At 42.9% G+C, this 144,179-nt stretch overlaps 5 long non-coding RNA genes across 5 annotated transcripts; 3 read left to right on the top strand and 2 right to left on the bottom strand.

Annotated features, from left to right (window-relative positions):
* Nucleotides 1–9,570: 9,570 nt before the first annotated feature.
* Nucleotides 9,571–15,710, bottom strand: LOC120401437. Its single transcript, XR_005596448.1, has 4 exons — nucleotides 15,621–15,710; nucleotides 14,380–15,190; nucleotides 12,461–12,590; nucleotides 9,571–9,746 (listed from the first exon to the last, which is right to left on the bottom strand). It is a non-coding gene; the product is annotated as an uncharacterized LOC120401437 (long non-coding RNA).
* An 8,059-nt stretch (nucleotides 15,711–23,769) lies between these two features.
* On the bottom strand, nucleotides 23,770–61,553 carry LOC120401438. Its single transcript, XR_005596449.1, has 4 exons — nucleotides 61,476–61,553; nucleotides 25,402–25,484; nucleotides 24,466–24,522; nucleotides 23,770–23,810 (listed from the first exon to the last, which is right to left on the bottom strand). It is a non-coding gene; the product is annotated as an uncharacterized LOC120401438 (long non-coding RNA).
* On the top strand, nucleotides 42,471–50,559 carry LOC120401436. Its single transcript, XR_005596447.1, has 4 exons — nucleotides 42,471–42,549; nucleotides 45,338–45,425; nucleotides 47,539–47,665; nucleotides 50,240–50,559. It is a non-coding gene; the product is annotated as an uncharacterized LOC120401436 (long non-coding RNA).
* A 14,813-nt stretch (nucleotides 61,554–76,366) lies between the features above and the next one.
* LOC120402304 lies at nucleotides 76,367–80,749 on the top strand. Its single transcript, XR_005597131.1, has 4 exons — nucleotides 76,367–76,494; nucleotides 78,008–78,095; nucleotides 79,463–79,589; nucleotides 80,544–80,749. It is a non-coding gene; the product is annotated as an uncharacterized LOC120402304 (long non-coding RNA).
* Nucleotides 80,750–93,919: 13,170 nt separating this feature from the next.
* On the top strand, nucleotides 93,920–101,958 carry LOC120400334. The gene is made up of 4 exons (XR_005595742.1): nucleotides 93,920–93,976; nucleotides 96,701–96,788; nucleotides 98,157–98,283; nucleotides 101,811–101,958. It is a non-coding gene; the product is annotated as an uncharacterized LOC120400334 (long non-coding RNA).
* The last annotated feature ends 42,221 nt before the right edge of the window (nucleotides 101,959–144,179 follow it).

Raw genomic sequence — 144,179 nt, forward strand, 5'->3', positions numbered from 1 at the left:
TTCCTATTCACTTCCACCTGGCTAAGACAGACCAATTATCTTCAAGTGAAAAAACTTGTCACAGCTTTAGTACCACTCCTCAAATGGGTGTAATTCTGTGAACATTCCATGGCTGACCTTAAGAAGGGAACAGAGAGAGTTAATTAAACAGGGGCGCTGCTTTCAGGCTGCAGAGTTCAGAACTGTAGCTCTGAGCACGGACATCCTCTGCTGCCCCCTGCCTTTAAGTGATGGAAAGCAAGTAGCTGCCCAGATCTTTACCTTCTTTTAGTGGCTGCTGCTGTGGGTGTGATTCCCTCGGGCTCTGACCATAATGTACCAGGTGGTACCATCAATGCAATTTGGCTAATTAGGGTCGAACTGGCTCAGCACTGGGTTGCATGACTACAACTGCTTGAAAGAGAAGGGCTTGAAAAAGCCCCTTCTGGTATGAACGCCTGCCTGTCTGGGAGAGTGGGCAGATTTTTTTCTGAAGACTCACTCAGGACTAGTTTCTTGATGACCAGTTGCCACTCTTTGGTTATACCTGAAGGACCTCTTATTTTGAAAATGCCACCCTAATGTGCACAGCCAAAGCTTGTAGAATATTCAGGTTAGACCATTTTTAATTGGAGGTTGTTGGACAACCGAAATGGATCCATTGTCATAGCTGCAAACACTGTCCCACCCTGATGATATTATTTCTAGGAAAGCAGCCAAACACATAGTAGTGACAGGTTCTGAGGGGGAGTGGGGTTAAGACACTGAGATGAGAAGCTGTAATTTTATAGACCCGGGTTCTGTTCCCAGCTTTGTAACCTTTCAGTGGGACATGAGGCCTGACTTTATCATGCGGACTGTAAAAGGCACAGAATTACTAATGCTAGTGAGCAGCAGAAGTTACATCTTAAGTTACAGTCATCCACCTCCCAGCCCTATGCACCTCCCAGCCCTATGCACCTAGACCAAAGGCACATTGAATGGAGTTGGCATGAGTTCATTTTGTCTGTATCCCATTCAGTTGTGTGATTCCCTGTTTGAGGAAGAGTACGTGCTGTGCAGGTAGATTGAGGAGTGATTTAAGCAGCAAGCCTCTGAACGATCTGAGGAAAACATTATGGGAATTCCCACCCTCCCAGTGGTCGTAATTCAGTCAAATCTCAGGCAGTTTTACTGGAGGCAGCAAAGACACCTCCCTGACCTCAAAATAATTCCTCTCAAATGTCATGTATCGACTGCAAACTGAAGACATGAAGACAACTCATAAGAAAAAAGTCAGAAACATGTTTTTAATCCAAATGGTTAGACTATGTTAGTATAGGCTCCCATATATCCCTTTGTATCATCCCTTGTTTTCATTTACTTCTTACCTGGCACACCCTGGAGCACCAGAAAGACAACAGCAAAGAGCAGATAAATGATCTTCATGGCTGAAGGTGGGCCAGGAACACAGCGTCACTGGAGAGAAGAGACACCAAGATAGAGAGGAGACTGAGTCCCTGTATTTATAGGTTATGGGAAAATACGGAGCTCTAGAAATATTATTTTAATCAAAATGACATTCATGTATTCTGTAATCTCTTAATAATACTGATTGTTATCTATACAAGGAGGATTTCAGAAAAATACGCTTGTGAGGCAATATACATTTTACAAACGTGTTTTGTAACTAATTTCAATTTTCATATGTCTTAAATTAGGGTTTTTGTGATAATCTCTTTTTCCTTACCAAAATACAGACTGGAGACTTATCACACATTCACCTTTTATAGTCACCAAGATAGAATTGAAAGCAATTCGGAAATTACAGAGAGCAAAATAAAGGTGGTTGAATTTTCATGTTTATGAAATTTCTAACAATGAATTCATGATGTGATGTTACAATTTACCAACAGGTCACATCAAGTCATTCAAGGCCTTATCAGTCTTGTTACATGGGCAAAATTTATCCTACTTCTGTACTATGCTGAGCAGATGACTTTGGTTCCAACATGGAACTATGAAGACTTTAATGCATTTCTAAGAAAAGGTGTTCATCGGTGGAATTAAGTGGCAGTTCTAACAAACAGCTGTAAAGTTACAATTCAGAAAACCAGACAAGTTACTGAAGCACTAAGAATAACAATTCAATTAGTTATCACTCATTAAAGCACAAATACATAATGCAGATACTGATTTAAACTATTCCAATTTCTCCAGAATTTTACCAGTATTCTAAGTTCTTAGGCTACATGAACTAAATATTCTAGGATAACTTCATATTCAAATAGCTTACCAGCCAATTAAATCTACTTCTGCCTCTCGTAAAAGAAGTGGACAATTTCTCTCAAACACAAACACCATGTGATTTCTAGGCTACGTTCAGAAACACTCAAGGTTTCTCTCAGTTACCTTCTGTGGACGAGACATTTCCTTTTACAAATATTTTTCAACTTTAACTTTCATAATCACATGCTGAGCTACTCTAATTTCTAGGCAACTAAGTATCAGTTTATTAGCGAAATACAAGTATACATCAAGTAGTTTATTACAGCACAATCCTGTTCATACAATATCCAGAATTTGGGATAACTGGGCGTTTGGACTAACAAATGTGCCAGAGAATTTAGTGCTAGAGGCAAGGGGGAACAAGAAGCGGAGGTGGCAGGGGTAGGACAAAGCTGTGCTTCGCCCCTGAATACTGCGGCGTGATGGCTGTCCCCACAATGCCGCATGGACAGAGCCCAAAAAGAGAGGCAGAGAGGAGGGTGGAGGAGAGAAAAGGGGAAGGAACAACAGAGGAGACAGGGAAGGAGGGGGGAGAAGCTGCAGGAGACGGGAGTCTTGCTGCTTGAGCATTTCCCAGCACTGACAGCCCTGGGGAAGTGAGTTGACCCTAACCCCTCACTGTTTGTACTGGTGCTTGTGGAGGCCAGGGCTGTCAGTGTCAGGATGTCCTCAAGAGGTAACAAAGAGCCTCCTGTCTCCTGTGATTCCCCCCTCCCCTTTTATTTCCTTCCCTTTCTCTCTCCTCTACCCTCCTCTGCCTCTCTTTTTACTCTCCTTCCTGCCCTGTCTCTTTCCCTTTACTCCTCGCATGTGTCTCCCGTTGTCCTTTCTCACCTTGAACACTTCTCCTTTCAATATTCACCTTAACCCCCTTCATCTGTTTCTTTCTTCTTTGCTTTTAATCACCCTCCCCACCTTTTCTCCTTGTCCTCATCTCTAACTCTGGAAATCCCCCCAAATCGCAGCTCCCACAGCCCTAAGGTTAGTTCATCAGTGGGTGATTAACTAACACAGCACTACAGGGGGTGAGACACACACTGGGCATTTGGAAAACTAGGATTGCTGGATATAGGGAATTCGGATAAGTAGAATTATCGTTAAGTTGTTTTTAACTCAGGTAATTTTAAAATAACCAAGTTTTTATTTGGGAAAACAAAATGCATGGAATTTTGCTACTTATCCATTAAAACAGGCATGAGGCGTGTTCTCCAGCTCTGCATCACAGTGACCCCAGGTGGTTTCTTAAGATAGCTAGAAAATTCATTCAGGTAGTTCATTCATTGAAGGGGTTATGACAGCTGTGCTCTTGTTCTCTTTCTGGATCTCACAACAATCTCCCTATATAGAACTTTAAAGGAAGAGTTAATAGGGGGATTATAAGGGAAATGACTTTAGTATTTACCGGACTGGGGACACTCTCAGTAGCCAGGGGATGACAGTCCTGCTCACCGTCTCTCTCGTCCAGATATATGAGCTTCAGGGAATGGTGATTTGACCCAAACAGCTTGTTTTATACTGTTTCTGGCGGCTTGTTTTCTTCTTGGCATAGCTGCTGTGGGCCAATCAGAAAGTGACCCCTGAACCTGGGAAAGATTTGAAATGTCCAACCACAAACTGGACGTTGGAATTCTTGCAATTTCTTTTTGTGTTGTGAAAATTCCATGGTCTTCATGCAAAACATCTTGTGCCATCTGAGATTGTGTAAGATATATTAGGCCAGAGAGGTTTGTATAAAATATCTTGGGACATATAACGAACACCTGCTGATTTAGCTCTGATGAGCAACTTACTTCTGCAGGCCTCTTCCAATAGCCTTCACTGCAGTGCGGTTCTTGGCCATCTTGGCATGACTCTGTCCTTTCCCCAGTTTCTCTGTCAACACTTTGAGCTGCTGTCAGAAATGTCAATTTATGTAAAGCCCTTTCATATTCTTTGATGATTCTGTTTTTCATAGTTCATCAATGCTGCAAGAAAGTCATTTTTGATTCATTTGCTTCATTTACTACTACTATCGTTGATAACTATGAATATTAAGAGAAACTACCCTACATGGTTCTGTACTAGTAGTTGTGTAATCTCTACATTTTATTTGTGAGATAGTCAGATTGCATCATATGTTTAAAAATACTAATAAATAATACTAGTAATTGTTAAAAATAATAAAATTAAGGTGCATCGGGCCCTGTGGTTGTTTATGCCTTATAATATTATCTGAATTCACCTTTCAGATTTTCCCTTCAAATATATCACCTTCTTTTAAAAAAATACCCAAATATTTTGTTACCTTTGTTACCTGGCACAGGTAGCAACATCTAAGGTTGAGGTTGCTCATAGCTGATGGAAAGGCCCTTTGACTTCTTTCTCTAATGTTTAAAGACAGAAGCAGACATACTCAATTGAGAATGATTGTCACTTCCCTGCAGAGACCACTAGGGCTGAAATTCCTGATAAATGGGTCTAGGGGTTCAGCTATTACAGATTCAACAGAACTTTTGTAAAAATCTAGTCACTTTGCTTGGTAACCTCCACAGCTGCAGAACACGGGGAATGCTGGAGCTCTGGTAGGAGCTGGAGATTTCTTTACTGCTAAGCGCCCTGCTCCATAGTGGGAGCTTTGGGGCAGCATGGGGCAACATAGACCCCGGGAGTGCTGGCAGACCCAGCAGGAACAGTAGCTCTCAGGGCTGGCTGGGATCCTCACTCTTTCAAACATGGTCAAGAAATATAAGCAAATTTGGTTTTTTGGAACGAACCCAAATTCGAAACACCTAAAATTTCTTTCAGCCAAAAACTGAGTTTTGGCCAGCTGTAGGGCAGAGCCCCCTCCTTCAGATGCAGAACATGCATGGAGAGCCAGGAGGCAGACCCACTAGTGGAGGACAAGCAGTCAGTGAGCAACTTTGTGGCACTGATGAGAGGAGGGTCCAAGTGGGACTAACTCCAGCAGACATTACACAATATTAAGGTAAAATATCTGGTGATCCAGCGCCCTGGAGTCAGCTTTGGAGTCAGCTCCATGTACTTCCATTGGCTGGCCAACCCAAGACTAATGACTAGTTATATTATAGTCAATTAAAATTATTGGGCACCCATTAGTAACTTCCTTCAAGCAATATCCAAGTTCTTCCCACACTTAATTAGCCTCACAACATCCCTGGGGGGATGGCAAGCAGTTATCTGCTGTTCTAATTAAACCACCTGCTGCATCATAACATTATAGTTAACCCTTTAATTATTAAATTAAAATGTTGCACAAAGCATACAAATAATGCATCTCAAATCAATGTGCATTGCAAACCTTCAGAGGTTCCCAACCCTCTCCTGCGCTGTGAGCTTCCAAAAAGAAGGCTGGTGCCTTTCTCCAGAAAATAAATTCCCTTGCTAAGCAGCCCTCACATAGACCTGAGTTTGCTTTTGGCATGGCATCAAAGAAGGCCATTGTAGCATTGCGGCTCCCTACAAAAGGGCATCACATCACGGAACAATTAGAGAATAGTCCCTCCCCACTCTGCTCTGGTGCCCTTCCATCTAAAATATTGTGGTGATTTCTGAACCCTGACTTACCTGATGGATATTGGCAAACTGGAGGGAGGTCAGAGATCCATGAGAAATGAACACGGTGCAGGGAGAGGAGTTGAAATGAGATTTAAAATATAGACTGCACATGGCAAGTCAACCATATCAGCAGGGTGGGAGGTTGATAAGAGCCTTGAGATATTTATATGTTGTGCACACCACATATGCACAAGAAGTATTAAGGTGGATACTAGGGGGTTGGATGGAGTGTGGATTAAGACTGGGCTAAGTTTTCAAATTTAGACTTCCCATAGCTAAAAGCTTTTTTTAAAAAGCCATCAGCCTGAAATTTCCGATTCCTGGTCCCATGGTAGTGTCCCTGGAAAATTTGACATGGGATCAGATAAGGCTTTTGGAGGAATGTGACTTCTCGTGTTTTTTTTGAAAGTCAAGGACCTCATTCTGATCTCCCTTATGTTAGTGTAACACCGGTGTAACGATGATGGTTTCAGTGCAGTTATTCCTGATTTACACCAGTCGCTTTAACAGAGAAAAGAATCAGGGCTGAGTCCTTAAAGCAGTTTGGCCTGTTTTCTTCTGTTCTCCTCAATGTGGCCTTGTTTTGGGGGCTCTCTCAGAGCTCCGTGGTCCCATGTGCTCAGGGAAAGGTTTAGGGGTTTTGTGCTGTCATTTTAATTTCTGTAAGGGAACTTGCTCTATATGGCCATGTCCAGAGGCAATGGCAGAAGAGAAGATGGCCCTGGGACAGGGGAGGTTTCAGAGGAGAGGGTGGGTCTAGGTGTCATGGCGAACCAAAGTGGGGGTTACACACAGACAGCCAAGCCGTGACTGAACCCAGTTCTGAAAACAACAGAAAACACATTCATCCCTATTGGATGTTAAAGATACACATACGTGTTTAGGTCACCATAGTTTATGCAGCTGTTTTTGTTTCTATGAGCACATGTGGCTAGATCTGTATTTATTTCTTACATCTGCTACTAATCCCTTTAGTTTGTTGTTTTGAAGAGGAGTTGGTTCTGTCAGAACTTGACTGTTTGGTCTGTAACTCCATGCTGTTGTGTTCATGGGGCATCTGTGCTGGGCCCTCTATGCCAGTGGTTCTCAACCTTTCCAGACTACTGTACCCCTTTCAGGAGTCTGATTTGATTTGAGTACCCCAGGATTCAACTCACTTAAAAATGACTTGCTTACAAAATCACACCTAAAAATACAAAAGTGTCACAGCCCACTTTCACGCACAAATTACTTACTTTCTTATTTTTACTTGAACATCACATTTGATAAGATAAATCAATTGGAATAAAAATCTTATACTTACAGTTCAGTGTATAGTATATAGAGCAGTATAAACAGTCAATGTCTGTATGAAATTTTAGTTTGTGCTGCCTTCACTAGTGCTTTTTATGTAGCCTGTTGTAAAAATAGACAAATATCTAGATGAGTTGATGTACCCCCTGGAAGACCTCTATTTACCCCCAGGGGTACACATACCCCTGGTTGAGAACCACTGCTCTACTCTGTATGCCTATTTCAGGGCAGCCGAGAGGAAGTTGTTTCCTGAATTTCTCTCTGAACCATGTTGTCTAGTCCAAAGCCCACTGGTCAGTGAGATTCTATCTATTTACTTTAGTCATCTTTGTACCAGACCAATGATGTTTAATTAGTGTAGATGTTAAGGATGTAATCCTGGCCCCATGGAAATCAATACAAAACTCCCTTTGACTTCCATGGGGCGAGTATTTCACCCTAGATTGTAATTTTCTCTAGACAAGGGTTTCTCAACTGTAAGGATGACACAGAAAATATGGAATTTATTACTACTAATAATGTCACATACATACAGGCATGGGACATAATCCTCCATGTAATTTAGGCATAAGCCCTTAAAACATGTCAAGCAGCAAGTGCTGCATCTGTGGTTCACAATGGAGTTAGATTGAGTAACAACAACAGTCAATAGCGAACCACAAACTCTTTCTAAGTTGTGAAGTAACTTCATCTTTTATTGAGTTCTTCTATATTATGTGCTTTATATTTCAAAGTTTGTAAAAGAGATAGAGTAAATCAAGGTGGACTAATTAGAAAAGTTGGATGTGCACAAGTCCATGGGTCTATATCTAATGCATCCAAGGGTGCTAAGGGAGTTGGCTGATGTGATTGCAGAGTCATTGGCCATTATCTTTGAAAATTCGTGGTGATCAGGGGAAGTCCTGGACCATTGGAAAAAGGCAAATATAGTGCCCATATTTTAAAAAGGGAAAAAAGAGAATCTGGGGAACTATAGACCGGTCAGCCTCACTTCAGTCCCCAGCAAAATCATGGAGCAAATCCTCAAGGAATTCATTTTGAAGCACTTGGAGGAGAGGAAGGTGATCAGGAACAGACAACATGGATTCACCAAGGGCAAGTCATGCCTCACCAACCTGATTGCCTTCTATGATGAAATAATTGGCTCTGTTGATATGGGGAAAGCAGTGAATGTGATATATCTTGACTTTAGCAAAGCTTTTGATATGGTCCCCCACAGTATTCTTGCCAGCAAGTTAAAAAAGTATAGATTGGATGAATGGACTATAAGGTGGATAGAAAGCTGGCTAGAGTTCTGCACTTAGGAAGGAACAAGGAGTCCGGTGGCACCTTAAAGACTAACAGATTTATTTGGGCATAAGCTTTTGTGGGTAAAAAAACCTCAGTTCTTCAGATGCATGGAGTGAAAGTTACAGATGCAGGCATTATATAATGATACATGAAGAGAAGGGAGTACCTCACAAGTGGAGAACCAGTGTTGACAGGGCCAATTTGATCAGGGTGGATGTAGTCCACTCCCAATAATAGATGAGGAAGTGTCAATTCCAGGAGAGGCAAAGCTGCTTTTGTAATGAGCCAGCCACTCCCAGTCCGTATTCAAGCCCAAATTAATGGTGTTAAATTTGCAAATGAATTTTAGTTCTGCTGTTTCTCTTTGAAGTCTGTTTCTGAAGTTTTTTTGTTCAAGAATAGTTACTTTTAAATCTGTTATAGAATGTCCAGGGAGGTTGAAGTGTTCACCTAATGGCTTTTGTATGTTACCATTCCTGATGTCCGATTTGTGTCCATTTATTCTTTTGACCTTGGCAGACAGGCCAGTCCTTGCTTACAGACAACCCCCCAACCTGAAGCAAATACTCACCAGCAACTACACATCACACCACAGAAACACCAACCCAGGAACCAATCCCTGTAGCAAACCTCATTGCCTACTCTCTCCCCATATCTACTCTAGCAACACCATCAGAGGACCCAACCTCATCAGTCACACCATCAAGAGCTCATTCACCTGCATGTCTACTAATGTTATATATGCGATCATGTGCCAGCAGTGCCCCTCTGCCATGTACATTGGCCAAACCGGACAGTCCCTATGTAAAAGAAACAGCAGAATTAAAATTCATTTGCAAATTTAACACCATTAATTTGGGCTTGAATACGGACTGGGAGTGGCTGGCTCATTACAAAAGCAGCTTTGCCTCTCCTGGAATTGACACTTCCTCATCTATTATTGGGAGTGGACTACACCCACCCTGATCGAATTGGCCCTGTCAACAATAGTTCTCCACTTGTGAAGTACTCCCTTCTCTTCATGTGACATTATATAATGCCTGCATCTGTAACTTTCACTCCATGCATCTGAAGATGTGTCTTGGAGATGTATAGACCATGGTATATAAAGACCCTCCCCCCCACACACACTTCAGCAAGATTATCTTAAACCAATTTACTTTTATTAAAAGGAAGGTAACAAATCTTATAGGGGGGATACAAGGGCTCCCTTCTGGAATTTCTCTAGCTCACAAGGTTCTTTAGAACCTAAACAAACAGCACTTCAGAGTTCCTTGAAGCAGGATCCAATGAGTTTAGAATCAAGTGGCTGTCTTCCAGATTCCCAGAGATCCTGCCTAGACAATCAGAACTACAGTCCCCTGTAGAAAAAAAAAAGAGATTCAGATTTTGTTAATGTTTTCCTGTAGAACAGATATAATATGAAGTTTGATTTCAAATCAAGAGGCACAAGTGGAATCCCCCAGTCACTGTGGGGTGAGTGAAGGGGTTCCTGGTTAACTCTAGCACAGGGAATTAATTTCCCTACTGCAACATACTGTTACACAACTCACACACCACTCACATCCAGGTACATTTGTTCTATCAAAGACACCTTGAGCACAGGTGAAGCTAAAATGAGAGTTAATTAATTCAGTGCTAAATAACTTCATTCTTTAAGAGAAAGGGAAATTCCAAGTCTCACTGAAGACTGACTCTGTTCGGGTGACAGTTGCATACTAGGGCCACTCCAGCCTAGTTCTCTGGTTCTCACTCTGCAACCCCAAGGGACTCCCAGCTTCACATCTCCTGCCCTAAATCTGTGTCTCTGGTGTTTTAGTAGATGGAGAGAATCTCTCACCCTTCCAACTCCTTCTTTGGGAGCTGTACTTGATGCAATAATGTGACCAAACTAGGCTTCCTGTAGAATTTATGGCAGATATGCTCTAAAACAAAGAGAGCATGAATAGAAAGGGCTGGAGAAATGCAAAGTTGCCAAATTAACTTTCTATAGCAACCTTAACATAAGAACATAAGAACGGCCCTACTGGGTCAGACCAAGGGTCCATCTAGCCCAGTATCCTGTCTTCCGACAGTGGCCAATGCCAGGTCCCCCAGAGGGAATGAACAGAACAGGTAATCGTCAAGTGATCCATCCCCTGTCGCTCATTCCCAGCGTCTGGCAAACAGAGGCCAGGGACACCATTCCTGCCCATCCTGGCTAATAGCCATTGATGGACCTATCCTCCATGAATTTATCTAGTTCTTTTTTGAACTCTGTTATGGTCTTGACCTTCACAACATCCTCTGGCATGGAGTTCCACAGGTTGACTGTGTTGTGTGAAGAAATACTTCCTTTTGTTTGTTTTAAACCTGCTGCCTATTAATTTCATTTGGTGACCCCTTGTTCTTGTGTTATGAGAAGGAGTAAACACTTCCTTATCTACTTTCTCTACGCCATCTAAACTTTGATGTTTAAAACATTAAAAAAACCTTATGAATAGTGTTCACATTGACATCACTAAGATTTTTATAATTATCTCTCTTGGTCTTCATAATGGGGTGGGGGGGGATCATGGGCTAGGAATCTGTACTGAGCTGCTTTAAGTACTGAAAGATTCATATGTTCTTAAATGACTTTAAATCCTGGGTGGATTGGTGCTGTTTTACTTATATGGAACAATGAGCACTTCCAATAACAAGCAGGTCTCACCCGCTGGTCAGCATGTGTTACGTGTCCCCTCTGTGCCTGATCTACAGAGAATGGGAGTCTGTTACAGGATGAGTTAGAGAGCCCCTCTTGTGCTTTACTCCAGAGATTTCTGCTTTAATCCCCAATCTGTTGGGCAAGATAGCGCCTAGCACCCTTCTCTGTTCTATAGCATCCCCAATCTACAAGCTCACACCCATGAACAATGATACTCTTAATCCAGCTCCTCATGTGCATTAGTGTTTGAAACATTTGGACCCACATATACCATAGGGAAGCCCAGTGAAATGCTGCATTGTGCCTGTCTGGCTGCACTTTTAATTCATATGTTAGCTTCCACTTGAATATTTTTCACACTGGGTTGGTGTGGAAGGGCCCTTGAGTGAGAACTAAGACACGTGTCCAATTACAATGTTCTGCCAGTTTTGAGTTAACTAGTGTGAAAATACTTTACCTTATTTACTTTTTTACCTTTCCTGCACACACACACACTTACATTCACCCTCAGGTGTCAGTAACCTCCAAACTCTTAGGCTTTGCTTTGTCATCAAGCTGTAGTTTTACAGTTTTAAAGCCTTATAAATATTCAGTGGATGCAGACAGCAGCCATTTTGTTCCCAGAATTTGGACCATTTGATCATCCAGTCTGATCTCATGCCATAGAATTTCCTCCGTTACCCCCTGTATTCATCCCAGTAGCATGTATTTGATTATCTTCCAGAAAGGCATCCAGCCATGCTATGAAGATACCAAGAGATGGAGAATACACTATTTCCTCTGGTAGTTTGTTCCCTCCCTGTTAACAATCTGTGTCTTATTTCTAACTTGAAATTGTGTTTTTTCTACGTGACTTCCCTATTCTAAAATATAAAAGCAATGTAGACAATGGGATGTTTGGGCACCAACCCCTGCCCAGACGTAAAACTTCAGCAGCACACGGAGACTGTACAAGAACCATACAGGGACTTGGAGGTGGGAGACTTTCCCAAAGCATGAGCAGCTCACAGCTGCCATAATAAGTCACTGCTGTCCTGTTACAGCACTGTAGAAGTTGCTGGAGGCTGTCAGATCTAAGGGAGCAATCCCTGTAGCACTGCAGAGACTCTGGGCTGCTCCGGGCTGCAGAGTATCCCACATGCAGTCTGGGTAAGGCTGTTGTATGTAAGAGAAGCCAGAAGAGTGGTTCTCATATATGTTGGGCCCAGTCCAGCCCTCAGGTGGCCTAAAATGTGGGTAGCACAGATGTGTCTTGAAGCCTCCTTTGCCTCTGAGCTGGGCCATGTGTGCTGAGTCTCCAAGAGTATTAAACAGCTTGGATGCAAGAAGGAGTGGAACAAATATTTCTGTTCACACTGCAATGTCTGCCTTGTGGAATGCTGAACTTACCTTCCACAGCAAACGCCACCTTTGTAGCATCTTCCAAGGACTGTCCTAATAAAGGGGGGACATCTCGGATAGAAACAGGTACCCCCCCGGAGTACACATCTCCTGTTGAGATTCTGAGCCTGGGAGAATTCTGCAGAAAGAAAAGGAGTCATCATCATTCTGCAGAGCAGGGTAAATAAGGGTTTTATTTCCAGGATGCCAGGCATTTCCCATTCACTTACACCTGGCCAAGTCAGCCCAATCATTTGCCAGTGCAGAAGTTCACCACAGCTTTATCACTATTTAAATGAGTGTAGTTCTGTGTAAATTCAGTGGCTGGCTCTAAGAAGGGAACAGAGCGAGTTAATTAAACAGGCCGCTGACTTTTAGAGGTATAGTTCTCAAATCCACAATCTGAGCATGGGCATTCTTTCCTGCCCATGCCTTTAACGAATGGAAAGCAAGTAGCTGCCCACATCTCTACCCTCCTTTAGTGGCTGCTGCTGTGGGTGTGATTCCCTCTGGCTCTGACCATGATGTTTCACTGGCTAAGTAGGGTTGAACTGGCTCAGCGCTGGGTTGGATGACTATAGCTTTTTGAAAGAGAAGGGCCTTCCCATTTGAAAGTCTGACTGTCTGTGAGACTGTAGATTTTTTTTCCTGAAGAGTCACTCTGGAATAGTTTATTGATGACCAATTGCCACTCTCCGGTTGTACCTGTAAGACCTGTTTTGAAAATGCAGCCCCAATGTGCACAGCCAAAGCCTGTAGAATAGTTAGGTTAGAACGTTTTTAATTGGAGGTCACTGGGCAACCAAAATGGGTGTTGACATTGTTACAGCTGCAAACACTGTCCCACGCTGATGATATCATTTCTAGGCAGGGCAGGTGCAAGGAAGTTTCGCACCCTAGGTGAAACTTCCACCTTGCGCCCTCCCCCCCCAGCCCTGTGGCAGCTGCCCCCCCACTGCCCTGAGCACCCTCCCCCCCATGGCAGCTGCCCCTGCTCTCAGGGACCATGCATCACCTCTCCACCCCAGCTCACCTCTGCTCCCTGTCCTCCCCGAGCATGAGGCCCCGCTCTAATTCTCCTCCCCTCCTGGGCTTCTGGCGCCAGACAGCTGATTGGCGCTGCAAGCCTGGGAGGTGGGAGAAGTGGAGCAGCGACTGCACGCTCAGGGAGGAACTGCTATAAAAAAAAATTGGGGGCACCGCTTTTTTGGCGCCCTCAAATCTTGGCGCCCTAGGCAACCGCCTAGTTCACCTTAATGGTAGCACTGTCCCTGTTTCTAGGAACAAAGCTAAGCACATAGTTGTGGTAGGTTCTGAGAGAGAGTGGGGCTTAGCCACTGAGATGAAGGGCTGCCAATTTTTAGACCTTGGCTCTGTTCCCAGTTGTGTAACCTCTCAGTGGCACATGAGGCCTGACTTTATAATACAGGTTGTGAAAGGCACAGAATTATTAACAGTAGTCAGCAGAAATTACATTGTAAGTTAGTCTTCTAGCTCCCAGCCCTATGCACCTTCTCCTAGATCAAAGGTATATTGAACAGGGTTGGCATCAGTTCATTTTGTCTGTATGCCATCCAGTTACTCAACTGTGTAGTTTCCTGTTTCAGGAAGAGTGCATGCAGTGCTGGTAGATTGTGGAGTTACAAAAGCAGCAAGCCTCCAAAAGATCTGAGGAAAACACGATGGAAATATTTTTCTTCCCATTTGGTCATAATTCGGTCAAATCTCAATGATTTTTACTGGGGGCAGAAAAGACACCACCCTGACCTCAGAATAATTCCTCTCAAATTTCATGTATCGTCTGCAAACTGAAGGGGTGCTAGAGCTTTTAAGAAAACATCAGAAATGTTTTTCTAATAGAAAGTGTTAGACAACCTTAGTATGTGCTCCCAGATATCCCACTGTATCATCCCGCATTTTCATTTTACCTGTTGCACCCTGGTGCACCAGAAGGAAGACAGCAAAGAGCAGATAAAGAATCCTCATGGCTGAAGGTTGGCCAGGAACTCAGTGTCACTGGAGAGAAGAGACACAAAGACAGAGAGGAGACAGAGTCCCTATATTAATAGGTCATGGGGAAATACTGAGCTTTTTCTCTCCTCCACCCTCCTTTGTCTCTCTTCATTCTCCTCCCTCCTACCCTGTTCTCTTTCCCTTAACTGCTGTCCTGTCTTTTCCTTTCTCCTTTCTCTCCCTGACCCTTTCTCCTTTCAGTCTTCACCTTAACCTCTTCATCTGTTTCTTTCTTGCCTATTTGCTTTTCTCTCCCTCCCCACCTATTCTCTCCTCCCCACCTTCTCCCTAATTCTTTCCTTTTTTCCTTGTCCTCATCTCTAACTCTGGAAAGCCTCCCAAATCGTAGCTCCCACAGCCCTCAGGTTAGTTCCGCAGAGGGTGATTAACTAACACAGCACTACACGGGGGGCACACTGTGCATTCAGATAATTAGGATTTCTAGATAAAGGGAATTCAGATAAGTCAAATTATCCTGCAGATGGTTTTAACTCAGGTAGCTTTAAAATAACCAAGTTTTTTTGGAGTCAACAAAATGCATGGAATTTGGTACTTATCCATTAAAACTGGCATGAAGGTGTGTGCTCCAGCTCTGCATCGCAGTGGCCTGAAATGGATTCTCGAGATAGCTAGAAAGTTCATCCAGGTAATTCATTCACTCAAGGGGTTATCAGAGCTGTCTTCGTCTTCTCTTTCTGCATCTCACAGCCATCTCCCTAGATAGAACTTTAAAGGAAGAGTTAATAGGGTGAGTATAAGGGAAGAGACTTTACTAGTTACCAGATTTGAGGCACTCTCAGTAGCCAGGTGATGAGAATCACAGTTGCTGTCTCTCTCATCCAGATATTAGATCTACAGCGAGTGATGCTTTGACCCAAGCTGCCTGTTTAATGACGTTTCTGAGGGCTTGGTTTCTTCTTGGCAAAGCTGCTGTGGGCCAATCAGATAGAACCCTGCTTGTGGGGAAATCTGACCTGTCCTACCACAATTTGGACGTTGGAATTCTTGCAACTCTTTCTCTCTGGAATAGTCATGGTCTTTGTGCAAAACATCTTGTGCCATCCCAGATTGTGTAAGACATGTAAGACAGGTTTGTGTAAAATATCTTGGGACATATAATGTACACCTCCTGGTTTAGCTCTGATCAACAACTTACTTCAGTGGGCCACTTCTATAGGCCACTCTGTGTTGAAGTCCTTGGCCAACTTGACACAACTCTGTGTCCTTCTCCCAGGCAGTTTTTCTGTCAGCACTTTGACCTGCCAGCAGAACAGTCCATTTATGTAAAATCCTTTCACATTCTTTGATGATTCTGTATGGTTTTCATAGTTCATCATGCTGCAAGAAAGTCATTTGACTAATTTGCTTAATTTATTACTAATAATGTTGATAACTAGTAAATCAATGTTAAGGCAGACTGCTCTACATGGTTCTGTACCAGCAGTTGTGAAATTTCTACATTTTATTTGCGAGATAGTCAGATTGCATCATATGTTTAAAATACTAATAAATAATACTAGTCATTGTTAAGAATAATAAAGTTAAGGTGCAGCAGGCCCTGTGGTTTTTTTATTCCTTATAACATATTATCTGAGTTCACCTTGCAGATTTTCACTTCAAATGTATCATCTTTAATAGAAACCAAATATTTTGTTACTTTTGTTAAAATTAGTTAGACATTATAGGTGGCACAGGGCGCAAACAGTCAACACATATTTACATTCATCTAACCATATGCTTCATTGCCTGCAGTTTCAGTTGTCACTGGGAACCTCTCCAAAGCCTTGTAATGACAATGGGGGTCTTTGTATTGGCTATAAAGGATTTGGACCAGGCCGTAGATGTTTCTAAGGTGCAAATATTAATATACTTACTTCCTCACAGAATCAAGGACTTGTTAATTTTTACCCATCTAAAGGGAACTGTTTGTCTCCCAAATATACTCTGGTGCTGTATAGATAAACACAACGGATATTAACAGCAGGTTAAGTTAGATAGGTAAAAATGAGAAAGTACGCAATTATTCAGCAACAGTATGCTGTGAGACTTTTGTATTTTATGTCTGATTTTGTAAGAAAGGAGTTTTTAAGTGAGGTGTAACTTGTGGGTACACAAGACAAAGCAGACTCCTAATAGGGGTACAGTGGTTTGGAAAGGTTGAGGATCACTGCACTAGCCTCTCCCCTTAATTACCACTCACTTGTTGCACTGATGACCACAGCTGGGTTTGAGAGAGGATGGACAATCAAGGTGTCACAGGTACAGATGGGAGAACAGCACCAGATAAATCACCAGAACAATCACCCCCTGCACACACACACACAAAAACAAGCAAACCAACAAATGCCTTCTCTTCCCTTTCCTCTTCCAACAAACCCCACATTGGCCTCTGTTCAGAACCAACTGGACATTGGAGTGAAATGTGACCAAAGTTTAAAGAAGATTCACCCAAGCTCCTAATGCTTTACAGCCCTCTAGATATTTAACCCAGGTCATTGCAGATTAATTTCAAAGGAGAAAATAACATTGGGCCTCTGTTCCATTTTGCCTCTTTATAAGGCATCAAGAGACCCGAAGAGTGTTTGGGGAGAAGGAAACACATTTCTGACTCATTTTCTGAGCTTTAGCACCTCCCTGATTAGCTGCTATACATGACATTGGGCAAAGGAATAGTTCTGAGGTCAGGGAGGTGCCTTTCTTGTCCCTATGAAAATCAATTCAGATTTGACCTAATTGGGAGCAGTCAAAAATCTCTGTTTCCCAATAGAGTTTTCCTCATTGCATATTGCTGTGGCTTGCTGTTTAAACCACCCAAGGTCCGATCTGCACTGGACATGCTCTTCCTGTCACAGGCCACACAGAACTGAATATCTGGATGGGACACAGACAAAATGGAGTCTGGCCAACCCCTTTCACAACACCCTTTGTTCCACGGGCAGGACCACTCAGCTGGGAAGGAGAAGACCAAGAAATTGAAATATAACTTCTGCTACTCACTAGTGTTAACAATTCTGTGCCCTTCACAACACTGACAAATAATGTCAGGCCTCATGTCCCACTGAGAGGTTACACAGCTAGGAACGGAACCCAGTCTGTCAAATGGCAGTGCCTCATCTCAGTGACTTAGCTCCCTTGTGTCTCTCAGAAAGAATTTGCCACATCTATGTGCTTGGTGTCACCCCTGGAAATGCCACTATCTGAAGGTGGGACAGTCTGTACTGCCATGACCCCAGGAACATGAGCTCACACATGTGTATGTGAACCACATCCCAGTGTAAAATGATTGAATTTGTTATTGGTATAACTAGCCACATGTTGGCGGCTGATAGAGGATTACACCTTTCACATGCTTCGGGATCTTTACATGTCACTTTCCCAGCAACTGAAGGAAGCATCTTATTTTCAACAGCTTGCAGAGGACAGATAGAACCACAATATCTGCAGTAACGCCAGCCTCAAGAGATCAAAAATCATGTGTTTTACCCACTTATGAGATCAAAAAATTGTGAGTGAGACCCCTGAAAATCACAATCTTCCCCAAATTGGGAATGGATCACTTGATGATTACCTGTTAGGTAATAATTGGAGATATACCAATTTCCTAGAACTGGAAGGGACCTTGAAAGGTCATTGAGTCCAGCCCCCTGCCTTCACTAGCAGGACTGAGTACTGATTTTTGCCCCAGATCCCTAAGTGACCCCCTTAAGGACTGAACTCACAATGGTGGGTTTAGCAGGTCAATGCTCAAACCACTGAGCTATCCCTCCCTCTGGGGTACCTGGAACTGGTAGACAGGATACTGGGCTAGATGGAACTTTGGTCTGACCCAGTTTGGCCATTGTTCTGATGTTCTTATTTATTGGGAAAGGTGATGCTGGCCTCCGCTACAGGAGCTCTCACCCCCACAGCGGACTGTCCACTATCCAGCAGTTAATTCTGTCCCCCCACAAGCCTTCTGGGAGCCAGCACTCTGGTCACGTAGAATGTGCAGAGTGTAGTTAGAGTAGGAGGGAGGGAGGCAGTCTGAATTTGGAAGTTTAGTGGGGATCATTTGCACCTGCATAGAGTCTGATGAGCTAATGAGGTAATTTGCTCACCTGCTGGCTACCTCACAGAAGAAAGCAAGCAGTATAAAATGCTGACCAAGGAGGAGGCAAGGTCCCTTCTATCTGCTACTACATTGTGCTGTACCAGGAGCATAAGGCACCAAAAAATTATAACAAAGACACTTGAAGGTGCCCTCAGGGAGGATATGTGCTGTTCAAACCCCAGGAGGACTTACAAGCCAGGGTTTTTACAAGGGGAATAAACACACAGCTTGATTCTGATTTTAATGACACCAGTTTTATGCTAGTGTAACTATGAAGGCTTCAGTGGAGTTACTCCTGATTTACAGCAGTCAGTGTAACAGGGAAGAGAATCAGGCATGAGACTTGAACACAATTTGGTCTAATTTCCTTTTTCTCTTCAATGTGGAAGATGAGGTTTTGGAGCTGGGAGAGGGGGTCTAGGGACCATGGAGCACCTCAGCTGTAGAGTCAGTCTGTGACTGAACCCCATCCCGCTGACACGAGAAACTGAAAGGCTTTGTAACAATTATAAGAAATACAGATTTACCCAAGAGCTCACTGAAACCTACAGAGATGTGTTGACCCTGGGCTACAAACACCCAGGTATGGAAATAACATGTAATAGGGATGTTTTTAGGGTATTTTATTTTTAATTTTAAAAAATGGCTTTGTAATGGAGACAAATGGTAGAAACAGCCCTTGCCTTCCACCAACACACAAACAAACTTCAGCAAGATTTTCTCAGACCAACTTGCTTTTATTAAAAAGAAAGTAACAAATCTTGGAGTTATACAAGGGCTCTTTACAGCCCAGATAAAAAGCACTTCAGGTGTCCGTTGAAGCAGGATCTGATGATTTTAGAAGCAAGCGGCTGTGTGCCAGATTCCAAGAGATCCTGCTTAGACAATTAGCCTCCAAATCTATACATGAACAAAGAAAGGAAACTCAGATTTCTTGTTGATTTCCATTAAAACAGGGTTAATATCTTATTTGATTTCAAACCAAAAGACACGGGAGGAATTGCCCATTCACTGAATGGCGAATGAAAAGGTTCCTGGTTAACTCCATCACAGGGAATCCATTGTCCCTGCTGCAACAGAGTTTTAAGGGGAATAGTCATATATATCTAAATGGGTGAACTGGCTGCCTATAAAATCTAGACTGCCGAAAAGCACAACTCACACCCCAGTATAGTTGTTCTATCACACACAGCTTGTGCCCAGCTGAAGCTAAACTGACAGGTAATTACTTAGGTAGTAAATCACTTACTCTTATAGAAGGAAGGGAAATTCCAATTCTCTCTGAAGGCTGACTCTGTTCTGGTAGCAGTTGCTTCCGAGAAGTTGCTGGCATGGCCACTGTGGCCGAGTTCCCTAGCTCTCACTCTGCAATCCCAAGGGGCTCCCAGCTTCACATCTCCTGCCCTTAACCAGCATCTTTAGTAGGTGCGAAAAAATCTCTCACTCTCCAAAGTGCTTCTCTGGGAACTGCTCTGCTGCAAAATTAATCTGACCATGCTGGGCATCCTGTATAGTTTATGACAGATACTATGTGAAACAGGCAGAGCAGGAATAGAAAAGCCTAGAGATATGGAATGTGGCCAAGCTAACTTCCCATAGGAACCTTTCTGCTTAAACCATTAATAAACCTTCTGAATAATGTTCACATTGACATCACCAAGATTTTTATAATTACTGCCCACGGGCTTTAAAAAGGGTGGAAATCACGGGCATTAATGTCTGTGCATAGCTGCTGTAAGTACTGAGGGATTCATGAGCCCTTAAATGGCTTTAAATCCTTAGTGGTGTTTTAATTATATGGAAGAGTGAGTGCTCCTGATAACATGCAGGTGTCATCACTGGTCATTGTGTGTTATGTGTCCGGTCTGTGCCTGCTCTACAGAGAATGAGAGTCTGTTACAGCCCCAGCTAGAGAGCCTGGCCTTCTAGCACAAGCTGTAGAGATTCATGTGCTTTACTCAAGAGGTTTCTGCTTTAATCTCCAATCTGTTGGGCAAGATAGCGCCTACCACACTTCTGTGTTCTAGAGCATCTCCAGTCTGCAACCTCACACCCCTGAGCAATGATACTTTTATTCCAGCTCCTCATGTGCATAAGTATTTCCAACGTCTGGACTCATATATACTGTAAGGAAGCCCGGTGAAATGCTGCACAGTGCTGATCTAACTGCAGTTTTAATGAATTTGTTAGTTTCCACTAGAATATTTTTCACACTGGGTTGGTCTGGAAGGACCCTTGTGTGAGGACTAGGACACATATTACAATGTTCTCCCAGTTTTGAGTTAACTAGTGTGACAATACTTTACTGTAGATACGTTTGACCCTCCCAGCACACAAACACAAATTTACACCCTCAGGTGTCAGTAATCTCAAAACTCTTTAAGTTTTTCTTTGTCATAAAGCTGCTGCTGTACAATGTTAAAGCCTTATAAAAACAGCCATTTTGTTCCCAGAATTTCATAGATTTTAAGACCAGTAGGGATCATTTGATCATTTAGTCTGACCTTGTGCCATAGAATTTCCCATAGTTACTCCTGTATTGAGCTCAATAATGTGTATAACTGGGATTATCTTCCAGAAAGGCGTCCAGCCTTGATTCAAAGATACCGAGAGATGGAGAACATGTTATTTCCTTTGGTAGTTTGTTCCAGTCATTAATCACACTCACTGTTAAAAATCTGTGTCTTATTTCAGACTGAAAGTTCTCTGACTTCAGCTTTCAGTCATTGGTTCTTATTCTGCCTTCTCTGCTAGATTAAAGATTCTTTGAGAATCTGGTATTTTCCCCCTCTGAAGATAAGTTTACACTTCCATCAAGTTACTGCAGAAACTCATATACAATAATGATCCCCCATTTATAACTATTTTAGGTTTTAAATTTTATTATATGCGTGCTTTCCTGGGGTTGTATGGTGCTAGGTTTCTAATCAGAACCTTGTGCAGTGCTAAATCAAAGTATTTGGACTAATAATTGTTACACCTACCGAGTAACACTTCTCAACTAAACATGTAATGTCATCTAAAAATTAAAGTAGGTTTGTTTATCAATGTCCTAAAAGCCCTGCTGAGTGGCATCGACTGTATTCTTAACCTTTAATTCTTTATTGATTGAGTCATTTTTTCCATGATTTTTCCCATGTTTTTTTCCCTGATTTTGCTGGGAATTGATGTCAGGCTAATTGTTAGCTGGGTCATCGCACCTGTCCTTGTTACCTATTGGCTGAACATTAACACTCTTCTAGTCTTCTGGAATCTCCCCAACATTCCAAAATTAGTTACCAATGATCAATAGACCAAAGCTCTCCTCAGCCAATTCTTTGAAGGTTCCATAATGGAAATTATCCAACTCTCCCGATTTAAAAATGTCTATCCCTAGCAGATGTTATTTAACATCTTCCTTATTTCCTAATGAATAGATAGCAGTAACTCATGTAATATGCTCATGCAATATCAGTACATTATCCTGCTTCATTCCAAATATAGACCAGAAATATTTGGTGAACACTTCTGCTTCATTATTAACTATTATATCACCATCTATGAAAGGGTCATGTGTGCTGAGCCTCCAAGAGTATAAAACTTACATGTCAGAAGGAGAGGAACAAATATTTCTGTTCACACTGCAATGTCTCCCTTGTGAAATGCTGAACTTACCTTAGACAGCAAACGTTCCCTCTAGAGCAACTTCCACTGCGAAACAATCTACGAGGACATTTCCCAGTGTAACAGATACCCCCACGCAGTCTACAATTCCTGCTGAGATCATAAGCCTGGGAGAATTCTACAGAAAGAAAAAGAGTCATCATCAGTCGGCAGAGCAGGGTTAATAAGGACTGTGATTCCAGGATGACAGGCATTTCCTATTCACTTACACTTGGCCAAATCAGCCCAATTATCTTCCAGTACAGAAATTTATCACAGCTTTAGCATTACTTAAATGGTTGTAGTTCTGTGAAATTCAGTGGCTGATTCTAGGATGGGAACAGAGCAAGTTAAGTAAACTGGGCTGCTGGGTTTCAGAGGTACACTTCTCAAATCTGCATCCTGAGTATGTGCATCCTTTCCTGCCCATGCTTTTAAGGAGTGGAAAGCAAGTAGCTGCCCACATCTCCACCTTCCTTTACTGGGTGCTGCTGTAGGTGTGATTCTTCCTGGCTCTGACCCTGATGTGCCAGGAGATACCATCAGTGCAATTTGGCTACGTAGGGTTGAAGTGGCTCTGCACTGGGTTGGATGACTACAAAATTTGCAAGAGAAAGGCTTGAAAAAATCCCTTCCGGTTTGAAAGTCTGACTGTCTGTTAGACTCTGCGCAGATATTTTTTTTCTGAAGACTCACTCAGGAATAGTTTCTTGATGACCAATTGCCCCTTTTTGGTTATACCTTTAGGACCGGTTGTTTTGAAAATGCAGCCAAAATGTGCACAGCCAAAGCTTGTAGCATATTTAGGTTAGAAGATTTTTAATTGGAGGTTGTTGGGTAACCAAAATGGGTATATTGCCTTGGCTGCAAACAGTGTCCCACCCAGATGATATCCTTTTTAGGAACAAAGCTCGGCACATACTTGTTCTGAGAGAAAGTGGGCCTAAAATACTGAGATGAGGGTCTGTCATTTTACAGATGTGGGTTTTGTTCCCAGCTCTGTAACCTGTCAGTGGGACATGAAGCCTGACTTTATAATACAGGCTGTGAAAGGCACAGAATTACTAACACCAGCCAGCCAGAAGTTACATTGTAAGTTAAAGACTTCCAGTTCATCCCTATGCACCTTCTCCTTATGGCATTGACATGTGTTCATTTTGTCTGTATCCCATCCGGTTGATTAGTTCTGTGATTGCCTGTTTCAGGAAGGGTACATGCAGTGCTGGTAGATTGTGGGGTGGTTTAAGCAGCAAGCCTCAGAAAGATCTGAGGAAAACATTATGGGAATATTTTTTCCACTGGTCATAATTCAGTCAAATCTCAATGATTTTTACTGGAGGCAGGGAAGACACATACCTGACCTCAGGGCAATTCCTCTGAAATTTCCTGTATCTTCTGCAAAATGAAGAGTTGCTAGAGCTCATAAAAAAGTCAGAAATGTGTTTCTAATAGAAAGAGTTAGACAACCTTAATGCAGGCTCCCAGATACCCCACTGTATTATCCTTCATTTTCATTTATGTCTTACCTGGCGCACACTGGAGCACCAGAAGGAAGACAGCAAAGAGCAGATAAAGGATCTTCATGGCTGAAGGTTGGCCAGGAACTCAGTGTAACTGGAGAGAAGAGACACAAAGATAGAGAGGAGATAGAGTCTCTATATTTATAGGTCATGGGGAAATACTGAGCTTTTTCTCTCCTCCACACTTCTGTCTCTCTTCATTCCCCTCCCTCCAGCCCTGTTCTCTTTCCCTTAACTGCTGTCCTGTCTCTCCCTTTGTCCTGTCTCTCCCTGACCCCTTCTCCTTTCAGTCTTAACCTTAACTCCTTCATCTTTTTCTTTCTTGCCTGTTTGCTTTTCTCTCCCTCCCCACCTATTCTCTCCTCCCCACCTTCTCCCTAGTTCTTCCCTTTTTTCCTTGTGCTCATCTCTAACTCTGAAATCCTCCCAAATCGCAGCTCCCACAGCCCTAAAGTTAGTTCATCAGAGGGTTATTAACTAACACAGCACTACAGGGGGGACCCACTGTGCATTCAGATAACTAGGATTTCTGGATAAAGGGAATTCAGATAACTGAAATTATCCTGAAGGTAGTTTTAACTCAGGTAGCTTTAAAATAACCAAGTTTTTATTGGAGTAAACAAAATGCATGGAATTTGCCACTTATCCAATTAAAATTGGCATGAAGGTGTGTTTTCCAGCTTTGAACAACTGTTGCCCCGGGTGGTTTTTTGAGATAGCAAGAAAGTTCATACAGGTAATTTACATACTCAAAGGGTGATCAGAGCTGTCGTCTTCTTCTCTTTCTGCATCTCATAACCATCTCCCTAGATAGAATTTTAAAGGAAGAGTTAATAGGGTGAGTATAAAGGATGCAACATTAGTGGTTACCAGATTGGAGGTGCTCTCAGTTGCCAGATTATGACAGTTCCAGTTGCTTTCTCTCTCACGCAGAAATAGGAGCTTCTGGGAGTGATGTTTTGACCCAAACTGCCCATTTATAAAGTTTCTGAGGGCTTGGTTTCTTCTTGGCAAAGCTGCAGTGGGCCAATCGGAAAGAATCCTGCTTGTGGGGGAAATCTGACCTGTCCTACCACAATTTGGAAGTTGGAATTCTTGCAACTCTTTCTCTCTGGAATAGTCATGGTGTTTTTGCAAAACATCTTGTGCCATCCCAGATTGTGTAAGATGCATTAGGCCACAGTGGTTTGTATCAAATATCTTGGGACATATAACTAACAGCTGCTGATTTAGCTCTGATCAGCAACTTACTTCTGCAGACCGCTTTCCATAGGTCTCCCTGTAGTGCGGTCCTTGGCCAATCTAACACAACTCTGTGCCATCTGCAACTGGTGATTTCTCTGTCAGCACTTTGAGCTGAAGCAAGATCATGTGCAGTGCAGAGAGAATGCTTGGGGTGTTATTTTTTTAAAGCAATAATCCTGTATCAAGCTCTGTTGAGGTAAACAACTGGAAAAACGGGCTTTTTGATGATTTAGCCATATCAGAATGGATTTCTATGGAGGCAGCAAAGGAATCTCCATTCCTACCAAATATCACATTTCTGCTGCAAACCATGGAGGATTTAGACCTCTTCAGAAAAAAAGATTTGGAAAAAGTTTAATAATAGAAAAAAATTAGGCAACTGAAATATAGGGTCACAAATATCCATCTATATTATTCCTTGGATTTCACTTATTTCTTACCCAAAGCAATCTGGTGCATCATAAATAGCACAAAGAAGGTAACGATTTTTTATGGAAGAAGGTCATTCAGGTTCTCAGCATCCCTAGAGACAAGAGACACAGTTATAGAGAGGAGACAGACAGTTCCTGTATTTTGAGTTGCAGAAACCATTTTTTGATCCAAGCAATATTTAAAGTACATCTCCTGCAATTAAATATAATGATTATCCATACAGCACCAGAGTATATTAAAGAAATTAAATGTTCAAGTCCTTTCTTCCATGAGGAAGCAACTATATGAATATTTGCACCTGGGAAACATCTATGGCCTGGTCCAAATCCGTTGTAGCCAGCAGAAAGACTCCCAATGTCATTAAAAGACTTTGGAGAGGTCCTCAGTGCTTTATTAATAATGAATAAAACCTGCATTTAAGAATCCACATTAGTACAAAAATGACCTTCACAGTATAGCATGATACTAGGATAAAGTTTCCCTATATAACAAGACTGTGATAAAATCTTGAATACATTGATTTGATTTATTATTTCTTGGTAAATAATAAATCACCTTTGTTTTCCTTTCTGTAATTTCTTAATTGCTTACAATTTTAGTTTGGCTAATAAAAATCATAATTGGATACTAATTCTCCAGTCTGTACTTTAGCTGAGTAATAGAAATCCCAATAACAGCAAGAAACCTAATATAAATAACTAGTGAATTAAAATTATTTAGAAAGCATAATTTTATAAAATATTTCTCACTTCACACCATTGCACTTCCTGATATCCTCCTAGGACATATATAGTGCTGCATATTTTATTAATAATAATAATTAATAACAACAAATTATTGTTGTTATTATTAATAGTAAGAGTTGGCAGAATACATATTATAAATGTCATTTGGCATAAAATAATATTTCTAGAACTCAGCAAATCACAATTCTCAGAGTCCTATAAATACATGGACTTGGTCTCCTTTCTGTCTCAGTGTCTGTTTACTCCACCCGGAGTTCCAGGACCATTTTCATTCATGAAGATTCTTTACCTGCTCTTTGCTGTTGTCTTCTTGATACTTCAGGGTGCCCAAGTAAGATATAACTAAAAACAAAGGATAGATGTCTTTGTCATGGCAAAGTCTGTCATATTCCTGCAGAGGGACCTGTTGAGACCTTGCTGTCTACACAACATTAAAAATATGGGAAATTCACACAGGCACCACTGGATTCCAAAGAACTGTGTTCATTTCTAGTACAAAAATGCTAGGCCAGGTTACCCATAAACATTTTGGCATCAGCATAGTTCTGCTGGATACAGCAACAGAAGATTCTGAAGGCCGTTAGAGGGCCTCCCCACTGTTTAAATGGTAACTACCCAATTCCTATACAGCACTTAATGCCCCCATGTCCACACTCATATAAGCATGGCTCACAGTATCTTCAATATTATTAGGGTTATTTTACGATTTCAGAAGGATTAGAAATTTCTGCGTATGGGGGTGAACGCATAAAAACAGGAAAATCAACTAACTGCACAAAGAGTATAGCTCAATAGTGTATAAAAGAGATGCACAACTTGCACACAGACACAATCTGTTGCCAAGCCATTGTCAGAGGGAGTTGTTTCTTGAATACCTCTCTGAACCATGTTGTCTCGTCCAAAGCCCACTGGTCAGTGAGACTCTATTCACTTTGATCAGCTTCATACCAGTCTGACGATGTTTAATTAATTGGTGTAGTTGTTCAGGATGTGATCCTGGCCCCATGGAACTCAACAAAAAAAATCCCATTGACCTTCACTGGATGAATATATCACCCTAGATTGTAATTTCCTCTAGACAAGGGTTTGTCAACTGTAACAATGGCACAGAAAATATGGAATTTATTACTACTAATGATGTCACATACATACAGGCATAGGACATAATCCTTGATGTAATTTAGACCTAAGCCCTTAAAACATGTCAAACAGCAAGTGCTGCATCTGTGGTTCACAATCGGGTTAGACTGAGTAACAGTCAGTAGCGAACCACAAACTCTTTCTAAGTTGTTGAGTAACTTCATCTTTTATCAGGTTCTCCTATATTATATGCTTTATATTTCAAAGTTTGTAACAGAGATAGAGTAAATCGAGGTGTTATAAAGCAGTATAATATATAATATTAGAGATTATAAAAAAATAAAATCTATCTTGAGTATTCTGCAACAGAACCCTGCATGCTGAGGAAGTTTTATAGCGAAGTTGATCTAACTACAGAGTATAGAAATGAGTTTGGACAACTTTGTGTGTATGTGTGTGTATGTATATCTGGGTACTGTGTATGTATATATGATTATAAGAACATGCCTCCCCACAGTACACTGTGCAGTATCCTTTGCTGCAGCTTTTCACCCTGTGGTGTGAAAGTCCAATGAATGAATGTTCCTTTAATATGCCACTCCTCTCTCCCTCCACTGCACCGCACTCCAGTTAGCTATCCTTTCTTAGCAAATACCTAGAGTTCAGAGGCACACTCACATAAGTTCATCCTCCACACTTGAGGGTTGGGGGTATCGAACAAGATGTAAGCAGGGTCTGAATGAACTCTCCCCTGACAGCTAGTGATGAGCTGGAGAGGAGTAAAGGATTCAGAGCCAGACTACATATACATGAACACATCCACTTTTGACTAGGTAGGAGCAGACAGAGCTGTGCTGCCAAAGTGACCAATTCTAGCTGGTGTCGGGTTACAAATCACTTCAGTATCAAATGCGGGGGTAATGAAATGTTGTTATTCTGACTGTATGAATAAAGGGCAGCTGCCTTTCTTGATATTGGGGTCACACTCAGCTGAACTTGCCTAGATGCCAGCCCCTTATGAAAAGTAAAAAGGATTAGGGGAGAGGTGGTTTTGCCTGGAGGCATGGGGTTCTGCCCAAGAGTCCTAGGCATGGGACTGGCATCTGAGCAAGTTCAGTTGAGTGTTCTGTTCCTTATTGATAAGTAACCTCCTAGATGTTGAATGTGTCACTGATCACTGCCGACTCTACCTGGCAGAAGGGTTATATTAGCAAATACCCAGAGGTCAGAGGCGTGCTCCCACACGAGTTCATTACCACTCTTGGTAGCGAGGGGGCATCGAACAACATCTGAGGTGCTGCTGCCATTGTTTTTTCTGCTGCTGCCAGACACTCATTGCTACTTCTGCAACATCATGGTCTGAGGCTCTGCTACTTAAGCCAGTTGTAAGTGGTTTCAGCAGGTAGTAATAGGAGATATACCAATCTCCTAGAACTGGAAGGGACCTTGAAAGGTCATCAAGTCCAGCCCCCTGCCTTCACTAGCAGGACCAATTTTTGCCCCAGATCCCTAAGTGGCCCCCTCAAGGATTGAGCTCACAACCCTGGGTTTAGCAGGCCAATGCTCAAACTACTGAGCTATCCCTCCCCTAGCTGTGTTATTTTTCACTACAACACCATCCCTACACCAAGTCTAATGCTTTGTCCCTAGACCTTCTCATCAAGTCATATCAGCTTCTTAACCATTGAACAGAAACAAGGACTCTTAATTGAGTCCAATCAGCTATGTCTTTAAACACTAGAAAACAGAAGATGAAAAAGTACCTAAAACATGCTATGCCAAGACCACAGGAATATCTATCCCCATCCTATATTGGTTTCACTGTCATTTAGCAACCTTATCCTGCTTAGCCAGTGAGGTTCACTTTAGGGTGACCCCCTCACCCAAGCCATGCTAAGTACAGTTGTGCTGCCCTTTACTCATACAGTAAAGATAACAACATTTCAGTACTGGTGTGTTCAAATAGTAAAGTGATATGTAACCCCAAACCAGCCAAAATTGAGCACTTTAGAAAAGCTACTCCACCTGCGGAGCACCTAGGCAGAGTAGGTGGGTGTGCAAGTACAATCTGCTCCTGGTCATTTTCCCAGCTCATCACCAGATGTCAGGAGAGAGCTCATTCAGACCCTACTTACATATAGAACTATGGTAAAGTTTGTATACATAACAAGACTGTGATAAGGCATTGAAAAATTGATTTGATTTGTTATTATTTCATAAATTGTAACTTCACGTGAGGAATTTGTTTTTATAAATTGAATGAGTACGAGTATCTAACCACCTTGTTTTCTTTTTTTGTACTTTCTTAATATCTTTCCATTCTATTTGGTTAATACAAATCATGCTTGAGCAATAATTCTCCACACTGTACTTAGACTAAGAAATAAAGATACAAAGAATAGTGAGAAACCTAATATAAGTAACTAGTCAATTAAAATTACTTACAAAACATCTGTTTAGAAACATATATTTTGCTTCATGCTGTTGCATTTCCTGAAATGCTCCTTGGACATCTGAGGTACTTCATAGATAAGAATCATTATTACTATTATGAAGAGATTGCAGAACACATATGATATATGTAATTTGGATTAAAACAATAGTTCTAGAGCTCAGCAAATCCCAAATCCCAGTGTTCCAGAAATATAGCGACTCTCTATCTCTTCTCTGTCTTGGTGTCCCTGCTCTCCAGCAATACCAAATTCCTATCCAGACTTCAGCCATGAAGATCCTTCACCTGTTCTATGCTCTTGTCTTCCTAGTACTCTAGTATTCTCCAAATAAGCTACAAATGAAAACAAGGGATGAGATAGAGGGATATCTGTGAGCTGATGCTAAATTTGCTCAAAGCTTTCCACTGCAAACATATTTCTGACTTAATTTATGAGCTCTAGCACCTCCCTGATTTGCTGCCATCATGACATGGGGCAGGGGAATAGTTCTGAGTCAGGGAGGTGCATTTCCTGCCCCTATGAAAATCCATTGAGATTTGAGTGAATTGGGAGCAGTCAAAAGTCACCATTTCCAATTAATTGCTTTCCTGATTGCATATTGCTGCTGTTTGCTGTTCCAACCACCCAAGGTCCGATCTGCACTGGACATCCTCTTCGTGTTACAGGCCACACAGAACTGAATATCTGGATGGGACACAGACAAAATGGAGTCTGGCCAACCCCATTCATAACACCCTCTGTTCCAGGGGCAGGAACACTCAGCTGGGAAGGAGAAGACCATGACATTGAAATATAACTTCTGCTACTCACTAGTGTCAACAATTCTGTGCCCTTCACAACACTGACAAATAATGTCAGGCCTCATGTCCCACTGAGAGGTTACACGGCTAGGAACGGAACCCAGTCTGTCAAATGGCAGCACCTCATCTCAGTGACTTAGCTCCCTTGTGTCTCTCAGAAAGAATTTGCCACATCTATGTGCTTGGTGTCACCCCTGGAAATGCCACTATCTGAAGGTGGGACAGTCTGTACTGCAATGACCCCAGGAACATGAGCTCACACATGTGTATGTGAACCACATCCCAGTGTAAAATGATTGAATTTGTTATTGGTATAACTAGCATAATTAGTATAATTGGCATCTTATTTTCAATAGCTTGCTGAGGACAGATAGAACCACAGTATTTGCAGTAACACCAGCCTCCAGAGATGAAAAATTATGTGTTTTACTCATGAAATCAAAAAATCGTGAGTGAGACCCCAAAAAATCATGATCTGGCCCCAGATTTTGGCCCTTGCTACAGGAGATCTCACCCCCACAGCTGATTGTCCCCTGTCCGGCAGTTAATTCTATCCCCACACAGGCCTCACCCAATCAGTTCAACCCCTGCTCATTAATTCAGCCACATCTTAGTTCAGTCTCACCTCTGCTCTCCCAGGGCATCTTGACCCTCTCTCCCAGGCCTTGGTAGACTAAAGCAGGGTCCCCTCACCACATTTCATGCTGGGGAGATGCCTGCTATAGAGCCTCATTCCCTCTGTCCTTTCCCAGCCTGGGTGTTGCACGGGAAAGGTCAGGTGTAGAGATAGTGTCCCATCCCCATTGCTCTCAGAAGGAATGTGGGAGCCACTCTCAGCTGCTGGGCTCATTAGCTCCTTCCTCCCTCCCACCCCTCCTGCAAAAGATAGAGAGGGAGAGATCTTGTGCTATCCCAGATTGTGTAAGACATATTAGGCCACAGTGCTTTGTGTAAAATATCTTGAGACATATAACGAACACCTACTGCTTTAGCTCTGATCAGCAGCTTTCTCTGTCAGCACTTTGAGCTACGGGTAAAAATGTCCTTTTATGTATATTCCTTTTGCATTCTTTGATGACACTGTATAGTTTTTATAGTTCATCATGTTGCAACAAAGTCATTTGACTCATTTGCTTTGTTTATTACTAATAATGTTGATAACTATTAAATCAATATTAAGACATTCTTCTCTTTATGGTTCGGTACCAGTAGTTGTGTAATTTCTACATTTTATTTGTGAGCAGGGCCGGCTCCAGGCACCAGTTTACCAAGCAGGTGCTTGGGGTGGCAACTCCGTTGCAGGGTGGCACTTTAAGGTATTTGGCAGCAATTCGGCAGAGGGTCGCTCACTCCTGCTCGGAGCAAAGGACCTCCCGCTGAATTGCCACAGATCGCGATCGCGGCTTTTTTTTTTTTTTTTGGCTGCTTGGTGTGGCAAAACCCCTGGAGCCGGCCCTGTTTGTGAGATAGTCGGATTGCATCATACATTTAAAAATAACAACAAATATTACTAGTAATTGTTAAGAATGATGATGTTAAGGTTCATTGGGCCTTGTGGTTGTTTATGCCTTATAACATATTATCTGAGTTCTCCTTTCAGATTTTTCCATCAAATGTATCACCATCGTGAATATGAACCAAATGTTTTGTTACTTTTGTTAAAATTAGTTAGAAATTATAGGTGGCATAAGGAGCGACATCTTAGGTTGAGGTTGCTCATCACTTTCTTTGATATATGCCTCTGTTTTCTGTTACTTAGAACTTTGCCAAAGTTAAAGTATTTAAAGTTTCCTGTGCCAGGCTGAAGCAAGGGCATGTGCATTGCACGGAGAATATTCGGGGTGGGTTTTTTTAAAAGCAATAAGCCTATACCTAGCTCTGATGAAGAAAACAACTGGAAAAATGGGATTTTTAAATAAGTTAGTCAGATCTCAATAGAGCTTCATGAAGGCAGCAAAGGAATCTCCCTTCCTACCAAATATCACATTTCTGCTGCAACCCATGGAGGCTTTAGAACTCTTCAGAAAAAAAGAAGACTTGGGACAAGTTTATTAATATAAAAAAAATAGGCAACTGATCTCTAGGGTCACAACTATCCCTCTATACTATCCTTGGATTTTACTTACCTCTTACCTGAAGCAATCTGGGGAACCAAAATCAGCAGGGAGAAGCTAAAGAATCTTTATGGAAGAAGGTAATTCAGGATCACTAGAGACAAAAGACCCAAAGATAGAGAGGAGACAGACAGTTCCTGTATTTAGGGCACTGAGGATGACGAGTTGCAGAAAACTTGTTTTGATACACGAATATTTAAAGTACATCTCCCGCCATTAAACATAGTGGATATTATCTATACAGCACCAGAGTATATCTGGGAAATAAAATTTTCAAGTCCTTGCTTCTGTGAGGAAGGAACTATATGAAGATTTACACCTGGGAAACATCTATGGCCTGGTCCAAATCCTTTGTAGCCAATGGAGAGACCCCCACTTGCATTAAAAGGCTTTTGGAGTAGTCCCCAGTGCACATTATCTCATAAGTTTTCTTGTGTGAGCTTATTCTATGGGCCTATCCCAAGGGTCTGCCATGTTACAGGTTGTTATTATGCAGCAACCAGGTCCTTTTTGCTCACACCAAACCGTCAAATATTATTCTTATGGTCGTGCTCAGAGGCCTCAATCTACATCAGAGTCCTATTGTGCTAGGCCAGAGGTTCCCAAATTTTTCTTACTGCGTACCCCCTTCCAGATCTACCAGCTGCCTGGGTACAAGCTCAGTTGACTAGCCAGTCGCTGGGCAACTGAACCCATGCTGTACAGTGACTAGAGGCGAGGGCTCTGTATATTAGCATCTCTGTGTTCTTACTGGTACAATTTGAAGTCAGTTAACTACGGTATTATATATAACAAATCCCCACAGAGTTCTAAAGTTTTGTCCGAATAGCCTATTATGAAACTGCAATAAATAAAATCCAGCATTACTCAGTTTATCCTGTGTTACCCCCAGAGATGTCTCATGTACCCCCAGAGGTACTACAGTTTGGGAACCCCTGTGCTAGGCTGAATGTACAATTACCTAGTAAGAGACAGTCGCTGCTCCAGTTGGCTTAGAATCAAAATAGACAAGCCAGCTGATATATTATTACACTCTCTTACACTTGAAGAGCTGAAAGCCAGAGAGACAAAGGCCAGATTTGTAAAGTTATTTAGGCACCTCAAGCACCCAGACTTCTGAAAGTCCATTAGGCACCTTGCTGCATTTTTACGTGGCTAAATACCTTTAAAAACCTGGCCCCAAATGACTTGCCCACAGCACATACGGACACAGTGGCAGAACTTGGAGCTGAGCCACGATTTTTACCATCCCTCTAGTGACTGATCTATAAACCATCCTTCCTGGCTAACACTGTAAAAAAGGGAAACAGAGTGATCCTGAGAATTACTACCCAAAAACTCAATTTCACTCTGGTACCTCACAGAGTGAAAAATAAGAATCCCTATGGTGGGGACAATGGAGCCCTAGGCAGGAGCAGGACGTGGGTTTGCAGAGAACACTCTTTGCCAGACGCACCTGACGGCTTTGTGGGATGGAATTATAAAATGGGTGGCTGAGCAGCTCATCACTGATGTAACGTGTTGGGATTTCAGCAAAGCTCTTTCTGCAGCATCTCGTGAACCCTTACCCAAATGCTGCTCAGCTCACTGAAGTGTTCCTGTAGGCACTCTGGAAGATACGTGGAACAGGCCCACATCTGATAGGCTTTTGGGAGATCACGTGATCGATAGAAATGTCTCAGCTGTTTCAGTGTTGTAAACTTGTTCTTATCCTTTTATGGAAAGTCACAGGTCTGATTCTGATCTCCCTTACACCAGTTTCACACCAGTATAACTATGATGCCTTCAGTTGGGTGACACCTGATTTACAGCAGTCATGTTTGGTAAATAATGTTAATTAATTTGTTTCTTAAATTAGGTTTCTCGTGGTAATTATCACACATTTATGTGTTTTATTAATCAAAATAGAATTTAAAGCAATTAAGAAATGACTGAAAGCAAAATAAAGGTGGTTAGATGCTCATGTTTATGAAATTTCTAAGAATGAGTTAATCTTCTGATGTTACATGTGATGTGAGGTCTATATAATCATCACCGGTGTGGGCCAAATTTGAGTGAGCGGTGCTGTACAATTACCAGAAGGCTCACCACTACCCCTTAAAAAGTTTGACATGCCCCTCCTCCAGGCTGAGAACCTCTCATTAAAACTATTCCAATTTTTTAAAACTCTGGAATTTTTCCAATGTCCTATTCTTAGGCCACTTTCACTAAACACTGAAAGATAACTAAAGTCATTTAACTCAGATTGCTTGGTTCACCACTAATAATACTGATAAAAAATAATGGCACAGTAAAATGAAACAGCTGTCCTCTCTGTACCCATCCTGGTTATTCTCTAAACTTCATCTGATAGTTAGAAGGATGGCTACCTATGTTATGAGCTCTCTTCAGAACTGCCAGTCCAATGGATCATCAGGTCAAATGGCCAAATAGGCCTTATGAGATTTCACTTTACAGATTTTCACTTTTTATTGGTTTCACAAAATAGCAGCTTCTTTATTACAAAGCAATGCCTTGTTATACTTTATCAGTGATTAGTTAGACATATATATATATATATAATGTTTTCTCTTTAAAATTTACTGATCCCTGCCAGACCTCACTAGAAACATACCCTTTCAATGGTGATTTCCTGTTTACAATTACATTTTGAGACCTATCAGTTAGCCATCTTTTAATCCATTTAATGTATGCCATGTTAGTTTTATACAGTTTTACTTTTTAATTAAAACATCATGTGGTACCAAGTTAAATGCCTTACAGAAGTCTATTACTTCAACACTATTACCTTTAGCAACCAAACAGATAAGCTCATCAAAAATACATCGTTAGTTTGACAGGATCTCTTTTCTGTAAACCCATGTTGATTGGCAATAATTCTATTATTAATTGTGTCCTGTATCAACTGCTCCAGTATCTTTCCTGGGATTGATGTCAGACTGACAGGCTCATAATAACCCAGGGCTTCCCATTCACCCATTTTAAATACTGGCACAACACTAGCTTTCTTCCAGTCTTCTGGAACTTCCCTGGTGTTCGAGACTTATTGAAAACCAACACTAATGGTCCAGTCAGCCAGTTTCTCAGCCAGCTCTTTTAAAATATACAACTTTCTCCAAAAGGCTCTCAGTACTCTTTCTAGTGAAATCACTTTGTCAGTGAAACTTCCTCAAACTGAAGGGCTGTGTTACAGAATGTGCCAGATAGACTAATTTTCTATATAGTTTCTAAAATTGTATATTATGCTGACATAACAAGACTCAACTTGATCTTGTATGTCTGTTATGAACTTCTAGCATAAAGCAAATAATATAGAAGAAATTGATAAAAGGTGAAGTTACTTCACAGTTTAGAAAGAGTTTGTGGTTAGCTTCCCTAATGACTGTTGCTGTTACTCAAACTAACTCCTCTGTGAGCCACAGACGCAGCATCTGCTTTTTGACATGTTTTAAGGGCTTGGCCCTAAGTTCTGCAAAGGATTCTTGCTCATCCCTGGACATATACGACATTATTAAAAATAAATTCCATATTTTCTGTCATCATTACAGCTGCCAAACCTTGCCTGGAGGAAATTACAACCTTGGTTGAAATACTGTCCCCATGGAAGTCAATGGGAGGTTTAAACTCTATGGTGATGAGTGTGGGGGTGCCTGGCACAGAACATTGTTCTGGTCCCTAAAATGTGTTTTCTGTTTAGGATTTCTTGAGATGGAGGGTGGGAATCTCAGCACACTCCCCACAGCCACAGTGCCTCTGACGGGAAGCCATTAAGGCTGAGTTAGTGCAACAGCCAAACAATGGAAAAAACATCCTAGAGGATACTCTTAGATGGCCTGACTGGTTTTGCCCAGACAGTCAATCTCAGGCACAGGAAGACTCAGCCCCGGTCCATCTAAGAAAAAGGCACTGTGGTAACTGAGCTCAGGCATGCATGGGGTGGGTCGTTCTCTAAAAAAAGAGTTTCCCTGAGAAGGGGAAAATAGACTGGGAATCACATTCTCTGAAAGGGAAACTGAGCCCAGGCTTTGTCTTTAGAGTTGTGGTGCTTGCAAAAAGAACATAAGGGCTTGTCTACACTGAGAAATTTACTGGAGTAACTATATTGGTGGAATTATATTGCTATAGTAATGGGGTATAGTTTCCCAGGTGAACACTCTTGTTGTGCAATTATAAGGCCTTTTTCCAGTTTGTCTTAAACCCCTTCCAGAGGCACATAAGCTGAGATGGGAAACAGCACTATTTTTGTGAAATAAAAGTATATACATGGGTTGTTTTACCAGTAGAACTATAGGACTGTAGTTATGTGTACACTATGGTGACTATACAGGCACAGCTATAGTTGTGCCAGCAAAGCTCCATAGTCTAGACACATCCTAAACCAACCAAAGAGGGTTTTCCATCTATATAAGAATCACAGAATCATAGAATATCATGGTAGTGATATTCCTGTAGTGTGGGGCCCAAAACTGGATACAGTACTCCAGATGAGGCCTCACCAATGCCGAATAAAGGGGAACGATCATGTCCCTCGATCTGCTGGCAGAGCTCCTATTTATACAGCCCAAAATACCGTTAGCCTTCTTGGCAACAAGGGCACACTGTTGACTCATAACCAGTTTCTCATCCACTGTAACCCCTAGGTTCTTTTCTGCAGAACTACTGCGTAGCCATTCGGTCTCTAATCTGTAGCAGTGCATAGGATTCTTCCATCCTAAGTGCAGGACTCTGCACTTGTCCTCGCTGAACCTCATCAGATTTATTTTGGCCCAATCCTCTAACTTGTCTAGGTCCCTCTGTATTCAATCTCTACCCTCCAGCGTATCTAGCACTCCTCCCAGTTTAGTGTCATCTGCAAACTTGCTGAGGATGCAGTCCATGCCATCATCCACTCCAGATCATTAATGAAGATATTGAACAAAACCAGCCCCAGGACCGACCCTTGGGACACTCCCCTTGATACCAGCTGCCAACTAGACATGGAGCCATTGATCACTACCCATTAAGCCTGACGATTTAGCCAGATTTCTATCCATCTTATAGTCCATCCATCCAGCCCATACTTCTTTAACTTGCTGGCAAGAATACTGTGGGAGACCATATCAAAAACTTTGCTAACGTTAAAGAATAACACATCCACTGCTTTCCCCTCAAGCACAGAGCCAGTTATCTCCTCATAGAAGGCAATTAGGTTAGTCAGGCATGACTTGCCCTTGGTGAATCCATGCTGACTGTTCCCGATAAGAACGCCACCTCCTGAGCAATGGTAGCTAGGTTGACGGAAACACTGTGTCTGCACTGGGGGTTAGACTGGCATAGTTACAGCATTCATGGGTGTGGATTTTTCACACCCCTGAGTGTTGGAGCTATGTCAACCCAAATTTTAATTGTAGACCAGGCTTATTATGGTATAATTGTACTGGAATAGTTATGTCAGTAAATTTCCCCATGTAACCAGGCCCTTGGTTGGGTCTGTTCTGCTCCTGTAACTCAGGAATGAAGCCCACATAACTTAGCTTGCAGTGAAGCATAAGATACAATGGGTTTAAACATGTATGTTGGCTGATTGTTGTTTTAAAATCTTTTTCTCTAACACTTTCTTCCTTTTTCTAAATACACCCAGATGTTCTCAGAAGGCCATTTGTGACTGCAGAGCTCTGGTCACAAGCTCACGAAGGGAAGAGTTGCAGATGTCCAGTCACAGCTGCACAGTAATAATGGGTGTGCATAGTTGGGGTGTTGTACCCAGATCCCAGTCAATGAGTGGGAGGATAGTGAAATTCCACCCCAGGACAGATGAGGGCCTAGTCGGGACCCTCCTTCCAGATGATGTTGTGGTATCATCTCGCACTGAGGATACCTCTCCCAGTTGAGGGAACTCCAGTTATTAAGAAGAGACAGGTATTAGTAATGGCTGATTCAGTCATTAGAAACACAGATAGCTGGGTTTGCAATGACCAGGAGAACCGCATGGTGACTTGCCTGCCTGGTGCAAAAGTTGCGGATCTCTCGAGATATCTATATAGACTTATGTGTAGTGTTGGGGAGGAGCCAGTTGTCATGGCACATGTAGTTCCAATGACATAGGGAGAGACAGAAGAGAGGCCCTGGAGGCCAAATTTAGGCTACTAGGTAAGAAATTGAAGTTTATGACCTCCATGGTAGCATTCTTTGAAATGTTTCCAGTTCCACACACAGGGCCAGTTAGACAGGCAGAACTGCAAGGTCTCAATGCATGGATGAGACAATGGTGTAGGAAGGAGGGGTTTAGATTTATTAGGAACTGGAGAAACTTTTGGGAAAGGAGGAGCCTAAACAGGAAGGATGGGCTCCACCTAAACCAAAATGGAACCAGATTGCTGGCACTTAAAATTAAAAAGGTTGTAGAACAGTTTTTAAACTAAGGGCTGGGGGAAAGCTGACAGGTGCAGAGGAGCATGTGGTACGGACACAGACATCCCTGAGGGGAGGAACTACTAATGGAGATTGTCTATGTCCTAGTAAGGAGCAGAGGATGTAAGAGGATAAAATACAGGTAGGATCTGATGAGAAACAGTCAAATGAAAAAAGTCTCAGTCAATTGCATCATGTAATGGGAGACAGCTAAAAAGTGATGTTTTTAAAGGGATCATATACCAATGCTAGAAGTCTAAATAATAAGAACTAGAGTGCCTCCTATTAAACGAGGATATTGATATAATAGGCATCACAGAAATGTGGTGGAATGAGTATAATCAATGGGACATAGTAATACCAGGATACAAAATATATCAGAAAGACAGAACAGGTCGTGCTGGTGGGGGAACGGCACTATATGTGAAAGAAAGCACAGAATCAAATGAAGTAAGAATCTTAAATGAACCAAACTGTAGCATAGAATCTCTATGGATAGTAATTCCATTGAATAATAAGAATATAGCAGTAGGGATATATTACCAACCACCTGACCAGGATGGTGATAGTGAATGTGAAATACTCAGGGAGATTAGAGAAGCTATTACAATAAAAAACTCAATAATAATGGGGGATTTCAACTATCCCCATATTGACTGGGTACATATCACCTCAGGATGGGATGCAGAGATAAAGTTTCTTGACACCTTAAATGACTGCTTCTTGGAGCAGCTAGTCCTGGAACCCACAAGAGGAGAGGCAATTCTTGTTTTAGTCCTAACCAAAAAAGAGCCACTGTGGCTAAACAACAAAGTAAAAGAAGCAGTGAGATGCGCAAAAAGGCATCCTGTAAAAAGTGGAAGTTAAAACTTAGTGAGGAAAATAGAAAGGAGCATAAACTCTGGCAAATGAAGTGTAAAAATAGCATTAGGAAGGCCAAAAAAGAATTTGAATAACAGCTAACCAAAGACTCAAAAAGAAATAGCAAACATTTTTGTAAGTGCATCAGAAGAAGGAAGCCTGCTAAACAGTCAGTGGGGCCACTGGACCATTGAGATGCTAAAGGAGCACTCAAAGACGATAAGCCCATTGCAGAGAAACTAAATGAATTCTTTGCATTGGTCTTCACAGTTGAAGATGTGAAGGAGATTCCCAAACCTGAGCCATGCTCTTTAGGTGACAAATTTTGAGGAACTGTCTCAGACTGAGGTTTCATTAGAGGAGGTTTGGGAACAAATTGATAAACTAAACAGTAATAAGTCACCAGGACCAGATGGTATTCACCCAAGAGTTCTGAAGAAACTCAAATGTGAAATTGCAGGACTGCTAACTGTCGTTTGTAACCCATCATTTAAATAAGCTTCTGTACCAAATGACTGGAGGATAGCTAATGTGATGTCAATTTTTAAAAAGGGCACCAGAAGTGACCCAGCAATTACAGGCCGGTAAGCCTGACTTCAGTACCGGGCAAACTAGTTGAAACTATAGTAAAGAAAAAAACTGTCAGACACATAGATGAACATAATTTGTTGGGGAATAGTCAAGATGGTTTTTGTAAAGGGAAATCATGCCTCGACAATCTACTTGAATTCTTTGAGGTGGTCAACAAGCATGTGGACTAGGGGGATGCAGTGGATATAGTGTATTTAGATTTTTAGAAAACCTTCGACAAGGTCACTCCCAAAAGCTATTAAGCAAAGTAAGCAGTCATGGGATAAGTGGAAAGGTCCTCTCATGGATTGGTAACAAGTTAAAAAATAGGGGTACCTGGCATTGGTCACTGTCAGAAGACAAAAACAATAAAGAATCTGGTGGCACCTTAAAGACTAACAGATTTATTTGAGCATATGCCTTTGTGGGTAAAAAAAAACACTTCTTCAGATGAATGGAGTGAAAATTAGAAATGCAGGCATTATTATACTGACACATGAAGAGAAGGGAATTACCTAACAAGTGGAGAACCAGTGCTGACAGGGCCAATTCAATCAGGGTGAATGTGGTCCACTCCCAATAATTGATGAGGTGGTGTCAATACCAGGAGAGGGAAAGTTGCTTTTGTGGTGAGCCAGCCACTCACAGTCCCTATTAAAACCTAAATTAATGGTGTTAAATTTGCAAATGAATTTTAGTTCTGCAGTTTCTCTTTGAAGTCTGTTTTTGAAGTTTTTTTGTTCAAGTATGGCTACTTTTAAATCTGTTACTGAATGTCCAGGGAGATTGAAGTGTTCTCCTACTGGCTGTTGAATGTTACTATTCCTGATGTCAATTTGTGTCACTGCTATGGGGACCCTCATGGCCCCACACTATGCCAACATTTTTATGGCTGACTTAGAACAACACTTCCTCAGCTCTCGTCCCCTAGCGCCCCTCCTCTACTTGTGCTACATTGATGGCATCCTCATCATATGGACTCAGGGGAAGGAGGCCCTTGAAGAATTCACCTGGATTTCAACAATTTCCACCCCACCATCAACTTCAGCCTGGACAAGTCCACACAAGAGATCCACTTCAGGGAACTACAGTGCAAATAAGTGATGGTCACATAAACACCACCCTATACCAGAAACCTACTGACAGCTATATTTATCTACATGCCTTCAGTTTCCATTCAGGACACATCACACAATCAATTGTCTTAGGGTGACCAGATGTCCCAATTTTATAGGGACAATCCCAATTTTGGGGGCTTTTTCTTACATAGGCACCTATTAACTTCCACCCCCACCCCGATTTTTTACACTTGCTATCTGGTCACCCTAAATTGTCTACAGCCAAGCCCTAAGATACAACCAAATATGTTGTTTTTGTGGATACAGACTAACATGGCTACCCCCTGATACTTGTCGGAAGACAGGATACTGGGCTAGATGGACCTTTGGTCTGATCCATTACGATCGTTCTTATGTTTTTATGTCTTAATATTGATTTAATTGTGCTCAACATTATCAGTAATAAACCAAGCAAATGAGTCAAATGACTTTATGTTGCAGCATTATAAGCTTTGAAAAAATGTATAGAATCACCAAGGAATGTGAAATGGCTTTACAGTGAAGATACTCTCCAACCTTCAAAATGGACAATTCTGCTGGCAGCTTAAAGTGCTGACAGAGAAACTGCCACTTGAGGAAGGACACAGAGTTGTGTCAAGTTGGCCAAGGAACACACGGCAGAGAGGCCTATGGGAAGTGGCCTGCAGAAGTAAGTTGCTGATCAGAGCTAAATCAGCAGGTGTCCATTATATGTCCCAATACATTTTACACAAACTTCTGTGGCCTAACATGTCTTACACAATCTGGGATGGCACAAGAGATTTTGCACAAAGACCATGGAGTTTTCCCAACACATAAAGAAATTACAAGAATTCCAGCCTCCAGATTGTGGTTGGATACTTCAAATCCTTCCCACGTGCAGGGGTCACTTTCTGATTGGTCCACAGCGGCTTTGCCAAGAAGAATCCAAGTCTTCACAGCCTGTATAAAACAGGCTGTTTGTGTCAAAGCCTCACTTCCTGAAGCTCAGAGAAACGGCGAGTGGGATTGACATCACCTGGCTACAAAGAACGCCTCTAGTCTGGTAACTGCTAAATTCATTTCCCTTGTACTCACCCTATTAACTCCTTTTTTAAAGTTCTATCTAGGGAGATGGCTGTGAGATCCAGAAAGAGAAGAAGAACACAGCTGTCATAACCCCTTGAGTGAACGACCCACCTGAGTGAACTTTCTAGTAATCTCGAGAAACCATTCTGGCCTGGGACACTGTCTTGGAGAGCTGGAGAACATGGCTTCTTCATGCCAGTCTTAGCAGATTAGGAGCAAAATTCCACTCATTGTGTTTACTCCCCCCCCCAAAAAAAACGTAGTTATTTTAAAGCTATGGGAGGTGATACCGTTTGCAGGATAAATCCAGTTATCTGAATTCCCTTTATCCAGAAATATTACTTATCTGAATGCAAAGTGTGATCCCTGTGTAGTGTTGTGTTAGTTAATCATCCACTGATGAACTAACCTTGGGGCTGTGGGAGCTGAGATTTGGGAGGATTTCCAGAGTTAGAGATGAGGACAAGGGAAAAAAGGAAGAATTAGGGAGAGAATCGGTGGGGAGGGAGAGAAAAAATGTAAACAAGGAAGAAAGAAACAGATGAAGTGGGTTAAGATAAAGACTGAAAGGAGAACCCTTCAAGGAGAGAAAGGGCAAAAGGAGACAGTACAGGAGTCATGTTAAAGAGACCAGGGCAGGAGGGAGAGGAACAAAGAGAGACAGAGGAGAGTAGAGGAGAGAAAAAGGCAAGGGAAGAAGGAGGAGAGGAGGAGTAGCCACAGGAAACAGGAGCCTCTTTGTTGCTTCCTGAGGGTGTCAGGACACTAATAGGCCTCGGCTCCACAAGTGCTAGTAGAAATATCGCTCAAGCAGCACCACGGAGGCTCCTGTCTCCTGCAGTTCCTGCCCCTCTTTCCCCCTCTCTCCTCTTTCCTTCCCCTTTTCTACCCTCTGCTCTCTGCCTCCCTTTGTGCTCTGTCCATGCAGCAACTTGGGGACTGCCATCACCACAGCATGCAGGGGCAAAATGGAAATGAGCAAAACCCTTTCCTCTCCTGCTACTCTGGCTTCTAGCACTACAATCTCTAGCACTTCTTATGTTTATCCAAATGCCTGATTATCCAAATTTTGAATATCCCCCAGGCCAGTTGGATAAATCGGAGTGTGCTGTAATAGAATGTGTGACGTATGCATGGCTTTCACTAGCAAACTGAATCTTAGTTGTCTAGAAATTTAGGATAGCTCAGTCTGCAATTATGCGTGTTAAAGTCCAGAAATATTTGTAGAAGGGAATGTCTCCTCCATAGACGATAGCTGGGAGACACCCTGAGTGTTTCAGAGTTTAACCTATTTATCATATAGAGTTTGTTGTTCAGAAAAATTGACAGCTTTCTCCCCAAAAGCAGGGAGAAGCTTTGAATTGACTGGCAAGCTAATAATTTTCCTGCTATCTGAATATTTAGTTAACCTTGAATATTTAGTTCAAGTAGCCAAAAAGCAAAGAATACTGGTAAAATTCTAGAGAAATTCAGATTGTTTTAATCATTATCTGCATAAAGTATGAAAATTAATTGAATTGTAATTCTTAATCTTAAGTAACTTGCCTGATTTTCTAAACTGTAACTTTAGAGCTGTTTGTTAGAACTGTCACAGGTGCTCCCATAATTCTGCTGAGGAACACTTTTGATTAGCAATGGATAAGAATCTGAACTAAAGGATTCATAGATTCTGTTGGTATCAAAGTTACCTGCCCAACACAATGCAGAACTAGGGTAAAGTTTGTCTATGTAACACAACTGTGAGAAGGCTTTGAATGAATTGATGTGATCTGTTACTTTTTAGTAAATTGTAACATCAAATCAGGAATTCATTGTTATAAATTTCATAAACATGAATAGACAAGCATCTTTCTTGTGCTTTCTGCAGTTAAGAACATAGAACATAAGAACATAAGTGATCTCTCTCCTGCCATCCATCTCCACCATCTGACAAACAGAGGCTAGGGACACCATTCCTTACCCATCCTGGCTAACAGCCATTAATGGACTTAACCTCTATGAATTAGTTCTATCTTCTCTTCTATTATTTTATTTGCAACCTCCCAAGGCAAGGAGTTCTAGGTTGGTTGACTGTGTGTGTGTGAAGAAGAAGAACTTCCTTTTATTTTTAAACCTGCTGCCCATTTTTTTCATTTATGTCCCCTATGTTCTTATGTTATGGAACAAATAAATAAATTTTCCTTATTCACTTTCCACTCACCACTCTCATTTATATATATCACCGCTATCATATCCTCCCTCTCCTCTTTTCCAATCTGAAAAGTCCTAGCCTTCTCTTAATTGCCTTCATATAACCCCTCCCTTCCTTACCCTTTTCATTTTAGTTGCCCTTGTAATTTTTTTTTTTGTTTGAGATTTTTTAGATTTGAGAGACCAGATCTGTACAGTATGTGGTGGATGTCCAAAGTTTCTAAATTGCTTTCAATTTTGCCTTGGCTAATAAAATATGTAAATGCATGATAATTCTCCAGTCTCGACTTGGGCTAAGGCGAAAGAGATTACCACAAGAAACCTAATTTAAAACACTGGAAAATTAGTTACAAAACATGTTTGTAAAATGTATTTTGCCTTAAGAACTGTATCTCTCTGAAATCCTTCTATGATTTCTAAGGAGCTGTATAGATAACAATCATTATTATTAAGAGATTACAGAACATATAAATGTCATTTGGATTAAAACAATATTTTTAGAACTCAGCATATGCCCATGATCTGTATATATAGGGACTCTGACTCCTCTTTGTCTTGGTGTCTCCTGTGTCCAGTTACACTGAGTTCCCAGCTGACCTACAGCCATGAAGATCCTTTATCTGCTCTTTGCTGTTTTCTTTCTGGTGCTTCAGGGCATGCCAGGTAAGATATAAATGTAAGCGAGGGATGATGCAGAGGGATCTCTGGGAGCCCAAGGTTTCCTAATGCTTTCCATTAGAAACAAGTTTCTGACTTTTTTCTTAGGAGCACTAGTACCTCTGCAGTTTACATGAAATTTGGCAGGGTCAGTGATCTGGGTTATGTCTTTGCTTCTCCCAAGGAAAAAAACGTTTGACTGAATTATGCCCAGTGGAAAAAAAAATCCATAGTGTTTTTCTCAAATCTTTCTGAGGCTTGCTGCTTAAGCCATTCCATATTATACCTGGACTGCACGTACTCTTCCTCTAACAGGCAATGACAAAACCGAACATCAGAACGGGATATAAATAAAATGAAATGTGACCAACCTCATTCCACATACACTTTGGTTTAGGATAAAGTACATGGAGTTCGGAGCCAGGAGATTGTGAATTAACTTCTGCAGCAGGCTAGTGTTCATAATTCTGTGCCTGCCACAAACTGTATTATAAAGTCAGGTCTCATAGCCCACTGGTGGGTTACACAGCTGGGAAGAGACCCCAGACCTTTAAAATGGCAGCCCCTCATCTCAGTGTCTTAACCCCACTGTCTCGAAGAATCTGTCATTACTATGTGCTTGGCGGCTTTCTAAGAAATTATATTATCTGAGGGTGGAAGAGTGTCTTCAGTCATGACAAGGTATCTGTTTAGGTCAGCGTTTCTCAAATGCGGCCACCGTATCCACATGCGGCCACCAGGGGCTTTTTCTTGTGGCCACAGTCTCCTGGGCCGTGATGGGGGGGGGGAGGGAGTGCAAAGTAGCAGCCCCTCCCCCTCCCTGTTGCTCCTGGATGCACTGCCCTAGTGTTGGTTGCTGAGGCCAGCAGCAGGGGTTGGGCCCTGTCCCACTCTGAAGACACCTGGGGCATAATGCTGGAGGAGCAGGCAGCCAGCAAGATCCTCACCTTCCCAGGGGCGGTGGGGCTCAGGCTTTGGTCATCAGCCCTAGGGTGGTAGGGCAGCAAGCTCTGGCTGAGGGGCTTCAGGCTTCAGCCCTGGGCTATGGCTGCGGAGTAGCAGGCCCCAGGTTCCAGCCACATGGCTTCAGCCTCCATCCCTGGACCTGGTCCTTCAGCCATGGGGCTTTGGGTTCTGGACGTGGAGCTTCCGGCTTAATTTGTCCCCAGGCTTGCCAGGGCTGAGTCAGCCAGCTGTAAAAGTGATACTTATACGTTTGTTAATATCACTTTTCACAACAGACTTACTAGCTAGCAATAAATAAATTGAAATGATTTGGCCATGTCTATGTGCATATTTATTTGGTTTTCCTAAAGCTAATTAAGTATTTTAGGAAAAAGTGTGAGCAGCCACCAGCAAGAGTTGGTGGCTGTACTCTGAGGCCACCAATAAATTTGCCCTGAGAACCGCTGGTTTAGGTTGCCCAACAACCTTCAGTTCAAAATGTTCTAACCTAAATATTCTACAAGCTTTGGGTGTGCACATTGGGGCTGGATTTTCAAAATCACAGGCCCTTTGAGTGTAACCAAAACCCGACAACTGGTCATGAAGACATTATTTCCAAGCTAATTTTTAGAAAAAAACACCTGCGCAGAGTCTCACAGACAGGCCTGTGTTGAAACCAGAAGGGATTTTTTCAAGCCCTTCTCTTGCAAAGATGTGTAGTCATCCAACCTGGTGCTGAGCCAGTCCAACTCTACTTCACCAAACTGTGTTTGTGATACTGCCTGGCACATCACTGCTAGAGACAGAGGGAATCAAACCCACAGCAGCAGCCACTCAGGTAACTTGGAGGTCTGAGCAGCTAAATGCTTTCCATCACTTAAAGGCCGAGGGCAGCAAAGGACTCCATGCTGAGAGCTACAGTTCTCAACTCTGCAGCCCAAGGGGCAGCGCCCCTGTTTAATTAACTCGCCGCATTCTCTTCTTAGTGGCAGCCAATGAAAGGTCACAGAACTACACCCATCTCAATAGCACTAAAGCTGTGATACATTTTTGGACTTGAACTTTGGGCTGACATGGCCAGGTGTCAGTGAATGGGAATGCCTGTCCTCTTGGAATCACCGCGCTTATTTACAGGGCTTTGCCAAATGATGACTAACTCTTTTTCTTTCTGCAGAATTCTCTGAGGCTCAGGATCCCTTCAAGCTCTGTAGATACAAAGGGGGTAACTGCTCCTATAAGAGATGTCCCTTCAATTCTAAACCCATTGGCATATGCGCCGGACGCTTTTTGTGCTGTCGCAGGTAAGTTCAAGATTCCGCAAGGCGGACATTGCAGCGTGAACAGAAATGCCTGTTCCCCTCCTCCTCCTCACATCTGAGCTGTTGTTTAATGCTCTTGGAGGCTCAGCAGATGTGGCCCATGGGCAGGGATCAAAGGAGGCTTCAAGCACATTTTGTGCTGCTCACATTCTAGGCCGCCTGGGGGCAGGAGTGGCCTCAGCATGTATCAGAACAGTGGTTCACAAACCATTGTACTGGGAACCCCTTTCGCGTGGCAAGCCTCTGAGTGTATAAATTAAAAACACATTTTTACATATTTAACACCATTCTAACTGCTGAAGAAAAGTGGGGTTTGGGGTGGAGGTTGACAGCTCATGACCCCCCAGGCAATAACCTCGTGACCCCTTGAGGGGTCCCAACCCCCAATTTGAGAAACCCTGTATTAGAACACCCCATTGGCTTCTATTGCACACAGCACCCTTACCCGGGCTCCTGGACAGCCTGGAGCAGCCCAGATTCTCTGCAGTGCTCAGTGCTACTGGGAGTGTCCCCTTACACCTGACAGCTCCCTGCAACATCTCCAACACCATCCCATCATTTGCAACAGGGACAGCATAGACCTGTTATGGCAGCCATGCGCTGCTCATGCTTTGGAAGAATTTTCCGCAAACCTCTTAATGGCACTTTTAAAGCCTCCGTATGCTGCCAAAGCTTCATGTATACAAAGGGATTGGGGCCCAAACGTACCATTGTCTACATTGCTTTTAAATTTTCGAATCAGAAATCAAGCAGGAAAAACAAAAGTCTGGAGGAGAGCATGTAGCGGCTGTGTCTACTGTGTATCAGCATGCAGGAGAAGTGAAGGCAAAAGTTAGAAATAAAACAATATCTATCACAGATGAGATACAGAGGACATAGGAATTAAGCTAAATTGGAAGTAATGAAGTGCAGCAATATGAAAAGGGAAGCTAAGGACAAGAGGGAAGAAACCATAGCTGAGAGAGCTAAGGACTAGAAAGAATTTTATTAAAATAACAGAAACAAAAGAAATCGTTACAACTGTATGGATCCATTTCTAGATAGTGGAAAAAATGTGAATAATGAGGCACAGACTGCAGAAGTGTTCACTAAATATTTCTGTTCTGTATTTGGAAATCAGCAGGTTGATGTACTGATATTACAAGAGAATGGTGATGTCTATCTAGTCCATTAGTAACTAAGGAGGATGTTAGCATCTACTAGGGATAAACATTTTTAAATCAGCAGACCTAGATAACTTCAGTCACAGAATCCTCAACGAGTTAGATGAGGAGGTCTTTGTTCCACTGATCATTTCTGAGACATTTTGGAATGTTGGTGAAATTCCAGAAGATGGGAAGAGTGATAATGTTATGCCAATAGGCACAAAGGACAGGAAAGATGACCCAGGAAACTAGAGGACGGTAAGCTTGACATCAATCCCTGGGAAAATAATAAAAAAGATGACTCAATCAATAAAGAATTATAAAGATATAGGAATATAGTTAATGTCAGTGAACAGGGATTCTAACATATTCAGTTTTGCTAAAAAAACAACTAATTTATGTTTAGATGACTTTGAAGTTAGTTGATAAAGTTAACTGCCAGGATGTAACATAATTTTATTATTGCAAAAAGCTTGGCTTGCACTGCACAAGATTCTGAGTAAAAAACTAGCACCATACAATCTCAGTAAAGCACACATATAATATAATATAATATAATATAATATAATATAATATAATATAATATAATATACTTGTCAATAGAGAATCATCATCTAATGTGGGTGTCTCCAGAGATTTGATTAAAGTGTTTTAGTATATCTACTGGGAGAAAATACCAGATTCTCAAGGGCTCTTTAATCTAGTAGAGAAGGCAGAACAAGAACCACCGGCTGAAAGCTGAAGCCGGACAAATCGAGTTAGAAATAACAGAAACTTTTTTAGAGCGAGGGTGTTTAAACCTTGAGAGAAGCTACCAAGGAAACGAGGTATTCTCCATCTCTTGGTGTCTTTAAATCAAGGATGGAGGCCTTTGTGGAAGATAATCAAATACAAGTTGCTGGGCTCAATATAGGGGTAACTGCGGGGAAATTCTATGGGCTATGTCTTACAGGAGGTCAGACTAGATGACTTATTGGTCCCTTCTGGCGTTAAAAATCTATGAAATTCTGGGAACAAAATGGCTGCTGTCTGCAGAACCTTGGTATTTATAAAGCTTTCAAACTGTAAAGCTACAGATTTATAATAAAGAAAAGCCTAAGAGTTCAGTGTACAGTCTTAACCCTTTATTGTTCCTCTTTGAAAACCAAGGGAGGTAGTTGTAAAAAGTCTTGGTGACGTCAATCTGAACAGGATTCAGAAGGTTTTTCAATAGTTTAAACATCAAGGTTCCTATGTAAAGTTAGTCTGGCCACATTGTAAATCTCTACAAATGAAATCCATGTGCTGGAGTTAACCAGGAACCCCTTCACTCACCATAGTGTTACTTGGGAATTCCTTTGAAATCAAACATCATATTATTCCTGTTCTATGGGAAATCATCACAAAATCTGATTCTCTTTTCTTTGTACAGGCGATTTTTGGGCTGATTGTGTAGGCAGAATCTCTGGGAATCTGGCAGACAGCCATTTGTTTCTAAATTCATCAGACCCTGCTTCAATGGAACCCTGAAGTGCAATTCATTTGGATTGGAAAGAACCTCATGAGCTGGAGAAATTCCAGAAGGGAGCCCTTGTATCGCCCCTATCAGATTTGTTATTCTTCTTTTAACAAAAAACATTTGGTTTGAAATAATCTTGCTGATGTGTCGATGGGAGGCAAGGGGGGCTGTTTCTATCATTTGTCATCCTTACAAATCCATCTTGTTTAATGTTTTAAAATTTAAAATAAAATACCCTGAAAACTGCCCTATCACATGTTATTTCCTCACCTGGCTGTTTATAGACCATGGTCCACACATCTTTGTAGGTTTCAGTCAACTCCTGTGGGTAGATTTTTAATTTTTACAACTTGTAGAAATCCTTTCAGTTTGTGGTGTCAGAGAAGCTGGGTTCAGTCACAGACTGACCGTACAGTGTGTAACACCCACTGTGGAGTGGCATAGCATCTAGATCCCCACCTTATGTTCCAAAGGAAAAGTTTTCTTGATTATTTAAATGGAACACGATCCTTCAAAATTCATTTCTCATCCCATCTCAATGGTTCCCTGAAACAACAATTTACCATTGTACCACACATCAGAAATTTCAGGCAGATTTTTTTTTAATTCACTTGATGTGAAGAAATCTACATTTGAAATTTTTTATCCTAGCCTTCATTAGGCAGAGCTTGTCATTCTTCCATCATTGTAGTGTCACTAAAGTTCAGCAGGTTGCACTGTGAGACAGCAGATTCCTAGTTGAAGGATGATGCTAAATTAGAAGGAGCATCTTTCTGCTGCTGCTGTCCCGGAGTGGCTGAGAGCCAGATTGCCAATTTAAAACACTTTTGAAATTACAATAATCATGTATGATGAGCCCTTGATCTCTATCACAGACTTGTTATACAGTCTTGTTACAAAGCAAACTTTATTCTACTTTTATACTATACTGTGCACTTTGATGTTAAAATGGATGCTTAAATGCAGATTTGTATCCATTTCTAATCAAACATGTTTGCCGATGAGACTGCATGCAAACAGCTCTAAAATTACAATTTAGAAAATCAGACAAGTTATTAAACACTAAAAATGAGAATTTGATTAATTATCATACATTAATCCCCTAACATAGTATGCAGATAATTATTTAAATTATTCCAATTCTCTGCTTTTTTATCAGTATTGTCTGCTTTTAAGTAACAAACTATACAAGAAATAGTGGTAAGGAACTTTAGCTTACATGTCAATTCAAAACTTCTTCCTCTTTTTGTAACAAAACTTTGAATTTCTCTTGACCACTGTATCCATACAATTTCTAAGCTAAACTCTGAAACATTCAAGTTTTCTCTTGGATATCTTTTCTTTTGATAAGTGCAGTGTGTAGTAGGAGGCCCTAAGATATAAACCTTGGTATCAGAGGCCTGGTATGAGGCCTGAGGCCTAAACTAAAGTAATGGTCAAGACTTTGCTAACATAAAGCAAAGTTAAGCTGTGAGCCAGAGGCAGGCCCTGCTCACAGAAGCTGGCAAGGAAAGGGCTGATGCTGCAAGAAGATACGTACCTAAAAGGTACTGAACACTAGATATTAGAACATTCACATACTTGCACATTCCACACAGATAACAAAGAACAGGCTGGCCCATCCCAATGACAGGGGCAAAAGGGTAATATGATGGATAAAGTTGTTTTGATTGAAACAACATGTACAAGGTGAGAGGCGGCACCTTACTATGTAAAGGGGTTGCACCTCAATACGTCAGGTGTGATGTGTAACTTGTTTGTACCTGTGTATAAGAATGCATCCTTGGGGCGGTGTCTTTGTCCAGCCGAGGGGGCAGTGGAAAGTCCTGCCACTGACTGAGCTGAGTCCATTGCCAAGAGGCACTTTCTCGTAGTATGCCCTGAGTTAGGCTAAGAAACCTACAGGGAACTGCAATTGTGTCCAAGGTCACAATAATCCTAGTCAACATGACTTTGCATCTTACTAGACTCTGTGGTTATTGGGGGTTCTCGTCGGGTCTGCTGTGTCAGCTATCTTCGAAGAGCTGGGGCAGCACACAGAGGGAACACACACACGGAGCCGAGTGATATCAACATTGGAGAAAGCAGAGCACCACACCAGTAGCACTCTGACAACACTTCTGACAACACAGTGTACTGCATATATATTTTCTAGATATCAACAGTCTTAATTATGTAGTGAATTACTGCAATTTCTAAACAACTGAGATTCAGTTTGTAGGGGAAAACAAGTAGATAACATACATTTTAAACATTCAGATGGTTTTAACTCAGGAACATATTTTCAAAGACGTATTTAGCTTTAAAGTAACAAGTTTTCACTTGGTATTGATTGAAATTGGCATGAGGCCATTTTCCTCACATCGGTTGCACTGACTGTTTTCTTGATACACATAAAAAGTTAATTCAGGAAGTTAATTTCCTCAAGTGATTATGACAACTCTGTACTCAGTCTAGATTTTGTTGCTGTCACCCTAGGTAGATCTTTAAAGGACAGTGAATAAGGTGCTTATCGAGGAAGATACTTTAACTGTTGCCAGACAAAGGGCAGTTTCAGTCTCCAGAAAATGCCATGCATTCTCTGTCTCTTGGACCCAGATATTTTAGCTTCAGAGAATGACATTTTAACCAAAACAGATGGTTTTATACAGTTTCCGAGGGCTTGCTTTCTTCTTGTCAAAGCTGCTGTGGGCTAATCAGAAAATGACTGTGTTTCTGGTGAGGACTGGAAATGTCCATTCAGAATACGAGCTGTCCCTTTCCATCGTCCAATGAGAAAACGAGGAATCTCTTTTCAGTTCGTGCAACCTTGTCACTATAACATTCCTCTTCCTGCACACCATCTTGAGCCATCCCAGTCTGTGTATGACACATTAGGTCACACTGTTTTTTGCAAAATGCCTTGAGACACATGCTGATCCCCTTCTCGTTTAGTTCCGATGACACTGCTCTACAGCCAAAATGCTTCTGAAATAAATGTAGTCAAACTTTACTAATTCTGGGTCACTGAGAACGAAAATGATGCTTAAAATTGTTGATTGGCTCTACTTTTTCTGTTTAGCCAAAGTGAACAGAGATGCCTTGTACTTGTGTGAACAGTGCAGATAACTTCTGCTATGTTTGTGGTGAAGTGACTTTTGCATCACAAAAGCGCAGTATAAGCACTATGGTTAAGAAAGCCTATCACCTTTATTTTGGCTGCAAAATTGGAGATCAGGACAAGAGGTGGGCCCCACACATATGCTGCAACACTTGTGCAACAAATCTTTGCCAGTGGTTGAACAGGAAAAGGAAATCTATGCCTTTTGCAGTGCCAATGATTTGGAGAGAGCCAACAGATCATACCAGCAATTGTTACTTCTGCATGGTGCCTCCAGTTGGGAAAGGTGTGTCAAAGAAGAAAATGTGGACTGTGCATTATCCAAACATTCTATCAGCTATACGCCCAGTACCGCACGGAGAAGGACTGCCGGTTCCTGATGCACCAGAATCATTCTCACTTGAGTCAGACGAGGAAGAGGATGAAACTTCTGGTCCTGAACCATCAATGTCACAGGACCCACATTTTCTCCCATCCTCCTCCTCTGAACCATACCTCATAACACAAGGTGAACTGAATGACCTTGTCAGGGATTTGGAACTACCCAAGAGTAAGGCAGAGCTGTTGGGCTCCAGACTACAGCAGTGGAATCTCCTGGCAGGTGATGTTAGGGTTTCCATGTTCCGTGACCGTCAAAAGGATCTTGTCCCATTCTTCTTCATGGAAGGTGATCTTGTAGCCTGCAACAACACCGATGGTGTGATGGCAGCCCTCAACATCGTTCACGATCCAGATAAGTGGAGACTGTTCATTGATTCATCGAAGATGAGTCTTAAAGCTGTTTTACTGCATAATGGCAATGTTTTGCCATCAATTCCAGTTGGTCATGCAGTCCATATGAAGGAAACCTATGACAACATGAAACAACTTTTGAGGTGCATAAACTATGACCAACATCAGTGGCAGCTTTGTGGTGATTTGAAGGTTGTTGCTCTCTTGCTTGGTCTGCAGACTGGATACACAAAGTACTGCTGTTTTCTCTGTGAATGGGATAGTCGTGCAAGAGATTCTCACTACATCAAGAAAGATTGGCCACTCCGACAGTCATTGGAGCCTGGGAGGAAAAGTGTTCAGCATCCACCTTGTTGAATCAAGGAAGATTTTGTTACCACCCTTACACATCAAGCTGGGTCTGATGAAGAACTTTGTCAAGGCCATTGACAAAACACAAGCATATTTCAAGTACCTCCGTGGAAAATTTCCAAGGTTAAGTGAAGCTAAGATAAAGGAAGGTGTCTTTGTTGGTCCTCAGATTCGTGAACTTCTTTGAGATGATGCATTTGACCATGCACTGCGTGGCAAGGAAAAGACGGCATGGAAAGCCTTCCAGTTAGTGGCAATAAATTTTCTCGGAAACAACAAGGCAGACAACTACAGGTTGTTGGTGGAAAACCTCCTCAAGGCATACAAAAGCCTTGGCTGCAACATGTCACTAAAGATACATTTTTTGCACTCTCATCTAGATTTTTTTTCCCACCGAACTGCGGAGCAGTGAGCGACGAGCACGGCAAGCGATTTCACCAGGACATTGCAACAATGGAGAAACGCTATCAGGGCAAATGGAGCCCATCAATGCTTGCAGACTATTGCTGGACAGTGACAAGAGATGCTCCATTTAATGAATACAAGAGACAAGCCAAGAAGCGCCGAGTAGACACTGAATAGGACTAAACTATGTACATAATAGTTTTTTGCCTTTTGTTTCATAATAAATTTTATTTTTATAACCCTTTTGCTGATTTTTAAAGTGTTACATAAACAGGACAGGTGAAATCTTATCATGTAAAGCAACCATAAACACATGAAAAGACCTAGGTTTACAATTTATGATTAAAACTCTACTATCTACACAATATACATAGACATAAAATGTAAAAACTTAAATATCTTAGAAACAGTAGCCAATCAGTTGTTTTAATTGTCATATTTGAATTCAGCACATCAAAATACATAATAAATAGCACATTTTATCTCTGAAGCAGACGACTTCTCAAAAATTGTAGACCAGTGTTATCAGTCTCCTTCTGCAGGCCTTTTGTGAAAGCCTCTTCCTGTAGTCCTCACCATGGTGTGGCCCTTGTTCAGCTTGGCTCAACTCCATGTCCTTCTCCAGATGGCAGTTTCTCTGTCAGCACATTAAGCTGTCTACAGAAATGTCTATTTTGAAGTCCGGAGAGATTTATTAAACTCTTTTCCCATTCCTTAATTGTTCTGTTCCTGTTTCATAGGTCATCATGCTACAAGTAATTTGATGCAATTGCTTGGTTCAGCACAAATAATATTGCTAACATTTACCGGACTATAAGACAAAATAGCTGTCCTCTCTGTACCCATACCTGGTTATTCTCTACACTTTGTTTGATAGTTAGGAGGATGACTACATATGTTATGAGATCTCTGGGGAACTGGCAGTCAAACAGAATATCAAGCCAAGTGTCATACAGGACTAATAATATTTCAGTGAGATTCACTTTACAGATTTTCACTTTTCATTGGCTTCACAGCATAAGTGTATCAGCTTCTTTATTATAAAGCAATGCAGTGTTATACCTTTGTTCATTACTAGTTAGGTGCACACACACACACACACACACACACGGTTTCTATTTAAAATATTTGACTTTCTCCAAAATGATTGCAATACTTTTTCTAGTGAAAGCACTACATCAATTAAACGTCCTTAAACCGATGGTTCTGTTACAGAATGCTGAAGATCAATTTTAATTTTCTATGTAGTTTCTAAAATAAGAGGTTATACTGCCGTATCAAGTCACAGCTTGATCTACAATAGCTCTATTATGAACTTCTAGGCATAAAGCATATAAGATAGAAGAAACTGATAAAAGATGAAGTTACTTCAGAATTTAGTAAGAGACTGTGGTCAACTTAGCTAGGGACTGTTGCTGTTACTCAATTTAACTCCTCTGTGAACCACAGACTCAGCATCTACTATTTGACATACTTTAATGGTTTAGGCCTAAAATATGCCAGGGATTATGCCCCATGCCTGGATGTTTATGACATTGTTATTAATAATACATTCCATATTTTCTGTGTCATTAATAGTGCTGACATGTCCTTGCCAGAAGGATATTACAATCTCAAGTGAAATTCTGGCCTCAGGGAAGTCAATGGGAGTTTTGTCATTGACTTCATTGGGGCCAGGATTACATCCTGATCACCTAAACCAATTAAACATCATTGGCCTGGTCCAAAACTGACCGAAGTGAATGGAAAGAGTCTCGGTAACTGTAGTGGGCTTTCAACGAGGCCCCATGTTTCAAAGAGGAATTCAGGAAATAGCTCCCCCTGGAAGTGACTTAGCATACAACTGTTTGTGTTTATAGGTTGTATCTCTCTTTTCTGTACTATTGATAAATATTCTATGTGTATATAAAGTTATTTTCCTATTTTTATGCAGCCATCTCCTTACAGAGAGGTTTTAAATCCTGGTAAAACCTTAAAATATCCCTCACAATTAGGAGGATACTGTGAGCCATGAATATATGTGTGTGGGGAGGGTGGTGTTATGTGGTGTATAGGAATTGGGTAGTATCCCTTTAAAGAGCTGGGAGCATTCTAGTGCAGCGGTTCTCAAATGTTAGCAACCCAAGGACCCCCATTTTGGGTTAAAAAATTTCAGGGACCTCCAAGCTCCCTTGCTCAGCCATTGCTCTGCTCCCTTCTCCGAGGACCCGCTCCTGCCCTGCTTTCTCTGAGGCCCTGCCCTCTGCTCATTCCATCCCCCTTCCCTCCGTTGCTTGCTCTCCCCAACCCTCACTCACTTTCACCAGGCTGGGGAAGGGTGTTGGGGTGCAAAAGGGGGTGTGGGGTGCAGACTCTGTGAGGGAGTTTGGGTGCAGAGTGCAGGCTCTGGGCTCTGAGAGGAAGTTTGGATGCAGAAGGTGATGTGGGGTGCGGGCTCTGGGAGGGAGTTTGGATGCATGATCTGGGAGGGAGTTTGGATGCAGGGTATGGGGTCTGGACTGTGGTGGCTCCCAAAAGCACAACCCTCTGGCCGCAGTCTTGGCGGGTGGGAGGGGATGAGGCAGTGGGTCTGTGCACGCTGCCCCCACCCTCAGGCACCACCCCTGCAGCTCCCATTGAATGCAGTTCCTGGCCAATGGGAGCTGCAGAGTTAGCACTTGGGGTGGGGGCAGCATGCAGAGACCCCCTGCCCCTCTAGGGGCCGCAGGGATGTGCTGGCTGCTTGCCTTAGCTCCAATGCGCCACCAGACTCTTAGCATGCAGGAGGACCTGGGAGGGATGGGGAGGAGTTGATCAGTGGGGCCCGCAGATCCCCTGGGGTCCCCTCGGGGACCCCAGTTTGAGAAATGCTGCTCTAGTGGGCTTCTGTGACTCCACTGCTGTAGCCATCCGAATTCTGCTGGAGTTGAGCAGAGGCTGAAGGAACTGGGTATGTTTAGTTTGGAAATGAGGAGTACGTGATAGTGATCTTCAAATACTTGAAAGACCTCCATAAAGTAAGATGGAGAAAAAAAAGTTCTCTCTTGCCACAGAGGACAGGACAAGAGGGAATGGGTTCAAAATATGGAAGGAAAAACATCCTAACTCTGAAAACAGTAGGCCAATGGAACAAACAGCCCAGGGAAGTCATGGAATATCCTTCACTAGAGTTTTTCAAAATGAGGCTGTATTGTTATCTGTGTTGAATGGCTTAGACACAACAAATCCGGCATCTTCGCAGGGGGTTATACTAGATGACCCTTGCAGTTTCTTCTAACCCTGTGGCCTGGTCTACACTACAAGTTTATTTCGAATTTAGCAGCATTAAACTGAATTAACGCTGCACCCATCCACACAATAAAGCCCTTTATTTTGATATAAAGGGCTCGTAATATTTATATCTGTACTCCTCCCTGACGAGGGGAGTAGCGCTGAAATCGGTATTGCCATTTCGAATTAGGGTTAGTGTGGCCACAATTCGATGATATTGGCCTCTAGGAGCTATCCCACAGTGCACCATTGTGACCGCTCTGGACAGCAATCTGAATTCGGATGCACTGGCCAGGTAGACAGGAAAAGCCCCGCAAACTTTTGAATTTAATTTCTTGTTTGCCCAGCATGAAGCGCTGATCAGCACAGGTGACCATGCAGTCCCAGAATAAAAAAAGAGCTCCAGCATGGACTGTACGGGAGATACTGAAGCTGATCTCTGTATGGGGAGATGAATCTGTTCTATCAGAACTCTGTTCCAAAAGACGAAATGCCAAAACATTTGAAAAAATCTCCAAGGCTATGATGGACAGAGGCCACAACAGAGACTCAACACAGTGCTGAAACTTAAGGAGCTGAGACAAGCATACCTGAAAGCCAAAGAATGAAATGGACGCTCACGGAGGGAGGGGCGACTGACGACTGTAGCTATCCCACAGTTCTCGCACTCTCCGAAAACCATTTGAATTCTTGGCTGAGTTCCCAAAGCCTGAAGGGTCAAAAACATCGTTGCAGGTGGTTCAGGGTATATATAGTCTCCCCCCACCCACCTCCGTGAAAGCAAAGGAAAAAAATCCTTTCTTGCCTTTTTTCAATGTTACCGTATGTCTACTGGATGCTGCTGGCAGATGCGGTGCTGCAGCGTTACACAGCAGCATCCCCTTCCCTTCCCTTCCCTTCCCTTCCCTTGTGGATGGCAGATGGTACAGTATGACTGATATCCGTCATTGTCATCCCGTGAGTGCTCCTGGCTGGCCTCGGTGGCCAGGGGCACCTGGGCAAAAATGGGAATGACTCCCAGGTCATTCTCTTCTTTAAGCTTTGTCTAATGGAGATTCAGTCCTGTCTGGAATATCATAGCAGCTGGAAGCTGCCGTCCCCTCCCCACTTTGATCTCTGCTTGCAGAGGCAATAAAGTCAGTGTTGTTTCAAATTCATGCATTCTTTATTACTTCATTACACAAATGGGGGTATAACTGCCACGGTAGCCCAGGAGGGGTGGGAGAGGAGGGAAGCAACAGGTGGCGTTGTTGCAGGGGCACCCCTTAGAATGGCATGTAGCTCATCATTTCTGCGGGATGTCTGGGGCTCTGACCTGGAGTGGCCGTTTGCCTCTCTGGTTCTTTAGTAGGCTTTCCTGATAGTCTAGGCAGGACTGACTCTCCCTTTAGACAAAACTTAAAGAAGGGAATGACCAGGAGTCATTCCCATTTTTGTCCATGCGCCCCTGGCCGACCTCACCGAGGCCAGCCAGGAGCACCCATGACAGTAGCAGATGGTACAGTATAACCAGTAACCATCATTGTCAACTTGCAAAGCAGCAGATGGCACAGTATGGTTGGTAACCGTCTTTGCTAACTTGCAAAGACAAGGGGATGCTGCTATGTAGCGCTGCGCTACCACGTCTGTGAGCAGCATCCAGTAGACATACGGTGACAGTGAAAAAGGGCTGAACGGGCTCCATGGTTGCCGTGCTATGGCATCTGCCCCGGCAATCCAGGGAAAAGGGCGCGAATTGATTGTCTGCCGTTGCTTTCACGGAGGGAGGACTGACTGATGACATTTACCCAGAACCACCTGTGACACTGTTTTTTCCCCATCATGCACTGGGATCTCAACCCAGAATTCCAATGGGCGGGGGAGACTGTGGGAACTATGGGATAGCTATGGGATAGCTACCCACAGTGCAACACTCTGGAAATCGATGCTAGCCTCAGTACATGGATGCACACCACCGAATTAATGTGCTTAGTGTGGCCACATGCACTCGATTTTATACAATTTGTTTCCAAAAACCGGTTTCTGTAAAATTGGAATAATCCCATAGTGTAGATATACCCTATGATTCTATGGTTCTATACCAAATTAAAACATTTCACAAAGCAGATAAATAACATATCAAAATGTATATTCATTGCAGAGCTTCTGATATTTGCAAGCCCTTCCCAAAGCTGATGTCTTTCTGTTGCAAATACATTTCATTGCTAGGTAGCCATAACACAGACCTGAGTTTGTAACGCAATATGGCAGCCAAACAAACCAATGTAATTTTGACACAGCATATGAGCAAAATTTCCAAACAGCTTCTGTTTTCTGCCTGCCTTTGCAACACAGCAGGACATGCGGGTCAACATATCCACTTGCGTGTTCCCACCCAGAACTCCAGATCATGTTCAGCCACTGAAAATCGACCTTCAATGATGCCAAGTGTTGGGATTTCACTTCTCTGGGGAGATTAATATAATACTGCTTCCCGATGGGGAGAAGTGGGGATATAATGGGGGTACACCAGTCCTTTAACATGAGGCTATTCCATTCCATGAATTCTGAAGTAAATAAAGGGATGAGAATAGGGAGTAGCAGGTGCTGGGAGAGAGGAAGTGGTCCCAGGGAGGGATAGTTGAGTATCTTGGGGGAAACCAGGCTATTTCTTTAAGACCTAGGACCAGGAGCCTTGTAGTCTTTCTGTCAATGTTGATAAAGTTATAAAACAGATACACTCAGACACACACAAAACCCCTTCTTGAAGGTCATATTCCAGAGGGAGTTGTTGACTGGAGTTTCAGTCTGCACTAGGGACCTTTCCAAACCCAACTGATGCCATTGGAGGTCTCTCCATTAGTTACAAAGGATTTGGACCATAGCTATTTGCCAGGTGTTAATACTGATAGCTTTCCTTCCTCAAGAAAGCAAGGACTTCTAAATTTCACTTCCCTAACATACTATGGTGCTGCATAGATAATGTTCATTGTTATTAATTGTAGCAGACACACCTGTTCCTCTCCTTCTTAAATCCTAGCTGTTGTTTAATGCTCTTGGAGGCTAAGCACACATGGCTCAGCCCAGGGGCAGAAGGCAAAGGAGCCCTGAAGCCACAGAGATTCCTTTCCTGCCTTGCAGTGCCACTTTTCTGCCGCTCACAGGCTAGGCCAACAGTGGCTTCTCTTACATACAGCAGCATTACCCAGGCTGCCCAGGGGTAACTCCACAGCCGTGTGCGTTTCTTTCTGGATCTCACAATCATCACCCTAATTAGGACTTTAAAGAAAGTGGTAATAGCGTGAAAAAAAAGGAAGCAACTTTAGTAATTACCAAACAGGAGATGCTCTCAGTAGCCTGGTGATGACAGTCCCGCTCGCTGTCTCTCTCATCCAGATATATGAGCTTCAGGTAGTCACGCTTTCACTCGTACTGCCTGTTTTATACAGTTTTTGAATTCTTGGTTTCTTCTTGGCAACACTGCTGTGGGCCAATCAGAAAGTGATCCCCCCCCACACACACACCTCGGAAAGATTTGAAATATCCAACCACAATTTGGACATTGGAATTCTTGCAACTCTGTCTCTGGAAAAATCCATGGTGCAAAATATATTGTGCCATCCCAGATTGCGTAAGACATGTTAGGCCACAGAGGTTTTTGCAAAATATTCTCTGCAGTGCTCAGTGGTACAGGGATTGCCCTCTTAGATCTGACAGCCTCCAGCAACATCTCCAGCACCACCTCATCTCCAGTGTTTGCAAGAGGGACAGGATAGCCCTAAGATGGCAGCGATGTGCTGCTCACGCTTTGGGACAGTTCCCACCAATCTCTTTATGGAGCTTTTACAGCCTCCATATCCTGCCAGAGCTTCATATATGGTCAGGGGTTGGGGCTCAAACATCCCATTGTCAACATTGCTTTTATATTTTAGAATAGGGAAATCAAGCAGGAAACACAAAAGTCTGGAGGAGAAATTGCAGGGGCTGTGCCTGCTCCCTCAGCCTGCAGGAGAAGTGAAGGCAACAATTAGAAGTACAATAATATCTATAGCCAACAGGAAACAGAAGTAACAGATCACAATCACTGTGAACTGTATGGAAAGAAATGCAACAATACGATAAGGGAAGCTAAAGACATCAGAGAAGAATCTATGTCTGGCTGAGATAAGGACAAGGAATTTTTTAAAGCTATCAGAAAGAAAATAAATCCTAACCATGGTATAAACCCATTCCTAGATGATGAAAGAATTGTGAATAGCGAATCTGAGGAATGGAAAACCTGTCTTATGAAAGGAGACTCAAAGAGCTTGGCTTGTTTAGCCTAACCAAAAGAAGGCTGAGGGGAGATATGGTTGCTCTTTATAAATATATCAGAGGGATAAATATCAGGGAGGGAGAGGAATTATTTAAGCTCAGTACCAATGTGGACACAAGAACCAATGGATATAAACTGGACATAAGAACATAAGAACATAAGAAAGGCCGTACCGGGTCAGACCAAAGGTCCATCTAGCCCAGTATCTGTCTACCGACAGTGGCCAATGCCAGGTGCCCCTGAGGGAGTGAACCTAACAGGCAATGATCAAATGATCTCTCTCCTGCCATCCATCTCCATCCTCTGACGAACAGAGGCTAGGGACACCATTCTTACCCATCCTGGCTCATAGCCATTTATGGACTTAGCCACCATGAATTTATCCAGTCCCCTTTTAAACATTGTTATAGTCCTAGCCTTCACAACCTCCTCAGGTAAGGAGTTCCACAAGTTGACTGTGCGCTGCGTGAAGAAGAACTTCCTTTTATTTGTTTTAAACCTGCTGCCTATTAATTTCATTTGGTGACCCCTAGTTCTTGTATTATGTGAATAAGTAAATAACTTTTCCTTATCCACTTTCTCAACATCACTCATGATTTTATATACCTCTATCATGTCCCCCCTTAGTCTTCTCTTTTCCAAACTGAAGAGTCCTAGCCTCTTTAATCTTTCCTCATATGGGACCTTCTCTAAACCCCTAATCATTTTAGTTGCTCTTTTCTGAACCTTTTCTAGTGCTAGAATATCTTTTTTGAGGTGAGGAGACCACATCTGTACACAGTATTCGAGATGTGGGCGTACCATGGATTTATATAAGGGCAATAATATATTCTCAGTCTTATTCTCTATCCCCTTTTTAATGATTCCTAACATCCTGTTTGCTTTTTTGACCGCCTCTGCACACTGCGTGGACATCTTCAGAGAACTATCCACGATAACTCCAAGATCTTTTTCCTGACTCGTTGTAGCTAAATTAGCCCCCATCATGTTGTATGTATAGTTGGGGTTAAACTAGGAAGTTTAGACTTGAAATTAGAGGAAGGTTTCTAACCATTAGTGGAGTGAAGTTCTGGAACAGCCTTCCAAGGAAACTAGTGGGGGCAAAAGACATATCTGGCTTCAAGACTAAGCTTTAGAAGTTTATGGAGGGGATGGTATGATGGGATAGCCTAATTTTGGCAATTAATTGATCTTTGATTATTATCAGGTAAATATGCCCAATGGTCTGTGATGGGATGTTAGATGGGGTGGGATCTGAGTTACTACAGAGAATTCTTTCCTGGGTGCTGGCTGGTGAGTTTTGCCCACATGCTCAGGGTTTAGCTGATCACCATATTTGGGATTGGGAAGGAATTTTCCTCCAGGGAAGAGTGGCAGAGGCCCTGGAGGTTTTTCACCTTCCTCTGCAGCATGGGGCACAGGTCACTCGCTGGAGGATTCTCTGCAGCTTGAGGTCTTCAAACCACAATTTGAGGACTTCAATAACTCAGACATAGGTTAGGGGGTTGTTACAGGAGTGGGTGGGTGAGATTCTGTGGCCTGCATTGTGCAGGAGGTCAGACTAGATGATCATAATGGTCCCTTCAGACCTTAAGTCTATGAGTCTATGAGAAAAGGCAGACGTGTTCACTAAATATTTCTGTTCTGTATTTGGAAAGAAGCAGGTTGTTGTACTGATTTAAAATTAAAACTAATGTTAAAATATATTTATATAATACATAGGTTGGAAAAAGAGTGTCTGTACATCTGGGTATAGTGCTTAGATTATCCAAAAATACAAAGTTTGTTTTTAAAAGACATATGATACATACAGTACCTAATTAGCAATAACCCAAATTTAGGTGAATAGATTTAATAATACAGTTTAGATATTAGAATCTGAATACTTGGGTATATCACTCATGAAAAGTTGTACAGAGATTTGGTTGTGGAAAGCAAAATATATCAATGAGTGGAGATTGTCCCTCAGTAATTGAGAATTAGGTTGTTGTCTATTTAGAAAATACAGTCCATGAGGAAAGTATTTGTTACTTTCCGGACTGCGCCATTACATGAGGGTGGTGACTGCTGTCCCTTAATAACTAAGGAGGATGTTAAACAGCATCTGCTAGTACAGGGGTGGGCAAACTTTTTGGCCCAAGGGCCACATCGGGGTTGCGAAACTGTATGGAGGGCCGGGTAGGGAAGGCTGCGCCTCCCCAAACAGCCTGGCCCCCACCCCCTATCTGCCGCCTCCCACTTCCCGCCTCCTGACTGACCCCCTCAGAACCCCCAACACATCCACAGACACCCCACTTCTTGTTCCCTAACCGCCCCCCCGGGACCCCACCCTCATCCAACCTTCCATTCTTCTTGTCCCCTGACTGCCCTGACCCCTATCCATACCTCCTCCCCCTGACAGACCTCCCTCCCAAGGACTTCCACACCTATCCAACTCCCACCCCCAGTTCCCCATTCCCTGACCACCCCCCTGAACCTCCACCCCATCCAACCGTCCCCTGCTCCCTGTCCCCTGACTGTCCCCTGGGACCCTCTGCCCCTTATCCAACCTCCCCATCCCCCACCCCCTTACTATGCTGCTAAGAGCAGCAGGAGCTCGCAGCCCCGCCACCCAGCCAGAGCCTGCCATGCTGCCCAGCAGGAGCGGCGGGCCAGAGCGCTGGTGGCGCGGTGAGGCGAAGTGAGGCTGCAGGGGAGGGGGGATAGCAGGGAAGGGGCTGGGGGTAAGCATCCCCAACTGGGAGCTCCAGGACCGGACTGGACGGTCCCGTGGCCCGGATGTGGCCCATGGGCCATAGTTTGCCCACCTCTGATCTACACACATCAGACATCATCAGCCTGGTGCAAAACTGGCTGAAGTGAAGGGAAAAAGTCCCATTGTCTTCACTGGGCTTTGGATAAGGCCTGTGGAACACAGAGGAATTCAGAAAACAGCTCCCCTGAGAAGTGGCTTCACACCAGACTGTGTGTGCAGGTTCTGTATCTCTTTTATACACCATTAACGAATATTTAATATATTTACTTCATTTTCTGATTTCATGCACCCACCCTATACAGAGAGGTTACAAATTGGGGTAAAATAGCAAAATAACCGTAATAATTGTTCGTACGTTGCTGAAGGCAGCGTATATGGAGCCACTCTGCAGAAAATAACTCCCTCAGAGCTGTACAAAGACCCATGTGGAAGTAAATGGGGAGGGCTGTGTGGTGGAGGTGCTGGCAGTGAAGCTACTGGCAGCATGGAGAGGGGCAGTCTGGGCTGCACTGAGCAGGGCCTGGCATACAGCACAGAGGGCTCAGCACAGATGCCCCAGGGTGTTTTCCTGTAGTTCTTCGTTACAGTAACGAGACTGGAAATCTGGCTGCCGTGTGTGATGTATTGAAAACTGGGTTAAAATTACAAGCTGTACTCTGAAGTTTGTCTGACATATCCTGATCCTGCTTTCAGGCTGGCAGGCTTGGAAGGAAACATGCAATCTGTGTCCTCCTCAGTCAGTCTGCAGAGAGCCAGCTCAGAGTAAGGTGGGGTGTGTGGACCCCTCTGTTTTAGGGAACAGCCTGTGTTGTCTCTCTAAGTTTTGGGGTTCTTGTGTGTCATCATTCTGATTTCTAAGAAATGAAATCGGGGTACGTTGCAACCTTCCAGCAAGAGTATTTTATGTTTTTTATCTCACTTCTCAATTTGTGTGCCATGAACATAATCCCATGGAGCAATGACTTGGGAGGTCATAGACCATACAGATAAGCTTTGCCAGAACCAACTCCTCTTGAAACCAAGAAATGAAAAGGATTTGTAGCATGTACAAGAAATAGATTCAGATCAATTGACGTAAGTTCTTAGAAACACAAACAGCTGCATAGACCAGGGTGACATACCTACCCATAGGGATTCAACATTCTATAGGGATAAGTGTGTTTTCATTCATTTGTATTGTTCTTTCCTTTAAAACAATGGATTTCTAATTAACAGAATAGAAACAGCACACGCACACAGACGTTCCACCATGACACATGTGCACTTGTCAGCATTGTGATTTCACACCAACTAGATTTTATTAAAAGGGGACAAGCCAATCTCTTTCTGGGTGATGAAAGGCTCCTGTTTAGATTTCTCCAGATCACAAGGTTCTTTGCATCCCCAGGGATCAGTGTGCCTCATGCAGTTTTATCAGAAGGTTTCTGACCAGCTCTAATAAGCGCCTTAATCTCAAGAGAACAGTGTCCCCACTACAAGGATGGCACTGGACCAGTAACTGGATCACAGGAGCTCTAGCAGCACAGTTCTTATGGTTCTTGTGATTCTAAATGATCACTGGTGTCCTGTCTCCGGTGTGTAGTTTGATGTGTATCCAGACTGTGATTTCTTTGCTGAACTGATAGGCACTCCTCTAAACACAAAAGTACAGTGTGCCAGAGTCAGGGAAATGACATGAGAGCTGTTCGGTTCCATAAAATGGTGAATATAGGGCACTGGCACTGAACACTGGCACCATTTTCCACAGGGGGTGGTGATTTTAACTGACAGACTAAATCTCTGGTTTTTAGGACACTGAAAATCAATCGGGTTCTTAAAAGAAGAATTTTATTTAAAAAAAAAAGTAAAAGGATCACACCTGCAAAATCAGGATGGAAGGTAACTTTACAGGGTAAATAAAAAGATTTAAAACACAGGGGATTCTGCTCTGACTCTGCTTCCCAGTTACAAAACAGGAATAAAATTACCTCTTAACTTAGGGAAAATTCACAAGGTAAAACAAAAGGTAATCTAATACATTTCCTTGCTATTACTTACAATTTCTGTATTTTTAGATGTATTATTTCAGGATCTTTTTAGGAGCTGGTTTACCTGCTTGGTCTCTCAATTTGTCCTGAGAGGGAACCAACAAAGAGAGCACCAACAAACCTCCCCCCCACCCGGTTTGAAAGTATCTTCTTTCCCCATTGGTCCTTCTGGTCAGATGCCATCTAGGTTAATTGAACTGATTAACCCCTTACAGGGAAGTGATTCTGTACCTCTGGCCAGGAGGAATTTTATGTTACTACATACATAAGGGTTGTTACCCTTCCATTTATATTTATGACAGTGGTAAACGCAGGCCGGTCTTGGAAAGTTAGTCTCAGGGGGTGCAAGACTTCATGTAGGCGTTTGATATATTCCTGTGCAGTGTCAGAGATCAGTGGGAGGGGAGCTGGGGCTACACATCTTTCCCCCAATGACATTGTTATTTCAGTAATGAGTTCGAAAGGGTGAAACTCCTGTACTAGCGTTAGGGGTTGCCCTCATGGAAAGAAGGGCAGCGGGTCATTGTGCTACCCAGTTGGTTCCTTAACAATAGTATCCTCAGAAAGAGGGCACAGGTGAGGTCCCCTGTAGTTGGCATCAAAGTAGCAGGAATAAGAAGATTTAAGTGTGCAATTGTAATGTGTGGGCTTAAGAGGGTGCACTTTTACAAGGAACCAGTTGAAGTAAAGAGTGAATGATGTTACCTACCACATCCATGACCTCAGGTTTGAGAGGGTATTGCTTGGTAGGTGGAGGGAGTTGACTGGTAATCTGGATGGATGGAAAGAGATGAGCAGGCACCAAACTGCAAGACAGCTTATTTTCTGTCCAGACAGAGGGGAACCTGGAACATAATTCTTGAAAAGGAGTAGAGGTGTCCCAAGTGAGAGCCACGTATTGGCAGTTGCAACATAGAGAGAAGAGAGAAATGTATTATTATGGAGAGGAGAGGAATGGCATGAGTATGCATAAGAATATTAGTAAATGTAACTGTATTCTGAGCGAGGTTAAGAGTTGCTGCAAGGTCACAGAGGACGTCCATGCCCAAAATAGTTCTTTCTGCATTTGGAGCGACATAAAAGACAGAGTCAGGAAGAATAGATTAGATTTTACAAGAACAAGGTAGCTTTTATAAGCCGTGACTTGTGCACCTCCTACCCCTGAAATAGTAATACACTGTTTAATAGTGGGGATAGGGAGGTCAGTAATGGGAACTGATGCTCCCGTGTACCTGAAAATTGTGCATGGCCAGCCCCTTATTCATGCTTGTAAATGTGGTCTTGAGGGATTTATATCTGCATTAACAGTACTGATGAGCAAGGTGGGGAGGGGGTGTTAGATCCTAGCGGATCATGGAATTTAAAAGCCTGGCCATTTTCTCTTTGCTTAGGTATGAGGAAGGGTTGGCAGCTGATTGAGATAATGGTTGGGGCTGGTTGCCCAAGGTTACTTGGCTTGGGCATCCCGCTTCCCAGTGTCCAGTCTCCTCACATACAAAACACAGTGAGGTGTGGGGGATGGGGTGACGGGACTAGATAGAAAGGGCAGTGAGGTACTGTGGGGATTCTGTCCCTGACTAAGCTTTTGGGCCTTGTGCCTGCAGTTTTTTTGGGTATGTCCGAGACATCCACAGTTATAGCAAATTACACTATCTTTTGCTGTTACCACAGCAATGCGAGCAGACTTGCTTTTTATCTCATTAGCTTGTCTGGCTTCGCATTCAGAGGCCCACCTACAGATGGATTCATAACACTGGTCTACAATTTTTGAGAAGTCGTCTGCTTCAGAGATAAAATGTGCTATTTATTATGTATTTTGATGTGCTGAATTCAAATATGACAATTAAAACAACTGATTGGCTACTGTTTCTAAGATATTTAAGTTTTTACATTTTATGTCTATGTATATTGTGTAGATAGTAGAGTTTTAATCATAAATTGTAAACCTAGGTCTTTTCGTGGGTTTATGGTTGCTTTACGTGATAATATTTCACCTGTCCTGTTTATGTAACACTTTAAAATCAGAAAAAGGGTTATCTAAGTAAAATTTATTATGAAACAAAAGGCAAAAAACGATTATGTACATAGTTTAGTCCTATTCAGTGTCTACTCGGCGCTTCTTGGCTTGTCTCTTGTATTCATTAAATGGAGCATCTCTTGTCACTGTCCAGCAATAGTCTGCAAGCATTGATGGGTTCCATTTGCCCTGATAGCGTTTCTCCATTGTTGCAATGTCCTGGTGAAATCGCTCGCCGTGCTCGTCACTCACTGCTCTGCAGTTCGGGGGAAAAAAATCTAGATGAGAGTGTAAAAAATGTATCTTTAGTGACATGTTGCAACCAAGGCTTTTGTATGCCTTGAGAAGGTTTTCCACCAACCACCTGTAGTTGTCTGCCTTGTTGTTTCCAAGAAAATTTATTGCCACTAACTGGAAGGCTTTCCATGCCGTCTTTTCCTTGCCATGCAGTGCATGGTCAAATGCATCATCTCGAAGAAGTTCACGAATCTGAGGACCAACAAAGGCACCTTCCTTTATCTTAGCTTCACTTAACCTTGGAAATTTTCCACGGAGGTACTTGAAAGCTGCTTGTGTTTTGTCAATGGCCTTGACAAAGTTCTTCATCAGACCCAGCTTGATGTGTAAGGGTGGTAACAAAATCTTCCTTGATTCAACAAGTGGTGGATGCTGAACACTTTTCCTCCCAGGCTCCAATGACTGTCGGAGTGACCAATCTTTCTTGATGTAGTGAGAATCTCTTGCATGACTATCCCATTCACAGAGAAAACAGCAGTACTTTGTGTATCCAGTCTGCAGACCAAGCAAGAGAGCAACAACCTTCAAATCGCAACAAAGCTGCCACTGATGTTGGTCATAGTTTATGCACCTCAAAAGTTGTTTCATGTTGTCATAGGTTTCCTTCATATGGACTGCATGACCAACTGGAATTGATGGCAAAACATTGCCATTATGCAGTAAAACAGCTTTAAGACTCATCTTCGATGAATCAATGAACTCATCTGGATAGTGAACGATGTTGAGGGCTGCCATCACACCATCGATGTTGTTGCAGGCTGAAAGATCACCTTCCATGAAGAAGAATGGGACAAGATCCTTTTGACGGTCACGGAAAATGGAAACCCTAACATCACCTGCCAGGAGATTCCACTGCTGTAGTCTGGAGCCCAACAGCTCCAGATGCTAGCTGATGGAATGTTTGGCTAATGCACAGTCCACTTTTTCTTCTTTGACACACCTTTCCCAACTGGAGGCACCATGCAGAAGTAACAATTGCTGGTATGATCTGTTGGCTCTCTCCACATCATTGGCCCTGCAAAAGGCATAGATTTCCTTTTCCTGTTCAACCACTGGCGAAGTTTTGTTGCACAAGTGTTGCAGCATATGTCTGGGGCCCACCTCTAGTGCTGATCTCCAATTTTGCAGCCAAAATAAAGGTGATAGGCTTTCTTAACTATAGTGGTTATACTGCGCTTTTGTGATGCAAAAGTCACTTCACCACAAACATAGAAGAAGTTATCTGCACTGTTCACACAAGTACGAGGCATCTCTGCTCACTTTGGCTAAACAGAAATGTGTCCCTTTGCAAAATCAAACACTGACAAACAAGAGAGCACGACACTGTATGATTTCTAGAGCTGACATAGGGCAATTTGTTCAGCAGGGTGATGTAAGCTTGGTTATGATTGCATCATCCATGACTTCTAGGAATAACATGATGCAATTCATATCATGTATGACGCAATACCAAGTTCAGATTGCATCATTCATTGTTTTGCCTAAAAAGCAAGTACTGTCCAAACCCAGTCATAGATTTATTCATAGATCCAGTCAAAGATGTATTTTAGTCATTTCTGGTTTAAATTGAGATCCCTTCCCTTTATAACTCACTTATCCTCTGCTATTCCCAAGTCAAGGGTCGTATATACTGACCCAATAGCATATCTTGAAAACTAGAGCCAATCAACAATTTTAAGCATCATTTTCGTTCTCAGTGATCCAGAATTAGTAAAGTTTGACTACATTTATTTCAGAAGCATTTTGGCTGTAGAACAGTGTTATTTTTTGCCAGGCAAATCCTCACCTTCACTATAACAGACAAAAGTAAACACACAACCTGTTGATGTGGCAAGCCGGGCTGCTGCTGCAAATCACCTCTCAAGGTTTGCTTGGTTCCCACAATTCAGAGAGGAAAGACCCAGAAGTGATAGGGCTCAGACTATGGCTAGAAAAATGTAAGAAATATTGAAAAGGTTCTATGAAGGATGTCACAGTTATGGGGCTGCTGGCATCTCTGTGACCCCTCACTGGTCTTTAGTCTGCCCCCCCACTCCCCTCAGGCATTAGGCCTCAGGCTCTGAGCTGTCCAGGGGTGGAGTCACACAATTATTCCACTCTTTGATGAGGATAGGACCTCATCCATGCCAATTCTTTATTGCTATAGAGCTCTGACTAGGCACCTGCGCCTCTTCCCTTTGGCAGCCTGAGACCAGAGTGGTACAGTGACAAGCAGCCTTCTGAGAACAACTGGGTTTACTTTGCAAATGGTAGAAAGCATTAAAGAATATAATTTTAAAACACCAAGCAGCCAACCAGGGGCGGCTCTAGAAATCAGGCTGCCCCAAGCAGCGCGGTGCGCTGCGCCGCGCCGCCCTTCCCCGGTCCCGCGGCGGGTCCCCTTTTCCCGCGGCTCTGGTTGAGCTCCCGGAGCCGCGGGAAGAGGGGACCCGCCGCAATCATGCCGCTCGTCCCGGGCTCCGGTGGACCTGCCGCAGGCCCTGCAGCAGGTCCACTGGAGCCAAATGCCGCACCCCCGGGAAAGGGCTGCCCCACGTGCCTGCTTGGCGCGCTGGGGTCTAGAGCCGCCTCTGCAGCCAACACATGTTTATAGTCTTCTAATGTTATGCTTCACTTCTAGTTAAGCTATATGGGATTCATTCCTAAGTTACAGGAGAAGAACAAACCCATGCCCAAGTGGGTCTCCGCTGAGCTGGAGTGAGGGGACAGAAGTGTGTCCCCCTTGGTACCTCTGGCTCAGGAGTGGGAGCTACGGCTGCTTCTGCACTGAACAAGTGTTTGGCTCCCGAATGCTGGGCTTAAAGTGTGCACAGACACACTTACTCAGGCACACACAAAATCTCCCCAACACACTCTCTCTCACACACATGCAGTGTCCCTCACACACTGTGACTCACACTTACTCACACCCCTCACACCCCTCACAGTTACTGTCCTTTGTTCCAGTTTCTCTCAGGTACCCTATTTGGCAGGGCTTTATTTGTGTGTTTTTGGTGGCTTTGTATTAATTGGCAGTTTATTTAGTTAAGAGCCAAATCGCTTTAGTTACTTTCACAAAGCCTGTGGCTCATGCGGCTGCACAACAGTCACAGGAAAAGTAACCTCCCCGCTTCCCCTGGAAAAAAAACACAACAGCTTTAAACATGTTTTGGATTTTCAGGTTGTATGTATTTGATTGGATTTTGATTTGATTAGAATGGAAATCCAGGCTTGATCGGCTGGGGGGGAAAGGGTACTTAGCTATGGTCAGTTGTTTATTTTGCTTTAAATAGTAGTATATGTAGATTGTTTTGTTTTGTTTGTGTGAGCACATGGCTAATTTTAAAATATAATACATTACTTTCTCCAATTTAAGGTGATTAGCTAGTAGTATTATTTAACCAGTCATTTTTTCCAGAAGTTTGCATTTGTTTATTGTTATTATTGTTAATGTTATTAGTATTAATGGTTTGTTTATTATTTATTTAATTAATTATTGGCTTAAGGTTTTTTTTTCTGCTGATTTTCTGTGAATAAATAGAGCAGTAGTTAGCTGCCATGGATGAAGTTTAAAACCTATCTGTCTGTATATATTTGTATTCTCCTGTTGAGGAAAACATAGTGTGACGGGTTGGATCACAGAAACCCCCTTGGGGCTGCCAACTGATGTGCCAAGACTACTTCTGCCCGTGCTTTCCTACCCTGGCAGCTTGGGACTTCAGTGCCCTGCCTGGTTTGAGCCAGACCCGCTAGCCTGCTGCAAACCCAGACCCAGGTCTGAACCATGTCCCCTTACAGATGTAGGCTTAATTGAAAACAACATAAGAAATGTCCAAGTCTTTAACACTCAGATCCCAATTCCCAATGGGTCCAACCTCCAAATAGATCCGTTTGGGTAAACAGGGTAAACTCATAAATTGTTCGCCCTTTATAACACTGATAGAGTGCTATGCACAGCTGTTTGCCCTCCCCCGGGTATTAATATATACTCTAGGTTAATTAATAAGTAAAAAGCGATTTTATTAAATACAGAATGTAGAATTTAAGTGGTCCCAAGTAATAAGAGACAGAACAAAGTGAATCACCAAGCAAAATAAAACAAAACATGCTAGTCTATGCCTAATACAGTAAGAAAACTGAATACAGATAAAACCTCATCCTCAGAGGTGTTCCTTTTACAGACTAGTCTCCTTCTAGTCTGGGTCCAGCAATAACTCACACCCCTCACAGTTACTGTCCTTTGTTCCAGTTTCTTTCAGGTATCCTTGGGGAGGTGCGGCTATCTCTTGAACCAGCTGAAGACAAAATGGTGGGGTCTCCCACGGGCTTAAACAGACTTTCTCTTGTGGGTGGAGACCCCCTCCTCTCTCATCTCTCCTATGCAAAGTCCAGCTCCAAGATGGAGTTTTGGAGTCACATGGGCAAGTCACATGTCCATGCATGACTCAGTTTTTACAGGCAGCAGCCATTGTCCACATGCTATCTTGAATGTCTCCAGAAAGACTTCTTATGTGGACTGGAGCCTTCCAAGATCCATTGTTTGTTAAGTGTTTCTTCATTGGGCACTTAATTTGCACATTCCTTTCTCAAGAAGCTGACTAAATGCTTTACTAAGGCTACTTAAAAATGAAGCCAGTACACAGTCAATAATCATAACTTCGAATACAAAAATGATCCATGCATACAAATAGAATGAATACATTCAGTAGATCATAACCTTTGCAGAGGTATGTTACATGGCATATGTAGCATAAAACATATTCCAGTTACGTCATATATACATTCAGAAGCATATTTCCCTAAAGCCTTATAGGGTGCACCGTCACACATAGATAAAACACATGTTTAAGTGCGTATTGTTAAACAAATAAATATGTATGTGTGCCCACAAGATGTCTACTGCAGCCACCGCAATTTCCTGTCTAAGGTCTGCTCAGAAGGTCTGTTCCTCCAGCTCATCAGTACAGGATAGGAGAGAGCTCATTCCGTTATCCTCAGGCAAATGGCCAGGCTTATGCGGTGGGACCTGATAGATAGACACAGGCACAGAGAAAGAAAACAGATAAGGTTAGGACACCAAAGGTACCAGACTTGACTTTCCTGATATTTCTAAGGTAAACCACAAGCAAGCAGAATTTTTTTTTTTTTTTTGAAAAACACAAACTTTCAGGTTCACTGGTGCCTTATACAGAAGCAAAATGGAGCGCCCTAGGTGTGGTCGTCAGTGCAACAGCCATATGCCAATTAAGGTCAGATGCTTGGTTTCCAATCTGCAGCTGGAAGGGACACAGCTGGAGTATGAGCACATGTGGGGAAAGAAGAGGCCTGAGCTGGCCAGCCAGGCCGACATGTCTGTTTCTTTTGTTCCCACTGGCAGGGAAGTGTCCAGTGTCCCCATCCTGTCTCTGTGGAGAAAGTGGCAGGAGAGGTGATTACCACTTCTGCCTCCCTCCACCCACAGCAGACAACTGCAATAGGATGCAATGGTTGGGGGATTAGATGGACAGATCACCCCTGCTCTAAACCCCAACCAAAGAGACATAAGATCAAACCAGGAAAAGGGGTAAGAGTGTCCAGATGAGGTGTTGCTCCAGCATAACTACAGAGTTATAATTGTACTGGTATAGTTATATCAGGAGAATTTCCCACATAAGCCACTAGCTAGCCCTGTTCTGCTCCTGTAACTCACCGGAGAAGCCCATCTAGTAACATGCAGTGAAGTGTAAAGTTAAATAAGTCTGAACCTGTGTGTCGGCTCTTTGTTCTCTCAAAATCAATTTCTCTAATGCTTTCTTCTGTTTGCTAGATCTACCCCCTTGTTCTCAGAAGGTTGTTTGTCACTAGCTGTTATCATAAGCTCCCAAAGGTAAGAGACAGAAGCCAGACCAACCTGCATGGTAATAAGAGGTTGACATAGACGGGGTGCTGTACCCAAAGCCGGTCATAGGATATGTCAGAACTGCAGTCAGAGGTGTGTCTGCAGCCCGTTTAGAGGTACCTGAGCTAGCTTTATTTAGCTAGCTGGAATAACAATATCAGTGAAGTCCTGGCAGCTCAGGCAGCAGCAAATGCTGTAAAAGTCCACACGGGACCCTGGATATGTACTAGAGTTTCTCACCTGTGCTTCTGTGGCATTGCTGCTATTGGTTCCTCAGCTGGCAAGATCAAAGCTAATTAAGGTGTGTGTCCATATGCTGCAGTCACACCTCTGATTCCAGTGTAGACATATCCTGAGAGTGGGAAACTTGTGAAATTGAACTCAGGGCAGGTCAGTGCCCAAGTCCTAATGCGTAAGAGGAACACTAGAGACCAGCGAGGGGACAGAGGTGCAAGCAGCTCTTATCTTAACATCCAGCATAGAATCCTTTGCTTTTTCTTACATTTTCCAGGCAGAATATAAGCCCAATCATTTCTCCTTCTCTCCTACGTGAATCATGTGAATGAGACGAACTCTGAGAGGTGTTTAGCACCAGCAAGCACCATTGGATTCACCAGGCTTGGCACATCAACAATTTGTGTCTGTACTGTTGACTAGTATTGCTTCACATGGAGTCATGTCAAGCTGGCCAAGCATCACACAGCATGGAGGCCCTGGGAAGTGGCCTGAAGTAGTAAGTTGTTGATCAGAGCTAAACCAGTAGGTATTCGTTATATGTCGCAAGACGTTTTGCACAAACCACGGTGGCCTAACATGTCTTACACAATCTGAGATGGCACAAGCTGTTTTGCGCAAAGAATTCCAACGTCCAAATTGTGGTTGGGCATTTCAAATCTTCCTCAGAAGTAGGGGTCACCTTCTGATTGGCCCACAGCAGCTTTGCCAAGATGAAACCACACGCTCGGAAACTGTATAAAAGAGGCAGTTTTAGTCAAAGCATCACTCCCTGAAGCTAAAATATCTGGAAGAGAGAGACAGTGAACTGGACTGTCATCACCTGGCTACTGAGAGCACTCCCTGTCTGGTAACTACTATAGTCGCTTTTCTGATAATTACCCTGTTAATTCTTCCTTTAAAGTCCTGTCTAGGGAGACGGCTGTGAGATCCAGAAAGGGGAGAAGAACACAGCTGTCATGACCCCTGAGTGAAGGAACTACCTGAATGAAGTTTCTAGGTATCTCTAGAAACCACTTGGGGTTGTGTGAGGCGGAGCTGGAGAACGTGCCTTCCTGCCAGTTTGAATGGAGAAGTAGCAAACTATACACGTGATGTTTATTCCAATGATAAGTTGATTATTTTAAAGCTACCTGAGTTAAAACCATCGACAGGATAATTCCAGTTATCCAAATTCCCTTTCTCCGGAAATCCTAGTTATCCAAATGCACAGTGTGTCCCCCCATGCTACCCTGTGTTAATTAATCCCCCACTGATTAACTAAGAGTAAGGCTGTGGTACCTTTGAATTGGGAGGATTTCTGGGTTTAGGGCTGATGACTGCAAGAAAGGGAGTGGAGGGGAGCAATGGACAAGGTAGGGCAGGAGAGAAAAGGTGGGAGAGAGAGAGAGAGAGAGGGAGAGAACATGCAAGAAAGAAACAAATGAAGGGGTTAAGGTGAGGACTGAAAGGAGAAGTGTTCAGGGAGAGAAAGGATGGGGAGAGACCGAGAAAAAGCTGGGCAGGGGGGAGTGGAAGGAAAGGAGGCAGAGAAGAGGGTGGAGGAGAGAAACGGGGAAGGAAAGGCAGAGAGATGCAGGAAGAGGGGGAGTTGCCAAATGGGACTGGAGCCTCCTTGGTGCTGCTTGAGTGCTTTCAAGCACTACCAGCCCTGGGCTCCGCAAGACCTGGTACAAATAGGAACGGTGGGGCCGTCTCCCTCCTCCACTGCTGTCAGTGCCAGGAAATATCATTGAAATGATCATCTAACCACTGTTATTCTTTCTGTGATTTCTGACTTCAAGTGCTGCATTAAAGCATATAAAATATATAAATGTGTAATAATTCTCCACTCTGCACTTTGACAAAACGAGGAAGAAGCTTTGAATTGTCTGGCAAGCAAAACATTGTTTCACCATTGGAATATTTAGTAAAAGTGGCCTAAGACCAAAGGTTCCTGGTAAAATTCCAGGGAAACTGGAATAGTTTCAGTGAGAAGTTCTCAGCCTGGGGGAGGAGATTGTCACACTTTCTAAGGGGGGAGCATTGAACCTTCTAGTAATCCAGTCACTATATAGTGTCGCAACGCCACCCACTCAAATTTGACACTGCTGGCCTTCCCCATCACGATGGAAGGGCAACTGGGCCATATTTGAATGGCACTGTGGGTGGCTGGATCAAACTTGAGTGAATGTTGTGGAGCCGCCTGTATTTCTCTGAGATCCTCCTCAGACATTTATGGAGCTATATTCATAAGAGATTGTAAAACACATATTGAAAATGTCATTTGGATTAAAGCAATGTTTCTACAGGTCAGCATGTCACAATCCCCAGTGTCCTACTGTCCTCTGTGTCCTCTATGTCTTGGTGTTTCTTCTTTCCAGTGACTCTAAGTTCCTGGCCAAACTTCAGCCATGAAGATCCTTTTCCTGCTCTTTGCTGTGGTCTTCTTGGTGCTCATGGATGCACCAGGTAAGATGTCAATGAATATAATCAATAAAGGGATATCTGGGAGTCTCTACAGAGGTGATCTAATGCTGTCCATTAGTCATTTTTTTTCTTATGAGCTCTAGCACCTGCCCCCAAGAAAAGCCATTGAGATTTGACTGAATTATGAACAGTCAAAAAATATCCATGCCCCCTTCCCAGTGCTTTCCTCAGATCTTGCTGAGGTTTGCCGCTTAAGCCACCCCACGTTCTGTCATCCTGGCACCTACTCTTCTTATAATGGGCAATCACAGAACTGAACATCTGGATGCAATACTGACAAATGAAGTCTGGCAAACCCCTTTCAATATATCCTTGGGTTTGGGAGATGGTGCATAGGGCTAGGAGCCAGGAGATCATGACTTAAAATATAACTTCTCCTGCTGACTAGTTTTAATAATTGTGCCTTTCACAACCTGGCATTATAAAATAGACAGCCTTCCCCACTGAGAGGTTACACAGCTGGGTACAGAACTGAAATCTCTAAAATGGCAGCCCCTCATCACAGAGTCTTAGCCCCACTGGGTCTCAAAACCTGCCACAACAATGAGCTTCACTTTGTTTTGAGAAATGATGTCATCTGGGGGTGGGACATTGTTTGCAGCCATGACAATGAATCAGGTAGGGTTTTGGTTTCTATCTGTTGGTTGTAGATGGTTTTGTGAAAACACAACAAATGTTCTAAATTCAATACTCTAAAAGATTTGGCTGTGCACATTTGGGCTGCCTTTTCAAAATGACAGGCCACTTAGGTATAACCAAAAATTGGCAACTGGTGATGAAGAAACTATTCTCAACTGAATCTTGCAAAGAAATCTGAGCAGAGTCTCACAGATACACAGGCACTTGGCCCTGAAGAGACTTTTTCAAGCCCTTCACTTTCAAAACGTTGTAGTTATCCAACTGAGCACTGAGCCAGTTCAAACCTGCTTAGCCAAATTGTATTGATGACACTGGCTGGCACATCATTGTAAGAACCAGAGGGAATCAAAATCACACCCCAGCCACAAAGGAAAGTCAGCAATGCAGGCAGCCATTTGCTTCCCATTCTTCAATTGTGTGAGACAGTGAAGGACACCTGTACTCAGAGCTACAGTTCCAAAATCTGATGCTGGAGAGTCAGTGCCCCTGTTTAATTAAATCACTCCATTCTCTTAGGAGGCTGCCACTGAATGTGGATAGAGCTACAACCATTTAAACAGCACTAATGCTGTGATAAATGTTCACACTGGAAGACAATTGGGCTGATCTGGCCAGGTGCCAGTGAATGGGAAATGCCTGGCATCCTGGAATCACAGCCCTTATTTACCCTACTCTGCAGAATGATGATGAAGACTCTATTTCTTTGGCAGGATTTGCCCACGCTAGGCTGTCCCGAAGCGAATGTAGACGCAGAGGTGGTCAATGTTACCCTGACATATGTCCCATGCGTTATAGGACCATTGGAAACTGCGTTGGTGGTGGCAGGTGCTGCCGAAGGTAAACTCGACATTACACAGGAGAGATCCTGCAGTGTGAACAGAACTGTTCATTACTCTCTTTCCATTTAAGACCTGATGAACTTAAAGCAGCTACACTCTTCGCCCTTTATTTTTCCTCTTTTGCAAACCAGGGGAGGTAATTATAAAAATCTTAGCAATGTCAGTGTGTCCATTGTACAGAATGAATTTTAATGGTTTAAGCAGGAAGAAGGTTTCTCCATTAAGTTAACTGAGACACATTGCAAACCTGCAGCCCATTCCATTCCTGTTCTGCTTCTTTCTGACTGTATGTGCCATAAAATGTAGATGGAGCCCAATATGGTCACATTAATGTAGCAGAAAAAACAGGACCCAGAGAAGCATTTGAGAGGGTGAGAATTTCCCCCACCCACTAAAACACCAGAGAGGCAAACTTGGGGTAAGAGATGTGATGTAGGAGCTACTTGCTTCTGCAGAATGGAAGCCAGGGACCTAGGCTGGAGTGGCCATGCTACCGACTGCTGGGCTGCTCTCCTGGCCAATTCACTGAGCATGCCCAGAGATCCATGTTCTCTTCAGGCAGGGCGGCTAGCATTGGACTTCCAACAGAACAGAGGCAGGCTTGAGGTGGAATTAGAGTTTTCCTGCATTCTTAAAGAGTTAGTTACAACTAAATAACTATCTGTCATTTTAGCTTCAGCTGTAGACAAGGTGAGTTTGATAGAACAACTATACATGGATGTGAGTAGTGCTTTTCTAAAGTCTAAGATTTTTTTATAGGCAGCCAGTTAAGCAGTTTAGAAACATATGATATAACTATCCCCATTAAAATGCTGTAACTGAATTTTACGGTAGGGATAATGGATTCCTGAACAAAGAACCTCTTCACTCACCATTCAGTGTCTGGGCGGTTTCTCTCGTTCTTTTTCAACGGAAAAACATCAAAAAATCTGATTATCTTTTCTTTATACAGGAGATAGTGTATCTGATTGCCTAGGCAGGATCTCTGGGAATCTGGCAGACAGCCACTTGCTTCTAAAATCATCAGATCCTGCTTCAATGGAACCCTAAGTGCTGTTCATTTGGGCTGTAAAGAACCCTGTGAGCTGGAGAAATTCCAGAAGGGAGCTCCTGTACCATCCCTATAAGATTTGTTACTCTCTTTTTAATAAAAGCAAGCTGGTGTCAGATCATCCTGCAGAAGTGTGTGAGTGTATTGGCTGTTTCTATCATTCTTCTGCGTTAGAAATCCATCTCATTTATCTTTTTTAAATTAAAAATAAAATAAAATAAAATGAAAGAAAACAGGCCCTATCACATTAACACCACACCAGGGTATTTATAGACCATGGTACGCACATCTCTGTATGTTTTTCAATTAGCTTCTTTGAGTAGATCTTTATTTCTTACAGTTGTTACATAGCCTATGAGTTAGTGGTGTCAGAGGAGCTGAGTTCAGTCCCAGCTGGACTGTACAGTGCGTAACCATGAAAACGGTGCTTCTAGACATTCCCTCTGCTCTAAAACCTCCTTATACTCTTTATAACAGGGGTGGCCAAACCATGGCTCTTTTACAGTTCAAATACAGCTCATGGAGCCCCACACACCCCCACCCTTCTCTGCATACCTCACTTGGGAGAGGGGAGAAAGAGCTCAGGGTTTCTGCCCTGTGCTGGCGTAATGGGGCTAAGGGCTTCTTCTGCTCAGCAGAGAGAGGGAGTCTTGGGGCTTCAACCCCATAGGGCTTCAGCAGGAGCAGGGTCAGTAATTTTGGCCACCCCTGCTTCTTAATAATAATAATAATAATAATTAATAATAATAATAGTGACTATTATCTATCGATCACACTGTGTTAGAGAAATGAAATTGACAAGTCTCCATTGCCATGGAGAAGTTACAATATGACTATACCTCTACCCTGATATAACACGAAGAACAGGCAACATGACTCAAGAAACTATAGGCCAGTGAGTTTGACATCAATCCCTGGCAAAACAATAGAAAATATGACTCAATCAATAAAGAATTAAAGATTAGGAATATAGTTAATGCCAGTGAACAGGGTTTTTAGAATATTAAGCCTTGCTAAAAAAACCTACTTTATTTTTAGATGATTTTAAAGTTAGTTGATAAAGATAACTGCCTGGAGGTAACATAATTATATTATTGCAAAAAGCTTGACTTGCACTGCACAAGGTTCTGAGTAAAAAGCTAGCACCATATAATCTCAGGAAAGCACACATTAATTGTAATATAATATAATACAATATACTTGTCAATGGGGAATCATCATCTAATGTGGGTATCTTCAGTGATTTGATTAAAGTGTTTAAGTATATTTCAGGGAGAAAATACCAGATTCTCAAGGGCTATTTAATCTAGCAGAGAAGGCAGAACAAGAACCACTGGCTGAAAGCTGAAGCCAGACAAATCAAGTTAGAAATAACATAATTTTTTTTTTACAGTGAGGGTGTTTAACCACTGGGACAAACTACCAAGGAAATGAGGTATTCTCCATTTCTTGGTGTCTTCAAATCAAGGATGGAGGCCTTTGTGGAAGATAATCAAATACAAGTTGCTGGGCTCAATATAGGGGTAACTGTGGGGAAATTCTATGGGCTATGTCTTACAGGAGGTCAGACAAGATCATTTATTGCTCCCTTCTGGCATTAAAATCTATGAAATTCTGGGAACAAAATGGCTGCTGTCTGCAGGAACTTGGTATTTATAAAGGTTTCAAACTGTAAAGCTACAGCTTTATAATAAAGCAAAGCTTAAGAGTTTGGAGTTACTGACACCTGAGGGTGAGTGTAAGTTTGTCTGTTTGAAGGGAAGGTAAAAAAGTAATAAGGTAAAGTATTTTCAAACAAGTTAACTTAAAATATTGCAACTGGACACATGTCCTGGTCCTGCCTCAAGGGTCCTTCCAGACAGACCTGGTGTGAAGAATGTTTGAGTGGAAACTGACAAATTCATTAAAATTGCGGTCAAAGCAGCACAGTGCAGCATGTCACTGGGCTTCCTTCCAGTATATGGGGTCCCAATGCTGCTAATATTAATGCATATGAAGAGCTACATTAAAATACAGTAGCTCGTGTATGAGAACTCACAGACTGGAGATGCTGTAACACATCTGTGTGCTAGGCACTATCTTGCCCAACAGCTTGGGGAGTGAAGCAGACATCTCCAGAATGAAGCTCCTGGGTCTCTACACACTGAAGGTCCGGGCTTTCTAGCTGACCAGGGGGTTACACAGGCGTATTATCAGAACTGCTCACTCTTCTAATTAAACTGCACCAGTCCACAAAGTATTTTAAGCCATTTGAGCTCATGAATCCTTCCGTCATTGAAGCGGCTCAGTACAGGGTCTCAGCCCTTAACCAAGGGAGGTAGTTGTAAAAATCTTGGTGACGACAATGTGAACACGATTCAGAAGGTTTTTGAATAGTTTAAACATCACGGTTCCTGTGTAAAGTTAGACTGGCCACATTGTAAATCTCTACCCCTTTCTATTAATGTTCTGACTGTTTCAACAATATCAGCCATAAACTATTCAGGACACCCAGTCGGGACATATTAATGTTGCATCAAGTACAGCTCCCCAAGAAGCAGCTGGGAGGGTGAGTGATCTTCCTATCTACTAAAACACCAGAGACACAGGTCAAGGGCAGGCAATGTCAAGCTGGGAGCCCCTTGGAGTCAGGGAAGTAGGCTGGAGTGACCATGCCAGCAACTGCTCAGCAACTCTCTTGGTTGATTCACTGAGAATGCCCAGAGATCCACACTATCATCAGGTCAGGCTGCTAATTTGCAGCTGCCACCAGAATGGAGTCAGCTTTCATATAGATCTGGAATGTCCCTTCATTTTTTTAAGAGTAACTTATTTATCACCTAAGTAATTATGCATCATTTTAGCTTCAGCTGTGCCCAAGCTGTGTGTGATAGAACCACCAAATCTGGATGAGAGTTGTGATTTTCTGAAGTATAGTTTTCATTGGCAGCCAGTTCACCTGTTTAGATACATACGGGCATCTTCATTAAAACTCTGTAACCGAATGTTGCACTAAGGAAAATGAATCCCCTGTGCTGGAGTTAATCAGGAACCCCTTCACTCACCATAGAGTTACTTGGGAATTCCTCCTGTGTCTTTTGATTAGAAATCAGACATCATATTATTCCTGTTCTATGGGAAATCATCACAAAATCTGTTTCTCTTTTCTTTGGACAGGTGATTTTTTTAACTGATTGTGTAGGCAGAATCTTTGGGAATCTGGCAGACAACCCCTTTCTTCTAAAATCTTCAGACCCTGCTTCAATGGAACCCTGAAATACAATTCATTTGGACTGGAAAGAACCTCATGAGCTGGAGAAATCCAGAAGGAAGCCCTTGTATCACCCCTATAAGATTTGTTACTCTCCTTTAAAAAAAAACATTTGGTTTGCTGATGTGTCGATGGGAGGCCAGAAGGCTGTTTCTATCATTCGTCACCCTTAGAAATCCATCTTGTTTAATTTTTATTAATTTAAAATAAAATAAAATACCCTGAAAACTGCCCTATCATATGTTATTTCCTCACCTGGATGTTTATAGACCATGGTCTGTCCACACATCTCTGTAGGTTTCAGTGAACTCCTGTGGGTAGATCTTCATTTTTTACAACTTGTAGAAATCCTTTCAGTTTGTGGTGTCAGAGGAGCTAGGTTCAGTCATAGACTGACCATACAGTGTGCAACACTCACCGTGGAGTGGCACAGCATCTAGACCCCTTCCCTATGTTCTAAAACTCATCATCCACACTGAGGAGAACAGAGGAAATCAGGCCAATCTGGATTCCGGTGTAAGGCCTGTTTCTCCTTTCTGTTACACAGACTGCTCTAAATCAGTGGTAACTCCACTGAAACCACCATTATACTTGCAATGGCATAAAATTGGTCTAACTGAGATCAGAATCACATACACTTTTGTGCACAAAAGGACAATACGAAATTTGCCAAAGGAAAAGTTTTTGATTATTTCAATGGAACATGATCCTTCAAAATTCATTTCTCATCCCATCCCAATGGTTCCCTGAACATCAATTTACCATTGCACCACACATCAGACATTTCAGGCAGATTTTTTTTAATTCACTTGATGTGAATAAATCTACATTTGAGATTTTTTATCCTAGCCTTAATTAGGCAGAGCTTGTCATCCTTCCATCATTGTATTCATTGTAGTGTCACAAAAGTCCAGCAGGTTGCACTGTGAAACAGCAGATTCCTACTTGAAGGATGATGCTAAATTAGAAGAAGCATCTTTCTGACACTGCTGTGCTGGAGTGGCTGAGAGCCAGAATTGCCAGTTTAAGACACTTTTGAAATTACAGTAATCATTGTGACAGGGTCAGGCCAGATGGCTACAGAAAATATATTAGTCCCAGATTAAGCAGGTCCCTTTTCCCTGGGTAAGATAACAGGGGCAGTTCCAGAACAAGCAGGAACTTGCTGGAACCAATTAAGTCAGGCAGGCTAATTAGGACACCTGGAGACAATTAAGGAGCTCCTAGAATCAATTAGGACAGGCTGGCTAATCAGGGCAGCTGAGTTTAAGAAGGACCTCACCTCAGTCAGTAAGGCATGCATGCAAGGAGCTGGGAGAAAGAGGCACTAGGAGCTGAGAGTGGGAAGGCAGACTGCTGGAGGACTGAGGAGTACAAGCATTATCAGACACCAGGAGGAAGGTCCTGTGGTAAGGATAAAGAAGGTGTTGGGAGGAGGCCATGGGGAAGTAACCCAGGGAGCTGTAGCTGTCACACAGCTGTTACAGGAGACACTCTAGATAGCTGAAGTCCACAGGGCCCTGGTCTGGAACCCGGAGTAGAGGGCGGGCCCGGGTTCCCCCCAAACCTCCCAACTCCTGATCAGACATAGGAGGAATTGACCTGGACTGTGGGTTCCATCAGAGGGGAAGATCTCTGGTCTGTTCCCTGACCCACTTGGTGGATCAGCAGAGACTGCGAGGATCGTTCTTCCTTTTTCCCACATGGCCAGTGATGAGGTTAGCTAAGTGAACGGCAGATTTGAGACACGAAAGTGGTCAAACTGAGGGCCACCGTGAATCTCTCAGGTGAGCAAATCCGCCAATAAGTGCAGGACCCACCAAGGCAGAGGAGGAACTTTGTCACATCATGTACGGTGAGCCCTTGATCTCTCCCTTCCCCTGCTGTGCAGAGCTCATCAATTCTTACATCCTCGAAGGGTGTCTTTACACTGGGGATTGAGGTGGCATTTCCAGCTCAAGTAGATGTACCCACAGTAGTTCTGCTTCAGCTAGTGATCTAAAAATAGAAATGTAGTGGTGGAACTGGCCATTCTTAGGGTGTAGGGAGAGTTTGATCGCGCGGGCGCTGGGAGTCAGACTCCAGAGGTTGCTCTGGGTCTGTGGACATGTCAGGTTGAAGTTGACTTCTTCTGTAGATTTTATCTGACATGTCTTTTGCTGGCTTGAGAACTTTAGAGCAACATCCATGAATTCTACCCTACGCCACATACACTGGGTGCATTATCTAGGAAGCTTTCTTGTGTGAGCTCGTTCTAGCCTGTCCCAAGGGTCTGCCAAGATGCAGATTGTTGTAATCAATGAGTGATTGTGATTATGCAGCACCAGGGAACTTTTTGTTCAAACCATACGTTCAATGGTTATGCTTAGAGGCCTCTAGATTAGAGCCCCATTCTTCAAAGTTCTGCACATATTCCTAGTCAAATATTGTGCCCGATCCAATGAAATTACAACCAGAAGACAAGACAGATGAAATATTGTTAACCCTATTTAACAGGTGAGGAACAGAGGGCCAGAGAGACAAAAGGGCCAGATTTGTAAAGTTATATAGACATCTCAAGTGCATAGATTTTTCAAATTTCACTGGGGACATGGCTGCATCTTTAGGTACCTAAATACGTTTACAAATCTGTCCCAAAATGACGTGACCAAGGTCACACAGGGATTCTATGGCAAAGCAAGGAACTAACCCCTGACTTTCTCAATCTCTTCTAGAGCCTGAACTATAAACCATCCTTCCTGTCTAAGAATGATAAGAAAGGAAAACGGAGTGATGCTGGGAATTACTTTGTGAGAATTAAATTCTACCCTGGTAGATCAAAGCATAAAAGAAAAGAGTCTGGATGGAGGGAATAATGGAAAACTGGATGGGAGCAGGACGTGGGTTTGAAGACAATAATCCTTGCTAGACACACCTGACTGCTCTGTGTGATGGAATAATAAAAAGAGTGGCTCAGCGGCTCGTCATTGATGGAACGTGTTGGGATTTCAGCACAGCACTTAGGACAGCATCGTGTGAAATCTTACCCTAAAGGCCCAAAAGCTGCTCACCTCACTCACTCAGGTTTTCCCTTTGGCACAGCGGCAGAGCTCTGGGACAGGCCCACAACTCAGGCTCATGCAAGATGGGGTTGGATAAGGTTTTCTGGGATATCAAGTGGCCCACAGAAATAGCTGAAACATTTCCCTTGTGTAAACTTGTTTTGCTCTCTTCATTCAAAGTTATGCACCTGAGTCTCTTCTCCCTCATGACAGTTTCACACCAGAGTAATGATGATGGCTTCAGTGGAGTCACTCCTGGTTTATACCAGTCAGGATAACAGAGCAAATTCAAGCCTTAGATCTTAAAGAAACTTTGCCTAAATCCTTCTATCCTCCTCAATGTGGCCTCCTTTTGGGGGGATCTCTCAGAGCCCCCTGGGGTCCAATTTGCGCAGCAAAACATTTAGCGGTTTTGTGCTGTACCTTAAATTCTGCAAGGAAAAGGGATGGATCTACCCATGACAAGGAGTCCTGGGGTTAGGGCAGTTACAGAGCAGTCAGGAGAGTCTAGGTATCACGCAGCACTGAGGGGAACGCTAAACACCATGTGGTCAGGCTGTGACTGAACCCAGCTCTGACAACCACACAAACCACAGGGATTTGTAACAGGTGTAAGGCACAGGCAAAGATCTGCCAGATGAGCTCACTGAATCATACAGAGAGGTACAGAGCATGGTCTATAAACACCCATGTGTGGCATTAATAAGGAAGAGGGACTTTTAAGGGTATTTTATTTCATTTCTAATCTTAAAAAGATAAAACAAACGGATTTCTAAGGAGACAAATGATAGAAACAGCCTCCACCCTCCACCTCCTCCACTCATAACAACATGTGTACATATTTCAGCAATGTGATCTTACACCAACTTCTTTTATTAAAGGGATAGTAACAAATCCTCTATGATTGGTACAAGGGCCCCCATAGGGACATTCTCCAATGCATGAGGTTCTTCTGTACGGCCCAAATGAGTCAGTGCTTCTGACTTCCATTGAGGCAGAACTCAGAGATTTTAGAAGTGACGGGATGACTCCCAGATTCCCAGACATACTGCCAGGATATTCAGTCGCACTGAAAGAAAAGACACCCTGAGATTTTTTGTGGACATCCAAAAGAACAGAGATAATAAAACATTTGATTACGGTACAAATGAAAGACACACCAGGAATTGCCCAATAACTGACTAGTGAGTGCAGATATTCCTGGTTAACTTCAGAGCAGGGGATTCATTTTCCTGATTGCAACATTCTGCTACAGAGTTTTAATGGGGATATTCATATGTATCTAAACAGGTGCCTGCCTACTGTTTCACCAGGATCTCCCTTCCCTTCACCCATCTCTGTCTAGCAGAAAAGGCAGTTTCATTCTGTTGTTTAATGTCATTCCTATTAACAGTCTGCAATGTTAAAATTCACACCACAAAAAAAAAATAAATCTAGCTATGGCATAATACCAGAAAGAACCACGGCTAATTAAATGTGAGAGCTGGACTAAATACAATCCAAAATTGTCATTTAAATTTTATCTATTTTTCTTTGTTGAGATTCATAGATTCCCAGAACAGAAGAGCTGATATTTTTGAAACTGGAGGTAGATGTATTTTCACAAAACTAACCCCAAACTTTAGGAGCCCAAACTTTAAATTGATACATTGTCATTTCTGCCCATACTGTCCCATTGTCAGATAATGGCATTTCCACGGGTCAATTCAAGCACAGAGAATTTCTCATGGTTCTTTGAATCTCTGTTCTATTGCCAAAATACAGTTTGGAGAATTATTGCATGATTAAAAGTTTTATTAGCCACAATTTAAGAAAGTAATTTGATGCAATTGCTTGGTTCACCACAAATAATATTGCTAACAGTTATTGGAGTATAAGAAAAAACAGCTGTACCCTCTATACACTTACCTGTTTATTCTGTACATTTCATTGGATAGTTAGAAGGATGGCTATATTTGTTATGAGAGCTCTTTGGAACTGGCTGTCCAACAGATGATCAGGCCAAGTGTCCTACAGGTCTTATATCTTTTCAGTGGGATTCCCTTTACAGATTTACACTTTTCATTGTTTTCAGAACATACCAGCTGAAGCTACCACCTTCTTTATAATAAAAAACCTTTGTTATACCTTTGTTAATGATTAGTTACATATATATATATATAATAAACAACATTGTCTAAAATGCTTACAGTACTCCTCTTAATGAGATCACCTTGGCAATGAAACGTCCTCAGACTGCAGGGGTCTGTTGCCAAATATTCAAGATAGATGTTAATATTTTATATAGTTTATCAAATAATAGGTTTTGCAGCCATATCAAGTAAGGGTTGATCTACTGTATCTCTATTATGAACATCTCGGCATAAAGAAAATAATATAGACGAAACTAATAAAAGTTGAAGTTGCTTCAGAACTTACTAATAGTTTGTGGCTATTTGCTGTTACTCAGTCTAACTCCTCTGTGAACCACAGATGCTGCATGTGATATTTGAGATGTTTTAAGAATTTAGGCTGAAATGATGCCAAGGATTATGGGCTATGCCTGGATGTATGTGACACTATTATTTATAATACATTCCATGTTTTCAGAGTCATCATTACAGCTGAAAAATCCTTATCTGGAGGAAATTACAGTCTAGAGTGAAATACTGTCCCCAGGGAAGTCAATGGGAGTTTTCTCATTGACTTCCTTGGGGCCAGCATCACATCCTGAACATCTACACCAATTAAACATCATCACTCTGATAGAAAATGGATTGAAGTGAACGGAAAGGATCTCATTGAGTGCAGTGGGTATTAGACAAGGATCCGTGGTGCAGAGAAGGATTTAGGAAACAGCTCCCCCTGGGAAGTGTCTTGGGACCAGACTATGTGTGTGTATGTGGGTTGTGTATCTCTTTTATATACTTTTGATCAATATTCTATATATATATATAAGCTCATTTTCCTATTTTTATGTATCCACCCCCTTGAGAGAGGATTCAAATCTTTGTAAAAATTGCAAAATACCCCTAAGAACTTTGCATTCATTAGAGAAGCGCATCAGTGTTCTTTGTGGAAGCTCACAGGGCAGGACAGGATGCAAGGAGGGGGTTGAGAACCTCAGACGATGTGCAATGCACGTTAATTTCAGATGTGCTATTTGTCTGCTTTGTATAACATTTTAATTTAATAATTAAAAAGGTTAAGGTTGATTCTGTGATGCAGCTTTTGGCTTAATTAGAACAGCGGGTAACTACTTGTCTGCCTTTCAGGGATGGTGTGAGCTAATTAATTGTGGGAAGAACTTGAATATTCCTGGAAGGAAGGTGCTAATGGGTGCCCAATATTTTTAATTGAGTATAATTTAATTACTCACTGTTAGTGGTTAGTCTCAGGTTGGTTGGCAGCCCTAATGGAAGTATGTGGAGCTGTTCTTCCAGCAGGCTGCATGGTCAGCCCTTTTAGCTTGATATCACGTAATATCTGCTGGAGTTGGTCCCACTTTGTCCCTCCTCCCATCAGTGCCACAGAGTTGCTCACTGACTGCTCACCCTCCGCTTTTGGGTCTGCGTCCTGGGTCTCCACTCCTGTTCTGCATCGGTGGGAGAGGGCTCTGCACTAGAGCTGGCCAAAAGTCACAGTTTTCGGTTTGTGAGAAATTTGGGGTCTTTTGAATTAGGGTTCATTCTGCAAAACCAAATTTGCCAAACTTTCTTGATGAAAGTTCACAGAATGAGGAGCCTGGCCAGCCCCGAAAGCCACTCCCCTAGTTGGGTCTGACACTCCTCTTCTGGGATCCTTGTTGCCCTCAGCTCCCCCAAGAACCCGAGTTCTAGCCAAGACTCCATCCATGGCTCTGGCAGCCCCCCCGCCCCATCCCACATCTGTGGACCCTGAAGCACCAGAAGGTCACCAAGCAAAGTGCCTGTGTTTTTTACACAAGTTTTGTTAAATCTTTAATAGTTAAGCCCCTTGACCCATTTATCAGGGATTTCAGCCCTAGTGGTCACTGAGAAGTGACAACCATTCTCAACTGAATATGTCTAGATCTATCTTTAAACACTGGAGGAAAGGGTCAAAGGGCCTCTAGACCCTTAAACAAAGGCCTGACCACCAGCTAGGGACACCTTTCTCCCACCCAACGCTCTCTCCCTCTCTCTCTTTCACTTGGAGTTGACTCACGACTCCATGCTTACAGTGTGCAGTTTCAGTTCCCTGCGATAGGGCATAGTAAATACACTTCTGCTTCCCTTTAGTCACACAATAAGGATAACAACATGCCACAGATTAATGAATTCATAGATCCCAAGGCCAGAAGGAACCAATGTGATTTCATTACCCCTGCATCCAAGATGTAAGTGAATTTTAACCCCAATCAGCCAAAACTGATCACATGGGCAAAATAGGTGTGTCTGTGCAACTAAGGTCTGCTCAGGAGGTCTGTTCCACCAGTTCATCAACAGGTGACAGATGAGAGCTCTTTCAGTCCAATGGCTCTCACTTCCTTCTCAAAATTTAGTACTGTAATGAGGTCCTTTGGGTTTTTAGCCCTTCTATTATCCTCAGGCAAAAGGCCATTCTTATGTTGTGTGACCAGATAGAGAGACACATGCACAGAAAGAGGGAACTGTTAACATTGGAACACTGCAGGTACCAAGGAAGTATTTAGAACTTCCTGTTTATTATTTTCATGATTAACAACTATTTAATTCAAATGCTTTTTAGGTACTTAGGAGAAAATCTTTCTATTTTAAAGACTCCACAAACTAACTTCTTTTTGAGGCTAGGGTTGGGTTGCTTAATTCTTTCTATTATTACATTTTTTCCAGCTCTTTTTTCTGAAGCATTCTAAAGCTTCTTCAGTTCAGGGAGGAGGAACATTACAGACATTTCTTTGGGGCCTCCAAGGAGACTTCCAACAAAAGAAGGCAAACCAGCCATGACTTTCCTATTATTTATAAGAGATAAAAAAAACTACACTTGAATAAACAAAAACTCTTCAGGTTTCTTGATGCCTTAGAGAAAGGCAAAAGGGAGCACAGGCCCTAGGTTATTTTCTCCTTTGCAATTAACCTGCAATAACATGGGTTAAATATCTCCAGTGCATCTGAGTATTAGAAGCATACAAGCATTCAAATGTGGAGCTGGAAGGAACCTCAAGAAGTCATCAAGTCTGGCCCCCTGTGCTGTGGCAGGATCAAGTAAATCTAAACCATCCCTAACGGGTGTTTGGCCAGCTTGCTTTTAAAAGCTTCCAGTGATGGGGACTCCACAGCACTACGAACCTCTACAAAATGTTGTCAAGGAGGTGGGGGGATGTCTTTCCATTGACTTCAAGGATTTGGAGAGACTGCAGATCTTTGCCAGGTGTAAATAATGATCTTGTTACTTCCACAAGGAAGCAAGGACCTGCTAATTTCATTTCCCTAACATATTCTGGTGCCGTTTATATAATATTCACTTGGATCAAAACTAGATTTCTGCAACTCTGTATATCACAATCACCAGCACCCTAAGTATGGGGATTGTCTAGCTCCTCTTTTTGTGTGTGTGCTTTCTGTCTCTAATGATACTGAAATCCCGAATGACACTGTGCCACAAAGATGCTTTACCTTCTCCTTGCTGTTTTTGTGCACCAGATTGCTTCGGGTAAGAAGTAAATACAATCCAGGGATAGTATAGAGGGATATTTTTGAGGCTAGGGTTGGGTTGCTTAATTCTTTCTATTATTACATTTTTTCCAGCTCTTTTTTCTGAAGCATTCTAAAGCTTTCATGGATTGCAGTAGAAATGCAATATTTGGTAAGCAAAGGCCCTGAAGCCAGGAAGGTTATTTTCTGCTTCTGTGGAAAGCCATTCAGATTTGGTTGAATGATAAAAGATCAAAACGCCCATTTCACAGATGTGTTTTCCTCAGTAGAGCTTGATAGAGCATGTTGCTAAAAACAAACAAAACACAACAAAAAACAACCAAAGCATTCTCTGTTCACTGCATGGCACAGAGAACTTTAAATACTTTAAATATGGCAAATTTCTAAGTAATTGAAAACAGGGGCATATAAAAGAATGTGTCTTCCAATCTCAAATTAAGGTGTCACTCCCTGCGGTGGCACCTATAAGGTCTAACTAATTTTAACAAAGGGAAGAAAGTGTGTGGTTTATATTCTACAAAGTGGTACATTCAAGACCAATAGGAAGTGAAAATCTGTAAGGTGAACTCAATTAAAATGTAATATGGACTACACAACCATAATGCCTGATTAATTTTAACATTATTATTACTAATAAGTATCAGTATTAATTATTACTATATGTAAACATATGAGTCAAGTCTACCATTTTACAAATCAAATGTAGAGATTATTGAGCTACTGGTACAGAGTCATGAAGAAAAAATTGTTTTATATATTGATTTAATTGTGGCCAACATTATCAGTAATACACCAGGCAAATGAGTCAAATGACTTTATATTGCAGCATTATAAGTTATGAAAAAACATATAGAATCATCAAGAAATGTGAAAGGGCTTTATGCAAAGTATCTCTCCTTCAGAGTGGGTATTTCTGCTGGCAGCTCAAAGTGCTGACAGGGAAACTGCCACTTGAGGAAGGTCTCAGAGTTGTGTCAAGTTGGCCAAGGACCACGCCGCAGGGAGGCCTGTGGGAAGTCGCTTGCAGAAATAAGTTGTTGAGCAGAGCTAAACCAGCAGGTGTTCGTTATATGTCCCAAGATGTTTTGCAAAAGACACGGTGGCCTAATGTGTCTTGCACAATCTGGGAGGGCGCAAGATGTTTTGCACAAAGACCATGGAAATTTGCAGAGACAGAATTGCAAGAATTCCAGCATCCAGATTGTGGTTGGACAGTTCAAACCTTCCCCAGAAGCAGGGGTCACTTTCTGATTGGCCCACAGCAGCTTTGCCAAGAAGAAACTAAGCCCTGAGAATCTGTATAAAACAAGCAGTTTGGGTCAAAGCATCCATGTAACGCTCATATATCTGGATGAGAGAGACAGTGAGTGGGACTATCATCACCGGGCTACTAAGAGCACCCCCAGTCTGGTAACTACTAAAGTCACTTCCTTTATGCTCACCCTATTAACATTTCCTTTAATGTTCCATCTAGGGAGATGGCTGTGAGATCCAGAAAGAGAAGAAGCACACAGCTGTCATAACCCCTTGAGTGAGTGAACTATCTAAAGGAACTTTCTAGCGAGCTCGAGAAACTACTCAGGGTCACTGTGACGGAGAACTGGAGAACACATCTTCATGCCAGTTTTAGTGGATAAGTGGCACAATTATATGCATTTTGTTTGCCCCAATAAAAACTTGGTTATTGTAAAGATACTTGAATTAAAACCATCTACAGGTTAATTCCAGTTATCCAAATTCCCTGTATCCAGAAATCCTAGTTCTCTGAATGCACAGTATGTCCCCCTGTAGTGGTGTGTTAGCTAATCACCCACTGATTAACTAACCGTAGGGCTCTGGGAACTGTGATTTGGGAGGATTTCTGAAGTTAGGGATGATGGCAGCGAGAAAATGGGGAGAAAGTAGGGGAGGAGAGAAGAGGTGATGTGAGGGAGAGAGAGAGAACTGGCAAAAAGAAAACAGATGAAAAGATTAAGGTGGAGATTGAAAGGAGAAGGGTTCAGGGAGAGAACCACAGGTGCAGACAGAAGAGAAATTAAGGGAAAGAGAACAGGGCAGGAGAGAGGAGAGAGAAGGAAGGTAGAGAGGAGGATAGAGGAGAGAAAAGTGGAAGGAAAAAAGATGCAGGAAGAGGTTAATTAGCCACCTGAGACCACAGCCACCTTGGCGCTTCCTGAGGGCATCCCGGCACTGATGCCCTGGGCTCCACAAGCACTAGTACAAATAGTGAGGGATAGGGCTGTCTCACTCCCTTGGCTCTGTCAGTGCTGGGAAATGCTCAAAGCAGCACCAAGGAGGCTTCTGTCTCCTGCAGCCTCTCTGCCCTCCTTTCCTCTCTCATCCGTCCTTCCTTCCCCCTTTCCCTCCTCCACCCTCCTCTCTGCCTCCCTTTGGGCTCTGTCCTTGGGGACCACCATCACTTTAGCATACAGGAGCGAAGATTAGCTCAGTCCCCTCCCCTCCTCCTCCTCTCTCTGACTTCTAGCACTAAATTCTCTAACACTTCTTCTGTTTGTTGAAATGTCCAGTTACCTGACAGTCTGGATGTTGCCCAGGCCAGTCAGATAAATGAGAGTGTGATGTAATAGAATGTGTGATGTATACGTGTATTTCACTAACAAACTGAATCGTTGTTGTCTAGAAATTAGGGTAACTCAGTATGTGATTCTGAGTGTTGAAGTCAGGAAATTCACAGCTTCTTTCCCAAAAGGAGGAAGAAGCTTTGAATTGGCTGGTAAACTAAAGATTGTTCCCACTGTCTGAATATTGAGTTAACCTTGAATATTTAGTTCAAGTGGGCTAAGAACAAAGAATTGTGGTAAAATTCCAGAGAAATTCAAATAGTTTGAATCATTATCTACACAAAGTGTGAAAATGAATTGTGATTTAATTCTTAGTACTTAAGTAACTTGTCTAATTTTCTAAGTAGTAACTTTAGAGCTATTTGTTAAAACTACCAGAGGGTGCTCCCTTAATTCCACTGGGGAACATTTTGATTAGAAATGGATAAGAATCTGCACTAAAGGATTCATAGTTCCTGTTAGTACCAAAGTCAGTTGCCCAACATAGTAAAGAACTAGGGTAAAGTTTGTCTATGTAACACAACTGTGATAAGGCCTTGAATGAATTTATGTGACTTGTTACCTTTTAGCATTCATTATTACACATTTCATAAACATGAACATCCAACCACCTTTCTATTACTTTCTGTAATTTCTTAATTGCTTTCAATTCTATCTTGGCTAATAAAATATTTAATTGTGCAATAATTCTCCAATCATTCTTATTTTGGCTAAGGAAAAAGAGATTAGGATGAGAAACCCAATTTAAGACACTCAATTAACATTAAAATTAGTTACACAAAATTTGTTTTTTAAAATATATTTTGCATCACACAATCGTATTTCCCTGAAATATTCCTAGGAGCTGTTCAGCTGTATAGATAAAATCATTATTATTATTATGAGACTACAGAACACATTATAAATGCCGTTTGGATGAAAATAATATTTCTACACAGTGGCAGATTAATGCACAGGTCTATGGAGCCCATGCCTGGCGGCCCTGCCCAATTTGGAAACCCCTGTAGGAGCACCAGAACCAGTATAGAAGTGCGGGGTCCACTGAAATTGTGGCCCCATCCCCTGCTCCTCCTCTTTCCTGGGGATCCCACCCCCTGGCCAGGCCAGAAGCTAGAGCCAGGCCACAGTAAGAACACCCAGGGATCCTGGGCCGCTCTGGGGAGCCCCGGACCCTCTACCTGCCCTGGGCAGGGGGCCAGGATGCCCAAGAGCAGCCCCTGGCCCACGTCCCAGCCGCCCAAAATGTGCCACCCAGGGCAGGTGGAGGGTCTGGAGCTCCCCACAGTGACCCTAGCTCCTTGGGTGACTCTGACCACAGCCCAGGGCTGGCTTCCAGCCTGGCTGGGGGGCGGGACCTTGGGGGGAAGTGGAGGAGCAGGAAGCAGGGCCATGTGGTGAGGGGAGTGTCTGTGGGGGTCCCCAAATGTTCTTTGTGCCCAGGGCCCCAAGAAATTTTAATCTTCTTCTGTTTCTACAGCTCAGCATATTCCCAGTGTCCTATAAATATAGGGACTTTTTGCCTCCTCCCTGTCTTTCTGTCTCTTCTCTCCAGTTACACTGAGTTGCTGGCTGACCTTCAGCAATGAAGATCCTTTGTCTGCTGTTTGCTGTTTTCCTTCTAGTGCTCCAGGGTGCACCAGGTAAGACGTAAATGAAAATGATGGATGATACAGAGGGATATATGGGCATCTATACTAAGATTGTCTACTACTGTCTATTAGAAAATATGTTTCTGACTTTTCGCTTAGGAGCTCTAGCACCTCTGAAGTTTTCAGACAATATGGGAAATTTGGCAGTGGAATTGTCTGGATGTTAGGAGTGTGTCTTTGCTGCCCCCAAGAAAATACATAAAGATTTGACTGAATTATGACCAGTGGAAAAATATTGCCATAATGTTTTCCTCAGATATTTCTGAGGCTTGCTGCTTAAACAACCCTATATTGTCTCTGCACTGTGCATACTCTTCCTCTAACAGGCAATCACAGAACTGAACGTCAGAATGGTGAAGAAATTGGTAAAGAAATTGAGGTGTGGCCAACTTCTGTTCAATACTCCCGTTGGTGAAAGACAAAGTGCATAGAGCTGGGAGTTAAAATGTAACTTCTGAAGCTGGCTAGTGTTCATAATTCTGTGCCTTTCACAACCTCTATTATAAAGTCAGGCCTCATGTCCTTAAAGTGGCAGCCCTTCGTCTTAGTGTCTTAGCCCCACTCTCTCTAAGAATCTGTCACTATGATGTACTTGGCTGCTTTCTAAGAAATTATATTATCTGAGGGGTGGGACAGTGTTTGCAGACATGACAATGTGTCTGTTTAGATTGCACAATAACCTTCAGTTCAAAATGTTCTAACCTAAATAGTCTACAAGCTTTGAGTGTGCACACTGGGGCTGCATTTTCAAAATAACAGGCCCTTCATGTGTAACCAAAATCTGGCAACTGGTCATGAAGACATTATTTCCAAGTGAGATTTCAGAGAAAAAAAAATCTGTACAGAGTCTCACAGACAGGCATGATTTGAAACGGGAAGGGACTTTTTCAAGCTATTCTATTTCAAAAATGTGTAGCCATCCAACCCAGTTCTGCCCTACTTCACCAAATTGCATTTGTGATACTGTCTGGCACGTCACTGCTAGAGACAGAGGGAATCAAACCCACAGCAGGAGCCACCTAGGGAAAAATGGCAATCTGAGCAGCTGCAAGCTTTCCCTCACTTAAAGGCAGAGGGCAGCAAAGGACCCTATGCTGAAAGCTACAGTTCTCAACTCTGCAGCCCAAGGGCCAGTGCCCCTGTTTAATGAACTTGCTGCATTCTCTTCTTAGTGGCAGCCACGAATGGTCACAGAACTACACCCATCTCAATAGCACTAACCCTGTGATAAAAGTTTGGACTTGAACTTTTGGGCTGATACGGTCAGGTATAACTGAATAAGAAATGCCTGTCCTCTTGGGATCACAGCGCCTATTTAGCTCTGAAGAATGATGAGTGACTTTTTTTTTCTGTGTGCAGAATTCTCCCAGGCTAAGAATCCCTTCCTGCAATGTAGACTCCGTGGGGGTAATTGTTACTTTAAGAGATGTCTCTTCAATTCTAAAATCATTGGCATATGTGATAGACATCATTTCTGCTGTGAAAGGTAAGTTCAGCATTGCACAAGGCAGACATTGCAGCGGGAACAGAAATGCCTGTTCCTCTCCTTCGCACACCTGAGCTGTTGTTTAATGCTCTCGGAGGCTCAGCACATGTGGCCCAAGGGCAGGGCCAAAGGGAGGCTTTAAGCCACTTTTGTGCTGCTCATATTCTAGGCCACCTGAGGGCTGAAGTGGTCCCAGCATGTATTAGAACCACCCCAGTGGTTTCTCCTACATAGAACAGCCCAACCCAGGCTGCACATGGGCTATTCTACAGCTAGGAGCAACCCAGATTTTCTCCTGTGCTCAGTGCTATTGGGATTGCCCCCAGAGACCTGACAGCCTCCAGCAACATCTCCAGCACCACCCAACTCCAGTGCTTGTAACAGGGACAGAATAGATCTATTATGGCAGCCGTGTGCTGCTCATGCTTTGGGAGAATTCCTCCTCGCCCCCTGGACCCTTTTACAGACTCCATATTCTGCCATAGCTTTATATACGGGCAGGCGTTGGGGCCCAAATATACCATTGTCTACATTGCTTTTATATTTTAGAATGTAGAAATCAAGCAGGAAAAACAAAAGTCTGGCAAAGAGAGTGTGGAGGCTGTGTCTACTCTTTAGCAGTCTGCAGGAGAAGTGAAGGCAACTGTGAGAAATAGAACGTTATCTATAACCAATGGGATACAGAGGAAATAGCAATCAATCTAAATTGGAAGTAATGAAGTGCAGCAATATGCAAAGGGAAGAATCCTCAGCTGACAGGTGTAAGGACAAGAAAGCATTGTTTTAAAATTTCAGGAAGAAAAGAAATGCTTATAATGGTATAGACCCATTCCTAGATGTTGAAAAAAATCTTCACAATGAGGCAGGAAAGGCAGAAGTGTTCAATAAATATTTCTGTTCTGTATTTGGAAATCAGCAGGTTGATGTACTGATATTACATGAGGATGGTGACTTCTATCTAGTCCATTAGTAACTAAGGAGGATGTTAGCATCTGCTAGGGATAAACGTTTTTAAATCAGCAGACCTAGAGAACTTCTGTCACAGAATCCTCAAAGAGTTAGGTGAGGAGATCTTTGTTCCACTGATCATTTCTGAGACATTTTGGAATGTTGGGAAAATTCCAGAAGATGGGAAGCGTGATAATGTTATGCCAATAGGCACAAAGGACAGGCAAGATAACCCAGGAAACTAGAGGCCAGTGAGCTTGACATCAATCCGTGGCAAAATAATGGAAATGATGACTCAATCAATAAAGAATTAAAGATTAGGAATATAGTTAATATAGTGAACAGGGATTTTAGCATATTAGGTCTTGCTAAAGAAACCTGCTTTATTTTTAGATGACTTTGAAGTTAGTTGATAAATATAGTTGTCAGGATGTAACATAATTATATTATTGCAAAGAGTTTGACTTAGCACTGCTCAAGAATCGGAATGAAAAACTAGCACCTTACAATCTCAGTAAAACACATTCATATAATATAATATAATTAATTAATATAATATAAAACTTGTCAAAGGGAATCATCATCTAATGTGGGTGTCTCCAGTAATTGCATTGAAGTGTTTAAGTATATTTACAGGGAGAAAATACAAGATTCTCAAGGGCTTTTTAATCTAGCAGAGAAGGGAGAACAAGAACCACTGGCTGAAAGCTGAAGCCAGACAAATCAAGTTAGAAATAACAGAAAAATGTTTACAATGAGGATGTTTAACCACTGGGACAAGGTATCAAGGAAATGAGGTATTCTCCATCTCTTGGGGTCTTCAAATCAAGGATAGATGCCTTTGTGGAAGATAATCAAATACAAATTGCTGGGCTCAATATAGGGGTAACTGCAGGGAAATTCCATGGGCTATGTCTTACAGGAGGTCAGACTAGATGATTTGTTGGTCCGTTCTGGCCTTAAAAGGTATGAAATTCTGGGAACAAATAGCTGTTGTCAGCTGAGCGTTTTTATTTATACAGCTTGCAAACTCTAAAGCTACAGCTTAATAAAAAAAGAAAAGCTGAAGAGTTTGGAGTTTACTGACACCTGAGGATGGGTGTAAGTTTGTGTGTGTGTAAGGAGGGTAAAAAAATAAAAAGTAAATAAGGTAAAGTATATTCAAATTAGTTAAATCACAGCTGTCCTGGTCCTCCCTCAAGTTTCCATCCAGACAGACCCAGTGTGAAGAATATTTGAGTGGAAATTGAAAAATTCATTAAAATTGTGTTCGACCAGCACCGTGCAGCATGTCACTGGGCTTCCTTACAGAATATGTGGGTCCAGACGCTGCTAATATTAATGCATATGAGGAACTATGTTAAAATATAGTAGCTTGTGTATGAGAGCTCACAGACTGGAGATGCTGTAACACATCTGTGTGCTAGGCACTATCTTGCTCAACAGATTGGAGAATGAACCAGACATCTCCAGAAGGAAGCTTTTGGGTCTCTACAGATCAAAGGACCAGGCTCTCTAGCTGGGGCTGTAACAGACTCCCATTCACTGTAGATCAGGCACAGAGGGGACACGTAACACACACTGACCAGTGGGTGACACAGGCATATTATCAGAGTGCTCACTCTTCTATGTAATTAAAATGGCACCAGTCTACAAAGGATTTAAAACCATTTAAGGGCTCATGATTCCTTCCATCCATAAAGCAGCTCAGTACAGAGTCTTAGCCCTTAACCAAGGGAGGTAGTTGTAAAAATCTTGGTGATGTCAATGTGAACACTATACATATATTTTTTGAATGGTTTAAACATCGAGGTTCCAGTTAAAATTAGACTGGCCACATTGTAAATCTCTAAGCTTTTTTATTTCTGCTCTGCTTGTTTCAGACATTATCTGTCATAAATTATACAGGACACCCTGTCTGGTCCTATTAATGTACAGCTCCCTGAGAAGCATTTGGGAGAGTGGGAGATTTCCCCACCTATTAAAACACCAAATATGCAGGTCGGGGCAGGCAATGTGAAGCTGGGAGCCCCTTTAGCCTGCAGAGTGAGAATCAGGGAACTAGGCTGGAGTACCCATGCTTGCATCTGCTCGGTAACCCTCCTGGCTGATTCACTGAGCATGCTCAGATATCCATGCTGTTATCAGGCCAGGCTGCTAATATGGCATTGCCCTCAGAACAAAGTTAACCATTGATAGAAGTGAAATTTCCCTTTTTCTTGAAGAGTAAGTTATTTATCACCTAAATACTTATCTATCATTTTAGCTTCAGCTGTGCCTAAGGTGTGTTTAATAGAATAACTGTGCCTGGATGAGCATTGTGCTTTTCTCCACTGTAGTTCTTATAGGCAGCCAGTTCTCCTGTTTAGATACATATGACTATCCCCTTTAAAACTCTGTAACAGAATGTTGCAATAGGAAAAATGACTTCCCTGTGCTGGAGTTAACCAGGGATTCCTTCACTCACCATAGAGTGACAAGGCAATTCCTTCGCTGCCTTTTGATTGGAAATCAAACATCATAGTATTTCTGTTCTAAAGGAAAACATCCAAAAATCTGATTCTCTTTCCTTCATACAGGCAACTTTTTGACTGATTGTCTAGGGAGGATCTCTGGGAATCTGGCACACAGCCACTTGCTTCTAAAATCATCAAATCCTGCTTCAATGGAACACTGATGTGCTGTTTATTTAGGCTGTAAAAAATCTTGTGAGTTGGAAAAATTCCAGAAGGGATCCATTGTATCACTCATATAAGATTTGTTACTCTCCTTTTAATAAAAGCAAGCTGGTTTCAGATAATATTGCTGAAGTGTGTATTGGTGGGAGGCAAGGGGGCTGTTTCTATCATTCATCTCCTTTAAAATTCCATCTGGTTTATTTTTTTAAATTTAAAATAAAATAAAATTCCCTAAAAAAATCTCCCTGTTGCATGTTATTTCCTCACCTGGGTGTTTATAGATCAAGGTCCCAACATCTCTGTCGGTTTCTGTGAGCTCCTCTGGGTAGATCTTTAATTTTTACAACTTGTACAAATCCTTTCAGTTTGTGGTGTCAGAGGAGCTGGGTCCCGTCACAGACTGACCGTACAGTGTGTAACACCCACCGTGGAGCTGCATGGCCTCTAGACCCCCTCCCTATGTTCCAAAACTCATCACCCGCACCGAGGAGAACAGAGGAAATCAGGCCGGTCTGGATTCCGGTGTAAGGCCTGATTCTCCTTCCTGTTACACAGACTGCTGTATATCAGTGGTAACTCCACTGAAGCCACCGTTATACTTGCAATGGCATAAAACTGGCCTAACTGAAATCAGAATCACATACACTTTTGTGCACAAAAGGACAATACGGAATTTGCAAAAGGAAAAGTTTTTGATTATTTCAAGGGAACATGATCCTTCAGAATTCATTTCTCATCCCATCCCAATGGTTCCTGAAACAACAATTTACCATTGTACCACACATCAGAAATTTCAGGCAGATTTTTTTTTAATCCACTTGATGTGAAGAAATCTACATTTGAAATTTTTTATCCTCGCCTTAATTAGGCAGAGGTTGTCATCTTTCCATCATTGTATTCATTGTAGTGTCACTAAAGTCCAGCAGGTTGCACTGTAAGACAGCAAGTTCCAATTTCAAAGATGATGCTCAATTAGAAAGAGCATCTTTCTGATGCTGCTGTTGTGGAGTGGTTGAGATCCAGGAGTGTCAGTGAAAGACACTTTGGAAAGGTAGATAGATCATGGGTGATGAGCCCTTGACTTCTCTCTTCCCCAACTATGAAGAGCTTATCAACTCTCACATCCTCTAAGGGTATCTCTACTCTGGGGCTTGAGGTGTCATCTTCAGCTTGGGTAGACATACCCACAGCAGTTCTGCTTCAGGTTGCGCACTAAAAATAGAAATGTAGCTATGGCAGTGCTAGTGGTGGAACTGGCTAGCCACCCCGAGTCGGATCCCATCTGAAACTCTGGACACTTACTCGGGGTGGCTAGCCAAAATTACATCTCCACCTCCAGTGTAGCCATAGACTAAGGGTCACTTGAAATTATGGGGAGGTGGGGATGGGGTTAAGAAGATCTGGGCAACTGGGAGTGATTGAGGCTGTTCTTAGAGTGTAAGGAGAGTTTGATCAGTGGGGTGGTGAGGGTCAGACACCAGAGGGTGCTCTGAGGTTGTGGGCCTGTCAGGTTGAAATTGACTTCTTCTGTAGGTTACCTCTTAGGTGTCTTTTGTTGGTGCGAGAACTTTAGAGCAACATCCATGAATTCTACCCTGTGCCAACCACAGTGGGTACATTATCTACGAAGCATCTTTAGATGCCTAAAGACCTTTACAACTCTGTCCCATGGGACTTTCCCAAGGTTACACACAGAGTCTGTGGGAGAGCTAGGAACAAAGCCCTGACTATGTCAATCCCCTCTAGTGACTGAGCTATAAACCATCCTTCCTGCCTGAGGTTTATAACAATGGAAAACAGAGTGATGCTGGGAATTACTGAGTGAGAATTAAATTTTACTTTGGTACATAATATTCTACAAGAAAAGAGTTTGGATCATGGAACCATGGACAGGAGCACCAGGTAGGATTGGAGACAACACTCCTTGCCAGACACACCTGACTGCTCTGTGTGATAGAATTATACAATGAGTGGGTGAGCAACTCATCATTGAGATAACCTGTTGGGATTTCAACAAAGCACTTAGGACAACATTGTGTGAAATCTTACTCTGAAAGGGTCAATCCCTGCTCCCCTTAGACACTCAGGCTTTTCCCTTTGGCACAGTGGCAGACACCTGGGACAGGCCCACATCTCAAACTTGCACAAGATGGGATTGGATAAGGTTTTTGGGAGATCAGGTGACCCACCAAAATAGCTGAAACATTTTCCTTGTGTAAACTTGTTTTGCTCTCTTCATTAAAAGTAAGGTGAACAGATGTCCTGATTTTATAGAGACAGTCCCGATTTTTGGGTCTTTTTCTTATATAGTCTCCTATTACCCCCCACACCCTGTCCTGATTTTTCACACTTTCTGACTGGTCACCCTAATTAAAAGTTATGTACCTGAGTCTCATCTCCCACATGACAGTTTCACACCAGTGTAATGATGATGTCTTCAGCGGAATCATTCCGGGTTTACGCCAGTCAGGATAACAGAGAGCAAATTCAGGCCTTAGATCTTAAAGAAACTTGCCCTGAATCCTTCTGTTCTCCTCAATGTGGCCATGTTTTGGGGAAATGCCTCAGATCTTGCTGGGGTCCCATACACACAGTGAAATATTTAGAGGTTTTTTGCTGTACTTTAGGTTCTGCAAGGGAAGCTGATGGATCTATCTATGTCTGGAGGCGTTGTCACAAGACAAGGAGGCCTGGGGGTAGGGTGGGTACAGAGCAGTGGGGAGAGTCTAGGTACCATGCAGCACTGAGGGGAAGGCTAAACACCATATGGTCAGGCTGTGACTGAACCCAGCTCTGATAACCACACAAACCAAAGGGATTGGTAACCAGGTATAAGGGATAGATAAAGATCTGCCCATGAGCTTGTTGACACATACTGAGAAATATTGAGCATGGTCTATAAACAGTCATGCGGAGCATTATCAAGTAACAGGGACTTTTTAAGGGTGCGTTATTTTATTTCTAATCTTAACAAGATAAAATAAATGGATTTCTAAGGAGACAAATGATAGAAATAGCCCCCAACCTCCACCTCCTCCATCCCTCCCAACACACTTGTGTACAGAGAGTAACAAATCCTCTATGGGTGGTACAAAGGCCCCTATCGGGAATTTCTCCCGCTCATAAGGTTCTGAATGGCCCAAATGAGCAGAGATTCTGACTTCCGTTGAGGCAGGGTTCAAAGATATTAGAAGTGAAGAAATGACTCCCAGATTCCCAGAGAGCTAGCACAACAATCAGCCATGCCCACAGCCATAGAAAGAAAAGAGACTCTCAGATTTTTTGTGGACATCCATAAAAACAGGGATAATAAAACATTTGATTACAAATGAAAAGCAGAGCAGGAATCGCCCAGTCACTGACTAGTAAGTGCAGATATTCTTGGTTAACTTCAGAGCAGGGGATTCATTTTCCCAATTGCAACGTTCTTCTACAGAGTTTTAATGGGGATATTCATATGTATCTAAACAGGTACCTGCTTACTGTTTCACCTGGTAAATATCAGATATCTGAACATGGATCTCCCTTCCCATCACCCATCTCTGTCTAGCAGAAAAGGCAGTTTCACTCTATTTTTTAATGTAATTCCTATTAACAGGCTGCAACATTAAAATTCACATCACAAAAAATAAATCTATCTGTGCCATAATGCCAGAAAGAACCATGGCTAATTAAATGTGAGAGCTGGTCTAAATACAATCCAAAATTGTCATTTCAATTTTATCCATTGTCTTTGTGGATATACCTAGATTGCCAGGTCAGAAGGGACCATTTAGATGATTGAGTCTGACCACCTGTATTAACACAGGCCATAGAACTTCCCCAAAATAATTCCTAGAGCGGATATTTTAGAAAAACATCCCATCTTGATATAATAATGATCAGTGATGAAGAATCCACCATGACTCCTGGTAAATTGCTCCAATGGTTAATTCCCCTCACTGTTCACAATGTACACCTTATTTCCCATATGAATTTGTCTTGCTTCCAGCAATTAGATCATGGTATACATTTCTCTGCTAGATTGAAGAGCCCATTATTAAATATTTGTTGCCCATGTAGATACTTATAGACCATAATCTTCTCTTTTTTAAAGGTAAACAGATTGTAGTCTTTGAGTCTATCATTATAAGGCAGATTTTCTAGTCCTTTAATCATTCTCATGGCTTTTCTCTTCACCCTCTCCAATTTATCAACATTGTTCTTGAATTGTGGAATCCATAATGGGACACACTATTCCTGCAGCAGTCACACCAATGCCAAAGAAAGAGGCAAAATAACTTCTCTATTCCTACTCGAGATTCCAGAATCACATTGGCAACTGATGTTCAGTTTCTTATCAACCACAGCCCCCAAATCTTTTCTGGAGTCACTGCTTCTCAGGACTGAGTCCCCATTTTGAAAGTATGTCCCACATTACTTGTTCCAAGATACATACATTTAAATTTTGCCATATTAATATGCATATTTTTGCTTGCATCCAGTTGACTAAGTAATCCAAACTGATCTGAAGCACTGAACGGTCCTTTTCATTATTTACCACTCTTCCCATTTTTGTGTCACCTCCAAACTTTATCAGTGATGATTTTATGTTTTCTTCCAGGTCATTAATCAAAATGTTAAATATCACAGGGCCAAGAACAGATCACAGCGAGATCCCACTGGAAACACAACCACTCAATGGCAACTCCTTGTTTACTACTACATTTTGAGACATGTCCGTTTGCCAGTTTTTCATCCATTTAAAGTGTGTTGTGGGAAGTTTATATCATTATAGTTTTTTCATTAAAATGTTGTGTGGTACCAAGTCAAACGCTTTTCAGAAGTCTAAGTATCTTGCATCAGCGCTATACATTTTGTCAGACAAACTTTTAATCTCATCAGAAAAAGCTGCCAAGTTAGTTTGGCGGGATCTATTTCCCATAAATTCAGGTTGATTTGCATTAATTATATTATCTTCCTTTAACTGATTTCCTTATCATCCACTCCATTATCTTGCCCAAGATGGATGTCAGGCTGACAGAACTGTAATTATCCAGGTGATCCCATTTACCTTTTTTTTTTAATTGACACAACCTTAGCTTACTTCCCCACTGCTTCAAGACTTATTGAAATCAACACTGAAAAATCCATTAAAATGTCATTGACATTTGAAATTATATATGAAAAATATGATAAAAAGGACACTATAGAAGAACAAGATCCCCATCTCTTTGGCCACAGCTGAAGCTAAAATGACAAATACTTATTTAGGTGATGAATAACTAATTCTGAGCAATCATAGAAAATCCCAGCTTGTCCGAGCAGAGTGGATGCCATTAACCACCAAATTCATAGCCTCCATATCCTAGCTTATTATTGCATGAGCCTGCAATGACACTGCTCGGTGCAGTGAGCCACTGATCAGAAGCAGGCAAATAACAGAAGCTGCTTGGAAATTTTGCTCATATGCTGTGTCATACATTGGTTGTTTTGGCTGACGTATTGTATTGCAAACTCAGGTCTGTGTAATGGCTGCTAAGCAATGAAATGTATTTTCTATAGAAAGACATCATCTTTCTCATAGGGCACGATGCAAGGAGGGGGGCGGGTTGTGAGCCTCAGAAGGTTTGCTGATTTTAAATGAGTTATGTGTCTGCTTTGTGCAATGTTTTAATTTGATAAGGGGGAGGTATGTAGCCAGATCTTTTAGCTTGATATCACACACTATCTGTTGGGTTCAGTTTGGTCCCTCTTCCCATCAATGCTTCCCAGTCACTCACTCACTGCACACCGTCTGCCACTGGCTCTGTTTCCCACATCTGTATCTGCGGCAGAGATCTCTGCCCTAGAGCTGGCCAAAATTCAAGATTTGGGTTTTGTGTCTTTGGAATTTGGGTTCATGCTACAAAACCAAATTTGTCAAAATTTCTCAGTGACATTTTGTAGAGTGAATAGCCTAGCCGGGGCTGAGAGCCCCAACTCTCCCAGGCCTTTTAAGGCTGCTTTGGTGCTTGTTGTAGAGCAAGGAGCCTAGCTAGCCCTGACAGCCCCACCTTTAGTCAGGTCTTCAAGGACTCTCTTGGGGCCAGTGGCAGTGTTTGGAGCCCAGCAGCTCCAAAAGTCCTAGCTTTAGGCAGGGTTCTGAGCACGGCTGCTATAGCACAGAGCAGGGAACTTAGCACTCAAGAGAAACCCAGCTCCAGCCAGGGCTTTAGCAGGCTCACTGCCACAGAGCTATAAATCCCGGAGAACACAAGGTTTAACAAAAACTCTTTGTTGAGTGTATTTAGTTTTGTCTTCAAACAAAGAAGGGGAAAGAAAAAACGGCTTCTAGAACCCTTAAGCAGACACCTCCTCACCAGCCAGAAACATCTCCTTTCCCCCCCTTCTCTCTTCCATGTGTAGTTGGCTCACTTTCCCACACTTAGAGGGTGAGCTTTCAGTTATGATGACCTTTTAATTAGGGCAAATTAAATACAATTCTGCTGCCGTTTAGCCATATAATAGGAATAGCAACATTTCATACATTCCAAGACAAGAAGGGATCATTGTGATTTCATGACTCCTATACCCAAGATGTAAGTGACTTTTAATCCAAATCAGCCAAAATTGATCACTTTCACAAAGTAGGTGTGTCTATGCAAATAAGGTCTTCTCAGGGGGTCTGTTCCTCCAGTTCATCAATAGATGACAGGAGAGAGCTCATTTAGACCAAATACTTTGTTTTCTGACCTGGTCCAGTGGGCTTTTACCCTTTCTGTTACCTTCAGGTAAACAACCAGGCTGATGCTGTGAGACCAGATAGATTTGACACATGTGCAGAGAAAGAAAACTTGTAAGGTTAGGACACAACAGGTACCAAGGAAGTGTTTAAAATTCTTTCTTTATTGTTGTTATTATTAACACCTATTTCCTTTGATGATTTAAAGTAGTTGGGAGAAAATCTTTCTTTGTTAAAGATTCCACAGACTCTTTAAGTTGAGAGCTGAAGACTCTGGCAGGCATCTGATTCCAAAGAGACCTCCAGCAAAACAGGGAAGACCAGACTTGACTTTCCTGATATTTCTAAGGTAAATCACAAGCAGAGAAAAAGCACTTTAAAAATAAAAAAAAATTCAGGTGTCTTCATACCTTATAAAGAGGCAAAAAGGAGCACATACAGAGTTTTTTTTTCTCTGTTGCAATTAGCTGGCAATGACCTGGGTTAAATATCTCCAGGGCATGAGAGCATTAGGAGCATAAGTGAATCATCCTCAAACGTTGATCAAGTTTCACTCCAACTTTCAGTTGGTTCTGAAAGGAGGCCAAGGTGGGGTTTGTTTGGCAGCAGAAGGGGAAGAAGAGGTGTTTCTTATTGTTTGTGCAGAGGGTGATTTCTTTTTATCTGGGGCAGTGCACTCATCCTGAACTGTAACACCTACATTCACCAGCTCCTCCCAAACACGGGTGTGGTCACCAGTGAGACAGCCAGGTGCCAATTAAGGGCGGATCCTTGAGTTCCAGTTAGCAGCTGGAAGGAACACGGCTGGAGCATCAACATCTGTGGGGAAAGAAGAGTATGGAGGTGGCCAGCCAGGCTGACATGCCTGCTCCTTGTGTCTCAGTGGGCAAGGAAGCAACCAATACCCTCATCCTGTTTCTGCAGAAAGCAGCAGAAGAGGTCACTGTCTCCACTGCCTCCCTCCACCCACAGCAGACAATTAAAATAGGATGCAATGAGTGGGGGATGGAAGGGACAGGTTGGAAATGAGTAAATGGGAGTAAGAGTGTCGACATGGGGGGTAGCTCCAGTGTCACTACAGCAATATAATTAATCCAGTGTAACTAGAGCAATATAATCCTGGTATTGTTATGCAGTAGATTTCCCCATATAGCAAGCTGGTACTTGTGCCTGTTCTACTCCTGAAGCTTGGACAGAAGCCCATCTAATTTAACATGCAATGAAGCATAAGGTTAGATGAGTCTAAACATGTCTGTTGGCTGTTGTTTTAAAATAATTTTTCTCTAATGCTTTCTTCCATTTACTAAATAAATGGAGTGTGAAGGGACAGCACCTCAGGGAAGAGGGACCCAGGCTAACCTTAAGGCTGGGTGGAAGATTTGTTAGAGCTCTGAAGAAGGGGAAACAAGATGTAGGGCACTGCAGAGCACCCCTGGCCACAACAGCGTGCACAGGTGGTGACCACCGTGTAACACTGGGTAGCCGCCTCCCTCTGCACCCCTGCACCCCCAGCACTCATTTGCCGTTTCAGAATGGGAGCTGGCAGCATGATGTAACCACAGCCTGTACACTACCCTCTCTCATGGCAGATTCAAATAATGAAATCATTTATTTCCTAAAAATCAACAGTTCACTGAGACAGTGGTTACAGGGAAAGAAGTTTGGTTGGTATTCATCGTTTACATGAGGTATAAATGCATAGTGTATGCCCAGCACAGGTACAAAAAGTGCCGCTCCCACTGAGGTATAAATGCCCTGTAACACACATTCTGCCATACAATCAGTGCAGGACCCTTTTGATTTTTCTCTGCATTGTCCCTATGTCTGCAGGAGAGAGAAAGCAGAACTTAAGACTGAGAAATTGCTTGATTTTGGTTCTCACATTATAGGGGATCGCTGGGAGTCTTTTCCCCGAGTATAGCTTGCAAGTCCTTTCCTCTTGTGCAGCACTTCTGGGGAGACCATCATGGCGAATAACCTCACAGCATATCTCACTAGTCTGCCCTTTCCCTTTTTGAATAAGGCCATTCTCTGCCTTCTAGTCACCTACCTCAGTGTAACATCATGGAGAGTCAGGACAGCCTAGAGGGGATGGAGAGGAGATTATTATCCAGCCAGCACACTGATGCCCACCATAACACCTTCGGCAGCATAGAACTGCCTAAAACACACATACAAAACTGCAAAGCCGGACCAGGCCAGGAACATAATTCCCTTCCCCCAGCCCTCTGAAGCTCAGCAGGCAAGCAACACAACATATACTGCACACACTTAAATCCCAATGCACCCAGTAGGTTTCCCACACTCACATCACTTACCATCTCTCAGGTTCCCTCAATACTGGGAAGATTCTCCGGGAGGTAACGGCACAAATACACATTGAGGAAATGCTATCATGGCTTGTCTAGATAATGAAAAATAAACCTGTTTTTTGTTTTGTTTTTTATCATACTCCACAGCTACGGCCCCTGCAGTGGTCAGACTATCAAAGACAGGGCCTCTATCAACAGCGGAGCACCTGACCACCCTGAGAGGGAAAATAAGGAAGCCTCAGGATGAGATGTTTGCAGAACTCATTACGGAATCCTGTGAAAAATCCAAAATGGGTGAAAGGTGGAGGCACAATTGGAGGACCCAGAGAAAGAAAGGAATGGCGCTCTCAAAGAAGATTGTGGCAGTGGCTGAGGACAGTGTAGGAGTCGCCAGGGAAAGCATTGCCATAAGCAAAGAGAGCCTGGAGAAGGACAGAGAGATGCTGGGGCAGCTCACTGAGGCTACATTGAGCCAAAATACACTGCCTCATCCCATGCTGCTGGTCAGGTCTTCAACCCCTGGACAATATAAGCTAAGGAGATCAGTAACTCCTCCCCACTGTACCTGCACAGACACTTCCAACTTCCATAGACTCTACCATACAGCTCACAATGAACCCAGATACTGCTCTCCATGGGCTAACAGCTGTACGGAAGGTCCCTTATTTTCAGGCCTGAGACTCAAAATAAGAACAATTACCATCCCAAACAATAATTCCCCAGGTGTTTGCGTTTTCTATGGAGCGTCTTGCTGACTGTTCGAACTACCGAGCAAATGTCTGCACCTCGGGCTCCCATGCATCATTAATTGTTTCTCCCTAGGTCTCAAAAATATTGTGCAGAATACAATATTTAATTAGCTGTGGTTATTTTTTCTGTCATGTGACAGCTGGGTTTATTTTTTTGTGATTGTTGTTTTAGCTTTGCAGCCTGGTAACAGGAAGGATGTTAAAACAAAAACAGAGGACTGGTTTTCCTTACTAGAAAGTTAGAGGGGAGAACAAAGGATATCCCATGTTCAGAAGCCTGCTATTTACCTGTTAAGCCAGGTAGGCAGCCAGTTCACCTGTTTAGATACATATGACTATCTTCACAAAAACCTCTGTAGCAGGATGTTGCAGTCGGGAAAATTAATTCCCTGCTCTGTAGTTAACCAGGAAAATCTGTACTCACCTTTCAGTGACTGGGCAATTCCTTCTGTGCCTTTCCTTTCAAATCAAATGTTATATTATCCGTCTTCTTAAGTACATCAATAAAGCCTTTATTCTTTCCTTTGTGCAGGCGAAGGCATGACTGATTGTGTAGGCAGGAGCTCTGGGAATCTGGGAGACATCCCTTGCTTCTAAAATCATTGGCTTCTGCTTCAGTGGAAGTCTGAAGTGCTGTTAATTTTTCCTGTAAAGTATCTCGTCAGCTGGAGAAATTCCTGAAGGAAGCCCTTGTATCACCTGTAAAAGATTTGTTACTTTCCTTTGAATGAAAGCAAGTTGGCGTGAGATCATATTGCTGAAACGTGCAAGTGCCTTGAGGGTTTTGGAACAACATCAGCAAATTCCCTCTTCTGCCAAGTGATGAAGTCAACTAATAAGTTCACATTTTTCGTGCACGATCTTGTTATGTTGGCTCAGGGCCCTCCCATGGTGCAGACTGTCATAGTCATTGGCTGATTATTATCAAATATTATTATAATCAAACCCTGTTTTCAATTATTGCTATTATGATCATGGTTACAGGCCTCAGCCTAGAAGAGAGCCCCATAGGACTAGGCCAGGGGTAGGCAACATATGACACGTGTGCCAAACACGGCACGCGAGCTGATTTTCAGTGGCACTCACACTGCCCAGGTCCTGGCCACCGGTCCAGGGGGCTCTGCATTTTAATTTAATTTTAAATGAAGCTTCTTAAACATTTTAAAAACCTTATTTATTTTACATACAACAATAGTTCAGTTATATATTATAGACTTCTAAAAGAAAAAGACTTCTAAAACGTTAAAATGTATTACCGGCACGCGAAACCTTTAATTAGACTGAATAAATAAAGACTCAGTGCACCACTTCTGAAAGGTTGCTGACCCCTGGACTAGGCACTGTACATAGTAAAGGATGGTCCCAGACCCAAAGTGTTTATGACTGAAATCGGACAGACAAAAAAAAGTGCTATGAACCCACTTGTACAAACGAGTAGCCAAGACCAACAGAGAAGAGGTGACTTGCCCAAGTCCACACATGGAGTCTGCGATAAACTGGGAACTAAACCCAGATTTCTCAGTCCTGTCTAGTGACTGAAGCATGAGACCATGCTTCCTGGTTGAGCTTTACAGAAAAGAAGAGAGGAATGATCCTCACAATTAGTATCCGAGAAGTAAATTCTACCCCAGTAGATCAAATTGTAAAAGAAAAAAAAAAATCTAGAGCGAGGATAATGGAACCCCAGGCAGGAGCAGCACCTGGTTTGTAAAGGAGAATCCTTGCCAGACACCCCTGACTGCTTTGTGTGGTACAATTATAACCTTAGTGGCCTAGCAGCGAATGTGTTTGAATTTCTCTAGGCCTGAAAGGGCCAAACCTTGCTCACCTCACTCACTCAAGTTTTCCCAACAGGCCAGAGCTCTTGTGCTCTGTTCAAGACGGGATGCATGGCCTCCCCCTCCCCTCCCCCAGGAAATGGAGAATGCCTGTTAATATGGCACATTTAAAGCTAGATATTCAATGGCTGCCGATGGCCTGGAGATCAGGGTAGAGCCATGCCTGCATGAAATGAGATCCTGGGCACTTGTCCATGGCCTAGATATGCAGAGAAACAGACTCCTCTCAGAAATATTGTCCACATGGAGGAAGATCCAGCAGTGATTGAGTACTGAGGGCTCTGAGAGCTGGAAGGTCTCAAACATAAAGTGGGGGACCACAGGGCCTGGCTGCCACAACTGCCAGGGAGCCAGTACCTGGGTCTGCCTGGTGGTGACTCTTTCCCCTCCTCCCCGATGTCACCAAGCTCAATGAGATCTCCCTGAGGTTCAGCCCAAATATTCTCTTTCTTAATTTCACCCCACAGCTTCTCATTAGACCCCATCTTTGTATCGGGCTAAATAATCCATCTCCCAGCTTGCTGTTAACATCCTTTAAATATCTATAGGCTGCTAGCATTGCCCCACCCTGCTTTACTGGCTGACTTACCAAGTGATACATGTACAATCTCTGTTCTAAATTCCACTTCAACATCTCCAACACCTTGGCCATTTTTCATTCACCTCTGAACTCTCTCCAGTTTGTCAATATCTCTCAGGTAAGGCAGGGTTCAGACCTGAACTCAATATTCCAGATGGAGGGACCAAGATGTGATGCTGCTGTGAATGCCAGCACTCCAATGGCCCTTTTTGTTGCCGTATGATATTGCATGCTCAGGTCTGTGTGACAGTTGCCTAACAAGGAATGGCCACAATACAGGGAGAGGTTTGTGACTCTCAGAAATTGTGCAATGAGTGTTTATTTCTGATCTGTTATTTATCTGCTTTTAATTTCCATTTTAACTTGGTAATTATGGGGTTGAAATTAATTCTGGGATGCAGCACATGACTTAATTACAACAGCAGGTATTTTGCTTATCTGCCTGCCAGAGATGTTGTGAGGTTAATTCATGCGTGGGAAGAGTTTGGATCTTCCTGGTGAGAAGGTGTTAATGAGTTACAAGCATTCCCATTATTAAATAATTATACTATTCTTAATTAGGTGAGACTGTCCCATGTAACATTGGCGGTGCTGTGCGTCTGTCTAATCCAGTTTTACATTCAGCCAGGAAATTGGACTGAAAATCAGCCACAATAAGACAGATATCATGATGTTTAATATTATCTCACCATCACCAGTACAGATAGAGGATCATGTTCTCACCAATGTAGAAACATTCAGATATTTGGGCAAATGAAAATTAGGCCGCCCGAAAACAACATGGCTAAGAGCTGTGGCAGCTAAGCTGAAAGGGGAAGGATAGCTCAGTGGTTTGAGCATTGGCCTACTTAACCCAGCATTGTGAGTTCAATCCTTGAGGGGGCTACTTAGGGTTCTGGGGCAAAAATCAGTACTTGGTCCTGCTAGTGAAGGCATGGGGCTGGACTCAATGACCTTTCAAGGTCCCTTCCGGCGATAGGTATATCTCCTATTATTATTTTTATTATATTATAAAAACCTGGAGCACAGGTGGGGAACCATTGAAAGACTTGCCAGAAACAGACAGGAGTGGAGGAGCTTTGTCGCTGCCCTAAACACCAGAGGTGTAATGAGAACATGATGATGATGGATTCAGTCTTGTTGTATTAGCATCTGTCTCTGTGTGGAAATGTATTGGATGAATTATAGCTGTGCCACTGTAAATTCTCTAGTGCAGCCGCTCTAAGCCAATGAGAGAACTCTCCCATCGACGTAATTAATCCACCCCCAACATGCAGTGGTACCTATGTCAGTGGGAGAAACTCTCTCCCCCGCCAACAGAGCACTGACCAAACCGGCACTTAGGTCGGAGTAATTTATGTCACTCAGGGTACGTCCAGACTACCCACCGTATCGGCGGGTAGTGATCAATTTATCGGGGATCGATATATCGCGTCTCATCTGGACGCGATATATCGATCCCCGAATGCTCTCCCCATCGACTCCGGAACTCCACCGGAGCAAGTGGCGGTTGTGGAGTCAACGGAGGAGCCGCGGATGTCGATCCCGCGCCTTGAGGGCGGGAGGTAAGTCGGAATAAGATACTTCGACTTCAGCTACGAGCTGAAGTTGCGTATCTTACATTGACACCCCCCTCAGTGTAGACCAGGTCTCTATGGGGTGGCTTATTCACACCCCAAGTGACATAAGTTATACTGACATAAATGGTCGTGTAGACATAGCCATCGATTCCGAGGCCAGCCCAGACGGCACCAGTGTGATCATCTAATCAGACCTCCTGTATAACACAGGCCATAGAACTCCCCCCCGATAATTCTTAGAGGATCTCTTTTAGAAAAAGATCCAATCTTGATTTAAAAATTGTCAGTGATAGAGAATCCACCGAGACTCTCACTAAGTTGTTCCAGTGGTTAATTACGCTCACGGTTAAAAATTTATGCGCTATTTCCTGTCTTAATTTGGCTAGCTTTAACTTCCAGCCATTGGACTGCATTATATCTTTGTCTGCTAGACTGAAAAGTTCATATTTTTTCCCTGTGTAGGTACCTATAGAGTGTAATCAAATCACCCCTTAACCTTCTCTGTGTTAAGCTAAACTGAGCTCTTTGAGTCTATCAGTATAGGTTTGAGCATTGGTCTGCTAAACTCGGGGTTGTGAATTCAATCATTGAGGGATCTGGGGCAAAATCTGTCTGGGGATTGGTCCTGCTTTGAGCAGGGGTTGGACTAGATGACCTCCTGAGGTCCCTTTCAATCCTGATATTCTATGATTCTGTGAGTATAAGGCATGGTTCTAATCCTTTAACCATTCTTGTGGTGACCTTCTTTATTAATTAAGTTCCTAATCAACCACTCCATTATCTTGCCCGGGATCAATTTCAGACTGATAGGCCTTATAATTAAGTGGGTCATCCAGTTAACCCTTTTAAAATGTTGGCACAACATTAGCTTTCTTCCATTCTCCTGGAAGAGAGCTCCTCGGTGAGCTCTTTTAAAATTCTTGGATGCAAGTTATCTGGACCTGCTGATTTAAAAATGTCTAACTTTAGTAGCTATTGTGTAACTGCCTCCTGAGATACTAATGGAATGTAAAGAGTGTTATAATATGAGATGACTACATCATATTCTTTCCCCCCCCCAATACAGAACAGAAATATTTATTGAACATTTCTGCCTTTTCTGCATTGTTACTGATAATTCTACCATTTCCATCAAGCAATGGACCAGTACCATTGGCAAGATTCTTTTTGGTCCTAATATACTTTAAAAACTCCTTCTCATTGTTCTTAACTTCCGGTGTGGGGTCCAAACTCTCAAAGCCGATCTCTTCACTGTTCTCCACGTTTGTCTAATCCCTTTAATTTTCATGCAGAGCTTCCCCTGGAGAGTTTGTACCCATACGTTTTTGGTCCTTCTGACAAAAAAGCCAGTGCTGTGCTGATCAGTCAGATTCTGTATTATCAGCAACCTTAAGTAATCACCCAGAGAAGGTTTCCCCTCCTTCTTGTGACTCAGGGTACGTCTACACTACGGGATTATTCCGAATTTGCATAAACCGGTTTTGTAAAACAGAATTTATAAAATCGGGTGGAGCGCGGCCATACTAAGCACATTAAATCGGTGGTGTGCGTCCATGGTCCGTGGCTAGCGTCGATTTCTGGAGCGTTGCACTGTGGGTAGCTATTCCCTAGCTATCCCATAGTTCCCGCAGCCTCCCCCGCCCCTTGGAACTTCCGGGTTGAGATCCCAGTGCCTGATGGGGCAAAAATCATTGTCGCGGGTGGTTCTGGGTAAATGTCGTCAGTCACTCCTTCGTCTGGGAAAGCAACGGCAGACAAGCATTTCGCGCCTTTTTCCCCTGGATTGCCCTGGCAGATGCCATAGCATGGCAATCATGGAGCTTGTTTTGCCGTTTGTGACTCTCACCGTATGTGTACTAGATGCCGCTCACAGAGGCGATTCAGCAGCGCTACACAGAAGCATGCTTTTGCTTTTGCATGACAGCAGAGATGGTTACTAGCCATATTGCACCATCCAAACCCTTCCATAAATTGGAACTGAGGATGATCATGGCTACCAGTCCTTTTGTACCATTTGCTGCTAGTGCCCCTGGCCGATCAGCCAGGGGCGCAAAAGCCAAGATTGGTTACTAGCCATATTGCACCTTCCATCTTTTTGTACCATTTGCTGCTGTCATAAGTGCCCCTGGCCGATCAGCCGGGGCGCAAAAGCAAAAATTGGGAATGACTCCCTGAGTCAATCCCTCCTTTTTGGTATCTAAAAATAGAATCAGTGCTGCCTAATATAGGCAAGTGTACTAGAGAACCACCGTATCATAGAACCAGAGAGCACAGCTGCTCTGTGTCAGAGCTTGCAGAAATTATGATCTGTATGCTATTCACAGGGGGGTGCTCCTGTAACAACCCCACCTGTTGATGCCGTTCTTCCCCCAGCCTTTCTTGGCTACCGTAGCATTGTCCCCCCACTTGTGTGATGAATTAATAAAGAATGCAGGAATAAGACACACTGACTTGTTAGTGAGAAATGAGTGGAAGGCAGCCTCCAGCTGCTATGATAGTCCAGACAGGACATTAAGCAGTGTGTAGGAGAGAAGCCCAGCATCCCACTGCTAGTCCAGGGGCAACTGAATCTTTTCTTTACACATGAAGGGTGGGGGCTGATGGAGCTCAGCCCCCTGTTGCTATGATGAGGATGGTTACCAGCCATATTGCACCATCCATCCACCAGAAAAAATTAGGGCCAATAGGCTGATGACGAGGATGGTTACCAGTCCTTTTGTACCATCAGCTGAGGCTGATGATGAGGATGGATTTCCATCATATTGTACCATCAGCCACCCATGGCGGGGGGGGGGGGGAGCAAGGATGTTGGTGTTGAGTGCTGCACTATCGCGTCTATCTGCAGCATTCAGTAAAGATAGGGTGACATGTAAAAGAGTCAGAGGATTGTTTTACCGTTCGCTTCTGGGGGTGGGTGGGGGGTGGGTGAGTAGATTGCCAAGCTATGCCCTGACCCGCGGACACTGTGTTTGACCCTAGAAGCATTTGGAGCTCAGCCAAGAATGCAAATACTTTTCGGAGGCTGCAGGAACTGTGGGATAGCTTCAGTCCTCCAGTCCATGAGCATCCATTTGATTCTTTGGCTTTCCGTTACGCTTGTCACGCTGCAGTGCGCTGAGTCCCTGCTATGGCGTCTGTCTGGAGATTTTTAAAAAAGGATTCTGAATTTCATCTTCTGTAATGGAGCGTTGATAGAACGGATTTGCCTGCCCTTACAGCGATCACATCCGCATGGTCCATGCGGGAGCTCTTTTTTTATTTTGATTTCGGACTGCATCGCCACCCGTGCTGATCGGAGCTCCACGCTGGGCAAACAGGAAATATTCAAAAGTTCGCGGGGCTTTTCCTGTTTACCTGACCACTGCATCCGAGTTCAGATTGCGGTCCAGAGCGGTCACTGGTGCACTGTGGGATAGCTCCCGGAGGCCAATACCGTCGATCAGCGTCCACACTAACCCTAATCCGATATGTTAATACCGATACTAGCGTTACTCCTCTCGTTAGGGAGGAGTACAGAAACCGGTTTAAAGAGCCATTAAAATCGATATAAGGTGCCTCCTAGTGTGGACGGTTTTGGCGTTAAATCGGTTTTACGCTCCTAAAACCGATTTAAACGCCTAGTGTAGACCAGGCTTCACAAAGCTCACAGTCTGTGTCAAGGTACGGGCAGTGCTTCTGTAACTTGACTAACAGCTTGTAGAGCTGTAGGTCTGTGCAAGCAGTTGTGAAAGCAGCAATGGAAATGCCGGCATCTGCAGAGGATGTATAATGCTTTTTTACATATCTCCAGCACACACAAGTTGTTTCATTGTTTATAAATTCATTGGAAGAAACCTCATAAAATGGGGAAAAGACACACTTAACATATTTGTCAAGATCTCACAAGACTGGTGTTAGGAGATCAGAACCAATTTAGCAATTTACATTTTAGCCAGGTTCACAGTAATCTCATCACTGCATAAAAGAGTGTCTTCCTTCTTATAGAAATCATTGATGTATTGGTTCTGTTCTTCCCTGTCCATACACAGGGTGGGAAACCCTGACACCTCTTATTTCGGATGGAGGTGTAATTTAAAGTGCTCTGGAAATAACTTGTCTGAGCTTGGTATATGTCCCAGCTGGGACAGTGATTTGGAAAAGTCTGGATGGTATATTGCTAAAATCTGTCAGAGGCTATTTTTATTTGGGGAGAATTTAAGGAAGGTCAATAACAAATTAAATATGCCAATACTTGCGGGCTGGGGAGGAGACCTTTAGGGAGTGGAGAAATGGAGGGGAAATGAGGTGAGAGAGCCTGGGGCTTCATAGTTGGGAGGGAGGCAAATAGGGACGGGTGGTCAGGGCTGGTGCAAGGATATTTTGTGCTGCCCCCCCCCTTACTTGCTGCAGGCAGCCCTCCCTGCACTCCCCTGCCCCAGCTCCCTCCACCTAAATGCTGGCGGTGACCAGGGCGGCCAAAGATCCGGCCGCTGGGGTCACTGCTGAAGAAAATGGCGCCCCCCAAATCCCAGAGCCCTAGGTGACTGCCTAGGTCACCTAAATGGTTGCACCAGCCCTATGGGTAGTAGGGGAAATGAGATGGTTGGGGGACTCAGGTAAGGGGGAGCGGGAGAGACATATGGGTCAGAGGCAGGGGGAAAATTCCTTTCTTTGTGTGAGCCAAGATCTCGGGCATCTGAGTTCTCTCCCTGTAATCCCTCCACGTGAGCTGGGATCTGAGGGTCCCTGCCTGTCTGGGTGTGGAACTTAGAACAGGCATGTTTGGAGCATGCACTAAGAAAACACCCCTGAGACTGATGTGAAGAGCTGCGAAAGGGTGTGTTTGACACACATCAGAAACTGTGCAGCACTGTGTCAAGTATCAGAGGGGTAGCCGTGTTAGTCTGGATCTGTAAAAGCAACAAAGAATCCTGTGGCACCTTATAGACTAACAGACGTTCTGCAGCATGAGCTTTCGTGGGTGAATACCCACTTCTTCAGATGCAAGAAGTGGGTATTCACCCACGAAAGCTCATGCTGCAGAACGTCTGTTAGTCTATAAGGTGCCACAGGATTCTTTGTTGCTTGTGCAGCACTGGAGAGGGGGGAAGGAAACAGCCAGGGACATGAATGGAGCAGTTCACAGGTCACAGAGCTGTTGTTCCAGGCTGTAATCATCTCCAGGGCATGATGTTCTCATTCCACTGAGACCATCTCACTGCAGTTAATGGACCTCTTATCACCCCTCTGAGCCTGGAACTTTGGAGTTTGAAACCCACCTTGGGCAGAAATCTGAGAATGAACTTTAAACATTTTGGGAAAAATACTTCAGTCACGGATGTAATTATTAATTATTATTATCAATTATTATGTTATTAAGAAATGGAATCTGAGCTCAGCAGACTATTCAGAAAGCACTGAAACTAGTTTTGAAAAAAACAGTCCACTTGAGAACGCAGGCAAGGTGATTGACTAAGGGAGCAAGAGCAGATGGGAATAGGGGGTTGGGTCTGCACAGAGGAATGGGGGTATTATGAGGAGAGGGATGAGTGGGAATGAGGGGGGAAGAGGAGTTGGGGGGCTCAGGTACAGGAGAGGGGAGAAGAGGTTATGGGTTGGAGAATTGGAGGGGTAGCAGAGGAAGTTGAGGGTTTAGGATGGGTGGGGGAATGTCAGGTTTGAATTCTCTCCTCCTGTGGGCATGCTGGGATCTACGGGAACACAACCTCTCTGCAGGGCTCCAAGCCATTCTCCCTGCCTGCTGTGTGTCCTTGGATCAGCAGGAGCCCTGCCACTCCTGGGCTGTCTGAGCCCCTCTCCCTGTCTCTCCATGTGAGCTGGGCTGTGGGATGGGGTGGTGGGATTGTAAGTAATGTAAATGTAAACATCTGAAATCCAGAAAATGGATAGCTAAGATGCATATCACACCTGGGAGGTGGGGTTGGCTGTGTGTGGGGCAGGGTTCTGCTTTGGATGAGGGGTGGATTGGGAGGACATGGCTGGGGAACCCAATCTGAAGCAGAGGCAGGAGTCCCAGCTGGAGGTGGGTGGTGGGATTGAGGGGCCCAGATCAGTGTGCATCTTTGGTTAGCATAGCGTGTAAGCTTCTGCCTGTGATATGTGAGCTCAGCAGGAGAAGATAGACAGCAGAGAGCAACTTCTTACATGTAAATGGATTCTACACTCCCAACTAATTGCTTAACTGATGGGAAGGGAAGGGGAGATTGGAGTGGTAAGGGGGCTATATGTTATGGGGAATGATGGGGTGGGTGGGAAAGTAGGAGAGAGACACACCAGTCTTCTCACATGCTTAAAGTTACTGTGACAGCCATGTAAGAACCATGTCAAGGCTGGGACATAGAACATGGATGAGATTTCTGTCACAGGCCCTTTTAGCAACTCCGCATTGCAAACATTTCAAAGCCTGGCCATCATCCCCACTGTGCTATATCGAAATGCACAGGAGAAAGAAGAAAGGGATTTTGATGGAAAAGAAATATGAAAACAACTCCTGTGTGCCAATCAAAACACTCACACACGTGTTTGAATTACACCATCAAAACCAGTTGCTTTTATTAAAAGAAGAGTAAGAAGACATTATGGATGATAGAAAGGTTCCCTTGTGGATTTTATCCAACGATTTTCGAAGCAAGATGTCATCTCCCATGTTCCCATAAATGCTGCATTGGTGATAGTAAGGCTCCCTTGTGGATTTTCTCCAAGGATTTTTGAAGCAAGACTTCAATACTTGGAAATATACTGAAACAAATTATGAAACAATCAATATGTAAGCACCTATAGGATAATAGCCAGCATAGACTTGTCTAGAATAAATCATGTCAAACCAGCTGATTTTCCTTCTTTAACAGGATGACTGGCCTAGTGGATGGGGGAAGACAGAGACATGAAATATCTCAGTAAGGTATTTGACATAGTTCCATATGACATTTTCACAAGCAAACTTGGGAAAGGTGGTCTAGGTTATATTCCTATAAGGTGGAGGCACAACTGGTTGAAAGACCATATTCAAAGAGTAGTTATCAATGGTTTACTTTCAAACTGGGAGAGTGTATATGGTGGGGCTGCACAGTGGTCCGTCCTGGGTCCAGTATGATTTCATATGTTTATTAATAAGTTAGATAATATAGTTAGAGCATGCTTATAAAATGTGCAGATGCAACCAGGCTGGTAGGGGTAGCAAACACTTTGGAGGATAGGGTTAGACTGCAAAAGGCAAACTGAAGAACTGGTCTGAATTCAACAGGATGAATCTCAACAAAATTAAGTGAGAAGTGCTACATATAAAAAAGGAGAAAATCAAATGCAAAGCTACAAACTGCGGAAAAATTGGCTAGCTTGTAGTGCTATAGGGTTAGAGGGGATCACAAAGTGAAGATGAGGCAACAATGTAATGCAGCTGCAGAAAAGGCTAATATTCTGGGGTGTATTAGCAGGAATGTTGTTGGCAAGGCACAGGTGGTAATTGTCCCACTGTAGTTGGCACAGGTATGGCCTCAGTTGAAGTACTTTGTCAACTTCTGGGATCCACACTTTAGGAGAGACATGGACAAAAAGGAGGGAGTCCAGAGGAGAGGAACAAAAATGATGAAATATTTAGAAAACCTGACCTATGATGAAAGGTTAAAAAAATGGGAATGTTTTGTCCTGAGAAACAAAGTTTTAAAGACTGAAGGGGGACTTGAGAACAGCCTTTAAATATGTTCAGGACCATGTTAAAGATGACTGTGATCAATTGTTCTCCATGATCACTGAAGGTAGGACAAGAAGTAATGGGCTTATTCTGCAGCAAGAGAGATTTAGGATAAATACTAGGAAAAAGTATTTCTAACTAAAAGGTAATTCAACTCTGGAATAGTCTTCCAAGGAAGACTGTGGAATCCCCTAACAGTCAGGGTGGTTAAGCACTGGAATAAATTACCTAGGGAGGTTGTGGAGCCTCCATCAGTGGGGATTTTTAAGAGCAGGTTGGACAAACACCTGTCAGGGATGGTCTAGATAATACTTAATCCTGCCTTGAGTGCAGGGGACTAGACTAGATGATCTCTTGAGGTCCCTTCCAGTTCTATGATTCTATGATTCTATCCCCGTATTAGAGATTTTTAAGAGCAGGTTGGACAAATACCTGCCAGGGATGGTCCAATTTTACTTCGTCCTGACTCAGTGCAGCCCTACGTTTCTTTGATTTTATGATTATGAACTAGCTGCCTACAAGGCCTCATGAGTAAATATACTTCTGAGTATGGATTTCCTCTCCTTTTACATCTGTCTTTCTATGAAAGAAGGCAGATTGTTTTTTTATTTGTTTGTTTGTTTGTTTTAAATTCCTTCCTATAAACATGAGAGAAAATTAAACCAAAAATCACAAACAATAAATTACTCAGTGACATTAAAAAAACATACAGAAAATTAAATATATGAACTGCTGGAAATATGATACAAAATTTAAATTTAAATGTTCATCAATTTTTTTTTAATGATGAAATTTGAAATTCCACTGAGGAATTTTATGAAAATTGTGAACGTTAAAAATGTTGACTAACTCTTTGACATATAGAAAAACAAAACAACCCCCCGCCACATAAAATGTAGAACACTGTGATTCATATCCATGTACAGTTTTTCTATCCAACACACCTTTGTCCGTAGCTAAAACTAAAACAGTAAAAAACAACAAATAATTACATGATTAATAAGTTATTCTTAAAGAATGCCTGGAAATTCCAATTCTGCCTTCCTAGCTCACATAAGCCTAAAGCCTGACACTTCCTGGTGGCAGTTCCATGCTACAGCCCTGCCTGATGCTAACAGAGATCTCTATACGTGCTCATTTAACCATTCAAGATAGAAGCACTGCAGTTGCCAGCATGTAGCTCCCAGCTTTACATTCGCTATCCTCAAGCTGTCTCCCCAGGTAATTCTATACAGCAATGAAACACCCATGGGTGACCCAGGTCAGCTGACTTATGATCGTGGTTGGGGTAGTAGAGCTTTAAAATAGCTGTTTAGACATTTGGGCTCTGAGCTCTGGGCCCCTTCAAGGGGGGGAAGGTCGCAGAGCCCAGGCGCCAATCTCAACCCAATAATCTACACAGCCTTTTTCTTCCCTCAGACTCCTTTTCTATTTCCTTTAAAAATTTACATCTGATTTACACCCTGGTTTCAACTTGCAACCAATGGAATATACTGTACTTTTGTCTGCTAGATTGAAGAGCCCATATCAATTTCCCCATTTAGGTACAGTACTTATAAATTTAATCAAGTTACCCTTTAGCTTTCTCTTTATTTAGCTAACTACATTGAGTTCTTTGAGTTATTAGAAGGCATGCTTTCTAATTGTTTAAACATTCTCATGGCTTATTTTCTGAACTCTTCCAAATTTACCAACATCCTTCTTGAGTTGTGGGAACCAGGAGTGGAAACAATATTCCAGCAGCGGTTGCACCAGCAACAAATTTAGAGATTCCCCTGTTTATGCATCCAAGGTCACATCAACTCTTTTGGTCATAGAGTTGCACTGGGAGCTCATGCTCAGCTGATTATCTACCATTCACCCACATTTTTTTCACAGTCATTGCTTCCCAAGACAGAGCTCCGCCCCCAGGTAAGTATGGCCAACATTATACATTTCCAAAGATGGACAAAGATGTAAGAAGATGGAGTTATTATGGAAACAGATTGGCAGGTGTCTTTTATTATGAACACTACCAAGAAAATGCTATGGCTGAATTTGTCCTGAGCGAATGATTGAAAATGGGATCTTTCCGTCAGAGACCTGGGAAGGGACACACCTAAATCGTGAAACATTTAGAAGTACAAGCCTTGATCACAAGCCTACATGTGGTTAGTTATTCTAGTTGGACACACACACACACCCCCACACACAGAGTGTAAAATAGCCGGAAACTTGTAGTAATTTCTTTTTTGTCAATTAAGCTTTAAAATTCTAAGGATGCTGCCTGTCTGTGGAGAGCAGCCATTTTGGTTGTAGAGTTACTGCAGACTGGTAAAAAGAGGACACATCCTCCATGCTCTCTCCTGGAGACTTAATTTTTGTTCTTCCCTGTTCTTTTCTCTACTCTAAAATGAAACAACAATGTAGGACACAGGGGTGAGTCTGGCCTCAGCCCCTACCCGTATTATGATGCTCTGGCAAAATATAGGTGCTGTGAGAGAGTTTCCCCAATCCATGGGCAACATAGTGCTGACCTAATTGGCTGTCTGCTGCCCCCTTTGCAAGCACTGTCCTAAGGGTGGTGCTGGAGATGATACTGAGTGTTGTAAGGCCTCAGAGGGGCCAGCTCTATAGCACCGAGCACTATGGATTCTTCAAGCTGGGGGCTGGCCATTGGTAGCTTGAGTAAGGCAGCTCTAAGTAAGAGAGGTCAATAAGGTTGCTCTAATATACACAAGGGCCGATCCAGCCCCAAGACAATCCAGAATCAGGGCCACACAGAAGCCTGGGCAGTGCTCTGAGTGAGACGCCTCCAAGGCAATTAAACAACAGCTGGGATATAGAAAGTAGGAAAACAAATATTTCTGTTCATACAATAATTTCTCCCTTGTGGAATCCTAAACTTACCCTTCGTCTACAGCAAATACACCCGAGACCGCACCTTCTAATTAGGAAATTTCCAGGGGGACACTGTACACGACGGAAGCACCTACCCCCCATCAGTCTACATTGCCGTGAAGGTCCAATAGGACAGCCTGCACAAAGAAAAAAGAGTCTGGAATTTAATTTACACAACAGGGTAAACAAGAGCTGTGATTGCAGGATGACAGGCATTTCCCATTCACCGAGACCCAGCCAAGTCAGCCCAATTATCTTCCTGTACAGCATTTTATTTGATATTTAATAATACAGTACTTAAATGGCTGTAATTCTGTGCACATTCAATAGCAAACTTTATCAGTGATGATTTCATCACCAGGTCATTGATAAAAATGTAGAATAATGTAGGGCCAAGAATCAGTTCTTGAGGGACTCCACTAGATTGAATGTTGGGGATATTTTCACAGGTCATAGTTCAGCCAACTCTGAATGGATTTTCATAGGCACATCATAACCACCTTCTTGATCCCAGGACGATGTCACAGCCAAATTTTGAGTATCTGCTGCTAACCCTGTAAACACTAGAGCTCTTTAGAACAAGATTAGGGAAGAAAATTGACACAAAATATTAAGCAATCTTAGTACATGCTCACAAACATCCTTCTATAGTCTCCCTACCTTGCGCATTGATTTGCACCACCAAGAAGAGGACAGCAAGTAGAAGGTAAAGGATCTTCATAGCTGAAGTTTGGCTGGGAACTCAATGTCACTGTAGAGAAGAGATGCCGAGATAGACAGGAGACTGAAAGTCTCTCTATTTATAGGGTGCTGAGGATTAGACTATGACCTGATCTGTTGAAATCTTGTTTTGATACAAGTGATAATCATAAAGGGTGCGGTAATCTGTCAATTACAGGGATTGTTAGTTATACAGCACCATAAACATTCTTGGACAATTTTCTGGGAAATACAATCGACAAGTCTCTGCCTTGAGAAAGTTACAATATGAATATTTATATCTGGCAAACATCTACTGCCTGTCCAAAATAGTCCCATTGACTTCGGAAGAGGGCTGTAGTGCAGAGAGGAATTCCAGAACACAACTTTGCCAGGGAAATGATTTGTAGGAGGGTGTGTGCATTTGTGTGTTCGCTTTTAACAATTTTTAATTAATATTTGTTGTGTATATAGGGCATTTTCCTAATTTAATGTACAAATACCCATTACAAAGGGTTTTTAATTGTTTTTGACATGAGAAATAAACTTAATTGCATTGAAAATACTCGGTGACAAGAATGTACGGGTTTTTTTGTTTTGTTTTGTTTTCTGTAAAGATAAACTGAAGAGTTTTACAGTTAGTGATTGGAGAAAATCATGATCCCCCCCTTTCCCCAATAGCAAACATCAGCTTCCATTATAACAGTCTGAAGCACAGACATAAAATATTGATGCATCAAACATGTGAACACCAATGGCACACACAGGTGGTAGAGCTCCTCTCCTGCTTAGTCTCATTTTCTCAGGAAGCAGAGAGAACAAGATGTGACTGGGCTTATATTGAAGCCAGGAAAAGTTTGGAAAATGTCTAAGGCGCTATAGAGTAGTTTGACAGCTCAGCATTCCTTGGGGGATTCATTTTAACCAGGATTCAGTGCTGACAAAATATGAGCACCCATAATGCATCATAACACCATTCAGAATCTCCTTCTAGTCATCACTTTCCTTCTTCCCTACCAGGAGGTGGCACGTCAGCCTCGCTGGCCACCTCACTCTTCTTTCCCTGTTATGTTCATGCTGTAAACACAGAAACATTTTACATACAAACTAGGCAGGTTAAATTATTAAACTCCTTTATTTCTTGGCATTCAGATGGATAACACACACAAACACAAAAACAGAGAGAGAGAAAGCAGGCTGCTCTGTAAATCAGAGAGATATAACTCATCTCACCATATACTAGACTATCTGCCTGGTGTCTGACTGCTAAGCCCAGAATACACAACTCCCTTCAGAGCCACATACCCTGCAAGCAGGACCCGGACTCAATGCTGCTTAGTTTTAGCTTACAATTTTAACATAGTTTTCGATTCCAGGGCTTCCTGGGGGGAGAGAGGGGGAGGGGCAAGTGGGACAATTTGCCCCAGGTCCCGGGCCCCACAGGGGCCCCCATGAGAGTTTTCAGCGGCAATTTGGCGGTGGGTCCTTCATTGGCTCCGGGACACACCGCCAAAGTGCCCCGAAGACTCGGAGCGGAAGGAGTCCTGCCGCCGAAGACCCCAGACCTCCTGAATCCTCTGGGCAGCCCTGTTCAATTCACACCACTTTCCCCCTGTTGGCTCTGCTCCAACTGTGTGACCTCCAACTGCTGACTGGAACCCAAGGATCTGCCCTTAATTGGTACCTAACTATTGCATTTATGACCACACCTGGGTATGGGAGAGGCAGGAGAATGTGGGTGTCAGATATCAGAAGGGATAAGAGCCCACTGGCCCACATCACTCCACCAAGTGTTGTCACTGCAGGCTCATTCAATCAAGAACTGGGATATGAATCATATCAATTTGGAAGCTAATAGCATCAGTTCCATTAGATACTAATGGAATGTAAAGAGTGTTATAATATGAGATGACTACATCATATTCTCTCCCCCGCCCCCGCAATACAGAACAGAAATATTTATTGAACATTTCTGCCTTTTCTGCATTGTTACTGATAATTCTACCATTTCCATCAAGCAATGGACCAGTACCATTGGCAGGATTCTTTTTGGTCTTAATATACTTTAAAAACTCCTTCTCATTGTTCTTAACTTCCGGTGTGGGGTCTAAACTCTCAAAACTGATCTCTTCACTGTTCTCCACATTTGTCTAATCCCTTTAATTTTCATGCAGAGCTTCCCCTGGAGAGTTTGTACCCATAAGTTTTTGGCCCTGCTGACAAAAAACCCTATGCTGTGCTGATCAGTCAGATTCTCTCTTGTCAGCAACCTTAAGTAATCACCCAGAGAAGGTTTCCCCTCCTTCTTGTGACTCACAAAGCTCACAGTCTGTGTCAAGGTATGGGCAGTGCTTCTGTAACTTGACTAACAGCTTGAAGAGCTGTAGGTCTGTGCAAGCAGTTCTGAAAGCAGCAATGGAAATGCCGGCATCTGCAGAGGATGTACAATGCTTTTTTACATATCTCCAGCACACACAAGTTGTTTCATTGTTGATAAATTCATTGGAAGAAACCTCATAACATGGGGAAAAGACACACTTAACATATTTGTCAAGTTCTCACAAGACTGGTGTTAGGAGATCAGAACCAATTTAGCAATTTACATTTTAGCCAGGTTCACAGTAATCTCATCTCTGCATAAAAGAGTGTCTTCCTTCTTATATAAATCATTGATGTATTGGTTCTGTTCTTCCCTGTCCATACACAGGGTGGGAAATCCTGACACCTCTTATTTCGGATAGAGGTGTAATTTAAAGTGCTCTGGAAATAACTTGTCTGAGCTTGGTATATGTCCCACCTGGGACAGTGATTTGGAGAAGTCTGGATGGTATATTGCTAAAATCTGTCAGAGGCTATTTTTATTTGTGGAGAATTTAAGGAAGGTCAATAACAAATTAAATATGCCAATACTTGCGGGCAGGGGAGGAGACCTTTAGGGAGCGGAGAAATGGAGGGGAAATGAGGTGAGAGGGCCTGGGGCATCATAGCTGGGAGGGAGGCAAATAGGGATGGGTGGTCAGGGCTGGAGCAAGGATGTTTCGCGCCCTAGGTGAAACTTCCACCTTGTGCCCCCCCGTGCCCACACCCTGAGCCCCCCTCGCCGCAGCTCCCCACCTCCTGCCTGAGGCACCCCCCCGCCCCAGCTCACCAGTGCTCTGTGCACGAGCACCCCGAGCACGCCGTCGCTGCTTCACTTCTCCCGCCTCCCAGGCTTGCGGCGTCTAAGCTGATTGGCGCCACAAGTCTGAGAGGCGGGAGAAGTGAAGCAGCCACGGTGTGCTCAGGGAGGGAGCAGGGCAGGGGTGAGCTGGGGCGTGGAGTTCACCGGAGTGCTACCCCCCTGCCATTACTTGCTGCAGGTAGCCATCCCTGCGCTCCCCTGCCCCAGCTCCCTCCACCTAAATGCTGGCGGCGACTGGGGTGGCCAAAGATCCGGCCGCTGGGGTCACTGCTGAAGAAAATGGTGCCCCCTAAATCCCAGAGCCCTAGGTGACCGCCTAGGTCACCTAAATGGTTGCACCAGCCCTGTGGGTGGTAGGGGAAATGAGATGGTTGGGGGACTCAGGTAAGGGGGAGCGGGAGAGACATATGGGTCAGAGGCAGGGGGAAAATTCCGTTCTTTGTGTGAGCCAGGATCTCGGGCATCTGAGTTCTCTCCCTATAATCCCTCCACGTGAGCTGGGATCTGAGGGTCCCTGCCTGTCTGGGTGTGGAACTTAGAACAGGCATGTTTGGAGCATGCACTAAGAACACACCCCTGAGACTGATGTGAAGAGCTGCGAAAGGGTGTGTTTGACACACATCAGAAACTGTGCAGCACTGGAGAGGGAGGAAGGAAACAGCCAGGGACATGAATGGAGCAGTTCACAGGTCACAGAGCTGTTGTTCCAGGCTGTAATCATCTCCAGGGTATGTTCTCATTCCACTGAGACCATCTCATTGTGATTAATGGACCTGTTATCACCCCTCTGAGCCTGGAACTTTGGAGTTTGAAACCCACCTTGGGCAGAAATCTGAGAATGAACTTTAAACATTTTGGGAAAAATACTTCAGTCACTGATGTTATTATTAATTATTATTATCAATTATTATGTTATTAAGAAATGGAATCTGAGCTCAGCAGACTATTCAGAAAGCACTGAAACTATTTTTGAAAAAAACAGTCCACTTGAGAACGCAGGCAAGGTGATTGACTAAGGGAGCAAGAGCAGATGGGAATAGGGGGTTGGGTCTGCACAGAGGAATGGGGGTATTATGAGGAGAGGGATGAGTGGGAATGAGGGGGGAAGAGGAGTTGGGGGGCTCAGGTACAGGAGAGGGGAGAAGAGGTTATGGGTTGGAGAATTGGAGGGGTAGCAGAGGAAGTTGAGGGTTTAGGATGGGTGGGGGAATGTCAGGTTTGAATTCTCTCCTCCTGTGGGCATGCTGGGATCTACGGGAACACAACCTCTCTGCAGGGCTCCAAGCCATTCTCCCTGCCTGCTGTGTGTCCTTGGGTCTGCAGGGGCCTGCCTCTCTTGGGCTGTCGGAGCCCCTCTCCCTGTCTCTCCATGTGAGCTGGGCTGTGGGATGGGGTGGTGGGATTGTAAGTAATGTAAATGTAAACATCTGAAATCCAGAAAATGGATAGTTAAGATGCATATCACACCTGGCGGGTGGGGTAGGCTATGTGTGGGGCAGGGTTCTGCTTTGGATGAGGGGTGGATTGGGAGGACATGGCTGGGGAACCCAATCTGAAGCAGAGGCAGGTGTCCCAGCTGGAGGTGGGTGGTGGGATGGAGGGGCCCAGATCAGTGTGCATCTTTGGCTAGCATAGCGTGTAAGCTTCTGCCTGTGATATGTGAGCTCAGCAGGAGAAGAAAGACAGCAGAGAGCAACTTCTTACATGTAAATGGATTTTACACTCCCAATTAATTGCTTAACTGATGGGAAGGGAAGGGGAGATTGGAGTGCTAAGGGAGCTATATGTTATGGGGAATGATGGGGTTGGTGGGAAAGTAGGAGAGAGACACACCAGTCTTCTCTCACATGCTTAAAGTTACTGTGACAGCCATGTAAGAACCATGTCAAGGCTGGGACATAGAACATGGATGAGATTTCTGTCACAGGCCCTTTTAGCAACTCCACATTGCAAACATTTCAAAGCATGGCCATCATCCCCACTGTGCTATATCAAAATGCACAGGAGAAAGAAGAAAGGGATTTTGATGGAAAAGAAATATGAAAACAACCCCTGTGTGCCAATCAAGACACTCACACATGTGTTTGAATTACACCATCTCAACCAGTTGCTTTTATTAAAAGAAGAGTAAGAAGACATTATGGATGATAGAAAGGCTCTCTTGTGGATTTTCTCCAAGGATTTTCGAAGCAAGACGTCATCTCCCAGATTCCCAGAAATTCTGCATTGATGATCTCTGATGCTGTCACTCTTCCAGGAACTGTGTTTATATCCATTAAAACAAGAATAATATGATATTACATTACAAATCAAAGGCAGAGCAGGAATTTCCCCATCGCAGAATAGTAAGTGAAGATATTCTTGGTTAGCTCCAGAGTTAGAGGATTCATGGTCGCTATGAAACATTGTGCCACAGAGTTTTAATAAAAATGGTCGTATATGTGCAAGAGCTCATGGGGAACAAAGAGTTCCCAAGGAATTATAAACCAATCAGCCTAACTTCAATACTTGGAAATATACTGAAACAAATTATGAAACAATCAACATGTAAGCACCTATTGGATAATAGCCAGCATAGACTTGTCTAGAATAAATCATGTCAAACCAACTGATTTTCCTTCTTTAACAGGATGACTGGCCTAGTGGATGGGGGAAGACATAGACATGACATAGCTCAGTAAGGTATTTGACAAGTTCCACATGACATTTTCCCAAGCAAACTAGGGAAAGGTGCTCTAGGTTATATTCCTATAAGGTGGAGGCACAACTGGTTGAAAGACCATATTCAAAGAGTAGTTCTCAATGGTTTACTTTCAAACTGGGAGAGTGTATATGGTGGGGCTGCACAGTGGTCCATCCTGGGTCCAGTATGATTTCATATGTTCATTAATAAGTTGGATAATATAGTTAGAGCATGCTTATAAAATGTGCAGATGCAACCAGGCTGGGAGGGGTTGCAAGCACTTTGGAGGATAGGATTAGACTGCAAAAGGCAAACTGAAGAACTGGTCTGAATTCAACAGGATGAATCTCAACAAAATTAAATGAGAATTGCTACATATAAAAAAGGAGAAAATCAAATGCAAAGCTACAAACTGGGGAAAAATTGGCTAGCTTGTAGTGCTATAGGGTTAGAGTGGATCACAAAGTGAAGATGAGGCAACAATGTAATGCAGCTGCAAAAAAGGCTAATATTCTGGGGTGTATTAGCAGGAGTGTTGTTGGTAAGGCATGGATGGTAATTGTCCCTCTGTAGTTGGCAGAGGTATGGCATCAGTTGAAGTACTTTGTCGACTTCTGGGATCCACACTTTAGGAGAGACATGGAAAAAAGGAGGGAATCCAGAGGAGGGGAACAAAAATGATGAAAGATTTAGAAAACCTGACCTAGGACGAAAGGTTAAAAAACTGGGCATGTTTTATCCTGAGAAACAAAGTTTTAAAGACTGAAGGGGGACTTGAGAACAGCCTTTAAATATGTTCAGGACCGTTCTAAAGATGACTGTGATCAATTGTTTTCCATGATCACTGAAGGCAGGACAAGAGTAATGGGCTTATTCTGCAGCAAGAGAGATTTAGGATAAATACTAGGAAAAAGTATTTCTAACTAAAAGGTAATTCAACTCTGGAATAGTCTTCCAAGGAAGACTTTGGAATCCCCTAACAGTCAGGGTGGTTAAGCACTGGAATAAATTACCTAGGGAGGTTGTGGAGCCTCCATCATTGGGGATTTTTAAGAGCAGGTTGGACAAACACCTGTCATGGATGGTCTAGATAATGCTTATTCCTGCATTGAGTGCAGGGGGCTAGACTAGATGATCTCTTGAGGTCCCTTCCAGTTCTATGATTCTATGATTCTATCCCCATCTTAGAGAATTTAAGAGCAGGTTGGACAAATACCTGCCAGGGATGGTCCAATTTTACTTCGTCCTGACTCAGTGCAGCCCTACGTTTCTTTGATTTGATGATTATGAACTAGCTGCCTACAAGGCCTAATGGGTAAATATACCAGACTTCTGAGTATCAATTTCCTCTCCTTTTACATCTGTCTTTCTATGAAAGAAGGCAGATTGTTTTTTTATTTGTTTGTTTGTTTTAAATTCCTTCCTATAAACATGAGAGAAAATTAAACCAACAATCACAAACAATAAATTATTCTGTGACATTAAAAAAGATACAGAAAATTAAATATAAGAACTGCTGGAAATATGATACAAAATTTAAATTTAAATGTTCATCAATTTTTTTTTATTGTTGAAATTTGAAATTCCACTGAGGAATTTTATGAAAATTGTGAACATTAAAAATGTTGACTAACTCTTTAATGTATAGAAAAACAAAACAACGCCCCCTCTCCCAAAATGCAGAACACTGTGATTCATATCCATGTACAGTTTTTCTATCCAACACACCTTTGTCCGTAGCTAAAACTAAAACAGTAAAAACAACAAATACTTAATTACATGATTAATAAGTTATTCTTAAAGAATGCCTGGAAATTCCAATTCTGCCTTCCTAGCTCACATAAGCCTAAAGCCTGACACTTCCTGGTGGCAGTTCCATGCTACAGCCCTGCCTGATGCTATCAGAGATCTCTATACGTGCTCATTTAACCATTCAAGATAGAAGCAATGCAGTTGCCAGCATGTAGCTCCCAGCTTTACATTCGCTATCCTCAAGCTGTCTCCCCAGGTAATTCTATACAACAATGAAACACACATGGGTGACCCAGGTCAGCTGACTTATGATCGTGGTTGAGGTAGTAGGGCTTTAAAATAGCTGTTTAGACATTTGGTCTCTGAGCTCTCGGCCCCTTCAAGGGGGGGGGGGGGAAGGTCGCAGAGCTCAGTCGCCAATCTCAACCCAATAATCTACACAGCCTTTTTCTGCCCTCAGACTTTTCTATTTCCTTTAAAAATTAACATCTGATTTACACCCTGGTTTCAACTTGCAACCAATGGAATATACTGTACTTTTGTCTGCTAGATTGAAGAACGCATTATCAATTTCCCCATTTAGGTACAGTACTTATAAATTTAATCAAGTTACCCTTTAGCTTTCTCGTTATTTAGCTAACTACATTGAGTTCTTTGAGTTATTAGAAGGCATGCTTTCTAATTGTTTAAACATTCTCATGGCTTATTTTCTGAACTCTTCCAAATTTACCAACATCCTTCTTGAGTTGTGGGAACCAGGAGTGGAAATAATATTCCAGCAGCGGTTGCACCAGCAACAAATTTAGAGATTCCCCTGTTTATGCATCCAAGGATCACATCAACCCTTTTGGTCATAGAGTTGCACTGGGAGCTCATGCTCAGCTGATTATCTACCATTCACCCACAGTTTTTTCATAGTCATTGCTTCCCGAGACAGAGCTCCACCCCCCAGGTAAGTATGGCCAACATTATACATTTCCAAAGATGGACAAAGATTTAAGAAGATGGAGTTATTATGGAAACAGATTGGCAGGTGTCTTTTATTATGAACACTACCAAGAAAATGCTATGGCTGAATTTGTCCTGAGCTAATGATTGAAAATGGGATCTTTCCGTCAGAGACCTGGAAGGGATGCACATAAATCCTGAAACATTTAGAAGTATAAGCCTTGATCAGAAGCCTACATGTGGTTAGTTATTCTAGTTGGACACACACACACCCACACACCCACACAGACAGAGTGTAAAATAGCCGGAAACTTGTAGGCATTTCTTTTTTGTCAATTAAGCTTTAAAGTTCTAAGGATGCTGCCTGTCTGTGGAGAGCAGCCATTTTGGTTGTAGAGTTACTGCAGACTGGTAAAAAGACGACACATCCTCCACGCTCTCTCTTGGAGACTTAATTTTTGTTCTTCCCTGTTCTTTTCTCTCCTCTAAAATGAAACAACAATGTAGAACACAGGGGTGGGTCTGGCCTCAGCCCCTACCCGTATTATGATGCTCTGGCAAAATATAGGTGCTGTGAGAGAGTTAAGTGTTGACCTAATTGGCTGTATGCTGCCCCCTTTGCAAGCACTGTCCTAAGGGTGGTGCTGGAGATGATACTGATTGTTATAAGGCCTCAGAGGGGCCAGCTCTATAGCACCGAGCACTATGGATTCTCCAAGCTGGGGGCTGGCCATTGGTAGCTTGAGTAAGGCAGATTTTAAGTAAGAGAGGTCAATAAGGTTGCTCTAATATACACAAGGGCCAATCCAGCCCCAAGACAATCCAGAATCAGGGCCACACAGAAGCCTGGGCAGTGCTTTGAGTGAGACGCCTCCAAGGCAATTAAACAACAGCTGGGATATAGAAAGTAGGAAAACAAATATTTCTGTTCATACAATAATTTCTCCCTTGTGGAATCCTGAACTTACGTTTCGTCTACAGCAAACACACCGGGCACCGCAGCGTCCAATGATTCTTCTGGGGGGACACAGTCCACGACGGATGCACATACCCCCCCTCCATATACATCGCTGAGAAATAGGACAGCGAGGTCCTGCACAAAGAAAAAAGAGTCTGGAATTTAATTTACACAGCAGGGTAAACAAGAGCTGTGATTGCAGGATGACAGGCATTTCCCATTCACCAAGACCCAGCCAAGTGAGCCCAATTATCTTACTGTACACCGTTTTATTTGATATTTAATAATACAGTACTTAAATGGCTGTAATTCTGTGCACATTCAATAGCAAACTTTATCAATGATGATTTCATCACCAGGTCATTGATAAAAATGTAGAATAGTGCAGGGCTGAGAATCAGTCCTTGAGGGACTCCACTAGATTGAATGCTGGGGATATTTTCACAGGTCATAGTTCAGCCAACTCTGAATGGATTTTCATAGGCACATCATAACCATCTTCTTGATCCCAGGATGATGTCACAGCCAAATTTTGAGTATCTGCTGCTAACCCTGTAAACACTAGACCTCTTTAGAACAAGATTAGGGAAGAAAATTGACACAAAATATTAAGCAATCTTAGTATATGCTCACGAACATCCTTCTATAGTCTCCCTACCTTGCGCACTGACTTGCACCACCAAGAAGAGGACAGCAAAAAGGAGGTAAAGGATCTTCATAGCTGAAGTTTGGCTGGGAACTCAATGTCACTGTAGAGAAGAGATGCCGAGATAGACAGGAGACTGAGAGTCTGTCTATTTATAGGGTGTTGAGGATTAGAATATGGCCTGATGTGTTGAAATCTTGTTTTGATGCAAGTGATATTCATAAAGGGTGTGGTAATCAGTCAATTACAGGGATTGTTAGTTATACAGCACCATACAAATTCCTGGACAATTTTCTGGGAAATACAATCGACAAGTCCCTGCCTTGAGAACGTTACAATATGAATATTTAAATCTGGCAAACATCTACTGCCTGTTCAAAATAGTCCCATTGACTTCGGAAGAGGGCTGTAGTGCAGAGAGGAATTCCAGAACACAACTTTGCCAGGGAAATGATTTGTAGGAGGATGTGTGCATTTGTGTGTTCGCTTTTAACAATTTTTAATTAATATTTGTTGTGTATATAGGGCATTTTCCTAATTTAATGTACAAATACCCGTTCCAAAGGTTTTTAATTGTTTTTGACATGAGAAATAAACTGAATTGCATTGAAAATACTCGGTGACAAGAATGTACGGGTTTTTTTGTTTTGTTTTGTTTTCTGTAAAGATAAACTGAAGAGTTTTACAGTTAGTGATTGGAGAAAATCATGATCCCCCACTCCCCAATAGCAAACATCAGCTTCCATTATAACAGTCTGAAGCACAGACATAAAATATTGATGCATCAAACATGTGAACACCAATGGCACACACAGGTGGTAAGCTCCTCTCTTGCTTAGTCTCATTTTCTCAGGAAGCAGAGAGAACAAGATGTGACTGGGCTTATACTGAAGCCAGGAAAAGTTTGGAAAATGTCTAAGGTGCTGTAGAGTAGTTTGACAGCTCAGCATTCCTTGGGGGATTCATTTTAACCAGGATTCAGTCTGACAAAATATGAGCGCCCATAATGCATCATAACACCATTCAGAATCTCCTTCTAGTCATCACTTTCCTTCTTCCCTACATTTCTACCCATCTGGAGGTGCCAAATACAAAATGTTGAGGGAGGGGATCAAGAATGAGAATCCATGTTTCTTGCAGCTGCACGGAGAGGGACATCAACAGGATTTGGAAGGGACCTTTCCTTCTCATCTCCCAGTTATTGCCCTCTATTTCAACCATCTCTCTGCGGATGGAAGGTGCTGGTTTCTTCACCTATCACATTCTTCACAGAGATAGGACAGGGGGCACTTTATGCTTCCCTATCCATTTGGGATACCAGGAGGTGGCATGTCAGCCTCGCTGGCCACCTCACTCTTCTTTCCCTGTTATGTTCATGCTGTAAACACAGAAACATTTTACATAAAAACTAGGCAGGTTAAATTATTAAACTCCTTTATTTCTTGGCATTCAGATTGATAACACACACAAACACAAAAACAGAGAGAGAGAAAGCAGGCTGCTCTGTAAATCAGAGAGCTACAACTCATCTCACCGTATACTAGACTATCTGCCTGGTGACTGACTGCTAAGCCCAGAACACACAATTCCCTTCAGAGCCACATAGCCTGCAAGCAGGACCCGGGCTAAATGCTGCTTAGTTTTAGCTTACAATTTTAACATAGTTTTCGATTCCAGGGCTGCCCAGGGGGAGAGAGGGGGAGGGGCAAGTGGGACAATTTGCCCCAGGTCCCGGGCCCCACAGGGGCCCCCATGAGAGTTTTCAGTGGCAATTTGGCGGCGGGTCCTTCACTGGCTCTGGGACCCACCGCCAAAGTGCCCCGAAGACTCGGAGGGGAAGGAGTCCTGCCGCCGAAGACCCCAGACCCCCTGAATCCTCTGGGCAGTCCTGTTCAATTCACACCACTTTCCCCCTGTTGGCTCTGCTCCAACTGGGTCCCCTCCAACTGCTGACTGGAACCCAAGGATCTACCCTTAATTGGTACCTGCCTGTTGCATTTATGACCACACCTGGGTATGGGAGAGGCAGGAGAATGTGGGTGTCAGAGGTGTGGATGGGCACATTGCTCCAGATAAACACCATCCTCCATACAAAAATAAAAAAATTCCTCCTTTTCTTCTGCTGCCCAGAATTCCCACCTTGGCCTCTTTTCACTTCCAACTGGAAGCTGGAGCAAAACATGGTGCAACTTCCTGGTGCAAGTGCTGGAGAAATGAACTAGGGACCATGCTTCTCTTGACCTGCTGCTCACAAACAGGGAAGAATTGGTAGGGGAAGTAGAAGTGGGTGGCAACGTGGGCAGCAGTGACCATGAGATGGCAGAGTTCAGGATCATTACAAAAGGAAGAAAGGAGAGCAGCAGAATACAGACCCTGGACTTTAGAAAAGCAGACTTTGACACCTTCAGGGAACGGATGGGCAGGGTCCCCTGGGAGGCTAATATGAGGGGGAAAGGAGTCCAGGAAAGCTGGCTGTATTTTAAAGAAGCCTTATTGAGGGCTAAGGAACAAACCATCCTGATGTGCAGAAAGAATAGCAAATATGGCAGGCAACCAGCTTAGCTTAACATAGAAATCTTTGGTGAACTTAAACATAAAAAGGAAGCTTACAAGAAGTGGAAACTTGGACAGATGACTCGGAAGAAGTATAAAAATATTGCTGGAGGATGCAGGGGTGTAATCAGGTAGATCAAAGCACAATTGGAATTGCAGCAAGCAAGGGATTTGAAGGGTAACAAGAAGGCTTTCTAAAGGTATGTTAACAACAAGAAGAAGATCAGGGAAAGTGTGGGACCTTTACTGAATGACTGAGGCAACCTAGTGACAGATGAGGTGGAAAAATCTGAAGTACTCAATGCTTTTTTTTCTTCAGTCTTCACAGACAAGGTTAGCACACAGACTGCTGCATTGGGCAGCACAGTATGGGGAGGAGGTGAGCAGCCCACAGTGGTGAAAGAACAGGTTAAGGACTATTTAGAAAAGCTGGACATGCAGAAGTCCCTGGGGCCGGATGCAATGTATCCAAGGATGTTGAGGGAGTTGGCAGATGTGACTGCAGAGCCATTGGCCATTATCTTTGAAAACTCGGGGCATCTGGGGAAGATTCTGGATGATTAGAAAAAGGCAAATATAGTGCTCATCTTTAAAAAAAGGGAAGAAGGAGAATCTGGGGAACTACAGACCGGTCAGCCTTAGCTCAGTCCCCGGCAAAATCATGGAGCAGGTCCTCAAGGAATCAATTCTGAAGAACTTAAGGAGGAGAGGAAGATGATCAGGAACAGTCAACTTGGATTCACCAAAGGCAAGTCATGCCTGACCAACCTGATTGCCTTCTATGATGATATAACTGATCCTGTGGATATGGGGAAAGTGGTGGACATGATATACCTTGACTTTGGCAAAGCTTTTGACACGGTCTCCCATGGTATTCTTGCCATGAAGTTTAAAAAATATGGATTGGATGAACGGACTATAAGGTGGATAGAAAGCTGGCTAGATCATCAGGCTCAATGGGCAGTGATCAATGCTCGATGTCTAGTTGGCAGCCATATCAAGCGGAGTGCCCCAGGAGTCTGTCCTGGGGCCGGTTTTGTTCAACATCTTCATTAATGATCTAGATGATGTGATGGATTGCAACCTCAGCAAGTTCACATACGACATGAATCTGGGAGGAGAGGTAGATATGCTGGAGGGTAGGGATAGGGTTCAGAGTGACCTAGACAAATTGGTGGATTGGGCCAAAAGAAATCTGATGAGATTCAACAAGGACAAGTGCAGGGTTCTGAACTTAGGAAGAAAGAATCCCATATACTGCTACAGGCTGGGGCCTGACTGGCTAAGTGGCAGCTCTGCAGAAAATGACATGAGGATTACAGTAGATGAGAAACTGGATATGAGTCAACAGTGTGCCCTTCTTGCCAAGAAGGTTAACCACATATTGGGCTGCATTAGTAGGAGCATTGCCAGCAGATTGAGGGAAGTGATTATTGCCCTTTATTCGGCACTGGTGAGTCCACATCTGGAGTATTGCCTCCAGGGCGGCAAATTGGAGAGAGTCTAGCAGAGGCAACAAAAACGATCAGGGGGCTGGGGCACATGACTTACAAGGAGCAGCTGAGGGAACTGGGGTTATTTAGTCTGCAGAAGGGAAGAGTGATGGGGGATTTGATAGCAGCCTTCAACTACCTGACGGGGGGTTCCAAAGAAGAGGTAGCTCGGCTGTTCTCAGTCGTGGCAGATGACATAACAAGGAGCAATGGTCTCAAGTTGCAGTGTGGGAGGTCTAGGTTGGATATTAGGAAACGCTGTTTCACTAGGAGAGTGATGAAGCACTGAAATGGGTTACCTAGGGAGGTGGTGGAATCTCCATCCTTATTGGTTTTTAAGGCCTGGACTGACAAAGCCTTGGCTGGGATGATTTAGTTGGTGTTGGTCCTGTTTTGAGCAGGGGGTTGAACTAAATGACTTCCTGAGGTCTCTTCCAACCCTAATCTTCTATGATTCTATGGCTGAAATTTAAGGAAGATTCAGTTACCCAGTGAAACCTTCCTGCTCTGCATTCAAATCTCCATCTCTCTGGGAGACAGGGCGGGGGTGAGAGGTGTTTAAATATTTTCCTTTTGTCCGCTCAAAACTCATGTCTTATGGATCCCTCATGATGGAACCTGCCCAACAACACCCTGCTCCCCCTTTGCTTTGTGCTCTGTTCCTCAGGGAGACCCCATCCACTTCTTAGTCCTCCCCTCCAGCATTATGAGGAGATGACCTATCACACTTTTGACTTTCCAGAAGGTGGTTGGTGGCCCAATCTCTGCTCTCACTATCTTAGAGGTCTGTCCAGCCCCCCTCACCGACTGAAGCTACTGATATCTTCTGAGGAACAGGCATCTTCATCCTTTAGTAGTGGGACATGGCAATTCTTCATACACAAGGTTAAGGAAGATTCAGTTACCCAGTGAAATCTTCCTGCTCTGCATTCAAATCTCCATCTGTGCTCTTTTTTGCCTCTCTATAAGGTATTAAGAGACCTGATGTGTTTGGTGGTTTTTTTGGTTTGTTTGTTCTTTAAGTGTTTTTTCCCCTGCTTGTTATTTATCTTAGAAATATCGGGAAAGTCAAGTTTAGTTTTTTCTCATTTCCTGCAGATCTCTGTGGACCCCCAGAAAAATGTTTGTGAGGTTCATCAACCCAGAATTGAAGGTATGCAATTCTTGAACCTTTAACAAGGAACATTTTTTTCTCTGTATGTCTTAAAAAGTATTTGAATGACATACTTGTTAAAAATAAAATCAATAAACAAAGAATTTTAAATATTCCTTAATATCTCTCATGTCCTGGCCTTATCAGGTCTCCCCCTCTGGTCCCATTGCAGAAGAATGTCTGTTTACCTGAAAAAGCAGCAAAGAGTCCTGTGGCACCTTATAGACTAACAGACGTATTGGAGCATGAGCTTTCGTGGGTGAATACCCACTTTGTCGGATGCATCTGTTAGTCTATAAGGTACCACAGGACTCTGCAGCTTTTATAGCTCCAGACTAACATGGCTACCCCTCTGATACTTGTTTACCTGAAGATATCAGAAGGGATAAGAGCCCACTGTCCCATATCACTACACCAAGTGTTGTCACTGCAGGGTCATTCAGTCAAGAACTGGGATATGAATCATATCAATTTGGTAGCTAATAGCATCAGTTCCATTAGATACTAATGGAATGTAAAGAGTGTTATAATATGAGATGACTACATCATATTCCCCCCGCCCCCCGCAATACAGAACAGAAATATTTATTGAACATTTCTGCCTTTTCTGCATTGTTACTGATAATTCTACCATTTCCATCAAGCAATGGACCAGTACCATTGGCAGGATTCTTTTTGGTCTTAATATACTTTAAAAACTCCTTCTCATTGTTCTTAAGTTCCGGTGTGGGGTGCAAACTCTCAAAGCTGATCTCTTCACTGTTCTCCACGTTTGTCTAATCCCTTTAATTTTCATGCAGAGCTTCCCCTGGAGAGTTTGTACTCATAAGTTTTTGGTCCTGCTGACAAAAAAACCCTGTGCTGTGCTGATCAGTCAGATTCTGTATTGTCAGCAACCTTAAGTAATCACCCAGAGAAGGTTTCCCCTCCTTCTTGTGACTCACAAAGCTCACAGTCTGTGTCAAGGTACGGGCAGTGCTTCTGTAACTTGACTAACAGCTTGTAGAGCTGTAGGTCTGTGCAAGCAGTTCTGAAAGCAGCAATGGAAATCCCGGCATCTGCAGAGGATGTATAATGCTTTTTTACATATCTCCAGCACACACAAGTTGTTTCATTGTTGATAAATTCATTGGAAGAAACCTCATAAAATGGGGGAAAAGACACACTTAACATATTTGTCAAGTTCTCACAAGACTGGTGTTAGGAGATCAGAACCAATTTAGCAATTTACATTTTAGCCAGGTTCACAGTAATCTCATCTCTGCATAAAAGAGTGTCTTCCTTCTTATAGAAATCATTGATGTATTGGTTCTGTTCTTCCCTGTCCATATACAGGGTGGGAAACCCTGACACCTCTTATTTCGGATGGAGGTGTAATTTAAAGTGCTCTGGAAATAACTTGTCTGAGCTTGGTATATGTCCCAGCTGGGACAGTGATTTGGAAAAGTCTGGATGGTATATTGCTAAAATCTGTCAAAGGCTATTTTTATTTGGGGAGAATTTAAGGAAGGTCAATAACAAATTAAATATGCCAATACTTGCGGGCAGGGGAGGAGACCTTTAGGGAGTGGAGAAATGGAGGGGAAATGAGGTGAGAGGGCCTGGGGCTTCATAGCTGGGAGGGTGGCAAATAGGGATGGGTGGTCAGGGATGATGCAAGAATGTTTCGCGCCCTAGGTGAAACTTCCACCTTGTACCCCCCGTGCCCACACCCTGAGCCCCCCTCGCGGCAGCTCCCCACCTCCTGCCTGAGGCGCCCACCCCCCGCCCCAGCTCACCACTGCTCCGTGCATGAGCACCCCGAGCACGCCGTCACTGCTTCACTTCTCCTGCCTCCCAGGCTTGCGGCGTCTAAGCTGATTGGCGCCACAA

The sequence above is a fragment of the Mauremys reevesii genome, linkage group 3, assembly GCF_016161935.1.
Source record: "Mauremys reevesii isolate NIE-2019 linkage group 3, ASM1616193v1, whole genome shotgun sequence".
Classification (NCBI taxonomy): domain Eukaryota; kingdom Metazoa; phylum Chordata; order Testudines; family Geoemydidae; genus Mauremys; species Mauremys reevesii.